At 33.1% G+C, this 137,958-nt stretch overlaps 23 protein-coding genes, 1 long non-coding RNA gene, 1 other non-coding gene and 1 pseudogene across 31 annotated transcripts in view; 13 read left to right on the top strand and 13 right to left on the bottom strand.

Annotated features, from left to right (window-relative positions):
* Positions 1–994, bottom strand: part of LOC107960155 (heavy metal-associated isoprenylated plant protein 7) — a 2,756-nt gene extending 1,762 nt beyond the window's left edge. The window contains exons 1-3 of the mRNA XM_016896434.2: positions 894–994; positions 680–794; positions 403–611 (exon numbers count right to left, since the gene is read on the bottom strand). Of these exons, the coding sequence (XP_016751923.1) occupies positions 403–611; positions 680–794; positions 894–902 (333 nt within the window). The 5' untranslated portion in view covers positions 903–994. The remainder of the gene's footprint in view (positions 1–402; positions 612–679; positions 795–893) is intronic.
* Positions 995–3,619: 2,625 nt separating this feature from the next.
* Positions 3,620–6,017, top strand: LOC107960156 (pentatricopeptide repeat-containing protein At4g16390, chloroplastic). The gene has a single exon (XM_016896436.2). The coding sequence runs from the start codon at positions 3,714–3,716 to the stop codon at positions 5,811–5,813; it is 2,100 nt and encodes a 699-aa protein (XP_016751925.2). The 5' UTR covers positions 3,620–3,713; the 3' UTR covers positions 5,814–6,017.
* Positions 6,018–6,736: 719 nt separating this feature from the next.
* Positions 6,737–11,370, bottom strand: LOC107960157 (protein NAR1). The gene is made up of 11 exons (XM_016896437.2): positions 11,021–11,370; positions 10,685–10,752; positions 10,359–10,512; positions 9,974–10,160; positions 9,663–9,789; positions 8,837–9,014; positions 8,674–8,723; positions 8,416–8,587; positions 8,144–8,270; positions 7,921–8,012; positions 6,737–7,400 (listed from the first exon to the last, which is right to left on the bottom strand). The coding sequence occupies exons 1-11, from the start codon at positions 11,141–11,143 to the stop codon at positions 7,248–7,250; spliced, it is 1,431 nt and encodes a 476-aa protein (XP_016751926.2). The 5' UTR covers positions 11,144–11,370; the 3' UTR covers positions 6,737–7,247.
* Positions 11,371–12,672: 1,302 nt separating this feature from the next.
* On the top strand, positions 12,673–13,447 carry LOC107960158 (NADH-ubiquinone oxidoreductase 20.9 kDa subunit). Its single transcript, XM_016896438.2, has 2 exons — positions 12,673–12,964; positions 13,110–13,447. Exons 1-2 carry the CDS (start codon positions 12,811–12,813, stop codon positions 13,271–13,273), a joined length of 318 nt encoding a protein of 105 aa, XP_016751927.1. The 5' UTR covers positions 12,673–12,810; the 3' UTR covers positions 13,274–13,447.
* Positions 13,448–23,435: 9,988 nt separating this feature from the next.
* LOC107960159 (scarecrow-like protein 13) lies at positions 23,436–26,289 on the top strand. The gene is made up of 2 exons (XM_016896439.2): positions 23,436–23,577; positions 24,268–26,289. The coding sequence occupies exon 2, from the start codon at positions 24,440–24,442 to the stop codon at positions 26,084–26,086; it is 1,647 nt and encodes a 548-aa protein (XP_016751928.2). The 5' UTR covers positions 23,436–23,577; positions 24,268–24,439; the 3' UTR covers positions 26,087–26,289.
* Positions 26,290–28,810: 2,521 nt separating this feature from the next.
* On the top strand, positions 28,811–31,463 carry LOC107960160 (uncharacterized). 3 transcript variants are annotated; one of them, XM_016896441.2, is made up of 6 exons: positions 28,811–29,046; positions 29,299–29,717; positions 29,822–29,968; positions 30,065–30,172; positions 30,439–30,538; positions 31,155–31,463. In XM_016896441.2, exons 2-5 carry the CDS (start codon positions 29,528–29,530, stop codon positions 30,441–30,443), a joined length of 450 nt encoding a protein of 149 aa, XP_016751930.1. In that variant the 5' UTR covers positions 28,811–29,046; positions 29,299–29,527; the 3' UTR covers positions 30,444–30,538; positions 31,155–31,463. The 3 variants fall into 3 exon arrangements, with proteins under 3 accessions (XP_016751930.1, XP_016751931.1, XP_040972400.1); XM_016896442.2 differs by having other exon boundaries at positions 28,839–29,046; positions 30,439–30,527; XM_041116466.1 differs by having other exon boundaries at positions 28,839–29,046; positions 31,075–31,463.
* Positions 31,464–32,798: 1,335 nt separating this feature from the next.
* LOC121231320 (small nucleolar RNA SNORD96 family) lies at positions 32,799–32,891 on the top strand. The gene has a single exon (XR_005929381.1). It is a non-coding gene; the product is annotated as a small nucleolar RNA SNORD96 family (small nucleolar RNA).
* A 1,030-nt stretch (positions 32,892–33,921) lies between these two features.
* Positions 33,922–36,618, bottom strand: LOC107960161 (thymidine kinase). Its single transcript, XM_016896443.2, has 4 exons — positions 35,988–36,618; positions 34,921–35,065; positions 34,705–34,826; positions 33,922–34,333 (listed from the first exon to the last, which is right to left on the bottom strand). The coding sequence occupies exons 1-4, from the start codon at positions 36,314–36,316 to the stop codon at positions 34,078–34,080; spliced, it is 852 nt and encodes a 283-aa protein (XP_016751932.1). The 5' UTR covers positions 36,317–36,618; the 3' UTR covers positions 33,922–34,077.
* A 2,001-nt stretch (positions 36,619–38,619) lies between these two features.
* Positions 38,620–41,561, top strand: LOC107960162 (cytochrome b561 and DOMON domain-containing protein At5g47530). Its single transcript, XM_016896444.2, has 3 exons — positions 38,620–39,380; positions 40,131–40,385; positions 41,040–41,561. Exons 1-3 carry the CDS (start codon positions 38,754–38,756, stop codon positions 41,373–41,375), a joined length of 1,218 nt encoding a protein of 405 aa, XP_016751933.1. The 5' UTR covers positions 38,620–38,753; the 3' UTR covers positions 41,376–41,561.
* Positions 41,562–42,780: 1,219 nt separating this feature from the next.
* On the bottom strand, positions 42,781–45,430 carry LOC107960164 (uncharacterized). Its single transcript, XM_016896445.2, has 6 exons — positions 44,744–45,430; positions 44,104–44,215; positions 43,853–44,024; positions 43,594–43,781; positions 43,172–43,329; positions 42,781–43,074 (listed from the first exon to the last, which is right to left on the bottom strand). Exons 1-5 carry the CDS (start codon positions 45,265–45,267, stop codon positions 43,204–43,206), a joined length of 1,122 nt encoding a protein of 373 aa, XP_016751934.2. The 5' UTR covers positions 45,268–45,430; the 3' UTR covers positions 42,781–43,074; positions 43,172–43,203.
* Positions 45,431–48,761: 3,331 nt separating this feature from the next.
* Positions 48,762–51,300, top strand: LOC107960166 (uncharacterized). Its single transcript, XM_016896447.2, has 3 exons — positions 48,762–49,061; positions 50,617–50,838; positions 50,953–51,300. Exons 1-3 carry the CDS (start codon positions 48,873–48,875, stop codon positions 51,160–51,162), a joined length of 621 nt encoding a protein of 206 aa, XP_016751936.1. The 5' UTR covers positions 48,762–48,872; the 3' UTR covers positions 51,163–51,300.
* A 1,243-nt stretch (positions 51,301–52,543) lies between these two features.
* Positions 52,544–56,572, top strand: LOC107960167 (U4/U6.U5 tri-snRNP-associated protein 2). Its single transcript, XM_016896449.2, has 10 exons — positions 52,544–52,740; positions 53,372–53,715; positions 53,825–54,069; positions 54,429–54,513; positions 54,619–54,804; positions 54,893–55,060; positions 55,161–55,379; positions 55,658–55,826; positions 55,948–56,122; positions 56,204–56,572. The coding sequence occupies exons 2-10, from the start codon at positions 53,407–53,409 to the stop codon at positions 56,295–56,297; spliced, it is 1,650 nt and encodes a 549-aa protein (XP_016751938.2). The 5' UTR covers positions 52,544–52,740; positions 53,372–53,406; the 3' UTR covers positions 56,298–56,572.
* Positions 56,489–57,375, bottom strand: LOC107960168 (uncharacterized). The gene is made up of 2 exons (XR_001701108.2): positions 56,903–57,375; positions 56,489–56,809 (listed from the first exon to the last, which is right to left on the bottom strand). It is a non-coding gene; the product is annotated as an uncharacterized lncRNA (long non-coding RNA).
* A 2,654-nt stretch (positions 57,376–60,029) lies between these two features.
* LOC107960170 (BAG family molecular chaperone regulator 5, mitochondrial) lies at positions 60,030–61,213 on the bottom strand. Its single transcript, XM_016896451.2, has one exon. The coding sequence runs from the start codon at positions 60,796–60,798 to the stop codon at positions 60,154–60,156; it is 645 nt and encodes a 214-aa protein (XP_016751940.1). The 5' UTR covers positions 60,799–61,213; the 3' UTR covers positions 60,030–60,153.
* Positions 61,214–61,255: 42 nt separating this feature from the next.
* On the bottom strand, positions 61,256–66,562 carry LOC107960169 (fumarylacetoacetase). Its single transcript, XM_016896450.2, has 14 exons — positions 66,174–66,562; positions 65,997–66,075; positions 65,273–65,331; positions 65,070–65,194; positions 64,898–64,972; positions 64,266–64,341; positions 64,074–64,173; positions 63,922–63,981; positions 63,616–63,686; positions 63,452–63,514; positions 62,829–62,893; positions 62,504–62,600; positions 61,882–62,007; positions 61,256–61,617 (listed from the first exon to the last, which is right to left on the bottom strand). The coding sequence occupies exons 1-14, from the start codon at positions 66,375–66,377 to the stop codon at positions 61,555–61,557; spliced, it is 1,263 nt and encodes a 420-aa protein (XP_016751939.1). The 5' UTR covers positions 66,378–66,562; the 3' UTR covers positions 61,256–61,554.
* Positions 66,563–87,170: 20,608 nt separating this feature from the next.
* On the top strand, positions 87,171–92,033 carry LOC107960171 (phosphatidate cytidylyltransferase 2-like; annotated as a pseudogene).
* A 472-nt stretch (positions 92,034–92,505) lies between these two features.
* Positions 92,506–95,470, bottom strand: LOC107960172 (alkaline ceramidase). 2 transcript variants are annotated; one of them, XM_016896452.2, is made up of 3 exons: positions 95,223–95,470; positions 93,430–93,775; positions 92,506–93,310 (listed from the first exon to the last, which is right to left on the bottom strand). In XM_016896452.2, exons 2-3 carry the CDS (start codon positions 93,681–93,683, stop codon positions 92,797–92,799), a joined length of 768 nt encoding a protein of 255 aa, XP_016751941.1. In that variant the 5' UTR covers positions 93,684–93,775; positions 95,223–95,470; the 3' UTR covers positions 92,506–92,796. The 2 variants fall into 2 exon arrangements, with proteins under 2 accessions (XP_016751941.1, XP_016751942.1); XM_016896453.2 differs by having other exon boundaries at positions 94,056–95,237.
* Positions 95,471–99,174: 3,704 nt separating this feature from the next.
* Positions 99,175–101,030, top strand: LOC107961517 (uncharacterized). The gene is made up of 2 exons (XM_016897628.2): positions 99,175–99,719; positions 100,326–101,030. The coding sequence occupies exons 1-2, from the start codon at positions 99,287–99,289 to the stop codon at positions 100,709–100,711; spliced, it is 819 nt and encodes a 272-aa protein (XP_016753117.1). The 5' UTR covers positions 99,175–99,286; the 3' UTR covers positions 100,712–101,030.
* Positions 101,031–104,399: 3,369 nt separating this feature from the next.
* LOC107960174 (uncharacterized protein DDB_G0285917) lies at positions 104,400–106,980 on the top strand. The gene is made up of 3 exons (XM_016896454.2): positions 104,400–104,877; positions 106,198–106,365; positions 106,470–106,980. The coding sequence occupies exons 1-3, from the start codon at positions 104,542–104,544 to the stop codon at positions 106,608–106,610; spliced, it is 645 nt and encodes a 214-aa protein (XP_016751943.2). The 5' UTR covers positions 104,400–104,541; the 3' UTR covers positions 106,611–106,980.
* A 5,004-nt stretch (positions 106,981–111,984) lies between these two features.
* LOC107960175 (plant UBX domain-containing protein 4) lies at positions 111,985–114,341 on the top strand. Of its 3 annotated transcripts, XM_016896455.2 has the most exons (5): positions 111,994–112,201; positions 112,328–112,372; positions 113,124–113,409; positions 113,539–113,634; positions 113,794–114,341. In XM_016896455.2, the coding sequence occupies exons 1-5, from the start codon at positions 112,053–112,055 to the stop codon at positions 114,175–114,177; spliced, it is 960 nt and encodes a 319-aa protein (XP_016751944.1). In that variant the 5' UTR covers positions 111,994–112,052; the 3' UTR covers positions 114,178–114,341. The 3 variants fall into 3 exon arrangements, with proteins under 3 accessions (XP_016751946.1, XP_016751944.1, XP_016751945.1); XM_016896457.2 differs by lacking the exon at positions 112,328–112,372 and having other exon boundaries at positions 111,985–112,201; XM_016896456.2 differs by lacking the exon at positions 112,328–112,372 and having other exon boundaries at positions 113,115–113,409.
* Positions 114,342–116,139: 1,798 nt separating this feature from the next.
* Positions 116,140–117,146, bottom strand: LOC107961060 (NAC domain-containing protein JA2). The gene is made up of 2 exons (XM_016897302.2): positions 116,625–117,146; positions 116,140–116,537 (listed from the first exon to the last, which is right to left on the bottom strand). The coding sequence occupies exons 1-2, from the start codon at positions 117,060–117,062 to the stop codon at positions 116,463–116,465; spliced, it is 513 nt and encodes a 170-aa protein (XP_016752791.2). The 5' UTR covers positions 117,063–117,146; the 3' UTR covers positions 116,140–116,462.
* A 4,663-nt stretch (positions 117,147–121,809) lies between these two features.
* On the bottom strand, positions 121,810–123,143 carry LOC107961518 (NAC domain-containing protein 41). Its single transcript, XM_016897629.2, has 2 exons — positions 122,491–123,143; positions 121,810–122,403 (listed from the first exon to the last, which is right to left on the bottom strand). The coding sequence occupies exons 1-2, from the start codon at positions 122,926–122,928 to the stop codon at positions 122,236–122,238; spliced, it is 606 nt and encodes a 201-aa protein (XP_016753118.1). The 5' UTR covers positions 122,929–123,143; the 3' UTR covers positions 121,810–122,235.
* A 544-nt stretch (positions 123,144–123,687) lies between these two features.
* Positions 123,688–125,525, bottom strand: LOC107960176 (wall-associated receptor kinase-like 20). 2 transcript variants are annotated; one of them, XM_016896459.2, is made up of 4 exons: positions 124,693–125,517; positions 124,577–124,618; positions 124,147–124,285; positions 123,688–123,992 (listed from the first exon to the last, which is right to left on the bottom strand). In XM_016896459.2, exons 1-3 carry the CDS (start codon positions 125,495–125,497, stop codon positions 124,158–124,160), a joined length of 975 nt encoding a protein of 324 aa, XP_016751948.1. In that variant the 5' UTR covers positions 125,498–125,517; the 3' UTR covers positions 123,688–123,992; positions 124,147–124,157. The 2 variants fall into 2 exon arrangements, with proteins under 2 accessions (XP_016751948.1, XP_016751947.1); XM_016896458.2 differs by having other exon boundaries at positions 123,688–124,285; positions 124,693–125,525.
* Positions 125,526–130,406: 4,881 nt separating this feature from the next.
* On the bottom strand, positions 130,407–132,087 carry LOC107960177 (B-cell receptor-associated protein 31). The gene is made up of 2 exons (XM_016896460.2): positions 131,696–132,087; positions 130,407–130,892 (listed from the first exon to the last, which is right to left on the bottom strand). The coding sequence occupies exons 1-2, from the start codon at positions 131,979–131,981 to the stop codon at positions 130,510–130,512; spliced, it is 669 nt and encodes a 222-aa protein (XP_016751949.2). The 5' UTR covers positions 131,982–132,087; the 3' UTR covers positions 130,407–130,509.
* Positions 132,088–134,614: 2,527 nt separating this feature from the next.
* On the top strand, positions 134,615–135,555 carry LOC107961061 (glycine-rich cell wall structural protein 2). The gene is made up of 2 exons (XM_041115505.1): positions 134,615–134,996; positions 135,038–135,555. The coding sequence occupies exons 1-2, from the start codon at positions 134,615–134,617 to the stop codon at positions 135,553–135,555; spliced, it is 900 nt and encodes a 299-aa protein (XP_040971439.1).
* Positions 135,556–136,629: 1,074 nt separating this feature from the next.
* On the bottom strand, positions 136,630–137,751 carry LOC107961062 (probable F-box protein At4g22030). Its single transcript, XM_041115504.1, has one exon. The coding sequence runs from the start codon at positions 137,749–137,751 to the stop codon at positions 136,630–136,632; it is 1,122 nt and encodes a 373-aa protein (XP_040971438.1).
* Positions 137,752–137,958: the final 207 nt, after the last annotated feature.

The raw sequence follows: 137,958 nt of genomic DNA, 5'->3' as shown, positions 1-137,958 counted from the left end.
TGGTTTTTGTTTTTTTTTTTTTTCACAGTATGGGATTAGATAGCATAGCATAGCAGCTAATTTCAAACTCAAAAGCATGTTATGCTTTTATTCTAAGGTCCTTCTGTTATGATTCATTTTGAGAGTTAGTCCTTTAATCTAAATGACAACATAAAAGTATTTAGAGGATTAAAGGTTAAAGTGCTTGGGAGGTCCTTATAACATAGGGATTGGACTTATTTTATTCTTTTTAATAGTAGAGGAATTAATTTGATAAGATCACTATAATAGAGGAACCTCTTATGTACATTCACTGAGGATTAAATTATGTCAAAATTAAAATAAAAGAGATTAAAACCAAATTTTGAGCATAATAATAAAAGGACCAACATCATAATTTGACTTTTTTTTTTTAATTATTACCTCTTGTTTCTGTTCTTCTTCTTTGGGTTTAGCTTCTTTGTTTTCTTCCTTGTTCTCTTCCGGTGGCGGTGGTTCCGGCAACGGCGAGACTAACTCCACTTTTCTACCGTATTTCTTTAATAGCCTTTCGTGAACCTTGACGGGATTGGCCGTCTTTCCTTTCACCACCACCTTATTTGCCTTGCTATCAGTCGCAACATCCTCCACTCCTGTCGGTCAACTATTTTAGGGACCAAATAATAAAATTAAAAAAAGGAAAAATTTATAAAAATATAACCTTCAAATCCTTTGAGGGTTCTTGCAACTTTTCTAGCACAAGCTTCACAGTGCATATCAACTTTTAGTATAATCTCTGGGTTGTCTTCTTCCTTTTTCTCTTCTTCTTTTTTGTCCTTTGAAATTGCCATGCATACAAAACATAATAATGAAGCTCAATACTCTGATGAACATACAATAAATTTTAATATACAGTAATATTAGAAAAGGCTTACTTCTCCCATTCTCGCGATGGTTCTGAAAATTACTTATGAGGATCTTTAGGAGCACAGCTCAATATATATGCAACAAATAATTAACTTTCTTTTTGGGTAAAATTGCACCCAAGCTCAGTAAATTATTAGTATATTTATGTTGTGGTCATTTATCTTTAAAAAGTTACAATTTGACCACCTAACTATTTGAAATTATTTATTTAAGTCACTAAGTTGTTAATATTGCTACATTATGGCTAGGGATGAAGCCAACAAAAAGTTCTTTTTTTTTTTGGGGGGGGAAATTAAGTTGTATGTTTTTAAGAAAACTAAAGTACAATTTCACAATTTTAATAGCTTGTGTCTTTATAATTTTTAAAGGACTAAATCAAAATGTTATCATTTTGGGGCCAAAATATACTACTACATTTACTAAATTAAAATCTTGTAAATTTTAAAGGGTCAAGAGTAAAATTTTACATTTTAGGAATCTGTAAACCAAAATCTAGACATCTTTTTTTCTCCAATCTTTAACATTAACTGTCATATTAACTTGGATCTAAGCTATGTTCTCCTACTTGTTGCTGGATATTAATCCAACGTACCGATCATCGAATTGTCACTTGAAGCACGCTAATTAGACTTAAAAAAAAACCTTAACAGCCCAATAACTTAAATAAAAACTTTCAAATAGTTCAGTGACTTGAATGAAAATTTTCGAATAGTTCAATAACCATTTTGTAACTTTAAAGTTGAGTAACTAAAATATAAATTTACTAATAGTTTAATGACTTTAGGGGGAATTTACCCTTGTTTTTTTTATATAGCTTGCTTTTTTTTATTTGAGTTTATGTGGAGAAGAGGATGGGGGGTTCTAAAGAAGTAGGAAATAGTGCAAATCTGACGTGGAATTGTTTAATGGATGGGTAGACATTGTGTCCTTTCGCTGACTCAACATCTCAATCAATTTGCCCATCTCTTTAAATGATGAGGTACGTACGTAAATAGCTAAGCATCGTGAATATTACGTAATATATTTTAGGGTAAATTATATGTTTTAGTCCCTTAATTTTAAAAAAGTTATAAAATAGTCTTTGAACTATATTAAATGTTTTATTTAAGTCATTGAACTATTCAAAAGTTTTTTTTTATTTAAGTCACTATATTAAGTTTTTTTTTAAACCTGACTAACTAACTCTAAGTGACAATTCAACGATTTATATAGTAGATTACTACTCATCAATGAGTAGAAGAATATACATTAGATCCAAGTTGATTCGATGGTTAATGTCATGGATTTGAGAAAAAAATTGCTTGAATTTTAGTTCGCAGATTGGCGACATTCAAAGTTATTTCATAAAAATAATAAAATGTAGAATATAAGGGAAACGAGAGCTTTCGATTAGTGTAGACGTGTGAACAAAGAAGGTCATATAATAAGGAATTTAACACCTTAGTAACTTAAATAAAAATTTATGAATAATTTAATGACTATTTCGTAACCTTTTGAAATTGAATGATCAAAATATAAATTTAGTAATAGTTTAATGACATTGAGTAGAATTTACCCAAAATTCAATTAGAGAAATGAATTATTGTGTAATAAATGGAATGCAATGTGGATATGTTACCTTTAAAAGAAAACTTGAATAATGATAAAAGTAGTATGATTATTGATAAAAGTTGAGGCTCAATGTCCCACCATGTGTAAGTGTTATTTGTGGGTCTTTAGTCTTACCGTGTGTGTGGATTTTGTTTAGTTATGTTTGGATTATTCATTTGTTTATAATATGTTGATTTGGTATATCGACAACGTATTTTCTTTTATTTTAGAAGTAACTTTAAAAATTTGTCATTTTTTTTAAAATATTTTACTCTACCCTATAGGACACTGATCAACCTCTGATCCTAATTGTGAAGTTTAAAACAAAACAAAATAATAGTTGTACCTATCGTAAAAGAAAATAGATATTTGAATTAATACTTATTTTGGCCCCTATAGTGAAATTCTCACTTTGATCCTTTTACTATTTTTTTTGGTCATATTGTCCTTTTTATTATAATAAAATTCTCACTTTGACCTTTTTACTAATTTTTTATCATTTTGCTCCTTACACTATAATGAAAATCTCACTTCGGCCGCTTTACTTTCATTCGTCCATCAAATTAGCCCTTTAACTATTTCCAATAAAAAAAATCTCACATAATCGTTAAAACCAATCAAATGCGAAAAAGTGGGCAATAGTAAAAAGGTTAAAAAGGACCTAATGAAAATAGAGAAAGTGAAGTGACCTATAGGCCTAGCCCTAGGATAAATCTGAGAGTGCAACCGTTCAAGGCTCAAGGCTGAAAGGAGCCCAAATTTTTTTTCGGCTTTTAATGTGGGAAAGAAAATTTCAGACTAAAATAAATAAATTAATGCTCAGTGCTTTTAAATTTTCACCATAAATGTTTCATCTCTTAAGGCCCAAAATTTTTTCATTTTTTATTTTATTACATTTTATAATTTTTTAAAAAGAGATCTAATTTATTATTTCACCTAAAATCCTAAAAATATCAAGAACGGGCTTGGTGACCCAAGAAATAATAAAAATAAAATTTGGTTATAATACAGGGGCCAAAACAGCTATTAAAACTAGATATTTTGATACGTGAAGAAATCAAAATCGTAATATGGAAGAACATACAAGGGTAAGATGGTAAAATTGAAAAATCTAACCTTTGTGTTATCTTTCTAAGTTTGTATTTTGTAGATAAGGTCATTTCCCTATACAGAAAACACACTCCCTCTTCTTCTCTCTAAAGTTTAAGCTTTTAAAGCTTAGACAAACAGATACATCAATGGCGTATCATCATCTATGTTCCTCACCTTCTTCTCTTTTACGTGACCGTCACTCTCTCTCTGTTTCACCAAAATCAAAATCCTTAAGAACCAACCCACCCACTTCTCTAAACCTGGTTTCCTTATCTAAAACCTCTATCAAGGCAAGCAGCAGCCATGTTTCTTTGGAAGACCTAATGTCGCAAGAGACTCAAATCCCTCGAAAACTCACCAATTCACAATACCCTGATGGCAAAACCGCTTCGAAAAGCTATGTGTGGGTCAATCCTCGAAGCTCCAGAGCTTCACGTCTTAGGCAATTGACTTATGATTCAAGGTATTCTTCTCTGCTCAAAGTAGCTGAGTCTTTGGATTCTTGTGATCCAAATGAAAAAGATGTTTTAGCTGTTTTGAGTAGTTTAGGTGACGATGTATCGGAACAAGATGCTGTTGTTGTTCTCAATAACATGTCGAACCCTAACACTGCGTTGCTTGTTCTTGATCATTTTCGAAAGATATTAACGAAAACCAGTCGAGAAGTCATTCTTTATAATGTTACTCTTAAGGTTTTTAGGAAGTCTAAGGATTTGGATGGTGCTGAGAAACTGTTCGATGAAATGCTTCAAAGAGGGGTTAAGCCTGATAATGTTACTTTTTCGACTTTGATTAGTTGTTCTAGGGTCTGTGGTTTGCCAAGTAAGGCTGTTGAGTGGTTTGAGAAAATGCCTACTTATGAGTGTGACCCTGATGATGTTACTTACTCTGCCATGATCGATGCTTATGGCCGTGCTGGAAATGTTGATATGGCCTTCAACTTGTATGACCGTGCTAGAACAGAAAAGTGGCGTATCGATCCTGTTACGTTTTCAACTTTGATTAAAATATATGGTGTATCTGGAAATTATGATGGATGTTTAAATGTTTATGAGGAAATGAAGGCCTTAGGTGTTAAACCTAATGTAGTTATATATAATACTTTGTTGGATGCCATGGGGAGAGCCAAGAGGCCTTGGCAAGCCAAGAGTATTTACAAAGAGATGCTTTCTAATGGATTTTCACCAAATTGGGCAACGTATGCTGCACTTTTACGAGCTTATGGAAGAGCTCGATATGGTGAAGATGCTCTAAATGTGTATAAAGAGATGAAAGATAATGGATTGGAGTTGACTGTTGTTCTTTACAATACCCTTTTAGCAATGTGTGCTGATGTTGGTTTTGCAGATGAAGCTGCTGAAATTTTTGAAGACATGAAAAATTCCGGGGCTTGCAAACCTGACAGTTGGACGTTTTCATCTTTGATCACGATATATTCTTGTAGTGGGAAAGTTTCGGAGGCTGAGGGGATTTTGAACGTGATGCTTGAAGCTGGCTTTGAGCCCAACATTTTTGTTCTGACATCCCTTATCCAATGCTACGGGAAAGCTCAGCGTACCGACGATGTTGTAAGGATGTTTAACCGAGTTTACGAATTGGGAATTACTCCGGATTATAGGTTTTGCGGTTGTCTTCTGAATGTGATGACACATACACCTAGAGAAGAACTTGGTAAGGTAATGGATTGCATCGAGAAGGCTAAACCAGAACTAGGTCGTGTGGTGAAACTTTTGATAGGGGAGCAAAACGGTGAAGGGAATTTCAAGAACGAAGCATTGGAACTTTTTAATCATATCAGTTCCGATGTAAAGAAGCCTTACTGTAACTGTTTGATTGATCTCTGTGTTAACTTAGATTTGTTGGAAAGAGCTTGTGATCTGTTAGAGCTGGGACTTTCACTAGAGATTTATGCCGGAATACAATCAAGGTCTCCAACACAATGGTCCTTGAATCTCAAGAGTCTATCTCTCGGGGCAGCTTTAACTGCACTACATGTTTGGATCAATGATTTGACAAAGGTACAGGAGTCTGGGGAGGAGCTTCCCCCATTGCTCGGAATCAATACCGGACACGGGAAACACAAATACTCGGAGAAAGGATTGGCAACTGTCATCGAGTCGCATTTGAAGGAACTAGATGCTCCATTCCATGAAGCCTCAGATAAAGCTGGCTGGTTTTTGACGACAAAAGTTGCCGCCGAGTCATGGTTGGAGTCGAGACGTTCACCCAACTTGGTAGTTGCATAGGTTGTGTGTGTTCATGAACGAGTCTTTGCCCTAGGTCAGTTCTTTGCATCAATATATAATGTCTAGAAACGAAATATTTTCTGACTCCTCTTTTTCATCTTTATTAGCATCCTCTAATTTAATGGTGGGAAAATTTTGTAGCATGGTACACTATATTCCTATATATCCTGATGTAAGTTAATGAAGTACTGCCAAATTACTGGAGTCTCGCATGAGTTGGGCCAACTGTCTTTGCCATTTTGAACAATTTGTTTTTATTTTTTAAAAAATTTTATAACGTAAACTGTTTTAAGCATCAGTCTCAAGTGATAAGAATGAGTATGTTCAAATAAGACAGTATATTAAAAAAACGAGTGAAGCTTAACCCTAACCCTTTCAGATTAAGAGTCCACTGATGAATCGTCATTTTGCAGCTAAAAAATATTGGTCAAATAAAAATTTCGTGTAAATTATTCTACTTTATCTAAAAATTATATAGGATTAAAACATATTAAATATAGGGATTAAGTTTTTAACTGAATTAGCATCAATATTATTATCTATGCAGGAGGATATAAGTTCAAAGATGTTGAAATGTATTATCCTCCCACTTAAAAGTTGAAGAGAAGCTATGAATAATTTTACGTATTATATCAACAAATATATATTAAATATTATTCTGTTCAATCTGTTTGGAGTGACAAAATTCGAATTTATATAACAGCGGTGATTAAAATAATAAATAACAAAAACTTGGATAACTATAGAGTAATTTACCTAAAAAAAATCAATTTTCAACATTTACTATTTAAATAGTAAAAATATTGAAAAATGTTGAACAGTAAAAATAATTTTAATCTCAATTTTTGTCCAAATTTGATTTTTTTTAATAATATAAGGATTAAATTGATCAATCCCTATAATAAAGAGACATGATAGGTACATTAACCAAAACAAAACCTCAACAACATACACACTGGCATATATGCTATAAAATGTTTCTAGATACCGTTAAGAACACGAATCAATTCCCTTCTTTTGCCTAATATCTAATACAGCATATACATGACAAGCTATGTTACCCATACACCCTTTTTTTTCTATAAAGTATTTGTGTCCGACAGTTGTACATGACATACATTCGGATGTACGTATCGAGTATGATTCTTCAAATACATTAAAAGGTTAAAACAAATGAGTATACGAAATATCAAACACATACCCGTATCCAATAAAGACGTAGCCAAAAAGAAAAAGATTGTGATAATAAATAATTTTCTTCAAAACAAATTATCTCCTTATCAAAATTGGTCTCCTTGCAAATGCAATTACGAAAGGAATAAACGACCAACGAAGACATGCCACGGCCGAAAAACAATGAACATGCACTCAAGGAGAGACAACAGAGGAAAAGTTACCATGTTAAACAGGACCAGATATGTTAGAAAAGTGTTTTTACCAATTGTGCAACTGAGCAGTGACACTTTTTACAACAGGGTGGTATCCTGTGTGCATGTGCCTTTTCGCTTTTTCAGAACCTGGGTGCCCAAGCCACTCATCATACAACCGTTTTACCAGAGGGTTCTTAAACGGATCAGCTTCCAGAACCTATGGCATAATGAAGAATCAATTAAAAAGAAAGAACAAAAAGGAATAAATGCATATTTGAAAGAGAGCTTGATTGTTTATGGCATGTAAATGCTCACTTTTAGCAGTATAGCCTTGCAAGTATGGTTATGCTTTTTAATGCTACATTGGGTTACTAGTGTAATAACACAAGGAAAAAACTTATTTAACACACATGTTTTAAATTAGTTTAGACAATAATTAGTACAAATATAAACATGCAATTAGAAAGATGAGTAAAAAGTCTTGTAAAAAATAAGACCTCTACAAAGTAAGTGAAAATTTTTCCTTCTCTCTGCCACAAACAAGTCATGTATGTGGCTAAAAATTACCAATTGTGATTAATTTATAGCTAACCAGTGACTAAAACATGGGGAAAAAATAATACTCCAGCCAAACGTACATAATTGTTGTCCATAACGAAGTATTTTGGCTTGATGAATTATTATTTTTGGTTTTCCAAAAAAAGTGAATAAATTCATAACCAAAAATAGATACTCACGTTTTCCATGTAAATGGCTTCTAATGATTTAATTAACTCCTTTGGAGATTGTCCTGGCTTTGGCTTGATTTGCCCTCCCCCATTTAAGCAACCTGCATGTATTAACATACCGAACTGTTATGCTAAACCGGAATTTTCACCATCTTATAAGAAGTTACAAGTGAATGTTTCAAAAACCCAATTCGACATCCAAAAAGATAAAAGGATATAACGAAACAGAAACCTGAAGGGCATGCCATGACTTCCACAAACTGATAATCACATTTCCTTGTTTTAACTTTCCTGACAATGTTTTGCAGGTTTTGGAAGCCATAACATAGGGCGAATTTCAGCACGGTTTTCCCCTCCACCTACATATTTGACTGTCAGGATAATAAAGGAGAAAAAGAAATAAATGTAGGGTTGAAGTTGGTACCATGACCATTTGAGCCATTTGAGTTTAGTTAACAAAACCATGCTAAAAGAAAATGCTATCAAATTAAAAAGCAAACTTACTTCTAGACTCAATTCTCGGAAATCAGAATTTCTTATAATTCTGAAGTCCAAAGGGCCATCAATTTCTCTTCCAAAGAGAACTTTTGCAGCATACCGGAAGACAGTTTCTGCATAACCTCCAGAGCCTCCTGAGACACCATAAAGATGTCCTTGCTCATCAAGATTTGCCAACCTGTGGAACGATAATAATTTTCGTTTGTATGTAACAACAAGGTGGCAATAGAGGATCTCTTTAGGGAGGATAATTGTGGTACTTACATTCTATCTATAGGTGACTCTTCCAAGGCATCAAAATCAACTTCTTTCAACTGCATAAATTGACCAAATAAATTAAAAATGATTACATAAAGCCATAAGGTAATTAACATAAAATTGTTACATTAAAATGTCAAATTAAGATAATGTGCAACCTTGACTTCACCTGTATCAAATCTAATACTTCTCCAGAGGTCAAGACAGAGTCAACCTCTGGAATACAAACACCTTGATCTGCATGGCTTTCATCATTAGATTCTGCTTGAAAAACAAAGTCCTCCCTGGCAGCCTCAAGCTTCTTATCATAACATGGCATCACAGTTACATGGTAAATCTCCTCCGGCCTATCAAGTAAAATGAATTATCTGGTAATTCAAGCATTAAGAATAATATAAAGCTTTCAGCATTCTCTATTTCCTCTAATATTTGGATAGTATCAAGATATAAGATTAGAAATTTTTATCAGATACCAACTGAAGATTGGCATTCCTGAAATGTCAGTCCATAGATAAAAAGCTAACTTTTTGTAGCACTTGAATAGTAAATAAAAAAGATAAAAGGGAGTGGAGTGATGTTCTACAACCCACATTGTTAAAAGGAAAGCAATTAGAACAATCCTTTAATTATACTCATTAATATGGAAGTACTTAGAATGTCAAATGAATATGATTTTGTTACGGTTATGACCTTCAATCTTCATTTACTTTCAAGTTTCTCCACTAGCATTAGAAGTGTGGAAGGCTTTTTAGTTGTAAACAGTATGCTGTAATTCATTGGAAATTACGGAATTTAGCAAGATTTTAGTTTTCTAAATTAAATTATAAGAGAATTGCTACTCGCGCAATTCATCTGAAACTTAAAAGCCAAATATCATTACTAGAGTACATAACAAGTTTTAAGTTGTCTCTGCTAGCAGAAGTGTTGTTAATAGCATGATCATGACCAAAAGAAATCACAAGTCTGATGAATAAAAGTTGAACAGACAAGACTACCTGAAACCCATTGTTTGACATAGATGATGCTTAATAGCAGCTCCCATTGATTGCTGAGGACTCTTGACTGAGGATATGTATGGTAAAATATAGGATCCTAGTTGTTTTTCCGCATAGCATATCCACCCTGAAATTAGAGAAAGACACACAAGAAAACCACTTTTGGTCACTGGAATTCTATAAATTACTATGACATCCCTGCCATAGTCTACTCCATATATAATACACAAGTCCAAACCATCTGTGCATAAGCATTTTGGGGTTTTAGGAAGAGGCAATACAATTAAATTATTGCTAGAAAAGATGTATACCTGGACATGATGAGGACAGCATCGGGAGTGAGGATTTGCTTTTCTCGTCATCAGTTGCTTGGCCTTGTTTATATCGAGCAATGAATTCATGACAAGTTTCAATCAATGTTAAGTCTCTAATACAGCAAGTATCAAAAACAGCCTTTACTCCCAAAGACTTTAAAAAAGTTGTGAGTTTCTTGAAAACCTGAAATATGAGAAAAGAACTTCCATAATTAGAAACATTCAACTTAAATAACATTTAGGCAACATTTGAAGTACTTCAAACAGAATAATGCAATATCATATGTTGGGAATCACATATTTAGTCGGAAGGAATTACAGATAGGGGATAGAATGCCACGATCAAAGTGTTTTAGGTTAGGTTTCTAAATTTACATCATACCTTTAGTGGAGGGATGCCAAAGTGAGCAGCAAGGGAGGCCCTTGACTGTGGAGACAGGGATACAATTACAGCTTTCCCTTTATTAATATTGGAAAGGAATTCATCTAAGCTTTGCTTCTCAAGCATCACAGTCTCCGCTGAGGTTATGCACCCACTACAACATCGCAAGGAACAATTGAAAGTCATAAACTAGTCATTCAACATTCAACCATTCTGATAATTACCTTAAAATTATACCCTTAATAAACAGGAAAATTTCCTCAAATGGACAAGATAAGCAATTTTAAAGACAAGAAGGATAGATCGAAGATAGAGAAACATATTACCTACATGCCAAGCAATCCTTGAGTGAAATTTTTACTGGTTCAGTTTGCTGACTCTTACCAGCTAAAACCTTCAGCAAAGCATTTCAAATAAGAAAAATTTAACCAAAAATAACGAAAATTCATTCCCTTCTACTGCTAAATAATTTGATAAATTAGTAGAATTAAGCCTATGCGATTATAAAACATCACCAAGCTAAAACAGGACCAAGTTACAAAAAAAAATATAATAATAACTATTGCATGCAATTCCGAATCAAAATTGGAAAAAATCACAAAAAAAAAATCACAAAAAAAAAATCAAAATTGAGGAAAGTTATTGAGTAAAGGTGTAAGTACCTGAGGTTCAGGTTTCTTAGGGGTCGCTTTGAGTCCTTTGAGAGAAACGACGCAGGCTTGAGACGGTGCTATGAAATCACTGAGATCTCCGATTCTGAGAGTCGGCGAGAACTTCTCCGACATCGTTCTAAGTTCTCAGCTACTATTACGCAACGCCCAAAATTCAATTCGAAAATCGATAATTAAAGCTACGAATTTACTTTGATTCGATAATAAGCTTCTTTTCAGAGGAGAGAAAGATTAAAGGAGCTTGAAATAGTTTCTTAGGTCAAAGGCGGTAACTATCACCGGAGGGAAGCAGCAAGCAAAGGCGTGTGTGTATTAGGGACCTCTTTTTTTATTATTTTATTATGAACTAAAAGAAAAACATTTAGGTTAAATTTCCTGGAAAGTCCCTGTATTATAAAAAAAGATCAAATTAATCTTTATATTATTAAACAGATCAATTTAATTCTTGTACTATTAAAAAAAATAAGTCCAATTTGTAGTGAAGTTAACATTTATTGTATAGAAAAATACCTTGAAAATTCTTTTTTTTTTTAATAGCGATTCAATTTCAAACAAAAATTTTATTTACAGAACCATAAAATCTTAAAATATTAACATTGTTAGATAGTAAATAATATTTTTTAAAATTAAATGTTAATTCTATTCCAATTTGACTTTATTTAATATTTTTTAATAATGCATGGACTAATTTGATCCGATCCCTATAATAGAAGGATCTCTCAAGTACATTTACCAAAAAAGTTAGGTATTTGAGTAACATTTATAGAAATATTGTTTGAATAATTTTAAGAAAAATGAGACAATACTAAGAATTTACTAAAATAATGAATTAAGAAAACTATTAAAAATAAAATAAAATAAATTTAAAAAATAATTTTACAATTAGATTTATTTAAGGGCTGAACTCCCCACAGCACTAGCCCCCATTGTGCGCAAAACCTTGTACCCACCTCCCTTCATGGTTGCAAAACACACAAACCGCAATAGTGACCCTCGAAGAAGCATTTCTCGCGCCATCGGTGTTTAGCTTTAGCAAGCCTAAGGGCAGTCATTCCCATCAAATCAACGTAGGTTGCCTGCCAACGATTTGCTTGACGACCGGCCACATCTCCACCTGGGCCTCAATAATACTCGATGCTAATCGCATGCCTCTATCAAGAATACTCTCCTAATCAAAGCTTCAGCCATTAAACACTCGACTATTCCTGCTTGTTCATAGATACCAGCAAAGTGATCCTTGATGATTCAACGATCAGTATAGTGAATTAGTATCCATCAATGAGTAGAAAATTATATTTTAGATCCAAGTTGATTTAACTGTCAATATCAAAGATCAGAGAAGAAATTGTTTGAATTAAAACTAAGCTGTAGAAGAGAATAAAAAGGAGAGTTTTCGATTGACGAAGGTAGTGTAAATAGAAAAAGCTATATAACAATAATTTTTATAATTCAATAACTTAAATGAAAATTTTAAATGATATAATAACTATTTTGTAACTTTTTAAGTTTAATGACTAAAATATAAAATTACTTAGTTTTTCAGTCCACATAAACAGGCTTTGCTCTTTACATGCACAAATGTGAAAGCCCAAAACCAATCACCACTAAACAGAAAATAAATCCATTTTATAACATGGTTTTTGGATTGGCCCAAATCTGAAGAATCAAAAACAAATTCCGACCAGAGGCGTTCTGTTCTGTTCTTCTATTTATTTTTCCCAATCGAGTGTACTAACAGCGCCTGCAATAGGGAAAACAAAGAAAAAAACCGAACATCAAAGATGAATACAGACATAACAGCTTCGGCCAAACCAGAGTACCCAGTTATAGATCGAAACCCTCCTTTCACCAAAGTCGTTGGCAATTTCAACACCCTCGATTACCTCCGTTTCACTACCATTACCGGCGTTTCAGTCACCGTCGGCTACCTCTCCGGTAACCTTTTTTTCTAATCTTGTAACATTGAAATGCATGTGGGTCTTTTCTTTTTTGATCTATTAGCATTTGAATTTGATTTAATTGGGGGAAAAAAGGGTTTTTGGTTCAAAGTTTCAACCTTTTTTTTTCTTGGTTGATGCAGGGATAAAACCAGGATTAAAAGGGCCTTCAATGGTGACAGGAGGGTTGATTGGGTTAATGGGTGGATTTATGTACGCGTACCAGAACTCAGCGGGTCGACTCATGGGATTTTTCCCTAATGATGGCGAGGTCGCTCAGTACCAAAAACGTGGACTCAAAAACTAGCCATTTCTCTCTTTTTCTATTCTCGTCTATTCACTTTTATGTTTTTAGGAAAATTTGAATAATCTTCATTGCTGTCTTTGATTTCATGTTGTTCATTGCAAGGCATTTGTATTGCTGCTGTACTCTTTTGATGCTTTAAAATGTGACTTATATGGGTCTAAGCTCCCACTGAAATGAGGTTGTCTTTGAATAACTGTTAGAAGGCACCAACCTTTTGATGCAATTGATTGTTTGCAGCATTAAAACGGCCTACTTTTGAGTTTTCTTTGCTTGGTTCGTGCTAGCAAGTTATGTCAATTTTCAAAATGTTCAGGTTACTTTTTATTGGCTTTATGGTTCGATCTTCCTCATTCCTTGGTTTGTGTTAGCAAGTCATAGTTGTTCTTTTATTGGCATTATGGTCCTATCTTCCTACATTCGAGTTTTCATTGCTTGGTTCATGTTAGCAAGTTATATCAATTTTGAAATGTTTCTGTTTCTTTTATTGGCATTATGGTTCCATCTTCCTACATTCAACTTTTCATTGCTTGGTTCGTATTAGCAAGTCATATTGATTTCAAAATGTTTTGGTTGTTTTTTTATTGGCATTATGGTTCCATCTTCCTACATTCGAGTTTTCATTGCTTGGTTTGTGGTAGCAAGTTATATCGATTTCGAAATGTTTCTGTTTTTTTTTTATTGGCATTACGTTCCATCTTCCTACATTCAAGTTTTCATTGCTTGGTTCGTGTTAGCAAGTTATATCGATTTTGGAAATCTTTTGGTTGTTTTTTATTGGCATTACGGTTCCATCTTCCTACATTTGAGTTGTCATTGCTTGGTTCATGTTAGCAAGTTATATTGATTTTCAAAATGTTTTGGTTGCTTTTTATTGGCTTTATGGTTCCATCTTCCTATATACAAGTTTTCATTGGTTGGTTCGTTGTAGCAAGTTATATCGATTTCGAAATGTTTCTGTTGTTTTTTTATTGGAATTACGGTTCCATCTTCCTACATTCGAGCTTTCATTGCTTGGTTCGTGTTAGTGAGTTTTATTGATCTTCAAAATGTTTTGGTTGCTTTTTTTGGTTTTATGGTTCAATCTTTCCTCATTGTGTGCTTCATGTTAGCGAGTTATATCAATTTTCAAAATATTTTGGTTGCTTTTTATTGACTTGATGGTTCCATTTTGGTCTGTCATCTAGGTTGGTTTTTAACAGTATAAATTGATGAATTGTTTAATTTAAATGATTAGTTTATTCTTTGATCCAATGTATAAGGACTAATTTGTCCATTTTTTTAGTAGAGGGAGTAAAATACAATTTGACTCCTAGTACAGCGGCCTCCATGGTACTTTTACCTTCCGTCTTTCCTCATTTCTTGGTTCGTGTCAACATATATAACTTATAGTTATGTGAATATTAGTTTCTTTTCGAGGGCATAGGTTAAAAGATTTGGGGCTTTTCAACTTACGACTCTTTGCGGTATTAGAATCTAAAGGATGTTCACCATCTTGATTTTCTTGAATTTCAGGTTCCTAGCTTCTTGTTATCACTTAAGAAGTATTCTGGTTAACTCTTTGGGCTATGTCATTATCGGTGTTGTAGTTTCTTCTTGGTTTAAAATTTCGTTACGCTTTCGGGGACATATAGTTCGGTGTCATGGATGCTTGTTCTTTTTTGTTTTTAGATAACAATAGTCCTCCCTGTATTCATTTTGATGTTGTAGTTGAGTTTTAGGACTATGGGTTGTCCTCGAAAGATAGGACCAGTAAGCTGCCCTGTAAGAGACAGGTACCATCACTAGTCTTTAATATATTAGCATGAACACCATTGGTTAAGCTTAAGTTGATATTTTAGGAGATTGTTTTGTAATGATTAGGGGTGTAAATGTCGAGCTTGAGCTATCAATCAAGTTGAATTCGAGCTTAGTAACACTTGACTTGAAAGGCTCCCAAGTCTTATCAAGCTTTCATATTTTTATATTATTAAATTACATTATTGCCCTTAATATATATTATTAACCTTAAGTTTAATTATCAAGCCAAGCTCGAGCTTGAGTATAAAAATTGGTAAACGAGTTTAATTGAGCTCGAACTCGAGTAGTTCAATTATATCTCGAGCTTAAAAAACAAATGTTTGATTGATCTTGAGCTGAGTATCAAACTTTGAATTTCTAGTCGAGCTTGAGCTTTGGCAGTATTAGGACTCGGCCAGAATACATCCCTGGTAATGATTGGTTTTGTGAACTTTCATGGTCTTAAATATGCACATCGGTCGCCTCCGGTTTCTGACACCATAGCTTTTGTCAATTTACAAAGGCGTTTCTTCTTTCTTTCAATGAATATTTTTGAAGGACTGAATCCGATTTAGAGACTCGATATCTGAAGATCGATGATCATGCCGAATACTTAGCAACTTTGACCTTGAAAACGGGCTGCACGTGGTGGCTGGTCGGCCGTAAAGTGGCAGCTTTTAAGCCCATAGAACCTATCTTTACTACCAACTAGAAACCTGTAGCCCAAGAATGAAAGAAAAAAACAATGGTGCACTTTTTTTTGTCCGAAACTTTTAGGTGTGTAACCGTGTGTTTAGTCTTACATTTGATTATTAGGAAACACACATTTTTTTGACAGAGAAACATTGCCTGATTACACTCGATGTCACTAAACTATTAATAAATTTATATTTTAGTCACTTAATTTTAAAAAATTATAAAAAGTTATTGAATTATTTAAATTTTTTTTAATTAAGTCATTAGGCTGTTAAAATTAATGTTGTATAGCCCTCTCAATTCACATCACTCAATAATAAAAAATTCTTCTTCCTATTTTCATATATAGTTTTGTTTTTTCTTTTCATGAAATTACTTTAAACATCACGAAACTAGGAATTAAAATGCAAATAGTTTTCTTCAATGATTTTTGACATTGAGAGTCAAATCAATTTGGATTTAGGATACGTTTTCTTACTCGTCTATGAATATTGATTTATCGTATTGGTAATTGAATTGTTGCTTAATGTTCATTGATTAAACTTTTTTTAAAAAAAATAATAAATCTAACAGTTTAATAACTTGAATAAAAATTTTCAAATAGTTCAATGATTATTTTATAATATTTTAAAATTGAATAATTAAAATATAAATTTATTAATAGTTTAGTGACTTTGAGTGCAATTTACCCATAATGTTAAACAAAACTAAGATGTTTAGTTGTAGTCCAATGCTTAAAGAAAAGGTGGTTTTAGTTCATATGGTGAGATTGAGTCATGGATGACGTGGCTCCCTTAATGTCGTTGCTGGGTTCAATTGGATTGAATTTAAACACTAAAAAACAGTGAATTAAAGTTGAACGAAATGTTTGCATCACTTTTTGTCTTTTTTAATTTTTTATTGTCTATTTCATATGCAGGGTAAAAAAGCAAGTGACGTCATCCCACCACCTTATGTTCCTCAACTTATGTCATGTTCTCCCTTTATTCTTTGTTATAGAGTAGTCATCCACGATTGAATCTTTATTCGATTAGTATTGATGTTGTCATCAATTATAGTAGAATGTCAGTTTGAGTGTGCTGAAATACATTATTCTTCTATTTAAAGGTTAAATAAGAACTATAAAAAATTTTAAACATTGTATAAAAAAGAGCATTAACTCATTTACTTGTATAACCTCATTAGCTCATCAATCAAAATAATTGACATTGTTAACTACTTCAATTGAAATGTCAACATCATTTTTTTCCTTGAAAACACCTCTCTCGATATAAAAATAACATTGTCAAAATTAAATTAAATCAACCAATCGAACAAAAAATCAAGAGTCAAATCGATAATATAAAACCAAAACTATAGCAGATTGCTACAAACTAATAATAAATAAGTAAATAGGTAAATTGTCAAAATAGTCAATTTTGTTTGCCTCATATTATATTTTAGTCACTTATTTTTGAAATGTTACGTTTTAATTACTTATGTTATTGTTTTGTTACGAAATGGCTACTCTGTCGTTAAGATCTGTTACCTTCCAAATGGCAGTACGACGTGACAGTGAATATGTATTTTAAATGCCAACATGGATGTCTAGTTGGGATGAGAAAAGTTAATTTTTTTTATAAAAATAGAATACAAAATTTTAGGTTGTTCAGTGTGAATAATTTAGGTTTTAAGGCAAATTTTGTATTCTATTTTCATAATAAAAAAAATTAACATTTCTCATTCTACCTAGACATCTACGTTGGCATTTTAAACCCATTTTAACTGCTACATCAGACTGTCGTTTAGGAGGTAACAAATCTTAACGGCAGAGTGACTATTTTGTAACAAAACGATAACAATAATGACTAAAATACAATCCAAAACAACCAAAAGTAACTATTTTAATAATTTACCCTAAATTAATATACCAAAAACATGATAATCAGTTATTTTGATTATTTCAATTAAATTTCATTTAATTATTTTTAAATGAATAACTTAATCATATACATCACACATGGGTCCAATAATGAAAATTTTCATTATTATTGGGTTGGGAAGAATAAGACAAAGGAAAAAGTATAAGAGATAATAAATCAGCTTTAATCATATAATATATTTTGCAGTCATAGGCTCTCTCAATCGTATTATGTTCATCAAATCCCCCACATGACGCACCATTGAGTTGTGTAGGTCCATTCTTGCTGACGCCAACTTTGTCTTCTCCTTAATTATTCTTCTCACAACTTCTAAAAAAAAAATTTAAAATTACTTTTTTTTTACAGATTTATCGTACTGATCCTCGAATCATCGTTTAGAATTTAGTAGCTCAAATTTTTTAAGAAAGAAAACTTACGAACCTAGTGATCTAAATAAAAACTTTCGAATAATTTAGTGACTATTTTATAACTTTTTAAAATTGAGTGATTAAAACATAAATTAAATACCTTAGATGTAATTTACCCTATAAATAAAATACAGCATGGTGGGTGAAGCAATACCGTTGATTGGAATTAGATACTTGTACCATAAGACTTATTATCAATTAGCCAATGCAAAATAGTCAACGATAAACCGTTGTATGTATATGGTGATTTTGGGAATATATCATTGTGGTAAAATCCTGCCGCTATTGATGACTTTATTACATCCATGATTTAATGTTGATGTTTTTAATATTTTAATTTTATTAAAAATTATTAAAATTATCGATTGAGTTTTAACTCGATTGGTATCGGTATTATTGTCAGTGTAGGAGGATTGTGTTTGAGTGCACAGAAACACATCGTCCTCCTATTTAAAAGTTGAGGTAAAACTATGGATAATTTTCTTTTTAGAGTTTACGAGCTATGGATAATAATAAAGACAATAATTTGAATATTTTAAATTTAATAAAGTGAGAAACTAATTTAGTTAAAAAATATATTTTTGAAAAATAAAATTAATTTAATATTTTCAACGCCAAGTGATAAGTAACTACTTACTTAGTCATATTTATTAATTTACCAAATAATTTATTGTACATAAATTTTCAGTTTATAACATAGAAAATAAAAAGTTGAAATAAATTATATTTTTTAACAAAAATAAGATATTTAAATTAACATATTTATCTTTTACCCAAAACTATTTAAAATAATATAAAAATATTATATTAATAAGATTAAAACTAATAAATAAATATTTTTTTAAATCAGTATTTGTTTTTATCAAACAAGATAATTATATTCAATATTTATATTTTACAATTTACCAAACAATTTTTCTAATATAAATTAAGCACCTATAAAATTTAGTAAAAAAAAATTCAACACTTAATTTTTGAGCACTTAAATTTTTAGTTTATCAAACAACATCGGAGTAAAATGTTACAACGACTATCAAACACAATTAATAAATTAAATGTTGAAAGTTCATTTTCAATACTTTATCAGCAACACCCTTATTTTTTAAATTTAGATTTGTTTCAATTTGATCCCTTAACTTAGATTCTATTCAAGAGTAATGATGTAGCGCTCTGAATTCTGTCATATCATCACCTGAAAATTAAAAAAAATCAAGTGATAACATGATCTACCTTAACAAAATTCAAGTTCAAGACGATATTGTGAAACGTTGCCAAAGTTTTAAGATTAATGTGGGCCAGAAAAGATTTAGAGACCAACGTAAGAAACATTAATAAGTTCAGGGGCTAAATATTAATTTATCCCTATTTTTAATTAATTAGTACTAATACCATTTTCCTTTTTTCCCTCAACATTTATCTCATTGACGTGTTTACTGTTCAATACAAGAAAAATAGCCCTTTTCGAGGGGAGAAAGAGAGCAAACACACATGTAAAAGGACAGCACTATGAAAAATATATGCACGAATTATAAAGTAATATTTGCTATTGGATCTCATAATCATCTTTTTTATCTTCAATATTTCAATCTCAAATTGTATGGTTTTGTTTGACTCAATACTCCATCCTCTCTTTATATTTTTATTTTATATTTATTTATTAATTTTTTACGTAAATTTCAGATGAAATTTTGGTACCTAATTGACTCGTAACACTAACTCAATAAAGAGTTTTAAGTATAGTATTCACGATATATTTATAAAAAATGATGTATAAAATAAACGAAGCTTTAGTTGAGATGGTAATGTAAAGTGTGGGGATATTTCTAAACTTATTTCGAGTTTAAATTATTTTTTTGTAAGACAAAAACACCCTCGTGATAAATGTTTTTACTTTGTAAAAAAAATGAGTTTTTGGTCATTTATTAACTAAATAAAACATGAGAGTGTTTTTGTGTCATTGATTTTTAATCTAGTTGGCTCGTGGCAACTAAGTTTTTAGTCATTTATTAATTGAGAAAAAACATTTACCACGTGATACACGAGGACCTGTTTATTAAATTAACTTAAAAACTTATTTTTTTTCAAAGTAAAAACATTCAGTGTACCGCATTACCTCATTCTGACATTCAGTTAGAAAAAGTGGGTTTTTAGTCATTTATTAACTAAGTAAAAACTCATTTTCTAGTCACCTATTTCTTTATACAATGGTCATAAGCTTTGAACTGTGGTCCATAACACATAGATGTGTTTATTAAATTAAAATTGCCAAAGTTGTTGCTATGAGCCAATTAGACTAAAAACGATTTAATGTATCACGTGTAACTCATTTTAACATACAGAAATTATTTTTTAAAAATAGAAATAGATGGAAATTTTATTGCTATTTAGTCTAACGTATATAGACTAATTTGGTCATTTTTTACATAGATGGGATATATTACAAATTGATTCTTAATACAATGATGAAATTTTTAATAAAAAGATCAATTTACTCTCTGATTTAATATATAAATATTAATTTATTTACTTTTTATGTACTAATATTAATTTTTAACCGTAAATATAAATAAATTTACTATTTAATATAATATATAAAAATTAATTTACGAGATTATTTGGCATTGCATCTCACCGTATTATCTCGAGGGGTACTATGATTCCAGAAGCACCTGATCTTATGACGATGACACGCAGAAACTAGAGAAGGAACCTGCCTACCATTTGCACGTTGCCACGTCATCTTCTCACATATAATATTTACAATTTGTTAACCTTCATTAAAAAAAAACAAATAAAATGATTATAATATGATAAAAACAAAAAAATAAAAATAAAATAATGATAAAAACACGTTCGGGAAAGTTAGGGTTGCTTCGGGGAATGAGCAACCTGTCTTACTGCCAAGTACCCAACTTCCTGGTAGATGCGGCTTCCTCGAAACCCCCCCTCAATTTGTGATAATTTACACAACTGCCATTTACTCATGCATTGCTTCCGCCCATGGTATTTTGTTGATTCAGGCGTCTCTAAAATCTGATGTTAACGTGCAGTTAGTTTATTATTTAATCCCATCTTCATGGCTAACGACATCATTAATTATGTCTTTTTTTAATATTATTCTTATTTTCGATACGAATTCAAATTTTTTTTAAGAAGGTAGAAATTAAATTTTAATTTTTACCGTAATAAAAATAAAATTTTATTATTTTAATAATTTATATGCTTGTAATTAAATTAATTTTTTATTATTTTTTAGGGGTCAAAATTTTAAAGTGTTTAAATGAATTTTTTTTCATTTTAAAAAGGGTCGAGCCCCTCCTAACCCCTTTAATTGAGGCCCGATCCTTAAATAATATTCGAAGAAATAAATTAAAAATTATGTATTTTATTTTCATTTTAATATTAATTGCTAAAATAAATTTAACATCAATTGTCAACACAAGCAAAAAAAAAGTCAAAATTTATGCTCTTAAAATTGAAAAAAATATTTTTATATTATACATATAACCCCTAATCATTGAAGTAGATAAGATTATTATTCGACCAATAAAAATGTAAATTGAATTAAAATTTATTTATTAATATTTTAATATTTGTAAATCAGTTATAAATGTTTTTAGCGACAAATCAATAGAGGCGAATCTAGAGGGGTTTGGCATGGGCCCCTGTCCCTCCTAAAATAAAAAATTATTATTTAAATCTTTTAATTTTTTTAAATTTTAAATTAATAAATGTAAAATTTTCTTTTGGTCTCCTTAAAATTATAAAAATTCGATTTAATCTTTTAAAAATTATAAAGATATAGACTATAAAAAATTAAAATTTCATTTGGCTCCCCTAAAAAATTATTTTGGCTTCGCCTTTGAAATCAATTATAAATTTTTGAGAGGTTAAAATGTAATTTTATCATTTTTGAGGGGATTGAATTGATAATTTCCCATTACAAGAAGGCTAATGCTCCTGCTTGTCCTTTAAATTATCTCGTGGATGTCTTTACCATTGTTGTTTGAATTGGACCGACCGGTCGATCCGTTTGATTCGCAGACTAATTAAATCATTTTTATTATTTTAACAATTATATATATTTTAAAAATTTATTTAATCAAACCGTATGAAGTATGCCAATTCACTTAAATTATATTTTCTTCTTAATTTTTCTTTAAAATGGACGGTGCTAAATTAACAGTAAGTAGTAAATAAAAAGTGAAAATTTCTTTTCCACATTGAAGCATATTCAATTGATAAAGTCGTCTTCTAGAATTAAAAAAAGGTCGTCAAATTCGAAGCCTTTTCCTATCTCACGCCAATTAGTTGTTGTATATTTTCGAAGTTGAAAATTAAAAATTGGGGAAAACTTGACTTATTATTTAGTCCAATTAAATTTTAATAAATATATAAATTAAAAATAAATATTTTATTAATTTTATTATTTTAATGACTGAACACAGATTTTAATAAATCTTATATATATATTAAATTAGACATGTGATATTGATCCAAATAAAAAAAATCAAATAATCTTAATATAAATTCAATTATATTTGGTTATGGTTTAGGGTGAGTTTGGACGGACAATGTACTTAGTTATGGTTAGTGTAAAAATAACAATGTTGGTGAAATTAAATACTTTAGCATGACACAAAAAGTAAGTTAAATGCACTGTATCCAATCGCCATCCAAACCCACCCTTAATCTGGTGGGATAGGTTAGTCAATTTTGACCTTTGCCAAAATCAAATTGATCGAAAAAACTGGCTTAAATATAATAAATATATTAATTCAATACAACTAAACCAACCTAAAAAATCTGGAACGGTTAATTGAAGAGATCAACTGAATCAATGTCAAGTCAATTTTGTTACTTTTCTTAATTAAAGTCGGTAGGGTCTGTTATTCCATGTTAAAATTGATTAATTTGGTTTGAAAAAAGAAAATTAATTGAACCCACGTATTAAACCGATTGCTCTCTTATGAAAGTTTGTGTATTACAAAGACTAGACTAAATTAATTATCAATTTAATCCTTATAAAATTAAAAATAATCAAATAAGTCCGTATAACAAAATTAAAATTTATTGTATAAAAAGATGTCTTAAAAAATATTATTTTTAAATTCCAGTTTAATTCCAATTTTTTTTAAAATTTTCAATTAGTAATAGAGGGACTGAATTGAATTTAGTCTCACACTCGGTTTGGAGCTGAGCGCACACGGCGGTCCACACGTTGTGAGCGAGTAAAGATTTTTTTTCTTTCACGCTCTTTTTTGGAATTTTCAGAGTGGCATTCGTGTAAATACAAAAGACTACCAAGGGCGTTTATTGGTAAATTAATCACACTCACGACTATATATATAAAAATAATGCAGGTGCCACCATTAGTTTTCCAGTGACCAGAACGAAAATCAAAACCATCCATCATCTTTAGATTAGAGACACAAAAAAGGGCTTTGACGGTTGTTGAAGAAGAATTTAAAAGAAAAAAAAGAGCTGCTGTTTTTTGACTAAGGTATGCTAATTATTTACTCTTCGGTTCATCGTTTTAATCCCTTTTTTTTGGTTATCTATGGCTGATGATAAGTTGTGGGGTTGAAAAATCATTGTTTTTTGAGCTCAGTTTGAAGTTTATGTTTCGTTTTTTTGTTCACAATTTATGATTTGGGAATATGGGTTAGCTCTAAAATTGATAAAAATGTTTTTTTTTGTATTTATGTTTCTGATGATATCATATCACCAACTTTTTTTTTTGTTAAAGTTCAATTTGAAGCTTATGTTTCGTTTTTTGTTCATAATTTATGATTTGGGAATTTGGGTTAGCTCTAAAAATAATCAAAATGGTTTTTCTTTTTGTGTGTGTGTGTATTTGTGTTTTTTTTATGATAATCATATCACCAACTTTTTTTTTGTACTTTTGGTAGCTTAGAAAAATGAAATTCTGGCATTTTTTTTTATGATATATGAAGTATTTGCTTTAGCTTTACAAGTATCCCCTAATAATAATTAAGAAAAAGAAAGCATTTCTATATGTTAGATTTAAATGAATCATGAATCTTGGAGCTGATCGCTCTTGTATTTAGATTGCTTGTTAGCTATGGCTTCCTTTTCTTTTTATTATTGCTTGGTTTTTCTCTGACTTTTTACCCCCTTTTTAGTTACATAATCTAATCTCTTTTATTTTTCTTGGATTTCTTTAAAACAGATTGTGATTGTCAAAATTGATGCTGAGGATCAAACAGATTGTGTTTTTGGTTAACGAGTGATTTTGCTTGATCGAGTGATTGTTTGCTGTTAGAAGACGAAGGTGTTACTAGTATTATCAACGAATTCTATCGAAAATCGAGCGCTTTATTGATAAGTGGGGTTCGGTTTAGATGCAAACGTCTCAGAAACACCAAACTCGGGTCAATATCCACAGATTGTATCACCAACCTGCTAAGGATGTTGATCAATTTTGCTTGCCTCATATTCAGATATTAGAGAACAATGCATGTTCGGATGTCGGCAGTCAAGGACCCAGTGTGTCCTATCAAGCCTACAAGGACCAGATTTTTACTCTGGAATCATCCACGGCGACTGCTAGTTTCGTTGCTTATGATTCCCCTTCTGCTATAAGTGTCTCGTCGAGCAGGAGTCCTTTCTCCCCACAAGGTTCCCAATCGTGGATGTCTGATCCTCATCATTCCCCCGACAATACACATGGATCACCGTTCAGTGGATCTTCTGTTGTTGATGATAGCAACGGATTGAAGCACAAGTTACGAGAGCTGGAAGTCTCGTTGTTGGGGCCTGAATCGGATATTATAGACAGCTGCAATTGTTGCTTTACTAGTGGAGCTCACCAAGCTGCTTCAATGGCAGGCTTGAACCACGAGCAACTGGTGGACATGATTCCTAGATTAGACTTGAAGGAGGTGCTTATTGCTTGTGGTCAAGCGCTTTACGACAATGACATGTCGAGAGTGGCAGGTTTAATGCATGTATTGGAGAAAATGGTTTCAGTATGTGGGGAACCACTCCAACGATTGGGCGCTTATGTTCTTGAAGGGCTTAGAGCGAGGTTGGAATCATCGGGGAGTAATATCTACAAAGCCTTAAAATGTCAAGAACCTACAAGCTCGGAACTAATGTCTTACATGCATATTCTCTTTCGAATCTGCCCGTACTACAAGTTTGCATACACATCAGCTAATGCTGTCATCAAGGAAGTCATGGAATACGAGCAGAGAATTCATATCATTGATTTCCAAATAGCACAGGGTACCCAATGGATGTACCTTATTGCAGCTCTTTCAAAACGCCCTGGTGGGCCCCCATTTATCCGTGTAACTGGTATTGATGATTCTCAGTCAAATCATGCTCGAGGCGGGGGACTTAGTATTGTGGGGCAGAAACTATCAGAATTTGCTAAGTCGTACAATGTGCCATTCGAGTTTCATGATACTAGCGTGTCTACTTCCGAGATTCAAGTACAGAATCTCAACATTTGTCCCGGGGAAGCCCTAGCCGTGAATTTCCCTTATGTATTGCATCACATGCCAGACGAGAGCGTAACCATCTCGAACCACAGAGACCGATTGTTGAGATTGGTGAAGAGTTTGTCCCCCAAAGTTGTCACACTTGTTGAGCAAGAGTCTAACACCAACACATCCCCCTTTTTTTCTCGGTACATCGAGACACTTGATTATTACACAGCTATGTTCGAATCCATAGACGTAGCTTGTCCAAGAGATGACAAGCAAAGGATCAGTGCGGAACAGCATTGCGTGGCTCGGGATATTGTGAATATGATTGCTTGTGAAGGGCAAGAAAGGGTGGAAAGACACGAACTTCTCGGAAAATGGAGGTCGAGATTTATGATGGCCGGCTTTTCTCCATATCCGTTGAGTTCTTTGGTCACACTAGCGGTACGAGATATGTTAAAAGAATATAACAACAACTATAGACTTGTAGAGAGAGAAGGGTCTCTCTATCTAGGGTGGATAAACAGAGCCATGGCAACCTCTTCTGCATGGAGGTGAAAAAAGCATGGAGGAATCTGTAAATTCTACCCAAATACCCTTTTTTTTCTTCTTAATTTATAGCATCAACCTTTAGTGTGTGTGCTGTAAATTTATAGAAAAATATGAGCTTAGCTTTGTGTTGTTTTTTTAGGCAAAGGGACTGAATTGCAAAAATCACAGTGTACATTTCTTATGAAACAGCTTTGAGCAGATTTTAGTCACTTTGTGGACATTGGCTCACATCAATCAGTGAATCAGTTCATATACTATCACCTGTTTTTAATAGGAAATGACTGACGAATTTTTTTCGGTATTTTCTCAAAAGACTCCCTTTCTGTCTCTTTTTCAAGTGGTTCTCTCTGCGCTGACTCCTCCACAGCTCTATAATTTCAAGTTGGTCATGGCACCCATCAGCAGTATGGGAACCGGACTCGGGCCACCACAGTTGGATTTGGTGATGTTTCACAGCTTCCATTGCTTTAGACTCTAGTTCTGAAGGTTGTTGAGCTTCGTTGGAGTATGGCTCTATCGTTACATGGTCGTGCGCGGTTTTGTGGGTTCCTCCTCGATGGCCTAAAACCATGAACAAGGCATCTCTTATTGAGGCCTGTAGTTGCGGTTTTGATCTCTTCTCCTTTTCCTTCGGTTTTTGTATGATCATGGTTTTGGACTCTATGGTTAGTTATAGGTAAACCTAAAGCCTTTTGTTGGGGTTGGGACTATCGCACCACGATCGTAGTTGTTCCTAGCTTTGAGCTGTATTTGTCTTGTCTTGTATTCGGAACAACTTTTCCTTTTTTGGGACTATCCCTAAGCGCCATTAGTCGTTTGTACGGTTTCCTTTGAATGGAAACAACAAAAATAAATATCATCTCGTCTAATAAGTGGTGGAGAAGAGCCCCAAATATAGTGATCATGTTATGCTTGGGGAGAGATCCATTTACATATGTATAAAACAAAAATGATTTTATACTCTTTCGTATCTCTTTATATGTATGGGAGAGTAATTTTCGGTTAAAATCAAGAAAATCGACTTAACTAATTTCGATTTGGCCCTTTTTTAGGTTATAAATTCGGTTTAAATAGTTATTTCGATGGATTATCGGTTCTTAAATTTTTTAACCGACTTGACCTAAAAATCTATTTAATTTAATGTAGTTCTAATTATTTATAATTGAGCTTTAATTTGGTTGAGTCAATTTTTGTAGATTATGGTAAGTCAATTTAATAAAAAACCAATTAAAAAAATTGAATGTTTTCCCTAATTTTTATAGATAACGTATGTCAAATTTGATGTAAATTAAAAAGTTTTTAAGTATTTATTTTATGTTAAAAAACTCTTAACCGTTTAATAAATATTAATATATATATAATCTTTTTTTGAATAAAAGTTGAGCTTATATATAATTGGAAACGACAATATATTACACAAAGACATAAACAGACTGCAATTAAAAAACTAAAGAAAGTCCTAAACAAGAAAAAGATGACAGTTACTACATCCTACCCAGAATCAAAGTAAAAACGAAAGAAAAACCTAGTCACCTCTGTGGAGCCCTAGTTTCGAAAATCAAAGAAACCGTTGAAATGCCTAGTTCCAGAGGAAGAAAAACCCTGCCGTCTAAAGTACCAATCCCCTCCACCATCATGATTGTGGAGAAATCATTCGTCCAACATGTAACGATTCCGCATATACCACACACATATATAATATTTTAAATAAATATGATAAAAATATCAGATTAATTTAAAAATTTACATAATAATTAAATTATTAAAATATTAATTATACAATTAAATTATTAAGATATTAATCATATAAAAAATTACGAATATTGAAAATAGGAAGTGTACTTATTGAATAATAATAAAAGAATAAATCTTACCAATTGTGGTAATTTAGGGCAAATTGCACTATAATCCCCTCTTTCTTTGTGATAATGGGAATCCTTCCTTTTTTGAACAAAGGTTTCTATGAGAAATTCCTTAGAAAAGAGTTTTCAAGAGGAAAAAAGATATTCGACAAAACATAAGCGGGAAAACGACACCGTAGAAGATTAGGCGAGTATCATAAGGGAAGGACTCTCTGTATTTAGGATTCAAGCTTTGCTTCATGAAAATGATATTCGAAAAAATAGAATTACATTTTAGAAGAAAAAAAATATTTATATTTTCTTTTGTTTTTAAGATGATGAAAAATAAATTTCTCATGGTTTTGTTTGTTATTCAGAAAGTTTACCAATACGCTGTCGTGTTGGCTTTTGGCGCAACATACAAAGAACAAAAAGTGAATACAAGGCGCCTATGAAAGTCAAACACATACTGCCAACCAATACCATCGTTCCCTGTCAACCAAAAATATTAAGGGTAAATTTTACATATAGTCACCCAAACTATGAAAATTTATAAAATCATAATTCAATTTTTTATTTATTTTTGTTACCAGTAATTAAGTGGCTGACTTTGAATTAGGATAATGGTAATTTTAACATTTCAATATTTATATATTATGTCAAATTAGTTTTGATTTACTCTTAATATTTATCTATTGTGAAATTTGTTTTTTTTCAATTAACACTTAATGTAAAAAAAAAGTAAAATTGCGAAATAAAAGGGATCAAATTACATAAGTTTTAAATGTTGAGGGCTAATGTTGTTAAAATAACTAATATTAGATAATTTAAATATTATATAATTAAAAATAAATTAAATTGACTCGAAATCAATTTGTAAAATAAATATTATTTTTTTTCCCTAAAAATCAAATTATCAAAATGAATAACCGGCTTTAATTTTACGAAGAAGGAACAGTTTCAATTCGCCCAAAATTATATTAAAAAAAGAGAAAAAAAAAAAAAGCACCGATTCGATCTCGTTTTCAGTTCTTACATTTACATTTACATTTGCCTTTGTCTATGATTTATTTGTTTATTTTCCAGATTTGTTGTTCTTCCTACGTTCAATTACACCGTCTCCAGGTTAGGGTTTTCCTCTTCATTTTTCATTACTGTTTTTATTTATTTATTTAAATTATGATGGTTTTGATTTGAATGTGAGGAATATTCATTTATAAGATCAGAGAAGTTTGCAGCTTTTTATGGAAAAAAATTTGTTTAATCATTAGATTTAGCTTTTCCTTTTTCACGATTTTGAAATTGTTTTTATTTTATGTATAATTATTCTCATTGATTGCTTTTTTTTTAAAAAAAAATTTAATATTTGTTTTACAGGAAAATCTAGTGGATATTTTAATTAACTGACGATTGTGTTATTCAATCGAATTCTACCGTGAAACGATGATGGAAGAATTAACAAGCAGATCAGAGATACGAAAGGAGTTAGAGAGGGAACGTCGTCGTTTAAGGGATAGGCAAAGAAGGCAATCAATGAGCCTTGAGGAAAAAGAAAAGCATTTAGCCAGACGTCGAAGGAACTATCAATTGCGAAGACAAAGCCGAAATGGCTCGATTAAACCCTCCTATGTCACCAATTCAGTTACCTTTAAGTAATGCTTTAACTTGTGTTTCGGTTTCGGATGTTAGTCCTCAGTGTAATGCTGATGTTGCTGTTGCTGCTGATGCTGATGCTTTTCTAAGAACGGATCACGGACAACAAGAAAGACTGATGCTTGATACAGGAAACTCCCACAGTCAGCTCCCCTTTAACATTACCATTAATGTTAACTTCAAAAAGGAAATAAAACACTGTGTGATTATGTTCTTACTAGTTCATTGTTATGGTTTACTTCAACAGGTTTGGATATCCCTGCTCATAAGTTAGCTATTTTACCTGGAAAGGTAAGTTTGAATCGCATAAAACATCTGGCTCGAGCAATAAATGATCCTGTTGGTGATGGGGTTTCAATTGGTGGGCTGATGAAGGAAAATGGAACTTCCAATTGTAAGTTTAAAAATTCATATCACTTTATATTACCAGTTATTAATGAACTACTCAAATTTCGGATTATGTGTTTGTATATAAAAAAATGGTATTCAGGTTTAAGTTCAAAAGGATTGCGATTGAATCGTATTAAACGACTTGCTCGAACAACAAATCCTGCTGTGCAAGAGATTCTTAGTCAAAGCCATCAAAGCATAACAGAAGGTAAGAATGTGTATGCATATTCTTTAGTTTGTACCATATCACACGAAATCGATTGTTCTTTGCTGAAAGCGTTTGCTCTTAGAAAACCCAGATTCATAATGCAATCTCTAGAGCTGCTGCTATGTAACTTACAATTTAACACTCATAGAGTTTAAGCGATATTTGTAAGAAATTATCGTTTTTGATGGCATTCAGATAAACTAATAGTTGGTTCAACAGTAGTTTTCGGGAAGGATAATGACAAATTTTGCTATTGTTATGTTTAGGGTGAACATCTCTGCTCTGGTGTAACTATTGAAGAACATACAAATCAGTCATATACAATCCTGTTTTGGCTCCTCCCCAGATTCTTTCGGTATAAGATTTGTAAGTTTATTTACGCTAGTTATTGATGAATGTACTTGAGAGGTCCCTCTATTATAGGGACATGATCAAATTAGTCCCTATACTATTAAATGGATTAATTTAATCCTTGTAGACTGTAGTATTAAAAAGAATCAAATAAGTCCAAATTGGAATACGGTTAACATTTCCTATTTGAACAGTATCATTTATTGTAGAGCAGAGCTCATATTTTTAAAGTTTTTATGGTTCCGTAAATGCAATTTTTTGTTTGGAGTTGAATTGCAATTGAAAAAAAATAATTTTCAAGACAATTTTTTATACAGTAAATGTTAATTCCTACAATTTGGACTTATTTGATTCTTTTTAATAGTACACGGAATAATTTTATCCTGCCCCTATAATATAGGGACCTCCTATATTATATATCTTTTGGTTTCTCTTCCATAGTTGAGATTCTTTGGCTGTTGCCTTGTATATTACTTTTTGACATCGAAATGGATGAAACTGAAGTTCTTATCTAATGCTCATTATACAATGTATATTCAACCTAATAACAGATGACGATTATATGGGATTCGGTGACACTGGCATTGATCTAAACCCTTTTTTTCCGGCATTTTGTATGCTATGACTGCAGGATGTGGAGAAAAAGGATGATAGCCAAGGAAGATGATATTGCCAACTTGCTGTACATAATAAGGTCAGGGTAGTTTAGAATAGAATTTTGTGGTGATGAAAAGAGCCATATGCTAGGACTTGATTTTTTTAAAATGTGAAGGGGAGGGGTTTTTAACAAATATTTATGATATGATATAATATGATTTAGTCCCTCCCCACCAAAATTTTTAGTGACTTTTCTCATTCATTTGGATCAATCTTCAGTGCAATGACCTCTCTTGTTTTACCATCACTTGGATCAATCTATCCTACAAGTTTTGGTTTCTCATTTTTTATGTTTTTCATCGTTTATTATAGATCAAGTCAAGTTTATTTTGATTATGATAAAAAAGAAGTAATTTGTTTAAATTTTAAATTTTGTCCTTGAATCTAACTCTTAGGGCTTGTTTGAGGGCTTATTTAATAACCCTTTGAAAAAAATAATTATATCAAATATATAAATCCTCTTATTAGAAGCAATGAAAAAATAAGTAAATTATAGATAACATTCTAGTATTATTCAAATAACAAATAAATTCATAATGTAAATTAATTAATTTTATTACTAGTTTGGGTATTGTTAAATTTTATGGTTTTTCTAAATATTTTATTTTTATATTCGAATTAAAATATATTGTTTAAAATTTAAATTTATCGGCAAATAACATAAAATACAATAAATTAAGGGTGTAAATATAATTTTTTTTTTCAAAATTCAACATTTACATTTATTAAACAATGTGCTCCTATTCGTATTTAAGTGTGGTAACATATTATATACAAATTTTATAATTTAAATTTGGCTTTAAATAAATTCAATTTAGAAATTTAATATTTTATTTTCAACCCCTTCAATTCCAAAGAGTTTAAATATAATAAAATTGGCCCAATAATTATAATGTTTTTCCTGCCTAGAATATAAGAAAAAAAATTGATTATTTATATATCAGTTTTAATATAAATGAAATTTTAAGTATCTAAGTGAGAAAATTTATATAATTTGGAGCTAATTCTGTAATTAAGCCATTCTCAAAATTTAGCTTTGCAGTTACGAGTGTTAAAATTGTTGGGCCTTTAGTTGGGCCTTGATACTTTATGTTGCTATGCAAAAACCCTAGCATCAAAATCGAGTGGCGGCGAGCCACGCTATAAATTAACCTTAGAAACACCCATTTTACCACTCACAGCTCAATTCTTCCAAGCAGAGCTTCAAATCCGTCTTAAAATCCCTAATTAAATACTCTGAATATATTAATTTCTTTTTCTTTTCTTATTTTTAGGTGTTCAATTTGAACTTATATATGGCGGAGGATTCAAAATCCTTATCTATAAAACCGGGGCAAACCGTATATTGTGTTTGTAAATCTCGAAGATAACGCCATAGAAAAAAGCTCGTCGACGTTGACGGTCCTTCCTCCGTGGAGCTCCTCCGTCGACGAGTTGTCTCATATTCCATCGCCTTGTGGAGCAGCGTCGCTGCTTTTACCTCTTGGGACTGGCCATGAGACGAACATTTATTACTTACGCTTCCTTTAGATCTCGCAATTTTTTTTTCCGATTTAATTAATTGTATTTATTTTCTCTGTGTGTATATATATATTATTCCTTTGGATTTTTGAGAATGTGGCTGATGAGGAAAGCAATTTCAAAAACACCATCTTTCGGGACTGAATGGCTTTAAACAAAGCCTTGATGTTATTCTGCAATTCTGAGGCCTTTTCAAATTATAATGCTTTTTTGACTTAAATTCTTTTTTCTCACATTTAGCAGCAATGATTTCGCTGGTTATATTAGGGTTTCGCGTATTAAATTTTGTTTTTTTTTTCGAATTACTGAAATTAAATGTCTTTTTAGAATTTATTTAAAGGGTTTTTTTTTCCTATGGAAATGCCTTGTAGAAATTTACTTGTTGTGTTCCCCCGACATGTTGAGGAAGATAAATTGAGATATCGAACTTATGGTTGAGGAAGAGAATTTGGGAAATTGACAAGACGAAGAAAAATCGAAACTTGTTATTGTTGAGGAAGAAATTTAAGATAATGATAAGAATATAAAAATAAAAATATTTGAGAAATTATTAATTGAAAATTTGAAAATTGGTCGATAAAAATAAATAAATTGAAATTTTGAGAAAAATCATGGGTATTTTTGTATTAGAAATTTAGAAATTAAATTGCATTTAAATTTTTTATATGAACAAAAAGAAATTAATTTAATTAAAAACTATTTATTTTTATTGTTAAAAATTTGGGTTATTGGTAGGATAGTTATATATGGAATGTTATGAGTATCTCGTAATTATTGACGAATATAAATGAAGTTTTTGCATTGAAAGATTTAATTTATTTTTTAATATAATTTTTTATTTTTTATTTGGAAAGAATGTTCTTCATGTTAGAAAATTTTGGAAAATTGAAAATTAAAATTTATCTTTTAAAAAATTATTTCTTCTTTTATAGTCTAAAAATAATAAAGTTTCAATAAAAAACTATATATTTAAAATATCGTATAAAAAGCTTTATTTTTTTATTTGTTTGAATAATTACTGATTTTTAAAAATATTTATAAAAATGAAAAAATAAAAATCATAAAACAAATTTCATAGGTTTTTAAATGAAAAATTTAAAACTAATATTAAAGATCACTTTAGAAAGAAAAAACAATGAAGGAATTCAACTGAAAATTGAATTATCCGATTGACCGACCCAACCCACTCTCCCAAGGGAAATTGGTTCCTACAAGTTTGGTAAGGACAAGAAATCACATTTTCATTACAGAGAAATTAAAATGTCATGAAAGCTACATTAAGCAAATTCCCAAATTACATTTACATCCACAATACGTAGATTGTTACCAATTACCCTTTTTTTAAAGGGCCACATAAACATGGATAACCAAAAGAACTATGTGCAAGTCCCACATTGAAGCTTCTTTGATTCCAACACACTTCTTGCAGCTCCAATCACTACTTGCCCGTCCACATAGTGCTGTCGGCATACCGGCATGTAAACTTCGGCTCCACCGATCAACTCCGTTTCTGTCTCATCGGTCTTCCTTAAGGTAAAGAAAGCTCGTTTTCCGCAAAGTTCACATCGAGCCGTTAACTTAGTCACGGAGTTAGCAAGGGGAATGATATTGAGCACTGATCCAAAGCTCCTTCTGCTTGCAAGAATTGGGTCCAAATCATAAGAGGATGGGTAAAAAAATACTATGTAAGTCCTTGTAAGTCGGATTGCATTTTGCCTTTTCTACTCAGGAAATGGACAAATTAACTTTTATACATGTATATTAACATGAGATACATATGGCATGTTATATGTCACTATTTGATTATTCTATCAACTACGTCAATTTTTAATAATATAAACTTTTAACAAAAAGGACCCGTTTGCTTTTTGATTTAATGTACATGAACTATGTAGGGGGAGTGAAATACAATTTGACACCTATGACAATAGCCTCCACAGTATTTTTATCTAAGATGGTGTTATATGAATGCATCTCGAAAACGGAAGCCGATAAAATAATACCTTAAATAGTCACCATCCAGCCCGGCTACTATCACCGTTTTGCCATCATGATCAGCAGCTTCACAGCAGAAGTCATAAAGGTCTTCGAAGAATTGAGCTTCGTCGATGCCAATGACATCAAGCTGTTACAAGCACTGGGTCATTTATGAGTAAATTTGACAATAAATACCCATATAGACCCATAACACTCGTGAAGCTCGGGAGAAAGATGCAAACCTGATCATAAGCATCGGGGCCAATCTTTAGTCTGAATGATGATAAACTTGCTAATGCCCAACATGGTAGTTTCATGCCATCATGTGTCACAATTGAATCCAATCCATACCTTGTATCCTTGTTTGATTTTATTACAGCCACAGTTCTGCTTAGCCAAATATAAAGATAGACAGGTTAAACAAGACAAGAGTCTAACAAGAAAACAAAGTAGAGATCATTGCATCAAAAGCGCAAACGACAAGCCATGTGACCTCAACATAAGTTTGCTGAAGATAACTATCCAATGAATAAAACACGAACATTTACAAAGCAGGTACTTTTCAGCACCTACAATACAACCTACTGAAAGGTCACAAGGTCACCAAATTTATGTACATTTCTCAACTCACACAATGGCTTTGCTCGGTGTGAAGGACAGACAATTTGTTAGTAAAATGGTATTTGTTGAGGAGAGAGTCTTGGACCCTTAATGGAAGGTATTGTCCCTGTGGTGGGGTTTTGTCTCCTGTACACCGCGGAGAGTCAAAAGGGTTCAAAGAGTTAAGGGTCCAATCGGCTGCTGAACTTACAACATTTCAAAGACCTCTCTCTCGAGAGCCGACCCCTCAACAAGATTCATAACAACTTCCCTACATTGTAGCTTAACAATTACATTAACAAAATTGAGATATGAAGTTTTAGAAACTTTGACCAGCCCCTGTTTCTCAGCACAACATCAAAACAAAGAGTACTACAAAGGATTTTGGGATGCGTTTAAAACAGGGGCAAGTTTTATAACTCTTAATTTTGTACACACAATATCAATAACTTAAAATTTTCAGATATAGATTGATAACAAAACCAATTAACAACCATTTATGCAATGGATTATTCTCCCACTGAATATACAGTGTTGCAAGAGAAGTGCATAAGTTGATAAGCCTGAAAGCTGGTTCATCACAGCAATTCTTTTTTTTTATCTAAACCATTAACTTATACACATTTAAATCCAGAATTTAACCCAACTCTATGGAACAAACAAAACCGCGAAAGGAATATAAGGGTTTTTTTTATTTTGAACTTTGAACCTGCCATTGTTGCTTTCAGCTTGGATTCGGTGGAGAAGAGTGGTAGTCTTGCCAGCAAACATGGGTCCGACGATGACGTGGACCTCACCGCACAGCGAAGAAGATTGGGGTGTCTCTATATGCGATTGTCGAATCGGGATTGAAAAAATCGGGGGTCTTGGCGAAGGCATTGAAGGGTTTACGTGGAGAAATTTGGGGTACGACACATTGGGGGTTTTTGAGGGTAAAGAGAAGAAGGCAAAAGGTTTGGTTTTGGGGAAATGAAGAGATAAGGGAGAAAAGGGAGGGAAAATTAGAGATTTCATGCTTGAAATAGAAGTGGGTAACATTGATTTTTTGAGATATACTAAAAGGGGGGAAGATGGAGAGGCTCAACTCAAGGGCATTTGCATGTTGAAAAAGAGTGAAATTTGGCAAATGGCCCTTCCAATGAATAATTTTAGGGTTTAAGAGAGAATTAGGGTTTTAGCGTTGAAAGCGACATAGAGTCTGATTCTCCGCCCTAACCCTACGCTTTACGACAGCAGACTACCGCCGGCGGAAGCCTAAAGTACCGTTCAAAGGGTTTGGACCGGTTTATTAACCTCATAAAAATTAGACCCTGGACCCGTTCAAAATATAAGTTGGGTCAATTCTGGGTCCAACTTGCTCCCAAGTTTATTTTATTTTGAGATAAATGTCATGTTTAGTCCTTGTACTTTTACAAAATATTGTATTTGGTACTTAAACTATAAATTTGTGTTATTTAGTACTTGTATTTTTACAAAATATTCAATGCAGTACTTTGAAAATGTTTAATTTGATACTTGAACTATCAATTTGTGTATTATTTCATACATACATTTTCATAAAATGTCCAATGTGGTACTTATACTTTTAAAATATTCATATAGCATCTAAACTATCAATATGCATATTATTATGATACCTAGAGCTAAAACCCTTAGTAAATGCTAAATCAATCAATGAAAATTCAACACGGAACTCAGCAATTAATTGTATATATGTATATATGATATGTTCAGTATTGTTGTAAGTCGAAGTTTTATCTCTTAACTCCATCAAAAACCGCAAAAAGTTCACCAGATGAAAATATGTCATCAAACCAAACCATGTATGGTATACAATCACTTAACAAGGAAATAATGATAATTTACCATCAGTAAAATTTAAATCCTAAACCATAAATAGTAAAAAAAAATCGAAATTACATTATTGAAAACATTAATTGTTGACTTAAGCACCCATCGAAGCAAACCAAAGATTATAAAAAATTAAAAAAATTACAAGGGTGGTTGAAGTGTCACAATTAATGGACGTTGGGTTGTACAAGGTTGATACGAAAAGCCATTCAACTCAGCTCATTAGGTCAAAAACACAGACACCCAACACCAATGCAAACATATGCAATGAATCTTGAAATTTTGGTCACCTCTTTTTTAGTAAATAACAAATGGACCCCTTAGATTGTTTGTGTTAGTCACAATCTCATCAACTTCAAGTTCTAGTTTCTTTTAGTTTAATTACAAGCATTAAGTCTTGGGGTAAAGTTGATGGGTTTCTTTACGTTTTGGAAATCCAAGCAATAAATAACATATATACAGAACTTCGAATGATTCATGCATGGTGTTTAAAAAATGGTAGGTGAAATTCCGGAGAGACAACCAATAAAATTGTAGATTGTACTATAAAGGAGTCAAAGGGTGTTCCTGGTCCTGGATATAGTTGTACTGTATCCTAAGGAGGGATTATCACGTAGTGTCAAGTTTTGTGGTTTAACTACTGAATTCTGAATTGGTTTAACAAAGAGATTTTAGTGAAATAAGAGAAATGGTTGGGGTGTTGGAGTGGGTGTCCCACTCGACCTACGATGACCGAAGTAGCTGGCTGATGGCATGGCCATGTGGTGCCACGATGTGGTGGTGCAGGTGAGGTTTGGTTAGGGTCGTTTTGACTCCCAACCCAGAAAAGCATCTCTAGAACCTTAGAATACCTAACCCACCGCCAACAAAAAGCCTGCACAATGCTTTTGACTCGTTTTAGATACACTCCAAATGTTTCAACTTACGATTGCCATTTAACCATTAATTAAACCCTCCACCCACCTACTTTGGGTTTTAATAATAAAAGTCTTAAGTCATTAAAAACATGAGAATCTTTTTAACCCCACTAACATCGAGATTATTATTAGAGAGGGCGTAAGTTTGAGGACGTAAGTTTGAGTGTATTAAAGCATGTTATTCTCCCATTTAAGGGTTGGTATACACATTTTTATCCATGCTAGTCTCAAAATTTGATAATTTTTCTCAATTTGATCCTTAAATTTAGATTCTATTAACGTGTAATAGTGTCACATTTTGAGATTGTATCGTGTTTCTTTGTATATATAATTGTAATTTTAATTTTTATATTATTTTTAAAATTTTTAAGTGACAATATGACACTTTAATAGAGTTTCACGTCTTCACACTTAAAAGAAATCAAAATTTAAGGATCAAATTAAAAAAGTTTGCCGAAGTTTAAGGACTAATTATTGGTTTATCCCAAAACATATAATTGTTGTTGAAGTTTGGTAAGAGGGAAAACAGATGTTTCAAGGAAACTAGAACCCAATATATATAATTTCACATTCATTCATGTTCATCGACCGGCATACCCTCCCTCTTATATTAACACCCCCCATTCCTGTTGGAGAAACACCATTAACACAAAGAAAACACCTTCACATCATCTATCAGAACCAAAATATTTCCCCATTGTATCACCATGGGAGGAGGACGACCACTAACCCTAAAGCTCACTTTATCACTTTCCCTCATTACATGCTTCCTTTTATCATCATCCTACGGTCAAAACTGTGCCAAGCATTCATTTCCCAACAACCGTGTCTTCAAAACATGTTCTGATCTTCCTGTTTTGAACTCATTTCTTCATTTCAACTATGATACTTCATCAAGCAAGCTCGAAATAGCATACAGGCATAGTGGAATCGGATCATCTAGATGGGTTGCATGGGCTATAAACCCGACATCAACAGGTATGGTCGGGTCACAAGCACTTGTTGCTTATCAACAAACAAATGGTACTATGAGGGTTTATACATCGCCTATTACACAGTACCAAACACAGTTACAAGAAGGTGAGTTGAGTTTCAATGTGTCTGATCTGTCTGCAAGTTATGAAAACGATGAGATTATTATATTTGCGACTTTGGGTCTTTCGAACAATGGTACCATGTTGAATCAAGTTTGGCAAGAAGGGGGTCTTAATGGAAATATCCCACAAATGCATGTTACTTCTGGTGCTAATGTTCAATCCATGGGTACTTTGAATTTGGTTTCTGGTGAGGCTGGAACAAGTAATGGTGGTGGTTCAAAGCTTAAAAAGAGAAACGTAAGTGAATGGCTTTAATTTTTTCCTCAATTTTAGTCCTCAATATTTACATCTTTTATCAATTTAATCTTTATTTTTTTAGATAAATTTGACCAAAGGAGTTAAAATTGTAGTTTTCTAACAAAAATACCGGTTAAAATTTTAAAATTTTAAGGGTAAACTGCATTAGTAATCACTTTTTTTTTATCATCCAACTATTAAAGGTTATAAAATAGTTACTTAACTATTTAATTTTATTTTTTTCACCTAATAATATTAATTTTCACTTTTACGTTAGCCAGTTGGTGATCTAAAAAAGATAAAATTAAATAGTTAAATGACCATTTTGTAATTTTTTATAATTAAGTGATCTATATTGTAATTTACCTAAATTTTAAACATAGTAGGCCACTTAGCAATCCACATTTACTTCATACCATGGTTTTTTTTTTTAATTATGAACTTTTTTTATAATTTCTCTTTAAATTTTGATTTTTTTGATTTTTATAACTTTTAATTTATTTTTTTGGCGTAACACATAAGATTATTAGTGGACTGCCATTCAGTTGTCATAACAACCTTGTTAAAAATTAATGTTTTAATCAATATTTATTTTAAATATATTATTTGAATATTTCTTTTTACAAAATTAAGGGTCAAAATTAACTAAAATAATAATAAAAGTTAAATTAATAAAAAAATGTAAATATTGACAACTCCATTTAATATATGCCTTTTTTTCAAATTGTGAACATGATGAAAATATTACAGATACATGGAGTGTTGAACACAGTGAGTTGGGGTATACTGATGCCTATGGGTGCTATAATAGCAAGGTACTTGAAGGTATTCAAATCTGCTGATCCAGCTTGGTTTTATCTCCATGTTTTGTGTCAATTCTCGGCTTACGTCGTTGGGGTTGCTGGTTGGGGTACCGGTCTTAAACTCGGTAGCGAATCCGTCGGTATTCAATTTGATGCTCATAGAACTATTGGGATTATCCTTTTCAGCCTCGGAACACTTCAGGTAAACACATATATATAATGGTAAAAATTAATTTTTTTTATGATTTTCGAGTTAATTGAATCTAGTTATTCAAATTATTTGGTTGTTTCGAATCAATTCAAATAAGTAATTCAGTTTTTCTAGTTAGAGTTGAGGTGAATTATACCACTTGAATAATTCGAATAACTCTAATAACAAATTGATGTAAATATCATTGGATAACAATTTTGAAAATGTGCAAATTGGTCCTTCTCAAAAATCCAAAATTTATAATATATATAAACTCAAAAAATTTATTAAATAAATTAAATATATATGCTAGCAAGATTTTAATATATCCAATTTATTTTTTTTAATTTAACTCGAATAAATTTATTTGACTTGACTCAACTTGAAATTTTTTTGAATCTAATTATGATGATAAAATTGGACTTGTCAATATAATTAACTCGAAATTTTTTTACAATTTGATTCGATTTGATTGAATGTTGACCCTTACTCTTAATCTATTGCTTGACTCTCCAAATGGAAAATTGCTATTTTAGTTTCCTATAAAAATGATTAATTTATGATAAAATTATACTTTAGTCCTCTAAAATATATTTTTTTTAATTCACCCCTGATAACTATAATTAACAGAAAGTATTGGGTTTTTTTTTTTTGGGAAAATTTTAGGTATTTGCATTGCTTGTAAGGCCAAAACCAGAGCATAAATACAGATTGTACTGGAATATATATCATCATTTGGTGGGATACACAGTGATAATCCTCAGTGTGATCAACATATTCAAAGGATTCGACATACTGGAACCTGAGAAGAAATGGAAGCATGCTTACATTGGTGTCATCGTGGCTTTGGCATCTTCTGCTGTCTTGTTGGAAGCTTATACATGGTTCGTCGCAATAAGGAGGAAAAGGTCGGAAAGTGAAGGGAAACTGCCGTATGGCGGCGTTAATGGTGGTGAAGGAAATGGGGTGTACGGCCATGGTGTTAGGACACAGCAGGCATGATGTTGGATCCTCTGCTGTTATTATTATTATTTATGAACGTATGAGATTTTCAGAGAGAATTTAGAATTAGAGACTTAGGGTATGTTTGATTGCCAGTAAAATATTTTCCGTAAAATGATTTCAGGAAAATATTTTTCTTTTCTGTAAAATGATTTACTGGAAAATATTTTCTAGTGTTTGATTAAATCTGTGTAAAATATTTTCGGCTGTTTGGCAGATTTCCTAGAAATATTTTTCGAAAAAATTGTTTTTACATATATTGATATATATTAATAAATTTTTATATTTTAAATTATTTTTACATATATTGCAATGATTTATTTATAATAATACTCAATTATTAAGCTACAATATTAATCGTTATAAATTGAAAAAAATTAATATCAAATAAATTATTTGTAATTGTGTTAAAAAAACAAGTATTGAATAATTAAAAAAACAAGTTACTGGAAAATCGATAAGCAGAAGCAATTTTATACCGGAAATGAAGGAAGGAATGAAGGAGGCGATAGAGAGGAGAGCACGGAAAATGTCTTACGGAAATTGAAAGGATAAGACATTTTCCCTAAAATGTAACCCATTTCCCTTGTTTTGGAGTTCATTTTCCAAATGAAAAATGTTTTCCGCCAATCAAACGCTGGAAAAGTTGGAAATGATTTTCCGGAAAATCAATTCCTTCAATCAAACAGACCCTTATTATTCTTTTGATACTCTTGTAATAGTTTGCTTTCTATTTTATTCTACATTACCTCTTCAGATCCTCTCAGTTTAAAGTTTGAGCAAATCGGTCCCTCTCAAGAGTAATTTAATCTCTGTCAATTTTGAAAGGAAAATTAATAACAAAGTTGCTGTTTTCCATCCATCTTACATAATATCAATTGGTGTAATAATTAATTTGACCCTCAACTTTTATATATTTTATTAATTTAATCCTAATTCTAACAAATTAAACTAATTTAGCTCTCAATATTTACATATTTTGTCAAATCTTGATTCTAAAAAAATTTAAAAAGAATATATGAAATTCTATCATTTTTGAGGGCTAAACTATAATTTTACTATATAATAACTTAAAATTTTAATTTAATCATTTTGAAAATATATAAGTTAATACAATGGTGAAATTGCATTTTAACTCTCATAAAATATATAACTTAATATCAGCCCCACTAAAAAAAATTTCTAACTTCGCCCCCTACAATCCAACCCTTTTTGATAGTTTTCTAATATTTATATTATAGTCCTTGCCTATATTGACAGCTGATGAAATATCCTGCATATATATTCTTTGCCTAAATTGGTGAACTTGCAGCCACCAGAAAGAAAAACACAAAGCAAGCTGAATTTAGAGCCAACACTTAGAAACTATGTAACTGGATGCAGATACAGAATAAAGTCATTGTAATAAGTTAAACCAGCTTGTATTTCCATTACAACTTCAGTTTAGTTTTGAGGTTAGCATCGGAAAAGACGGTTCTATGACAAAATAAACAAGTACATCTAGATGGTTCCGGGCCTAACAGCAGAACTACAAAATATCCTTGCCAACGTAAGCCCCATCCTACATTTTCATTTCGACCATACACAAGCAAACTAGCTTTAAAGCTTTCGAATCTAAAGAACTCCAATGCACAAAAAGAACCAACATAACAAAAGAACCGAGTACAAAAGAGAAAAGGGTCGTCACTATTTGTTCTACCTGCGAGAAACAAGTTCGGGAATTAATGGCAGAATGATATTAAAAGGGCTTGCATCACATTCTATGATAATGAACTTATTCGAGCGTCGATACTAACCAGTTAACACTAGCAGATATATATCAGAGATCTCAAGACTGCTTAAATAAATGATGTCGTAGTAGCGTCTCCCGTACGCCCACCACCGATATGCTTTCGCATCCAAGAAGTTCACGAAGATTGGCATCACACAGTACCACCATTGAATTCGACGGATCCTATAAATATGCAGTTGAAACATGAGAAGAAGAAAAATCAATCTCGGGTAGAAGTACAGTCAGTTTTTAACGGATAAGAATTTTAACAAAAAGGACCAGCTTGCTTTTTGATCTAACATATAGGGGCTAATTGGCTCATTTTTTGAGTAAAGGGAGCAAAATGCAACCTGACCCTAATATAGGATCTTCCATGGGAATTTTACCCTCAATCATGGCCACGATAACCAATCAAGAGATGCACAAACTTAAGTACAAGCCACATACCTCCAAATGATTAGCCTTTATGTACTCCCAAACACGATTTTCTGCCTCGGTTGCTAGCATTTCTCTTCCTCCAGTACCCAAAAACTTGGCAAGCGCCTCGGATATTATTACAGGTTTGGGCCCTGGTTCAACACCTTCAGTGGTGGACTCGACTTTTACCTTCCCTTTTCTAGTTTGACTTGATTCCTCTGCAAAGATTAGCAAAATTATTAACTGACTCGTCATAGAACAAAAACATATTGCAGATATCTAAACATACTTGAAGGATCGAGGGGGGTAATATGTTTTGCCAGCAGCTTGTTCATCTTGAACATATCAGTGCAGTCTGTCTCAAACACCACACGTAAGGCATCATCGCAAATGATCTTTCTCTTGTTACTCGGATCTTGCAGGCTGTTTTTCCTTATATATGCCCATAGCTGCTTGACAATCTAAATCAAACAATACATGTAAGAATAGCGACATTCAGACATTAAAACTAAATTCTGTAATAAAGTTGGAGAAACCAACCTCAGTCCTCGGCAAAGCTGGCTCACCGACAATGGCTTGAAGTGCCGGTGAAACACTACACACTTTGTTCAAACCCCCTGATCCACCTCTTCTTTTAGGTCCAACTGGAGCACTGCGATTACAATATCGAAAAGAAAGACGAATACGTTAGTTGCCGATTAAGCTTAATCGACATTCCTGAAGAAACATTAAGGGCCACAATCAAATTCACATCATGATGCATGGAAGATTAGTAAAGCACACTAAAATTTAATAATTGCACAGTAATTATCACCCCAGAGAACATAACCAACAACAAACCAGGATATTCAGCTAATATAAACCCTAATGTGCACCAAATCAGTACTATGAACTGGTAAAATTAGTAAAAATATCTTGGAATTTTCTCATTACCTTCATGGTAATATAAACCCTAAATCCCTAAAAAGGGGGGAGTTACACTAACAATCCTAAACTCTTGAGAAGGAAAACCCAAATTCAGTAGCACAAAACTTACAAAAAAAGGCTAACCTTTTCGTAAAAACAAAACAAAAACCCCAAAATCCTAATTAATAGACCCTAAAAAATCAACCTATTTTTTACATAACCCCACACTCAAAACCGTAAAATAGGACGAAGCATTGAGAAAAAGGCGGTAAACCTTTCTTTAGGGACTTCAGTAGTGGCAATGGTAGCGGCATTTTGAGTGAAAACTTCGGCTTTGGAGACAACCGGCTGAGGCTGCTGTAGCTGTTGAGGTTGCTGCTGGTGGTGATGGTGCTGGCGGTGGTGGGGGTGGTGCTGCTGCAATTGTGGCTGAAGCTGCGGCGGTGGTTGAGCTGTGAGAGGAGGATGTGGTTGACGGAAGTTGAGTTCATGAGAAGGGAATTGTGAGTGATGTTGAAGGGCAAAATGGGGAGGAAATTGGGAATGATGATGATGGGAAGTGAATTGAGGGTGGTGTTGGAGGTTAAAATGGTCTTTTGGAGGTGGCTGAGCTTGGGTTTGTGGTGGACGGAGGAGGAGGTTGATCTGGCCCCTAATGAAACCAGCTTTATGAGAAAGGTCAAGACCTAACTTGGCTTCAAGCTGTTGAACGACGCCGTTTAAGGTGGTGGCAACGCTAGGGTCCGATTGCCGGAGTAAGTTCTCCACACCTCTTGCTATTTCTTGGTCCGACACCATGGTTTTCTTTCATATAATAACGCAACCTTTTTAACTGAGACCAAACCAACCGAAAAAAAAAAAACAAGACAAACAAACGTTTCTGTCTTCTCTGTTTGTCTCTATCTCTCTCCAACTGCTCTGTCTTTCTCTATTCTCTCTCTCTTTATATTTCTTAAAATGACCAAAATCTCCTTCCTTCTCTACTTTTTGTTTAAATTTATATGAAAAGACGCTCCTGCCCTTCATGATAGACGCTTTGAAGTGTTAAGACGGGTAAATTGCATTCAAAGTTATTAAAACTATTAATAAGTTTACATTTTGGTCACTTAACTTTAAAATGTTAATAAATAGTTATTAAATTATTCGAATATTTTCATTTAAGTCTTAAATTGTTAAGTATTTTTCTAAAGTTTAGCTGACAAGTTTCGAGCCACGATTCAATGACCGATACAATGGAATAGTACCTATCGACAAGTGGAAGAATATACTTTAAATTCAAGTTAATCTGATGGTTGGTGTTAGAGATCAGAGAATTAATATATTTAAATTTTGGTTCATAGATTCGTAACGTTAAAAATTGTTTCATGAAAAAAAAACTAAATTGTAAATGAGAAGGGGAAGTTTGCCCTTTCGATTGGAGAAGGCCATATAACGGTAATTTTAATAATCCAGTGATGTAAATGAGAAATTTTAAATAAATTAGTAGATATTTTGTAACTTTTTGAAGTTAAATGACTAAAATATAAAGTTTTAAATAGTTCATTTAAATGTACGAAGTGATTCTAGTATTTGCACATTTTGAATTTAATTTCTTGATTTTTTTAATAATTAAACTTAAATAGACAAATAACTAAAATGATTTTCATAAAATTGAAATAATAATATTCTAAAATAAATTTTTACTCATATGGGTAATTGAAAACTAGGCGAAAGCTATATGATTGAGTTTTAATTCGATTAATATGAATATTATTGCCAATATAGGAGGACCTGGGTTCAAGTGCGTTAAAGCACATTATCTCCTATTTATGAGTTAAAGAGAGGCTATGAATAGTTTTAGATATAGTGAAAAAAATAGCAGGTATGAACAAAACTTATAGAGACATTGTTCAAAAAAATGTACGTAATTTTTAAATTAAATTTGTCATTATGGGTGAAAAAAATATCTTCTACACACTATTTTATTATTTTAAAATTTAAATCATATGTAAAAATAGTGAGACATTATTTTATTGCATAAAACACAAATATAGAGTCAACTCATAATACCAATCCATATTTTATTATTAGTATAGATGAAATAGTTAATTTCACCATATTTCTCGAATTATGACTCGAATTTTAAATTGGTTTGTAAAAATTAAAACATTCTAGTTGAGTTTTCATAATATCAGTATCGTGTCAACCACATTCTTCCTTTGATCTCACCATTAGCTTGATCATTAAATTACAACTCAAATTTGGTATAGAGCATATATAAAATACGAGTCAAGTTGTAAACACATATGTATTTATAGCATGAATATATCATATTTGAGTTGTTAAGGAAAAAAAAAACAGTAAGTCTTCTTAAATTTTAATGGTACAATTTTTTACTTTAACATATCATCTATACGATAGTTATACTCGTGTTTACAATTACATTTTAAAAATGTTACATAAGATAGTTATCAATTGGCCTTAATTTACTATAATTAAATATATAATTGATACGATATTAATATTTTAAAATTAAATTATAATATTTTAAAATTGAATAATCAAATTTTTTTATAGTTAACTCTAAATTATAATATCACAAGATCAAGAGATATATATGAATATTTTAAAATTTGACTAAATAAATTAAATATATCATTTTTTTAATTGGCTAAATAGATTTTTTTTAAAGATTTAGGGAAATAAGTCTATTTTAGAGAGTGTGTGTGAAAGTTCGTTTAGTTGAATGTACTTTCCTGACATGTCAATAGAAAAACTTGTCAAACTGAACGCACTTTTATACACTCTCCCCAGAAACAATCTATTTTTTAAAAATTTTAAAAAAATCGAACTATTTTACCAATTTAAAATTTTTTCCAGCATATTCGACTAATTTAACCTTAAAATTTATTATATATTATATAGAATTATTAATGAATTATACAATTCATATTATTTATAAATAGAAAAATACAAATATATTAAATTTATTTGAGAGAAAGGTTGCTGTTGGGGGTAGAATTGTACTTATACAAAGGTGCTTCCTTCCTTTTTATGTTTCCCTCGCTTTAAAATGAGGTGGAATGACAAGACTGACCTTCATGTATCTTGTGTCTGTAAGAGCAAAGGCCAAGGTGGAGTAAGGGGTACGAATGTAACTTCGAGTAGCGTTGCAGGTAGGTGTCTAATTTTTGAAATTAAAGGGATAAAAAAGGTTAAGAGAAAAGGATAAACATGAAAAATCATTTTTAAAAATATTTTTGAATTTAAATTAAGTGTCTTGTCCTTAGGGACAGAACAGGCTTGAAATTCCAGAAACCTTTTTTCTATATTATTATTATTATTAAATTAGATTTTTTATCCGAACCATTAAATATTGGTTAAATTATAATGAAAGTCATTAAATTATTAGTAATTTTATGTTTTGGTCATTTAACTTTAAAAGATTACAAAATAATCTTTGAATTATTCGAAAATTTCCATATAAATTATTGGAATACTAAAATCGTTACTGTATGATATTTTCTATTCCCATTGCTTATATATTATAAAACAATATATAGATTTTTGTACTATAATATAGAAAAAATTAAATGATGGTAATAATTGAATCTAAATTCGAAAAATAAAATAATAACTAAGTTCTTAAAAAATAAAAAAAAAATTAGTTTTTAAACTTGACAACTGGGTTTATTTTGGTAATTATGCCTTTTTTGTGTTCACTTCGGCACTCAAACTTAATAATTAGGTCTATTTTTATCCTTGAACTTGAAAATTATAAAAGTTCGATTATGTGACACTTTGATATTATGTCAAATCATTACTTGAAGATTTAAAATTTTATATAAATTTTTAGGTGAACAGGTTAAACTACTGATTCATGATTCAACTAGTTTGATTGGTTTAAACGTCAAACCAACAATAATTAAATAATTAAAAATTCATAAACATATAAAAAGTTATTAAACTTGCTAAACTTGTTTAATTGTTGATTTTTATCTTGGTTTTCAATTTTTACTAATTTCAAGTAGTTTTCGAGTCAATCAGTTCAACCTAATTGTTCGAACCGTTATATCAATCAATTCTCGATCATATTCTAGTAACACCGGTCACATTATTAAAATATTGACAAAATCTAAGTCTGGGGACCAAAAGGAATTTAATTTTCAAATTTAAGGACCAAAGTAGACCAAAAAATTTCAGGTACCAAAGTGCAACCAATTGCGAAGTTTAAGGCTAAAGTTTATATATAAAGATTAAATTTTAAATGTTGAGAGTATATAGACTTAGCCCAAAATTCCCTTGCATGGGGCCTAAAGAAAGTTGCACAAATTGGGCTTTCAATAACCGGGAAATGGCCTAAGGTCCCTAACTCTTATCACAGGTGGAGGCGCGCATCATCATCAGCGGGACATGCGAAAACCATGGCGCAAGTTCTAAACCTAAACTCTCTCGGTTCATCTTCATTGTTTACGACCCGACCCGAATCATCTGGTTTCCTGTCTATCAACGCTTCCCGCACTCAACATGTTGGCCGAAACTGGAGCTCTTTGGTGCTCAGGCTCAAATGCAACGGCAGATTTTCTTGCCTTTTCTCAGATAACCGCAGAGAGGTAGCTACCACCACAATTCAACACATTTATCCCTTTGTTTCTATATTTGATTCTGGATGTTTACATGTTTTGGCTGCAAAATGAATAATGATTTTGGTTTACGGCTTTAGGCTGGTTGGAACTTGGAAGACGTTTATCCTATTTGTTTTTCAGTAGTTTATGTAATTACTTGATGAGTTCTATGGTTCAGATGGCTTCGAAGTATGATTCTTTTCGTGTTTTGTTGAGTGGAGGTTGATTCCTTCGGGGGAAAACTATGTGAAGTGTCATCCATTTGGAGTCAAACGACCTCTCAACAGCTCGGTATTGTCCCCAGGCTGGGTCGGGACATTGCGGAGGGCCCAAGGGGCTGAAGAGGCTGTTGGGGCGTCGGTTCACAGAGTAGGAGTGTCTTGCTAGGTTGTACTGTACGTGGTTGGGAGACGAAACCCCAGTCCGAATTGCAAACAATATTGACCTGTTGAGGGGCACATTTGTTTTCAACTGACGACACTGCACTGACTTTTCCGGAGGGAGTCAGCCTCCCCGCAACATGTTTTTTTCTTTTTTTGGCCAGACTCCCTGCAACATGTTTAATGATGCGTTTTCCCAAATAGACTTATCTTTGCCACCACAATTCTATACATTTATCCCTTTTTTTCCCCTTTGTTTCTATATTTATTTTGGATTACTACATGTTTTGGCTGCAAAATGAATAAATATTTTGGTTTAGGCAGTTTGGAACATGGAAATCTAACTTGTTTTGTAGCTGATGGTAAATTTTTTGTACGCATTTATCCTATTTGCTTTTTCAGTAGTTTATGTAATGTGAATTTGTTGTCCGTTTATCCTATTTGTTTTTCAGTAAATGTAATTACTTGATGAATTCTATTGTTCAAATGGCTTCAAAGTATGGTTTTTTTTCATGTTTTGTTGAGTGGAGTTCAACTCCTTCTGGAAAGTCTGTGAAGTGTGGAGCCAAACAACCCCTCAACAGGTCAGTATTGTTCCCGGTCTGGGTTGGGGTTTTGTCCCCCGACTTTGCAAAGAGCTTGAGTGTCTGAAGAGGCTGCTTGGGGTGTGGGTTCACAGAGCAGGAGCGTCTCGCTAGGTTGGACCGTGCGTGGCTGGGAGATAAAACCCTGGTCCGATCTGGGGACAATATTGACTCATTGATGGGCCCGTTGGTTCCAGACGGACAACACTTTACAGACTTCTCTGGAAGGACTCGGCCTCCCTTCAACATGTTTAATGATGCATATTTCCCAAATGGACTCATCTTTGCCATTCATTTTGGTACTATCCAACCGAAAACTATAGAAGTAGACATTTCAGAAAGATTGAAGGAGATAGAGAGAAAGGGGAGGAGGAGTAGGCAGTAGAATTTAGAAAAATTGTTTCGTGACTATCGTGCAAGTTGTTGCTCTGTTTTATAGCAACTCGCATAACTTCTTAGTAGACTGGACCAAGACCCAACAACTTGGCCTGTAACAACCATAATCGTGCTGGACACTTGATTGTATAATTGGACTGCGATTTGTTCCATATTATAACAAGTTTTCCTGTGTGGTTGCAGGAACAAGCTAGAAAAGCATTAGAAAGTGCACTTGGTGGAAAGAAAACTGAATTCGAGAAGTGGAGCAAAGAAATTAAAAGAAGAGAGGAAGCAGGTGGTGGGGATAATGCTGGTGGCGGAGGTTGGTTTGGATGGGGTGGAAGATTTGGTTGGTCCAATGGCGATCATTTTTGGCAAGAAGCTCAACAAGCAAGCCTAGCTATTCTTGGTATTATTGTCATGGTACGATGTTTACTTTTCCTTTTTGAAATGTTTATTTATATATCATCATTCCTAGAGACGCTGCTACTGGGTTTTGCTCCGGCACATAATGTTGTTCTTTGTTTCATTTGCTAGTATCTCGTAATTGCGAAGGGGGAACTATTGCTGGCTGTCATATTCAATCCATTGCTTTATGCTTTGCGAGGAACCAGAGACGGATTCTCCTATGTAACATCGAAAATCCTAGGAAATGGTCCTGTTGATTCTAGCAATATGGTAAACAATGAAGCATATGTTCAAGTTTCTGCTAAAGAGAGTGTTTTGAGAAAATGGGGAAGTAATTGAAATTATATTGCAGGTTTCGACATAACCTTTTTTTTGTTCTTTATGTTAACATGTGTGGTCGATGATTATTGCATTTGACTCGTAGTATTCTGAAATACCTCTATGAAAGTTAATGAATGAGATGTTAGTTAAAATTTACATGTTTCTTCTCTTTACAACATTCATAGTATGGAAAATAAATTCGTTCATTCTTTCGACATATTTACATAAACTAGAACATAACGACAAGACTTGTTTCAGTTGTGCAAGACAATGCTGAAATTTAGCACTATTTTACTTTTGATTCTCTTTGACCGTTGTATCTATTTACTCGAGCATAGCTAACGTGATTGTTTCTGAACATGCTGTAAATCTTGCTTTAATCGATACTTTTCAGTGTCTGCTTAATTGTCACAGACTTGTTTATGGTTTCGGCCTTCCCTCGGTTGCTTATGGAACTTAATGTGGGATGTAGGGCCATGCTAGTTATTTCACCATAATTAAGCTTTGATTTCATTGTTAGACTTCGGATTAATACCTCATGATTGAGGCTTATTACTGTCATGGCCTGCTTGCCATGGACTACCGGTAGGCCGCAGATGTTATTGTTTTCTCTGCTAACTAGAATTTTAGCTAAGGGGAAGCATGGAGTTATACTATTGGTTGAAACTTGAAATGGAATGAATGATGGGTTCAGCAGGAGGAAGACAATATTGCACCAGAAAGAGAAAAAAGGGTTAAATTTTGCTATTAGTTGTACTTTAATTTGATCAATTTTAATCCTTATATTTTTTGTCAGTTTGTTATGAAAAAAAAAATCAACTTCTTCTCGTAATTTGTAATGGAATGAAAAATAATTAACATTAATTAACATATCTTATTGAGGCAATAATTTTTTTTATATTAAAATTATGTTTTCATGGAAGTATAAAAATCTAGTTTTTTATTGAGTAAATTACACTCAATGTTACTAAATTATTAATAAGTTTAATTACAAAATGATCACTGAATTTTTTTTTAAAAATTTTATTTAAATTATTAGGCTGTTAAAATTATTGTTGTATAGCATTTTTTTGTTCATACTGCCTATATTTATAGAAAGTTTTTCCTACCATTCTCTTTCACGAATATGGGGATGAAAAGTCAAATAGTTTTTTTTCTTCGATCTTTAGCATTGATCGTCAAATTGACTTAGATTCAAATAATTTGAAAATCATTAGTTGAATTTAAAATAAAAATTAACAGCAACTTAAATAAAAACTTTCAAATAGTTCAGTAAATTAAATAAAAACTTTTTAATATTTCAGTAAATTAAATGAAGCTTAGGGATTACTTTGTGAATTTTTGAAGTTGAGTGGTCAAAATATAAATTTACTAATAGTTTAATGAATTTGGTTGTAATTTACCTTTTTTTATTTGATTGCAAAAACGAAACTTTTTTCAATTGTGAAATTGTGCTGGCTCTTACCTCTCCAGTCACTGTGTTTGTGTTCTCAATATATCGACGGCCTGCTGCAGTGAATAATTATCTTGAGCTTTTGCCTCTACCTAGAGACTCATCTATCAGCTTCGCCATTAATTTTCTTTTTCTTTTTGGTGGTAAGCTTTTCTTTCTTTCTCTTTTTTTTCTATAAGTTCTGTTAATCTGTAATTATTATTATTATTATTTGCTAAAATATCTTGATAATTCTTGTCGAATCTCGTTATACATCTCTTCCTTTTATCGTTTCTTGATTTAAATCGTATAATTAATTCACGAATTAAAAAAAAAAGCATCTCCAAGTTTCGTTATTTTGCTACTATAGATTTTTGCTACTCGAGAAGAACCCTAGATTATTGGCTATGAATTTTTAGAAGAACAGTTTTATGTTCTTTTTTCATTTATTTTAGGTAAGTAAATGCAACAGACGATCCTAATGCTTAGTATGGAAGTTTGAATCTGGAAATTTGTATTTTTATTTTATTTGCTATGTAAATTGTGAGGATGAAATGCATACATTATGCATAATTAAGTAAAATTCACAAATTAAGCCATTTCAATTCACTAGTAATTAGTTATATAAGAAATCCATCTTTTGAATTTGAAAAATAATCATGAATATATTACATTTACATTTGTTTTATTACACAATTTATAGTATTTTTAAATTCAAATGCATGTTTCGAAATCTGAATTCCTTAACGCAACCTAATGGAATTTAAATTTTTTTGATGAAATGGGTTTTATTAGCTGAAACTGAAAGAGTGAAGTAGAGGGAAACAAAGATGAGAAGAAGCAGGAAAGATGGTGATAGTGTAGATGAGGAACGAGACTCAAGACGGCGGAGGATTGTGGATTCTCCTTCTTCACCTGCTGAAGAACCGCTTGTGCCTTACAATGATGATGAAGATGATGAAAGGAGGGTATTGGATCACAGTGGTGGGGCAGAAGAAGTTGGCCGAAGGGTTGAAACTGAAGAAGAAGATGATGATGATGACGATGATCCATATGGGAGAGGATCAATTTTAGACAAATCAAATCGCCAGGTTGAAGTACGAAGAGACTGCCCTTACCTTGATACTGTTAACCGCCAGGTAAATGACTTTAAATGTTGATATTTGAGTGGGTATTGAAATTGTCAATTACTTGGTTTTATTTTTCTTTTAAGATCTTTTAAAATGATTATTCTGTTCTGTTCTATAGGTGCTAGATTTTGATTTTGAGAGGTTTTGTTCGGTCTCTTTGTCAAATTTGAATGTGTATGCATGTCTGGTATGTGGGAAGTATTACCAAGGAAGAGGGAAGAAGTCCCATGCTTATACTCATAGTCTCGAAGCAGGACATCATGTCTATATCAATCTTCGAACCGAGAAGGTGTATTGTCTCCCTGATGGATATGAAATTAATGACCCGTCATTAGATGATATACGATATGTTCTAAACCCAAGGTTTGCTCATATCTCATTGCTTCTACTTGCTTCTCCCCTTTTTCCCTTTATTCTTATCCTCCCTTCAGTTTACTTTGTCCCTGCATATGCATGCATATGTGCAACTGTATCATATCATTCTCTGAACATCTAGCTTGGGTGAAGTTTGTGCCGTAATTTACTATGGGTTATCTAGCTTGCACGAGGTTCATGTTTTCTTTAGAGCTTTTAGCTAGCAACTTGAAAGGATTTTTTAGCTACATTACTCTTTGGTGGTTGATATTTGCATAGGTTTCCTTTCAATTTTAAAGTTTCCTTTGGTGATAAGAGGTCTTTACTTTTGAGGACTTACAGTTTTTTCTTGGGCTCCATATTTGCAGGTTTTCCAGAGAACAAGTTGAACAACTTGACAAGAACAAGCAATGGTCTAGAGCACTTGACGGTTCAGATTACCTTCCAGGAATGGTAATCATCTTTGTTCTCAAATCAAGGGCACATAGTTAAGTAAGTCTTTAATTTTTTTTCCTTCTTTTGTATTGATATGATCTCATTATTTGTGCATATCTTCAGGTGGGATTGAATAATATTCAAAAAACTGATTTTGTCAATGTCACCATTCAATCTTTAATGAGAGTTACTCCCTTGAGGAACTTTTTCCTCATCCCTGAAAATTACCAGCACTGTAGATCTCAGCTTGTTCATCGATTTGGGGAGCTCACACGAAAGATTTGGCATGCTCGAAACTTTAAAGGACAGGTTGAATCATACTTATAATCATATTGTTGCATGATTATTGTTTTGAAACACATTGATTCATGGTATTTCAAATTACTTGTGTAAACAGGTGAGCCCTCACGAGTTTCTACAAGCCGTTATGAAAGCCAGTAAAAAACGGTTTCGAATAGGTGTGCAGTCTGAGCCGGTAGAGTTTATGTCATGGCTTCTTAATACACTGCATGCAGATCTTAGAACTTCAAAGAAAAGTAGCAGTATCATCCATAAGTGCTTTCAGGTTCTAATTAGAACCTTACTGTCATTCTTTTGTGTTTTTATATCTTGTTTTAAGTTAGTTTATTGTCATTACTGCTTATTTTACACTCCGGTATTATTAGGGGGAACTGGAGGTTGTAAAAGAGACGCAGAACAAAGCTATTAGTGAGAAAAAAGAAGGTGGTGGGGAACACAATGGAGCTCTGAAGATTATGGATGGTGCAACTGAGAATAATAACATTGGTACCGAAACTTACAGAATGCCTTTTCTGATGCTTGGATTGGATTTACCAGAACCACCTCTTTTCAAAGATGTGATGGAGAAAAATATAATACCTCAGGTATTTTATATAAACTCCTTTTTTTGGGTTCATGCATGGAATCTTTTAAGTTTAGATGACAATGAATTAGGGGGGAGCAATGAATGGCAAGGGAAGTTATGGATGCCTTTGATATCGATAGTGGTCTTTAAGTATTTTGTGTTTGTTCTGTTGATCAGACAGAATGAAGGAAAATGCTGTTGTGAAATAAACTTGGAGTGGAAAACCAACTAAGGAATTTATGATTTCTGATTGCTTTTAGTGTATCGAGGTTAATTTTATTTCTGAATTTTCTTTAGGTTCCTTTGTTCAATATATTGAAGAAGTTTGATGGTGAGACTGTAACGACGACTGTTCGTCCTCCAGCGAGGATGAGATACCGTGTCATCAGATTGCCACAGTACTTGATAGTTCACATGCGCCGCTTTACTAAGAATAATTTCTTCAGAGAAAAGAATCCAACATTGAGTTAGTTTTATCATTTATGTTATTGGATATTTGTTTTATCGATCTCCGGAATGTGATCACTACATCTCACAAGACCTACTGCTGTTCTTGTCACTTTATACGGAATATTTCTCTTTTGCAGTTAACTTTCCTGTGAAAAACCTAGAGTTGAAGGACTACATTCCTCTGCCAGCACCGACCAAAGAGAATGAAAAGTTGCGGTCCAAGTATGATCTGATTGCTAATATCGTTCATGATGGTAAGCCTGATGAGGGGTTCTACAGGGTCTTCGTACAGCGGAAATCAGAAGAACTATGGTAATTTTCTAAATAATTAGCATTTATGTGAGTGAAACGCTACAAAATAATGAATAATACATCTGAATTTATGTACTGCAGGTATGAAATGCAGGATCTGCATGTTTCTGAAACACTTCCTCAGATGGTTGCATTGTCTGAAGCTTACATGCAGATATACGAACAGCAACAGTAGTTTACAAAATTCTATCAACTGATACTATTGGCATGCGGTTACTTGCTGTTGGTTCTTCGAGGTTAGTTCTTGCAAATTTTTGATGTGGTTTAGGTGAAGACAGAAAAAAAAAAAAGCTTATAAAGTGTCTGATTTGCTGTTATGAAGCTGGTTGTCTATCTTCAACAATTTAATTCTTAGTATAATTTTTGCTATTCTGAAGATTCATGCTTATAAAGTACTACGAACATAAAACTAAATACAATACAATAACCTTTTAAAGGATTACATTTTAACCAGTTCAAATCCTGAATTTTAACCTCTTATTCGTTTTATTTCTTTCTATTTTTACAACTTTTGTGCATATATAGATCTTGAAGGGCCAGGTATAATTGTGTGTGTGTGTGTGTGTGTGTGTGTGTTTGTGTGCTTTTATTTGCTTCATCACTCTAAGCCATTAGCCATCGGTGGTCGGACTGTCAGGCCTCCGCTGGTCATATAGTGGTTCGGACCGTCTGCCCAAGGATAAGAACCTGTTGCCATCCAGTGGCAAATCAACTATTAGCTCTTTCCGACTAAAAATAACAAATGTAAAAAAGGGATTGTTTGGAGTAGCTAGATCTGACCTGTTTGATGGAGAATCCGTGTTGCAAAAAACTGTGTTTGAGGAGCCTCTGCTTTCCTAGAAGTATCCCATAATTCTCTTGATCTTCCATTAAAAGGGAAAGTTAAAGCAATAACAACACAAAAAACCCATACCAATACACATCTCTTTAAGCCCATTTTTGCTTTATTTGTTAGGGAAACACTCAAAAGGTAGAGTCCTTTATATAGTCATCAGCAGCAGCAGAAGTTGGGTAAAAGTACCATGGAGGCTCTTATATTAGTAGCCGGATGGTATTTTGTCCTCTCTACTAAAAAAAATAGATAAAGTAGTCCTTATACGTTAGATTAAAGAGCAAATTAATTCTCTTGTTAAAAATTTCACTGTTAAAATTAAACATTGTATGTCAAAATGAGGTACACGGGGTGTGAATTGTCTGGTTATTCTATCAGACAAGGTAATTTTTAACCTTTAGAAATGAATGAAATTTTTAATAGAAAAGACCAGTACAAGGATTAATTTGCTCATTTTTCGAGTGAAGGGAATAAATTGTACTTCTAAAACATGGATATCTAGTATTTTTACCGAAGAAGCTGCCATTGATTTGTGCCAAAATATCTGTGATTTGACTACTTTGGTTCCTTAGCTGTATTTTCTACCCATTGATGGACATCTTTGGTTTATCGAGACCGCAATGCAATTAACCAATCACAATGGCATTTAGTATATACATTTTGTAAGTTTACAATGAATGTATATACAAGGTTTGAAAATACTTCGACCCAATTGTATGAAAACAGAAACTGAAAATGTTCCCCCACCTTATTTGACAAGTTACATGGAATGGAAACTTTCTTTGTTTGAACCCAAAATTTGGGACGGTTTGAATTTTAGTATAGGTGAGTTTGTCTGGTTATATTTTATTTTTTCATTTGTTGATGTTTTATATTGATTTTATTTTATAATTTTTCGGACATTTATTTATAAAATAATTGAATTGTATTTGTAAACTTAAAAAACGTAGTGGAAGGGGGTTTGGGTCAGGTTTAAGCATGGTATTAATATATTTAATGCTTATCCAAGCTCAGTCTTGCTCGAAATGTGGTCGTAAAATTTTACTCAAACTTGTACAAATATATTTGTACAAGATTAACTCAAAATCATTTTAGGTTCGTCTATATTATTTTTTAAATTTTTTAAAAATATATTATATTATTTTAATAATTTAATATTTAATAAATTTATATATTTTTTATTTATTGAATTTTTTATATAGTCTTTTTAACATTATTTTAATGTTTACATTAGAATAGTATTTTATATTTAGTATAAGATTATTTTTAAATGTGTTTTAAATTATATAATATATATAAAAGTAACATAATGTCAAGTATTATAAACTTAAAAACCGATTAGGTTTGAGCATTAAATGTTTAAGCCTGAACTTAATTCATATTTTAAATGGGTTTAACTTTTCAGCTTAAAATATTTCAAACTTTAGACGGGCCTTCGAGTCTGGATGGATAATTCGATTCATGAATATATCTTAAATGGGCAAAAAGATTTGATCTACTCTAAAACTCAAATTTATATTTGTAATTTTTGTAAAATCTGCATAAGTCACAAATTTAGTTTAAAATCAAAATTTATTTATTTTCTGCCTTAAATTCGAGTTTTATTATTCGAATTTGAATATGTATTGATTAAATTATTTATTAGATATTCAAATTCGATAAATGTTTAATCTAAATTAAGTTTAATTTGATCCAAACAAGTTGAATTTAAAATGACTTAAATTCAAATATAAAACGAGTTAAATTTAAAGAGGTTATAATTGAAACGATCTAAACTTATAATGATCTGATTTGAAATTTTATGCTCAAAACAATCAAAATCTAAAACAACTCAAAAATTTATCTAATCGAAATTGATTAAAAAATTACATATAATATAAATAAACACTATTCAAACCCGAAATTGATTAAGTGTTGCGTTTAGCTTATTTTTTATTTTACATTACAGTATCACTATAATATCTAATTTTATTGACATTACAATTTTTATACTAACAATAGGTAAACCGTCGACCACTTAAATTTACCCTTAACCTTAAACATGAAATTATTTATTATTTACACTAATGAACTGCTAAATCCATCAAATTGTTTTATTAAAAGATAAGAGTTGAACCTCGAGAAAGAAAAAATGATAATGAGCTGGTTGTGCAAACCAAGACATGGCTGCAAGAACATTTAACGACTTCATTGAATGAAAGCATGCAGGGCAAGGCGGCAAGCAAACCCCCCATCCCAATCCATCCTAAAAATAAAACACACTTTGTAATTCTATGTACCACATGATTTTCATCAAACGGCTGTTAAAGCCATTGCTGCAAATATATGCTCTCTATAAGAACACCTGGAAATAGGCAAAGAGACAGATAAAGGGAAGAATGAAGATGAAGAAGATGCATAATTTAGCTTTGGGTATGGCGGTTCTGGTGATATTATTGTCGTGGATGGCTTTTCCAGCTCTAGCTTGTTCCTATAATGGCGGCGGTAATAATAATAAAGGGTGTAAAGACTGCCTTTCCGAGCAAATGAAATACGGTTGTCCACGGTGTGTGCCGCTTCTACGGTGCATGGCACGGTGCTTGTGGGGCGGAAGTTCCAGGTCTAAATGTATGAAGCGGTGTGATTGCGACGGTGGGAAGCCGACACTTTCCGATTGTAAGAAATGCATGTCACGGTGCAAATGTAGTTGTCTTGCTTGAATCCACTCTTTTCATGCAAAACTACGTTTGTATTTGTCGTTTTTATTTCTATTCTAAACTCTTCTTTTTTTGCTTTCAACTGTTGTCTTGCTTCAAGCTTAATTAATATTGGAATCGAAATTACATCATATTTGGTACATTTTAATCTATCTCTGATATTCTTTACGAATTCAACCGTTTTAATTTTAGCTCGATTGACATTTATGTTGTCCTTATCTTAAGAGGATATGAATAAAACGCATTATTATAATATTTAAATAGTTTTAAATATCATAAATTTGTAAAATTAAATATTTATTTTTTAATCTTTTATTCGTATGTGCTAATCAAATTATCATTTAGAGTTAATTAATTAATATTGTAAAATTAAGTGACGTTGGATGTAATTTATAGAACTTTTATTTATAGAGTATAATAATACAGAAAAGCTTAGAGTAAAATACATATTTTATACAATACAATAGAGAAGTAGAAAAAAAACAAAGTAAATAGAATTTGATTCACTCCCGTAGAAACCTCTGTAAGCATCTAAACCCTAAATACTCGGCGCAAAACCTCTCCATTTCCGCCCCACCTCTCTCTTTACACACTTCCTCCTCCATCATTTCCACCACTTCATCCCAATCCTTCATCGTAAATATCCCACGCGGCTGTCCACACCACCACTCTCCGTCGTCCTCCATTTTCGTTTCCGATATCCCATCTACTATCTCTTGCAACCCCACGATCCTACGGCTCACTTTCCTCCTCCCTTCCCTTACCGTCGGATTCAAACCTGGCACCGAATCCAATTTCAGTAAAAGACCCATCAACGTTTCGTTTATCCTCAGCTTCTCTTTTTCATCGTTCCTGATAGCGTCCACTGTTTCTTGCCGTTGGATCAAGTGTTGCAGATGGTCGGCGGAGGAATTCACGTCTGAGATCTGTTTGTACAGGTCGCGGATGACATGGGCTCGGTAAACTGATTGGATCTTGGTTGCGGCTGCGACGGAGGCGGCGTCGGGGAGGTGGACGGTGATTGGGACTGGGGTTTCGACTGGGATTTCTTTGGGTTGTTGAGGTGAGTTTGAGTGGTCGCTGTTGAAAGTGAAGACTAGTGTGGAGGTTGAAGACGATGAGTAGCTGAATTGGGGAGAGGATTTCATGGTTTTTCTTTTGGGGGGAGATTATTAATAATTTTGATGGGGAGTAAGCGACGGTGAAGATTGTCGGCAACGAGTTTATAAATTGTGGGGGACTGTTGAGTTAAATTTACCCTCTCTTGTTTTATGGCTTTGAATGGTTTCAGCGCCTAATATGCAAATGGGTGGCGTTAGTAAACAGCACCGCCTTTTTTTTAACTAAGGGACCTTCCTTACTCTGCTTTTTTCACGATTGGACCCTGCTTTGTATTTATTTTAGTGGAATTATGTTTTGGTCCATTTTTATGTTTAAATTTGAAAGTTGATCCTTTTATTTTAATTTGATGTAATTTGTTTTTAATTTTAATAATGATATTGGTATATTTATATCGGTTACATTTGGATTATTATATTGGGTTTCAATCATCAGATTGATATTTAACGAAACAAGTATAGCTTAATGAATATTTGATACGTGCTCTAGTAAAAAAGATAGATCGAGTTTATTTATTTGAAACAAAAACGTTCGTATAGCCTAATGAATACTTGACACGTGTTATGGTACAAACATATGTCAGTGGAAAGTGATTATTATTACACATTGGACAATTCCAGGTTTCAACAGACATTGAGGGGTTTACAAACAACTAAACATTCTAAACAATAGGTGTACAACACGAAAGACCACCAATTCAGTTCTGAGAATTTCTACTGAAGACCAACAATGGCAACAGCAAACTACTCGGCTCTTTTTTTTTATCTCTGAAAAAAACAGTGCCCTCAATCTCGTGGCGGAACAACCTTACCGGTGCAGGTTCCAAAACCGACGTTGTAACCATCACCCTGTTTCATGCCATTTCAACTCAAATGTCATTACTTTTCATTTCAGGGTTGAGTTCAGGTTGGACAAATTCAGGTTATCTTTTTATGATTAAACGAATTGATTCGGTTTTTCAAGATCGGATCAGAATTGACAGGTCTAGGTATGAAGGTATAATATTCTAAAATTCCTTCAAATATAGACTCAGCCTATCAAGTAATTGCATATGATGGGTGATACACGAGTTACTAGAATATATTTGCAACTAGTGAAGCTGAGAGAAGTACCTTGCAGCAGCCAGTGAAGATTACTTCATCCCCATCTTCTAAGAACTTTCGGGTTGTCCCGTTTAACAACAATGATTTCTGTCCATTCCATGTTAGTTCCAGCAAACACCCAAGAGAATCTGGCTCCTGCTCGAAACACAGAGGCTGAACTTTGAGCAAACGTTGCCACATAATTTACAGTTATTGTTCGAAATATTGAAGATTTGAAAATAGATGCAGCAATGACCCATTGACTATCATAATGTAACTCACATATGTCAATACTGAATTCATACAATTAGTAGCATAGCCATTCCCACTGCGATGAAAAACCAACTAAAAATGCCGAAATTTTAATCAATGTGTTTCTTGAACTTCTTACTTTGCTTTAATATTAGTCACCTATATATCGTTAAAAGTATTGGCTTAAATGAGTGTCTAAGGTAAGCACATATGATATCTTGGCTGTCATGTTCAGTACGGATCAAAGGTACACTGAATACAAGAGGCAAATGGACAAAGAGTAGTGGATGAAGTTGGACAAATATCTAATGCATATACGATTACATGATTACTCAGTATGTGGATTGGCATATATATACAACGGAAAAAGTAAAACGTGAAGAGTAGGTAAGAAACATACAGGCCCACTAATGGTCCCAGTTCCAAGCAGATCACCAGGCCTCAGGTTGCAACCGTTGATTGTATGGTGTGCTAGCTGTTGAGTCAATGTCCAATATCTGTTACAAAGGTTGTACAAATTTCAGTAAATGATTCTTTTTGGCCAAGTATTCAGTACACTTTTGAAAATGAGCAAATTAGCATATGTTAAAAAAAGTATAGATAGATATGCAACATCTTCAGTTCAAGCAATATCGATTTTCTTCGGTTCATTAAGGGAAAAATACGACTCTCATCCGAAGACACTTTCAAATTAATAAGAGCACTAGTGACTTCGAACTCCTTACAGGTTCTTGAGATTACTTCTTGTAACCACACTTGAATCCTTTTGTCCAGAAGGTTTAATTTGAACCTAGAAGCAAGAAAAGGTTGCCACAAGAATTTTATAAAATTTAAGCATTTGTAATTCGGTAAAAGTACATGGAAGCTCTTATACTAGGAGTTGGATTGCATTTTGCTCCCTTCACTAAAAAAATTGGAAAATTAGTGATTGTATATTAGATCAAAGAGCAAACTGGTCCTTCCGTTAAAAATTTCATCCATTTCTACAAATAAAAACTAGTCCTTGTATGCCAACATGAGGTACACGTGGCACGCCACATGTAACTATTTGATTATTCCATTAGCCAAGCGGACTTTTAACAGTAGAAATGGATGAAACATTTAACAGAAGGACTGGTTTGCTTTTTTATCTAAGGTGCAATAACTAATTTGCCCTTTTTTTGATGAAATGGAGCAAAATTCAATCTGACTCCTAGTATAGGGGCATCCATGGTACTTTCACTTTGTAATTCAAGAACAAGAAACTAGGGAAAAGAAGTGTGTTAGAGTATAATATGGAAGAATAAGATGAATAGTGAAGTATTGAAAGTCAAATGGGATATATATCTGTTAAGCTGCTAGATGCTACCTCCAATGCAATATCATAATTTTTGGATATCTTCTCAGCCAAATATGGCAGTGGAGGGGGATCCTGCAATGATAATAGGCCTCTTCAGCTAGTTGTATTAAGAATAGTGGCCATTAAAGAGAATAGGGGGAAAACAGCTCAAATTGCTTTAAGATTTAAGATACCTGCTTAGGAGCATCACATGCGAAAGGCTGTAGAGCATCTAGGGTCACAATCCAAGGTGATATTGTAGTACCTAAAAGATGAAAGGGGGGGGGGGGAATGTAAATTCCAACTATAACAACCTATGGAGAATCAAAGTCATCCTATGTTACTTAAGGCTAAAGTGTGAGTGTCGGATATGAGTATGTGTCTAACACGAGTATGTTGAACTGTTTCTATGTTTCTCCGTGTATTTGGAGGGCCTTTTAGGGTCCCTATTCCTACATCCACATATATGTCAGACACGGGTGACATACACTAGTACTTACCAAAACTCTTTCCAAGAAAGGGTCCAAGAGGAACATATTCCCATGCCTGAATATCTCGAGCTGCCAAAACCGAGTTTCTTTTAAATAAGCTATTGAAATTTTGTTGGAAAGAAATGAGGATGATGAAGTGAAGCAACTAAACATAATCATACCGCTCCAATCGTTCATCAAGACAACACCAAAGATATGATCTGCAGCCTCATTAACATCTATAGTTTTTCCTAATTCATTTCCTGGACCAACTATAGTAGCCTGCCAGATTGGTAAGAGACCATATAAGAGAATAACTCATGGTGAGCGTGCAATAAGAGAATAACATGATGACAATAAAATGAAAGGCTGACCATTTCAAGTTCAAAATCTAGCTTCAATGAAGGACCAAAATATGGTGTAGAGTTACCAGTTGGATGCCCTTGACCCCTAGAACAATGAACTAAGGCCATTACAACAGCTATGCTAGTATCTCAATCACTAATTAAAAGAAATGAGTCTGAACATTTTGACTGAAATTATATATGAAGTTCCATATACTTGCAAAAAGTTTTAGCTTAAAATATAAGGAATAAGTGGTAAAAGTACCATGGAGGCTCCTGTATTAAGAATCAGATTACATTTTGCCCCCTTTACTAAAAAAATGATCAAATTAGTCCTTGTACATTAGATAAAAGAGCAAATTAGTCCTTTTGTTAAAAATTTCATCCATTTTTGCTGTTAAAATTTGACTTGACTGATAGAATAACCAGTCAATTACACGTGACGTGCCACGTATACCTCATTTAGACATACATGGATTAGTTTTTAACACTAGAAATGGATGGAATTTTTAACAAGAGGACTAGTTTGCTCTTTGCTCTTTGCTCTAACGTATAGGGACTAATTTGCTTATTTTTTAGTAGAGGGGACAAAATGCAATCTGATTTCTAGTACAATGGCCTCCATGATACTTTAACCGGAATAAGTCATATGAACTTCTAACCTTGGTCTAATAATATCAGTTCCAGAGATGACAACTGAAGATGCTCGTCCATGATATGCAATAGGAAGACGGAACCTGGATAGGGTAGAATAGCCATGCTTATGAGTTTCGAAAATAAGGAAAATAAGCCATCACTCTTTCATTTGTTAAAACTTTCAAAAGTAAGATTTACCAGTTAGGTGAAATGGGGTTTTTAGGTCCAATAAATATGGTTCCACAGTTCTTAGCATGATGCATTGATGAAAAGAAGTCTGTGTAATCTCCAATTTCCATAGGAAGAACCATTTCCACTTCGCTCTAAAGATTTCACAACAAAATCGTAAAACAGAACAACTTCACACTGATAACATACTGAAACACACTAGATATTCTTACCATTGGCACCAGTGCTTTCTGCCTCAACTCCATATTATCACGCAAAGCTGGTTCTGTAGCTGCACAGATCCATAAAAATGGTCAAAATTTCCCCCTTCCAAATATCAAAAATGAATCTTAATCTTCATTTCAACCGAAAACTACATTAAGCTAAAAACCATACTATTGCAACTTCAATAATACTTGGTACTAATAACGTTCATGCTCTCAGCAAAATCGAGTATCTTACTCGGACTCGGGTATGAGTATTGAATACAGATATATGAGTGTCTTATTCATGCTATCAGCAAAATCAAGTATCATATTCAGACTCAGTACGAGTATTGAATACAGGTATGAGCATCTTATTCATTCTATCAGCAAAATCATCTTATTCAGACTCGGGTATGAGTATTGAATACTTGGTAATAATATTATTCATGTTATCAGCAAAACCGAAGTAACTTATTCTGTCTCAGGCATGAGCATTAGATACAAGTATGTGCAGGGGCTGGCAGGGGCCTTGCCCCAAATGAAAATTTTCTGTTCAGCCCCTTTAGAAGTAATAAAGTTACAAGTTAATCCATGGTAAAATCTCACTTTGCCCCCCCCCCCAAAAAAATATGAAAAAAAAAATCTGTTTAGTCCCTTAAAAAATGATAGAAATATAAATTAATATTTCGTACCCATGTTTGAATATAAGTTCAACATAAAGAATCCGAGTAATACAATCATGAAGACATACATGACAATAGCTTTTGAAGAGTATCACGTGCTTCTTTCCAAGCAGGTCGTCCCATAGCTAGAAATTTGTTCAAAGTAGGCTGGCACAAAAACCAATCAATTGCAATCAATTAATTTAAGCTTTATAAAACTCCCAGCTTAAGAATTCTTAAGAAACTAAGAGACAGAAATGGAAAACCTGAAGGAAGCAATCGGAACCGGCGAGTAAAGGGCTGTTGAACAGACCGGATTTAGCGATCTCGGAGAGGTCCAAAACGTAGTCACCAATTGCGACGCCGAGACGGGGGAGTGTAGTAGAATGGGTTTTGAATGCTCCGTAAGGAAGGTTTTGGATGGGGAAATGGGAGTCGGGATGGACATGGATGAAGGATTTCAAAGCCATTTTCGCACAGAAATGGGGGGCTAAGGTGAAGGGTGAAGCAAGCTGTGGTGGAGTAAGTAGAGAGGTGAGAGTGAGTTAGTTTCAATGAATGTGGGTATTTATAATGGACCTCACATGTGAGGTAGTTGCCGATGCCATCATCATTTTCAACGAAGGAGGAGGACAAGCACGACGCTACCAACTTTTCAATTCAGTCTTTTTACTTCACTGTAAATTTTGTAATTCTTTGGTAGGTAGAATATTTGGTAAATTACACTAGTAGTCCCCCAATTATTAATAATTTTTTTGTCACCTAATTATTCAATTTTATTTTTTTTGTCACCAAGCTAACTATTAGAACTTTTTAAATTGACATAATTATAGTTTTAACCCTCAATATTTATACATTTTTTCAATTTAGTCTTGATTCTAAAAAAATCAAACCTTCAATATTTATACATTGTGTAACTTGTTCTCTTTTGTAGTTATGCTTTTCTTTATGACACTTTTATCAAAAAAGCTAAAAAAATTAAATTTATCAACTAAATTTGATTAAAAATATACAAAAATAGAAATATTGATGTTGTAGGCCAATTTTAGCCCATTTACATCAAAACCCAATTTAGCCTTACCTAACCCACCAAAATTAAACCCAAAACTCAAAATCTTAACTACCCAAAGCCCAATTTTCATCAAAACCCCAATGGCCCAAACCCTAAGCCCAAATCAAAATAAAAAAAACCTAGCCCACAACTTAAATTTTTCTCAACTAGCCATACCTTTTCCACCACCAACTCCACTAGCCACACCTTTTCCACCACCAACTCCACTAGCCACTCCTTTTCCACCACCAACTCTACTAGCCACACCTTCTCCACCACCAAATCCACTAGCCACACTTGCTCCATTACCTACTCCACTAACCACACTTGCTCCACCACCACTTGTACCTACAAATGAAGATATAAACAATAAAAAAATATTTTGTAAATGGCTATATAAGCCTTCTCATATTTTGTGCCGGGGGGATTTTTTTTTTGAGAGTTTTTGGGAGAGAAAGTTACTGTAAAGGATTTTTGGAGAGGTTTCTTTTTAAAGTAATCAAGGAGAAGAGTTATTGTGAAGGCTAGTTTTTGGAGAAGCTAAGTTTTTTGGAGATTAATCAAAGATCAAAACAAAAGAGGTTTCTTTGTCTATTCTCATTTTAAGTTCTTTGTTTACTTATTGTTTTCCTTTCAATCTTATTTTGTTTCTTTTATACGAAAGTAAAAAATAAAAGGAAGAAGCTTATCCATTTTTACCGAAAAAGTTTTTTGAGGTCCGGCTGCCGTGTACGGTGGCGTCGGCGGCGGTCCGGCGACCGGACGATGGCCGGCCTTGTGGCCGAAAATCACCCACCCTCTCCCTCTCTCTTTTTTTGTTATTATTATATTTCTTAATATTATACTATATATATTCTTTTAATATATTAGGTATATTTAAATTCTATATTACGTATATATATATTTTATACTATTTTATTTATATATCTTTAATATTATATTATTTATATATATATTTTTCTACATGTTATCTTATGTATATATCTTAACTATATTATGTATATATTTTTAACACTATATTATGTACATATTTTTAATATTATCACGTATTTATTTTTTATATATGTACATATTGATGTAGTATTATTAATAGTATTTTTTTTAAACATCGTTATTATTTCTAATATATATTATGTACATCTTTTTTATTTCTATTTTATTTTTTATTTTTCAATATTAATTATTATTATTCTAATATTTTGATATTTTAATATCTTATATTTTATATATTTTATTATTCACATCATTGTTCGCATTTTTTGACAAAATATTCTTGGATTTTTTTTACTATCATTTTATAAACTTTTTACATTTTAATTTTAAGAATAAGGCAATGTATCAATTTTAACATTAAGTCATCGATTTCATCGCTATGTTGGGTGAAATTAATCGGCTCGTGTTAAAAACGGGACGTCCTTCTAAAAAACAAAAAAAAACTTGCAACTTCTCATTTCCTTCAATCGGATCACACTTAAATGTCAAATTGAATTCGTATTTTTGAAAATCAAGACAACATGTGTTTAATAAGATACCAATTTTGGGCGTCGCGAGGGTGCTAATACCTTCCTCGCGCGTAACTGACTCCCGAACCCTAAATTTTCTCTGGATTTTAACGTAGACCTAAACTCAACCTTTTATTTGTTTTAATAAGAGATCTAATAGGTGTCCAATCACACCTAGGAAAAAGGATCGGTGGCGACTCCCTGTTTATTTCAAAAATCAAACGTCAAATTTCAAACTTTTTTTCAATAAATCGCCACAATTAGCGACCAAGCTAAGCTAAAATTTTTACGTCGCTACAGCTGGCGACTCCACTGGGGAAAGCCTTTTTGAGAGTCGTGTTTGGAATTAAACACGTTTTGTCAAAATTTTCAAATTTCCTTGTTCAAAGTAAATATTTGGTCGTGATCCGAAAATCTCGTTTTCAAAATTCATGCATTTGTATCGTGCTGTAAATATTTCTTCTAACTTGCTTATTTGGTTGTTTTTCAGTTTTTAATTTTTATGGTTTTAATTTTGGTTTAGTTTCTTTAAGTGAAACGTAAAGGTTTATGAGTTGTTCCCCACACACCGTGCACTTGCATTTTCGTATAACATGAGCTCTCTACCCGGGCTCCGTCCGTTTAAGTGAAAGTAAACATTACGCCTTCGTGAGTTAACTCGTCCCTCCGCACAGGCTAGTGAATACTTTCGGGTTACATATGATTTATGCTTTCGTGAGTTAACTTGTCCCTCCGCATAGGCATAAGTAAATGTAACCCCTCGAATTGAACTCGTGAGCCTGTGATAGGCTATGACCGAGGCTCCGTGTTAATCTTAGTAGATGATAGTACGGGCAATTCGAGTACCTATCTAGAACCAAAACCGCATATAATGAACCATACGAGCCACCTAACTAGAGCCATGCTGAACCTCCGTCCGTTTAGTAGTCACCAAAATAAGTGCACGGGAGGAACGCCTCTTACCTTTTGCACTTTCGCTTTCTATGCAAGGGAATCGAGTCCATTGGACCAAGTAGCTTAATTTGTTAGATTTTCCACAATTTTTCTCTGATCATATGTGTTTTGCTAACCAATGTTGTTTGTCTGTATTTCTATTTTTCATCATGTATCATATACATCTTGTTAGGAAATGGTTGATTAGAGATTGGTTTCCAAAAAGGGGTTTCTGATAGAGGAGTCAATTACACGAGTGACCGAAACGTTGTGTAATAGACTCTTTTGATTAAGGAAATGCCTAAATAGGGGCTATCTTGAAATTAACACCAATTTCTTGCATTGCTTTCATGACTAACAGTCATTTGACATTCATGCATTCATTCATTCATTGCATATTCCATACTCGTTCGCTGAGGTTAAAACATACAATTCGCTAGTTGTGCATACCATACGGGAAACCAGGGACATTCCACGAAAAACTGCCTAGCCTTTAAGAGAAGAGTTCAAGGACTCATTGATGCAGGTATCCTACGATTCGATAGTGCCAGTAATGCAACTGGGAACCCATTCCCTAACCATATCGAAAGGGATGTGAGCATAGTGGGGAAAGTGGACGAATGGAAAGTCAGAAGATGTGTTTCGGAAATAAGGACGCCTCTGCAGAAAATCTGGGAGGTACTGGTTAAGAAAGGATTGATTTGTCACCCCGATAGAATTCTCGGAGAAGAAGGTCAAAGTTTTTGCAATTTCCATGGAATTGTGGGACACGACATTCAGTCGTGTGAGGAATTTAAAAGGTTGCTTCAAGACCGGATGGATAATAAGGAGATTAAGATCCTTAACAAAAGGGAAGAGACCAATGAAAGAGAAGTATGCGCCTCTGATAGCCAGTCATCAGGTCCCCCTTATAGCGCTGATCAACCGTTAGTAATTTATTACGATGCAACGAAAGAGCCGGTGAAACCAAAAATGATAATCGAAGTACCATCTTCTTTCCCTTACAAGGACAATAAAGCAGTACCATGGAAATATGACGTTAATATCGTCACACCTGAAGATGAAAAACCCAAAGCCATGACTGGAAGCGTCGGGGAATTAGGTCATTTCACTCGTAGTGGAAGATGTTATTCGAAGGAGATAAAGAAGAACAGTGACTTGAAACAGAAAGGAAAAGCACCGATGCATGTGACCGATGATGAGCATGAAACTGCGCCTGAACAAGAAGCTAAAAATCCTGTGGACGAGGAGGAAGCACAAGAATTCTTAAAATTTATCAAGCACAGTGAATACAATGTGGTAGAATAATTGAGTAAGCAGCCAGCGCGAATCTCGGTATTATCTCTGCTGTAGAATTCAGAACCACACTGAAACGCTCTGCTGAAAGTGTTAAATCAAGCTTATGTGGCAAACAATGTATCCGTTGAAAAACTGGATAGGTGGATGAACAACTTGAATGCAGATAATTTCATTTCTTTTAGTGATGATGAAATACCGCCCAATGGTAGAGGCTCAGTGAAAGTATTGCATATCACAACCCGTTACAAGGGCTACATAATACCGAACGTGCTCATCGATAATGGTTCGGCACTCAACGTTATGCCTTTGGCCACGCTTTCTAGAATTTCGATGGATCTGTCCCATTTAAGGCCCTGTCATTCTACGGTAAGGGCATTCGACAGGACAAGGCGTGAAGTCATGGAAAAAATTGAGATCCCTCTAGAAGTGGGTCCCTATATATATGATGTCGAGTTCCAAGTCATGGACATTACATCCTCATATAACTACCTTTTGGGAAGACCCTGGATCCATTCTACTGGAGCGGTCCCATCATCCCTCCATCAAAAGGTGAAATTTATCATGGATGGCTGTTTGGTCACTGTCGAGGGAGAAGAAGACATTGTCGCATCTATCTCTGCTGATGCGCCATACCTTGAAGTGAGCAAGGACGTAGTGGAATGCTCCTTCCGATCCCTTGAATTCGTCAATGCCACATTCTTCACTGAGGGAAACAAAATTCCCGTGCCTAAATTGTAGAGAAATACTAGAATGGGTGTCAAGTTGACTGTAGGAAGGGGAGCTCGAGTGAGAAGAGGTTTAGGGAGATATCTGGAAGGAATAGTCAGGGCTCTAAAACCAGTGCATCATAAGGCCCGATACGGTTTGGGGTTCCAGCCGGACATGCATCAAAGAAGAAGACAGTGGAAGAAAGATCAAGAAAGAAGGATCGCGAGAACCTTAGGCCGAGAACCAGAATGGGAGCCTATGGAATTCCCTCATTTGTCAAGAACATTTACGTCTGCGGGAATGATATACCCGAGGCAGGACAATGCACAAGGCACAATGTTAATGATCGAAAAGGGTTTTCAGAACATCAGTATAAATGTCATTGACAAAGGAGCTGACACAAGTAAAGATGTCTCAAGGATACGCCTTTGTCCCCCTGGTTTCATGTTGAACAATTGGACTGTCGAGGACCTTCTTGTAGTTTATAAGTCTTCAGAGTAATGCTCAAACATTAGCATTCTATTGTGTCCTTAGATATAATAGAATTCTTTTGTAGGAGCTTGCATTCGCTCTTTATCATTTAAGTGAATATCAATGAAGATGCATTTTGTCACGATTTTTCGTATTATCACTAATTTCATAATCATTTTCTCATTTTATAGCCTATCCTTACATTTGCCTCATTGCCATGACATAACATTTTGTTTGTTGTTTCCAATACTTGGATATCCCCCGATAGCTTCCTTTTCCATTCAACTTTCAGGTGCTCAGATATTGACGACATGAATAAGCCCGTTACGAATCTTGAAATTGATTTTGAGAAGGCTGTTTGCTTAGGAGAATTTGAAGCCGAAGAAAATACTGAAGATTATGTCTCGTCTCCTGAATTGTTAAGAATGGTGGAGCAAGAGGATAAACAGGTTCTGCCTCATGAAGAATCTGTGGAAACAATAAATTTGGGCACTGAAGAGAGGAAACAAGAAGTGAAGATTGGGACTTCTATTTCAGAAAGTACCAGGCATAGTTTGATCACTTTACTCCGCGAATACAAAGATGTTTTCGCGTGGTCATACCAGGACATGCCAGGGCTAGATGAAGATTTAGTGGTCCATAAGCTCCCATTAAAGCCAGATTGCAAGCCCATCCAGCAAAAATTAAGACGGATAAGGCCCGAAATACTGTTGAAAATAAAAGAGGAAGTCAAGAAGCAATTTGACGTTGGCTTCCTACAAGCCTCCAAATATCCAGAATGGGTGGCTAACATAGTCCCGGTACCAAAGAAAGATGGAAAAGTACGAATGTGCATGAATTACCGTGACCTGAATCGAGCAAGCCCAAAAGATAATTTTCCCTTGCCACATATTGACACGTTGGTGGACAACACAGCAAAACATTCATTGTTTTCTTTCATGGATAGATTCTCGGGGTATAATCAAATCAAGATGGCCCCTGAGGATATGGAGAAAACTACCTTCATAACAATGTGGGGAACGTTCTGCTACAAGGTGATGCCATTCGGGTTAAAGAATGCTGGGGCAACATATCAGAGGGCTATGGTGACGTTATTCCATGACATGATACATAAAGAACTAGAGGTCTACGTCGATAATATGATTGCTAAATCTCGAGGAGAAGAAGAGCATGTAATGAACCTCAAGAAGTTGTTTGAAAGGCTGAGAAAGTTTCAGCTAAAGCTTAATCCAGCCAAATGTACATTCGGGGCTACCTCGGGAAAGTTGCTAGGCTTCATTGTCAGTGAAAGAGGTATCGAAGTTGATCTAGATAAAATAAAAGCCATCCAAGAATTACCACCTCCGCGCACGCAAAAGGAAGTTAGAGGATTTTTAGGGAGATTAAATTACATCGTCCGATTTATCGCTCAACTTACCAACCAATGCGACCCAATCTTTCGGCTTCTTCGAAAACATAACCCGGGAGAATGGAATGAGGAATGCCAAGTGACCTTTGATAAGATAAAACAATATTTGTCCAGTCCTCCAGTGCTAGTACCGCCAACTCCGGGAAGACCATTAATTTTGTATCTGATAGTGTTCGAAAGTTCAATGGGTGGCGTACTGGGATAACATGACGAGTCAGGAAAGAAAGAAAAGGCGATCTACTACCTCAGCAAAAAGTTCATTGAATATGAGGCAAAATATTCGTCCATTGAGAAATATTGTTGCGCTCTGGTTTGGGTAGCTCGGAGACTCAGACAATATATGTTGTATCACACGACATGGCTAATTTCAAAGCTGGACCCAATAAAATACATGATGGAATCGCCGGCACTATCAGGAAGAATGGCACGATGGCAGATTCTCCTTTCGGAATATGACATTGCCTATGTAAGTCAGAAGTCGATAAAAGGGAGCGCAATAGCTGACTTCTTAGCAACTCGAACGATAGAGGAATATGAGCCTTTAAGATTCGATTTCCCAGACGAAGACTTAATGTGCATCACAGAAATAGAATCCGAGTCATCAAAAGAGAAGTCATGGAAGATGTGCTTTGATGGTGCGTCAAATGCTTTAGGGCATGTAATTGGAGCAATCCTGGTATCACCAGACGGGAATCATTATCCGTTCACTGCAAGACTGAACTTCTTCTGTACCAATAATATCGCAGAATGAGGCCTGTATCATGGGGCTTCGTGCAGCTATCGAACGAAACATCGAGATCTTGGAGGTGTACGGGGACTTAGCCCTAGTGATTTACCAAATCCGTGGAGAATGGAAAGTGAAGGACTCAAAATTGATTAAGTACAGCGATTTAGTGGCTGGAGTGATCAAGGAATTCAAAGAAATAACTTTTCATTACTTCCCACGAGAAGAAAACCAACTGGCTGATGCCCTAGCCACTTTGGCTTCAATGTTCAAAGCAAGTAGAGAAGCAGAAATAATGCCCCTCAAAATGAGCATATACGAGGTCCCTGCACACTGTTGTAGCATTGAGAAAGAAGTAGACGGACGGCCTTGGTTCCATGATATCTTAGAATATACCAAGAATCAAAGGTATCCCGAACAAGCGAATGAGAATGATAAAAGAACAATTAGAAGAATGGCAGCGGGATTTGTTCTTGATGGGGATATCCTGTATAAAAGAGAAAAGGATCAGATGCTTTTGAGATGTGTGGATGATGTTGAAGCCAGAAAAATACTTGAATAGGTCCATGAGGGAATTTGCGGAACGCATGCCAATGGTTTCAATATGGCCAGAAAGATCATGAGACTCGGTTATTATTGGCTGACAATGGAAAGTGACTGCATCAATTTTGCCAGAAAATGCCACAAATGTCAAATCTACGGCGATAAAATTCATGTAGCCCCTTCACCCCTTCATGTCATGACTTCTCCGTGGCCTTTTTCTATGTGGGGCATGGATGTCATAGGGTCAATTTCTCCAAAAGCTTCAAATGGACATCGATTCATTTTTGTGGTTATCGATTACTTCACAAAATGGATTGAAGCCGCTTTGTTTGCCAATGTGACGAAGACTGCAGTGTGCAAGTTTTTGAAAAAGAAAATCATTTGCCGATATGGTTTGCCTGAAAGAATCATCTCAGATAATGCCACGAATCTGAACAATAAGATGATGAAAGAAGTGTGCGAGCAGTTCCAAATAAAGCATCATAATTCCTCGCCCTATCGCCCAAAGATGAACGGGGCTGTTGAAGCAGCTAACAAGAACATTAAGAGGATCATTGGGAAAATGACTGAGACATATAAAGATTGGCACGAGAAACTTCCATTTCTTTGTTTGCATATCGCACATCTGTGCGAACATCTACGGGAGCACTCCTTTCTCTCTAGTCTATGGAATGGAAGCTGTGCTACTTATCGAGGTTGAGATCCCCTCTCTGCGAGTATTGATGGAATCAAAGTTAGAAGAAGCAGAATGGGTTCGAGCTCGATATGATCAGTTGAACCTCATTGAAGAAAAACGTCTAAGGGCAATTTGTCATGGGCAAATGTACCAAAAGAGAATGATCGCAGCCCATGACAAGAAGGTACGACCAAGAGAGTTCCATGAAGGAGAACTCGTTCTGAGAAAGATTCTCCCAATACAAAAAGACCTGCGAGGAAAATGGGCACTAAATTTGGAAGGACCATACATTGTAAAAAAGACATTCTCAGGAGGAGCTTTAATCATTACCGAGATGGATGAGAAGGAGTTACCGAATCCGGTGAATTCAGATGCGGTGAAGAAATATTATGCTTAAGATGAAAACCCGAAAAGGGCATCTTAAAAAAAAAGATCAGGGCGAAAACCCGAAAAAGGGCGTCTTGATTAGTACAAAAAGATTAGGATGAAAACCCGAGAGGCCGTCCTAATGAAACAAACCTGGCAGTCGAACGATAGGTCAAGTAGTGAGACTACAGTATTTGAAGCACTTCTGAAAGCTCGAAATTTTCTACGCAAGAAGCCATGCTCGAAAATATTATTGATTGAAGAACGTGGAAGAGTTCATGTGTTGAATATCTAGAGCATTTGTATCCGTTGAATACGACCTTTTCTTTCTTTTTGACATTTTTACTCTCATTGGTTAACTTTCTTTGTTTGCCACATTTGAAATAAAGGAATATGAGATATCCTTTTTATCCCTACCTAACCATTTTCATGCATCTCATTATATGTTTATTTAATGATAAATAGTGAAATGACATACTCTAAACAAAAGAAATGTCAAGCATTACCCGAATAAGAATTCGATAAGTGCAAGATCTTCAAAGCAATAACAAAGTTTAACCAAGGGCAAAAGGGTGATATCTGAGAAACGTCGATTACTCGTAAAGCTCGAAGACAGGTATGAGGCTTGAAGAGAAGGTCGAGAATCAAAGCAATGAACGCAGATCCTCAACAATCATGGCGAAAATGACATACGACCAATATGCTTAAGGAGCACTGCATAATCATGTAGGCATAAAGGCATTTAAGACAAACATGTGCATATCATGATGACATCATGCATGGCATATACAGGTAATCCAGTAAAGCAAGAAATCTTGAATGAGAGTCGCACTGAATCAAAGGAAAAGATACCCGAGTTCTACCAAAGGACTGGTTTTGGTATTTTGATGTTTAATATTCATGCTTTCCAAGGAAAATCAACTCATATTGCGAGAGATGAGTTGAGCCTCAAGACACGTTGAGGTATTTTTAATTTTTTTTTCAAAATCAACTCATATTGCGAGAAGTGAGTTGAGCCTCGGGGCACGCCGAGGTATTTTTAGTTTATGTTTTAAATTGACTCATATTGCGAGATGTGAGTTAAGCCTTTTAATTTTTGTTTTTCAAAATCAACTCATATTCCTAGAGGTGAGTTGAGCCTCAAGACACGCTGAGGTAATTTCAATTTCTGTTGTTAAAAAAAATCAACTCATATTGCGAGAAATGAGTTGAGCCTCAGGACACGCTGAGGTAATTTCAATTTCTGTTTTCAAAATTCAACTTATATTGCGAGAAATAAGTTGAGTCTCAAGACACGTTGAGGTATTTTCAATTTCTGTTTTCAAAAAAAAAATCAACTTATATTGCGAGAGGTGAGTTGAGCCTCGGTTCACATGCTGAGGTATTTTCAATTTCTGTTTTTAAAAAAATATCAACTCATATTGCGAGAGGTGAGTTGAGCTTCAGATTACACACTGTGGTATTTTTTTCAATTCATATTGCGAGAGGTGAGTTGAGCCTCAGGACACGATGAGGTAATTTCAATTTCTGTTTGTCAAGAACCAACTCATATTGCGAGAGGTGGGTTGAACCTTTTAATTTCTACTTTTTCAAAATCAGCTCATATTGCAAGAGGTGAGTTGAGCCTCGGGGCACGCTGAGGTATTTTCAATTTTTGTGTTTTAATTTCAACTCATATTGCGAGAGGTGAGTTGAGCCTTAGGACACGCTGAGGTATTTTCAATTTTCATTTTTTTAATTTATGTTTCAAAAAAAATCAACTCATATTGCGAGAAGTGAGTTGAGCCTCAAGACGCTGAGGTAATTTCAATTTTTGTTTGTCAAAAATCAACTCATATTGCGAGAGGTGAGTTGAGCCTCAGGACACGCTGAGATATTTTCAAATTCTATTTTTATCGAAAAAATCAACTCATATTGTGAGAGGTGAGTTGAGCCTCGGGACACGCTGAGGTATTTTCAGTTTTTGCTTTTTAAAAGAATCAACTCATATTGCGAGAGGTGAGTTGAGTCTCGGGCCACACGTCGAGGTCCTTTCAAATTCTATTTTTAATTTCTTTTTTTTTAATTTATGTGTTTCAAAAAAATCAGCTCATATTGCGAGAGGTGAGTTGAACCTCAAGACGCTGAGGTGTTTTCCATTTCTATTTTCAATTTCTGTTTTAATTCAAAAAATCAACTCATATTGTAAGAGGTGAGTTGAACCTCAAGTCACATTGAGGTATTTTCAATTTATCATCAAAAATCAACTCATATTGCGAGAGGTGAGTTGAACCTCAAGACCCGTTGAGGTATTTTCAATTTCTGCTCAATTTATGTTTTTCAAAAATCAACTCATATTGCGAGAGGTGAGTTGAGCCTCACATGCTGAGGTGTTTTCAATTTTTATTTTTCAAAAAATCAACTCATATTGCGAGAGGTGAGTTGAGCCTTGGCTTACACGCTGAGGTATTTTTCAATTTCTGTTTGTCAAAAAAATCAACTCATATTGTGAGAGGTGAGTTGAGTTTCGGCTTACATGCTGAGGTCTTTTAATTTCTGCTTTTCAATTTCTGTTTTTTCAATTTATATTTTTCAAAAATCAACTCATATTGCGAAAGGTGAGTTGAGCCTCGGGACACGCTAAGGTAATTTCAATTTCTGTTTGTCAAAAATTAACTCATATTGCGAGAGGTGAGTTGAGCCTCGGCTCACATGCTGAGGTCTTTTTAATTTCTGTTCTTCAATTTCTGTTCGTAAAAAAAATCAACTCATATTGCGAGAGGTGAGTTGAGCCTCAGGACACGCTGAGGTATTTTTAAATTTCTGTTTTTCAAAAAAATCAACTCATATTGTGAAAGGTGAGTTGAGCCTCGGGACACGCTGAGGTAATTTCAATTTCTGTTTGTCAAAAATTAACTCATATTGCGAGAGGTGAGTTGAGTCTCGGCTCACATGCTGAGGTCTTTTTAATTTCTGCTTTTCAATTTCTGTTTTTTTCAATTTATATTTTTCAAAAATCAACTCATATTGCGAGATGTGAGTTGAGCCTTGGGTTCACATGTCGAGGTATTTTCAAAAATTAACTCATATTGCGAGAGGTGAGTTGAGTCTCGGCTCACATGCTGAGGTCTTTTTAATTTCTGCTTTTCAATTTCTGTTTTTTTCAATTTATATTTTTCAAAAATCAACTCATATTGCGAGATGTGAGTTGAGCCTTGGGTTCACATGTCGAGGTATTTTCAAAATCTACTTTTGCGAGAAGTGAGTTGAGCCTTTGCTCACGTGCTGAGCTATTTTCAATTTCTGCTTTTCAAAAGAATCAACTCATATTGTGAGAGGTGAGTTGAGCATTTGCTCACATGCTGAGCTATTTTCAATTTATGCTTTTCAAAAAAATCAACTCATATTGCGAGAGGTGAGTTGAGCCTCGGGTCACACACTGAGGCGTTTTCAATTTCTGCTTTTCAAAAATCAACTCATATTGCGAGATGTGAGTTGAGCCTTGGGTTTACATGTCGAGGTATTTTCAAAATCTACTTTTGCGAGAGGTGAGTTGAGCCTTGGCTCACGTGCTGAGCTATTTTCAATTTCTGTTTTTAATGTCTAGTTTTACAGAGTCAATTCATATTGCGAGAAATGAGTTGAGCTCAAGATCACATGCCGAGTAAAGAATCAATATTAGAGCTGATTGAAGACACCAGATTTTGTCTCCCTGAAGTTGCAGTGGAGTTAATCGAGGATATCAGATCTTGCCTTTCTAAAGTGGCAGAAGAGAAGACCCAAAACCTTATCTCACTGAAGCGATAGAAGAGCATATTTGAATTACATTGGAACAGATTGAAGCTACAAGGCATATCTCCGAATTTGCAGTGGATTGAACCAAAGCTATAAGATGCGATGGACTGGAAAGAGACTACCTGGATGAGAAGAGCACCAAAGAAGTCCATACTTAGCAAGACCGGGCAAAATTGGCCTTTCTTTATATCTTTGCTCTATTCTCGTTACACGATAATAAGCAAAGAGGGGCAGCTGTTGTAGGCCAATTTTAGCCCATTTACATCAAAACCCAATTTAGCCTTACCTAACCCACCAAAATTAAACCCAAAACCCAAAATCTTAACTACCCAAAGCCCAATTTTCATCAAAACCCTAATGGCCCAAACCCTAAGCCCAAATCAAAATAAAAAAACCTAGCCCACAACTTAAACTTTTCTCAACTAGCCACACCTTTTCCACCACCAACTCCACTAGCCACTCCTTTTCCACCACCAACTCCACTAGCCACACCTTCTCCACCACCAAATCCACTAGCCACACTTGCTCCATTACCTACTCCACTAACCACACTTGCTCCACCACCACTTGTACCTACAAATGAAGATATAAACAATAAAAAAATATTTTGTAAATGGCTATATAAGCCTTCTCATATTTTGTGCCGGGGGGATTTTTTTTGAGAGTTTTTGGGAGAGAAAGTTACTGTAAAGGATTTTTGGAGAGGTTTCTTTTTAAAGTAATCAAGGAGAAGAGTTATTGTGAAGGCTAGTTTTTGGAGAAGCTAGGTTTTTTGGAGATTAATCAAAGATCAAAGCAAAAGAGGTTTCTTTGTCTATTCTCATTTTAAATTCTTTGTTTACTTATTGTTTTCCTTTCAATCTTATTTTGTTTCTTTTATACGAAAGTAAAAAATAAAAGGAAGAAGCTTATCCATTTTTACCGAAAAAGTTTTTTGAGGTCCGGCTGCCGTGTACGGTGGCGCCGGCGGCGGTCCGGCGACCGGACGATGGCCGGCCTTGTGGCCGAAAATCACCCACCCTCTCCCTCTCTCTTTTTTTGTTATTATTATATTTCTTAATATTATATTATATATATTCTTTTAATATATTAGGTATATTTTAAATTCTATATTACGTATATATATATTTTATACTATTTTATTTATATATCTTTAATATTATATTATTTATATATATATTTTTCTACATGTTATCTTATGTATATATCTTAACTATATTATGTATATATTTTTAACACTATATTATGTACATATTTTTAATATTATCACGTATTTATTTTTATATATGTACATATTGATGTAGTATTATTAATAGTATTTTTTTAAACATCGTTATTATTTCTAATATATATTATGTACATCTTTTTTATTTCTATTTTATTTTTTATTTTTCAATATTAATTATTATTATTCTAATATTTTGATATTTTAATATTTAATATTTTATATATTTTATTATTCACATCATTGTTCGCATTTTTTGACAATAATATTCTTGGATTTTTCTTACTATCATTTTAAAAACTTTTACATTTTAATTTTAAGAATAAGGCAATGTATCAATTTTAACATTAAGTCATCGATTTCATCGCTATGTTGGGTGAAATTAATCGGCTCGTGTTAAAAACGGGACGTCCTTCTAAAAACAAAAAAAAACTTGCAACTTCTCATTTCCTTAAATTGGATCACACTTAAATGTCAAATTGAATTCGTATTTTTGAAAATCAAGGCAACATGTGTTTAATAAGATACCAATTTTGGGCGTCGCGAGGGTGCTAATACCTTCCTCGCGCGTAACTGACTCCCGAACCCTAAATTTTCTCTGGATTTTAACGTAGACCTAAACTCAACCTTTTATTTGTTTTAATAAGAGATCTAATAGGTGTCCGATCACACCTAGGAAAAAGGATCGGTGGCGACTCCCTATTTATTTCAAAAATCAAACGTCAAATTTCAAACTTTTTTCAATAAATCGCCACAATTAGCGACCAAGCTAAGCTAAAATTTTTACGTCGCTACAATTGAAAAATCCAATATAATAAATTTTATCTTTTCTAATTCTTTTAAGATTAACCCCCGATGTCATAAAGAAAAGCAAAACTACAAAGAGAGAGACCAAACTGCACAATGTATAAATATTGAGGGTTAAATTTTTTTTTAGAATCAGATTAAATTGACATAATTTATAAATGTTGATGGTTAAAACAACTATTATATCAATTTTAAAAACTATCCAGTTGCTGATAAAAAGACAAAATTAAATAGTTAAGTGATTATTTTGTAATTTGTCATAATTAGATGACAAAAAATAAATTTACTAAAATTTAGATAACTACTAATATAATTTACCCAAAATATTTACTGCTTAAAAACACCTAACAACATATCAATTTTGAAATTCCATTTATTAGATCAACCAAATAATAATAAGAAAGACATTATTTTACGCAACTTGCTCTTCAATGTTTACAAGGACTAAATTAAATATTAATTTGTTGATTAAGCACATGATATTAAAAGTTTATCTTTCCATCTAACAAATTGGGTAGCCATTGAGAAATTCGTGTTGGCCTAATGGTTAAAGTGTTCACGGCTCCAGATATGACTTAAGTTTAAGTCGTGCTAGTTGTATTGCTATTAAAGTTTTGTCATCTTCTTATAATTCACAAAAAAAAAAAATTCTGTAGCCGTAAGGTTTTATGGATAACATTTTTAAAAATAAGTTGGTGTATTATTCAGGGATAATATAATTTTTTACCCTCGAATTTGAAAATTAGGTTCGTTTTAATATTTATATTTGTTTTTAGTTCGCTTTGGTACCTGGACTTGATACTAGACCCATTTTGGTTCCTAAACTTGGATTTCGTCAAGATTTGATGATGTGACCAATGTTCTTAAAACAAGCCTGGATTGATTGGTTGGATCAATTAGATTGAAAAATGTTTGGTATATTGGCTCGAACAAAAGAGTTGAACTAATTGAATCGGAAACTACTCAAAACTGATTTTAAAAAATAAGACAGAAACCGATAGTTGAACCGGTTTAATAATTTTTTTTTAAAAAATTTCCATTAATAAATAAATTAAAATTTGTAAAAATAAAACATTTAAAATTCAAAAAACTTATAAAAAATCCATAAAATTCCCCCCCAAAAAAAGAGAGACCATAGAGTACCTAAGGATTACCATGCAAACGAACGTTTTAATTAGTATTTTGGTTAAAAAAAAATAATTTGACTATTTTTGAAAAGTTGATGATTAAATCTATTTTTTTTATAAAAGTTACGTGTCAAATTTAGCTCAAAACAACAATAAGGGTCAAATTAAAAAATATGTAAGTATTGAGAGCTAAATTAGATTCCTCAAACATTCATGGATAATATATTATAATAGATTAAAAGTGCCATAAAGGTCCCTATATTATAGAGACTGGATCAAATTAGTCTATCTATTATTAAATGAATTAATTTAGTCCTTATACTATTAAAAATAATTAAATATGTCAAAAAATTTAAAATATTGTAGGCATTAGATCAAATTAGTCCCTCTATTCAATTCCAAACAAAAGAAACATAATTTTTTTAAAAAAATTAACTATATTAAACAATAAATGTTTAGTCTATTCCTATTTGACCTTAATTATTAGAGTACATGAGGACTAAATTGATCCATTTAATAATAGATGTACTAATTTGATGCAATCCTTATAATACAGGGATCTCTTAGTAATTTGTTAGATATAGAAGGATATTCTCCATCACTCTCTCAAAGTACGTACACTCAAATATCACCACCGGCCGGCGAGTAAAACACCATAATATCAGCCTCTTCCGGTAACCTAAAACTCACTTTCTTTTTCGATTTCCCACTTTGACTTCTACTAAACGAAGAACAACCCGAAACATCAGCCGAAGAAGACAGATCAACGGAGAAACCATCGTGATCGTTAACCCTTGGTTCAATTTCCATTGAAGAAGAAGACGGATGAACCCTTTTATTAAACTGTTTAAAAACATAAAGCTCGCCTCCATTAAAATAATCCTTCAAAGGTCCACCAGGAGAAGCTAATAACCAGTCTTCTAAAGTCAACAACTTTCTCGCTTTTGTAACCCTTTCCTCGGCCAGTGATTGCGACGGCCTTTTAAAGCCATTGTAGTTCTTCGTCGACTTTCTTGTTTTCAAGCATTGGGGCTTTATGGCTTCAATAATGGATGGCTTTTGAGTGCTTGAACCGATCACTAATGTCTTGGATTCTGGCTTTGGGTTTGAGTGTTTGCCTACTTTAGCTCCCATTGGTGGCAATGGCTAATATAAGAAGGATTATCAGCAACGTTGGGAGAGGTTGGATTAGTGCTTTTTGAGGGTTTATATAAGGATAAAATTGAGGATTGTCATGACGGTGAAGTTTAGGGTTATGTTGTCAATAACAACAAAGAGAGCTTAGGTGGCATCTACGATAATATATGCATTGGAAAAATGGTCAAACTATAAACAAAATTTATGAAAAACCGATTCTCAGCTCGATTGACAAGGGTATTATTATTATTGCAAAAGAACGTGAGTTTGAGTACGTTGAAACGCATTATTCTCCTATTTATAGGTTGAAAGGGGCAATAGATAATTCTAAGCATTATGTCAAAAAGAGTCGAAATGATGATTGTTAAAAAAATTTATGATAAAATAAACAAGTAAAAATAGGTCGGAATTAACATATGAATTTTTCTAAGAGCTAAAATAAAAATTCATCATTGTATCGACTTATATCTTTTTAATTTTTAAATGATTAAATTAAATTCTTATCATTTTGAGGGGGTAAAGTGTAATTTAACCATTTGTACTAATCTATAATTTTATAAAATATAAAGAGGTCAATATGATATTTTTCCATTTTAGGAGGAGCTAGTGTCACCCTTGTGTTTGTGTATTGTTTAGATTTTTTTATAAAAATATATTTTTTTAAAAATGAAACATCCTCATAGTAATTTTTATTATTTATAAAAGAAACAAAGTTTTGATAAATTTCCAACTGAGTTGAGATTCTATTGAGACTCTATTGGTGCGTGACACCGACTTGTCAAACATTTAAATAATAGGATTAGAATATACTAAATCGAATTCATGATATACGTGAAAAAATTATGTAATAAATATATTTATTAAAAGCTTATATAGACATAAATCAAGTTTTGGATGAAATTGTAAAATAAAAAGTTTTAAAACCTATTTTATGATAGGTTTAGATTTGGTAATTAATGTGCAAAATTTTTATTGATTTTATAGAAATACATCTTTGAAAAAAAGACTTTCTATAAGAAGGCATTTTATTTGTTACTCAGTTGAATTGACGCCGAATTAATATATATAATATTTTTTTAAAATAAGATATATAATATAAATAGATGTAAATAATAGTAGGGGTGAGTAAAACTCGATTCGAAAAAATAAAATTTTGAGTTAATCGAATTGAATTGTTTGAGTTTTTCGAATTATTCGAGTCAACTCGAATAAGTAATTCGAGTCAACTCGAATAAGTAATTCGAGTCAACTCGAATAAGTAATTCGAGTTTCAAGTTTGAATCGAGTTGAATTTTACAATTCGAATAACAAATTGGTGTTAATATCCATTTGGTCATTGTTAAGTTTTAAAAATGAGCAAATTGGTCTCTCTTTCAACAAAAATTTTCAAAAATTCAAAATAAATTTTAATTTTCAAAATATTTATAAAAATTCCAAAATTTATATTTAAAAAAAATAAAAATTTTCTAAGATAATAATTTTAGCAAGTTAATTAATTATTCAAGTTTATCAAAATAATGAATTTTTTATTATGACTTTGCTTTGAAAAAGTTTTCAAATATATTTGGTTTCAAATTTATATATGGTTACATGGAATTAGTTATACTATAACAAGATTTTAATTTGATATGTTTAAGTTTTTAATTAAATTTGAACAATTTTACTCGATTCGATTCAGCTCAACTCAAATTTTATTTCAAATTGAGTTAGGATAATAAAACATGACTCGTCAACTCGATTCACTCTAAATCTTTCACTCGACTCGACTCGATTTAATCGAATGCTCCCCTAAATAACGGGGTTTTTGTTGAAGATAGGTTAAAACAAATAAAAGTATTCTCCTCCTCCATATTTTCTTTGGTTTCTTCTCCTCCATATGAAGACAGTGCATTGCCCCATATTGAATCAAACTTAGATTTTGTAATATTTGACAAAGAAAATATAGTGATAAAACCAATGTGACCCATTGTTTTGGGTGTGTCTTAATTGACATCTTTTTAGAAATTTTTTTAGGGAGTAAAAATATAATTTTATAATTTTTAAAAGATTAAACAAAATATTTATCATTTTTAGGGAATTAAAGTATAATTTTACCATTACTAATTTTAAATTTTATAAATTATAAAAAATTTAAAGAGAAAATTTTTTGAACCGATTCCTGCCAGCCCCTTAACTTCGCTGCTAGTATTTGAATTTGAGGAGGCTGTTTGATGCCTTTGTACAAATTTTTAATGTAATTTTACTTATAGCATATTATATCAATAAATTCGAATACATCTTCAATATATAATATTGGGGCATTTAAAAATTACTCTTTTTTAATTTCGGATTTAAACTTGATATTTTTTTAGGTTGGTATTTAATCTCTTTTGAGTCTAATTTGTTACTTAAATTTGATTATTTTTCTTAATTTGATATTTAACTTTTTTTTTGTTCGATTTGGTACTTAAATTTGTCAAACGTTTTACAAATTACTCTAATATACTAACAATGTTATTTGATACAAGGTAATAAAAATAATCAATATATGATCGACATGTGATAGATGATATGATATTTTTTTTGTATTTTATATGTTCAATTACTTTTAATTTTAATTAATTGAAATTAATAAAATTCTTTTAATTTGGATTTTTTAAATTCTTTTTTCTTATTTAATATTTATTCGTTAAGTATAGCTCAATAACTATTTTTTAAAGATGAATTTCCTCTAATACTAACAAATTTTTAGTTACTTTTATGGTTAAACATATATCAATACCTCTGCCATGATCACTTTTATGGTTCTACCAATTACTCTTTTGCCCGAGCTATGTGTTTAATATAAAAGTATATTAATAAATTATTAACTGAGTAGTAACTCGCTTAACATCATTGAGTTCAAGATTTGTGGGTAGTTTCAGAATTCGTATTAAAATATAGTACTACATTATTAGGTTAAATCATTGTTTAGGCTTTGAACTTGATCACTTTTTTTTATATTAGGTCTTATATTAAGCAATTGTTCTCACACTATAGCTTGAATATTTTTTTGGCCCAAATTAGTTTTTAGTCTTGTCAGTTGTTCTCATATTAAAGCCTAAAACTTGATAATTATTCATATATTAAGATTTAAATTTTAGGGTTTTCAAAAATTAATTTTAAAAAAATTACCAAATTCAAGATGGAAAGAGAAATGTTGAGAATCTTTTAACATTTAAGTGCTGAATAAGAATCTTTCTTTTTTATTTTTACTATTAGTAAGCAGGGAAAAGAAAGAAAGAACAGCGTTACCCTTTTGCTTTACTTGTCCTCCTCATCCTTTAATTATTCTTATTCTCTCTGTCACTTGCTTTCAAGAGAGTTTATTTATTTATAACTGCAATAAACCCTAAACCCAGATTTCCATTTCTCTCGCTAATGCTTTTATATTAGCGGCTGTTAATGTTTTTCTCTGATTTTCCGGCGGTCTTTTGGTGTTCCAGAAATTGAGTTTCTTTCAGCTTCAGTTTTGATTTTGAGTGGTTACTTTCATTCTTTACTGTCTTAAATTTAAACTTTGATTGTTGGTTTTTCCTGGGTTTGTGTTATTTGATTCAGTTTCTATAGATTTTTTTTTGTTTGTAATTAATTAGCTTGATAATTTTGAGTGAAATTCCTCTTTTTAAATCTACTGCTGAACCTGGAATTTGAAATTTTTCATTGGGAGAAAGTCTAGATTCATTAATTGATCAAATTTTCCTGGTTAAAGTATCGTTTAAGGTTTGAATGTTATTTTAATTAGCTTAAAAGTTGCCATTCAATATATATATATATATATGGTTCTTTCATCTTGTTGGAATATCACTGTTTGCCTTAAAACATGGGAAGGCTAGAGATTGGGATTTCAGTAATATTTATAAAGACCCATGCCGTGTATGATTTTGGACTAGATGAAATTTTCATGTCTTTTTAAAGTTGCTTATTTTGAACCAGAAGGTGCTTTTTTGCCTATGATATATGTCTATTTTGTTTGCTTCAATGATAGAGCATGGTGAATGTATGGCTTTAACTGGATGTGTTCTAGACTATGTTGTAGTGTATTTCAGAAGAAAAAGGTTCGAGTGCTGGCATATTTAAATGAATTTTTTGTGCCTATGCTTACTTGCTGCATGATATTTCTTCAACTAGCTGATTATAGCTTTTTTATGAATACCATTGCAGTGAGTCCCAGTTGTCATCTCTTTCAAGTGTGTGTAATTTGGTAGCTCGGACAGTAACAGTTCTTTCCTGCTTCACAAGTATATGCATGTGTTTTTGTTTGACGATTGACATTCGACTAAAGAGCCATGGAAAAGGAGAATAATATAGCCCTATCATCAGCTGGTACTTCTCGGGTTCGGCAGCGTAAACGTTCTAATGAGGTTGGGTACTCAGACGTTGAAAGAGAGATTTCTCTATGCAAGCAAAACTGTTTTTTTATCTTTAACTTAATAAAAATCCAAATATTCTTTCAGGTTATTCCAGAACCTAGCAAACCAAATGGTGGAACTTTGCTTGTTGATGACCGTAACAAGTACAAATCAATGTGGATTCAGACATACTCTACTGTTTGGATGATTGGGGGTTTTGCATTAGTTGTCTACATGGGTCATCTCTATATCACAGCTATGGTGGTGGTTATCCAAATATTTATGGCAAAAGAGCTGTTTAATCTACTCAGAAAAGCACATGAAGATGAGCATCTTCCAGGATTTAGGCTATTAAATTGGTGAGAATACTACATTTTCCTTCAATATGGCAACCAAGATTTGTTGTGCCATAGGCATTAGTGTTCAATCTTACTAACATGTATTCATCTCTGTTTTATGGCAGGCATTTCTTCTTCACTGCAATGTTATTTGTATATGGCCGCCCTTCTCAGTCAACCACTCGTCAATTCTGTTACTCCGGAAAAATTTTTGTATCAGTTTGTTAGCAGCCTTATCAAGTATCAAATGGCTATCTGTTACTTCTTGTACATTGCAGGTTGGTTAAGCATTTCATTTTATGTGTGAATGCCTATATCGTTTTGACCAAAATGGAACTAGTTTATTATTTCTGGGAATGCCTATATCGTTTTCTTATATGCTAGATGCTTTTCTTACTTTTTTATATGGTGATTGCCCCCTTGAATTTTCCTTTTATATAAAATAATACCTATGGCCATTGATGTCTTTTCCTTTTTGTGTTGGGTTCTTGGGATCAGGTTTTATGTGGTTTATTCTTACATTGAAGAAGAACATGTACAAGTATCAGTTTCGCCAGTATGCATGGACGCATATGATTCTGATTGTAGTGTTCACACAGTCATCCTTCACTGTGGCCAATATCTTTGAAGGAATTTTTTGGTAACTTCTCATTCGAGCATTACGTGTCCTATCTTTGTGCACTTGCACACAGATATAGATATGCAAATTTACACCGTCATGAAGATAAAATTGAAAGGGTCTCCGTTTTGTAATTTTAATCAATTGAGTGTTGGTACCTTGATTGTATTCTCTCTTTCCCTATTCGTCATCCTGTTCTTCTTCTTGCTTAACTTAAGAACTTTTTTGGCAGGTTTCTTCTTCCAGCGTCGCTTATTGTCATAAACGATATTTTTGCTTATGTCGTTGGTTTTTTCTTTGGAAGAACACCATTAATCAAATTATCTCCGAAGAAAACGTGGGAGGGATTTATTGGAGCTTCTGTTACAACTATGATCTCTGCATTTGTGGTGAGCATATTTTTTTTTTTCTATCTTGAACTTGACTCCATCTTGTTTGTAGTCAGGATTTCATTTATCTTCTGCAGGTTTTACATCAATAGGATAGGGAAATTCACTAAACTACAAAAGTCAAATAGAATGCAATAGTTTAAACTGGTTCTTTATGAAAAGGTTAATGCAGTAGTAGCATTTTCAATGCAGGCAATACCACTGTCCTTACTGATGCTTTAAGGGGCTTGTAATATTCTTTATTTGTTTTTCTTTTTCTCTGTGGTATCAATTTTAGGAGTCATAGTTGATATTTTACATTTGTGGATGAGTTTAATAGATTTATGCACTGACAAGCATCCTTCTCACCCTTCATTTGTGAAGGATTATTGAACACCTTGTAATATCTAATGCTGATGCCTTGATTAATGCTGCTGAATGACAAGTATAAACATTCATTTTTTATTTTCATTTTCTTTCCAATTTTCATCATAAATCTTTAAAACAACCTTGGGAAGTTATGTTATGCGCCTTTTGTATTTTGGTATATATTTTCATATTAGTACGTGTTCATAAACATGACATAAGATTTTGCATATGCAGCTTGCAAATATCTTGGGTCAATTCCAATGGCTAACCTGTCCAAGGAAGGTAATTATTGGATCGAACTTTTTCTTTGATTCTTCAAGAGGCACCAGGTTCTTTTTCATTAAACTTATGGTGTGAGGGTACTGATTACAGGATTTATCAACTGGTTGGCTTCAATGCGACCCAGGTCCATTGTTCAAGCGAGAGTATTATACTTTACCAGGATGGATTAGTCAATGGGTAAGCTTACATATAATTTTTATCTGAACCTATTCCCCTAATTATTCTTTCAGTTGGTATGATTTGGTTTGCTTGAAAGAGACAATTACACTTTTAACTTCCCCATAAAAGTTTCTGCATGAACTTCTAGTCTGATTGTTCCGATTTCCCTGGTTAAAAGGGAAAGACTAGATATTTGAATATCATCCAATTTTGAAGTATCTCTTACTAAATATGAACCGCTGCAGTCAACAAGATTTGCTAGTTGCATATAATAAGCTTTAGTGTCTTCATCGATGTAGGTTTGTTAAATGATTATCATCTCAACTCGAAATGCTTGGGTTCTTTAAGTCCCATAGTCAAATTCTAAGCTATCTTACTTGGGCTTAGGGCTAAGTGTTGGATAAGAATATGTACCCAAAGCAGATATACTCAAACTTTTCTAAGTTGTTTCATATATTAGGAGGATCATACTCCTATACCCACATGTGAATATATGAAAATAGGGGCGAAGGCAAAGGCAGGCAGGCTGTGGCCTTTGTCCCCGTAAAAATGGTAGATTTTCCATTTAGCCCCTTAAAATTTTATGAATTTTCATATTAGTATAATGATGAAATTGTACTTTGCCCCTCCCCCCCCCCAAAAAAAAAAAAAAGAAGCAATTTTCTAGCTTATATGTAAGACATGGATGCGAGAAAATGAAGAGTGCTTGGAACATAGATTCTAAATGAAGAGTGCTTGGAACATAGATTCTAACAATGGGAATTTTAATATGAATAAGTTAAAAGGTTATCGTTATTCCAATTTTTTGCAGTTTCCTTGGAAAGAGATCTCTATTTTGCCAGTTCAGTGGCATGCTTTATGCCTTGGTTTGTTTGCATCAATTATAGCACCTTTTGGGGGCTTTTTTGCAAGTGGTTTCAAACGAGCTTTTAAAATCAAGGTATCAACTCCTTCCGTATTCTCTATTCAGATTTTGCTTAGCTTGTTTTGATACTTAAATATTTTGTCAACCCCCACTTCCAATATCACTACAGGACTTTGGTGATAGTATACCTGGACATGGTGGAATTACAGATAGAATGGATTGCCAGGTAAGAAAATCAGGACTCTTCATCCTAATTGAACATTTAAATTAAATGTCATGTCTTTATATTAGTCAGACTCGGGGGCGAGTTTTAAATAGAGGCATGTGTCCTACACAGGTATGTCCAAATTTTTCGTCTATTTAGGGGTTCTTGGAGACTCGTATCTAATTCTCATGTCCGGATATGTGTTGGAAAAAGTTTTTTATTGATACATAGCTTTATGAATTTTGTTGTTTACTGTTGTTAAGTAGTAAATGTAACGAATGGATCTACATTTCATTAGAGTGCTAGTTCAACGTATCTATGCGACTCTTAAGTTGTTTGACTGTTAAATATAGATGGTGATGGCAGTTTTTGCATATATCTATCACCAGTCCTTCATTGTGCGCGAGGGCATCTCAGTTGAAATGATCTTGGACCAGGTAAATGAATCCTTAGTGTTTTACTTAGGCTGTTCGGTTTTTACTTAGGGTTCGTAACTGTAATAGGATACACTGCATCACTACACAGGTCTTGACGAAACTTACTTTCGAGGAGCAGCAAACTCTTCTCACAAAGCTTGGGCAGATCTTGCAGGACAGACTTGGACATTCTTAAATACACAGCTTAATTCTGAGCAAACAATCATCTCGTTCGTTTCCCGAGCATATGTATATGGTGTTATGATCTTGTTTCCCATTAATTTATCTTTAGCCAGGCATTCTTTATCCTCACACTGTATAGTGTAACATTTAAGCCAATTAATCATTGATTTATATATACATGAAAGCTTAGCAGAGAGTTTATATTCTGGTGTTTCTAAGTTCTCTCTCAATATATACATGTATGTGTATCGGGTTTCGGGTTTGAGCACAGCGAGAACTGAGTAAGCAGTGATACAATTGGTGCTTAAATGGGAATGCTAACTTGTTTGATATCAAGAGGAAGATTTGCTCGATGGTTGTGAGCTATGTTACTTCGAATACGGGTCGATTTTCTCGATCAACATCCTATTCTTTAGGAGTTTAATTGTATTTTACCTCTTTTACTCAAGAAATGAACAAATTAGCTCTTACATGTTAGATTAAAGAGCGACTAATTTTTTTGTTAAAATTTATCTATTTTCACAGTTAAAAATTGATCTTTGTACATTAACATGAGATTGTCTAATTATTTCATCAATCACGCTTGCTTTTAATAATAAAAATAAATGAAATTTTTAATTTTGTTTGATTTAATATATAATATATAAGACAGAGAACAATAAAATCTGATTCATAATCCAAAATCTCAGTGCCTTTCTTGTAAAAGCCACTAAAAGGAAAAAAATTTCAAGAACAAAAATTCATGATTTATCTCAAAACCCTAACTATTAGCACAATTCAAACAAAAGGCATTTTAAATATGGTACATGTTTCTACTTTTTTACAAAGTAAAACTTCAATGAGATCCTGACCAACAACTTCATTGACTAAATCATCCTTTAGACTTTTTTTTTCATTGCTTTTCTTGATTACCTTCCACAACGGGGAAAGGAAAACTATATTTCAGAGTTCCCTCCTCGATTAGTCATTGTGTTTTCGGTTTCTCAATCTTCACATACGGGAGAATGCCCGTAAGATAAACGACTTTCGGCGCCCATCCCCGCTGCTGAGCACGACAGAACATTAAAAACGTGTTTGCGAAATATGAATTGAAACCCATCAAGAGATGCCATAAAGCATGACCTTGAGGGTTGATCGGCCAACTCGATATCTGTTTGCAGAAAACACGATCAGAGAACCAGCATAAACTACCCAGGGAAAGCGTAGCCACGTACAACTTCGCGAGCTTCTTAGCGGAGGCATCATTGGTGTGAATGTAGTACTTATACATCCGTGGGATACAAAGAAGGCAGAGAATCACGTAATGCACTTTGAAGCCGATGCCAAAACGAATGACAGAATGAACGACGGCAAAAATGGCACCGTAAAGGAAAAGGAAAGTGGGCATCGTGCTTCGGTAATGCCAATCCGGTGAGTACAAGATGTACATATAAAGAAGCATCTCCCATACCATAGGAGTTTCATCACCTTGTTGTTGCCTGTAAGTATATTCAGATGCAAACCAATGAAACAATTACCATCCATGAACGAAAAGCATGCATTTGAATGGCCAAGTAACTAATTCCGAACTACATCATGTATAAAGATCGATACTCACAAGCGTTGCAAGGTGGCATGGTATAACATGCTTCCAATGGCAAGTATCATATTAGATACATGAAGAACAGTGAATCTTTTCTCGAACCTCTGTCGTATGGCGTTTACGAGACCGATGAAGGCTAAAAGAATGGTGAGGATATTCGATATAGTATTGTAGAACTCTGCAATATAAGAAGAGTAGGCATAATTCTTCTCACAACACTCGCTTGTAGATGTGACTGGACCCCAAAAGCTTGATATTCCATCAGCCATTTTCAGCTATAAATGTATACAACTGTGAATGGACTCGATCGTTGTCAAGCCTAAGAAAGTTGCAGAGCTCATGAAACCTTCAAAACCATGTCCTGAAAAAAACAAGGTCTGATGTTTAAGCATTTATAAGAGCAGGAAGATGAAAACAATGGAAACAGATTAAGCCCCAAAAGCAAGACTTTAAGGAGAAGGCTAGCCAAAGGAGAACAAAAACATTGAACTTTGTTATAATATATATATATGTACTCCGCCGCTTGGTAATCCTCTCGTCAGAGTACCATGACCACCAACACACAAGCCAACCACTCCAACAAGACAACCATCATTTATCACCCATATACTTCGAAATCTTGATGATATCACATTTCTCACCTAACAAGGGATCATGGGAAGGATCAACGAGGCTATCAAGACAATCGTCCCCTAACTCCCATCTGGTTTTGTCAGTCTTATCTCTTCCACCATAAGGACTGTTCCATTTATGTACTCCACTTGGCAATCCGCGCCAAAGTACCGTGATCACCTAACTTCACCCATCTGGTTCCATCAGTCTTATCTCTTCCACCATAAGGATTGTTCAGCCAGGATCAAGGGAATGTGCAAGCTAACCACCCCTAATAATAAGGTCACTCAGTAAGACAATCATCACTTGCCACCCACGTATTTTGAAATCTTGCCTAACAAGAGATCATCAGAAGGAGCAACGAGCCTATCAAAGACAACCACCATCTAACTCTGCCAATCTGGTTTCGTCCGTCTTATCTCTTCCACCATAAGGACTGCTCCAAATATGTACGCTACTTGGCAATCTGCGCCAAAGTACCATGATCACTTCACCACCTAACTCCGCCCGTCAGGTTTCGTCAATCTTATCTCTTCCACCATAAGGATTGTTTGCCAGGATCAAAGGAAGTGCAAGCCAACCATCCTTGAGAACAAGTTCACTTTGATAAGACAACCATCACTTATCACCCAGGTGCTTGAAAATTTAGGTGATCTCAATTTATTCACCTAACCAGGGATCATAGAAGCGGCCAAAGAGCCTATCAAGCGACTACATGTGGCAAAAAAGGTCAACCTCATATAGATACCTCTCACTACCGTTTTCTTCCTTAAGCTCCTCTTTCTTCTCCACCTCCTACCACCCAAAGAGTACGGCTCTAAGAGTGAACAGTCCTTAACCTCCACCACATACAAACTTCATCTCAATCTCCATCAAATTAAAAAAAAAAAACAAAAAAGACCCAAAAAGCAACAACATAAAGATTCAATAAACAATTTCACCACAAACCATATCATTCAATCTATAAACCAAAAACTATATTAGCTGAACCATCAACAAGCAACAAAGAAGCTAAATTCTCATTTCTACAAGATACCCCAAAACAAGCATTGTTTAAACTATAAAGCTATCTATCCCAACACTCAAAATTTTCTTAAGCAAATTAAATCCAAAATTAAACACCTATCAAACATGTAATCATATCTACACTCATATAATTAAAAAAAATAAATATAATGGAAAAAGAAAAATAAAACCTTAGAGGTGGAGATAGATCTCATCATGCTCTGCTGGAATGGAATTTATTGTGCTGTCCTCTATTTCCCTTTGTTCCATATATGAAGAGACACAAAGTATACGTTAGTAAGGGATAACTGGGACTATGGTATTTAGACTTTTAGGCGTTCGAGGCAAAAGATAATGTGTCGCTAATAAAGAGAAAAAAGGGTTAAAATTTCGGGTTTTTGAGAGTAAGGTGTCCCCCACGAAGGTGACAAGAAAAATTGGAATGGGCCTTAAACGCCATTGATGGTGATTCTTTGAAGACTCCTCTCTGGTAGTACGGGAAGAATGGGCTGTGTCCCCTTTTATCCCCAATGTCATGGGCTCAATAGCTTTCTTATCTCACTTTTTTATGCCAATGCTACTTCAGGTTTTATGATATTAATACGATTTATGTTTATTCAGATACAATTTAATTTGATATATAAATTTAAAATTTTATACAAATTTGTCTATTTTGTAAACCCGTTTTAGATATACTCATATTTATATCATAGTATTATAGATTAGTTTAGATTTAATTTTTATATGATATACATAATACTAAAAATGGGTCGAGTAGAGGCAAGTTTGAGCCCAACTCCTATTATAAACGGGCTTAATTTTATTGTTCAAAATTATTTTTTGAACCTAATATTTTTGCCTAAACTCTCTCAAATATCGGGTTGGACTTCGGTCTTAGGCAAGTAACCTAACCATCAAATAAGTTTAGATAGTATCATGTGGATGGACGTACTTTTATTTTATTGGTATTGATGTGTATTAGACATGTTCATGGATTAAGTTACCAGCCTAAGCTTGAAGGTCAGTTTGAAATTTTAGAGTGTTTGGGCAAAAAAGCAGGCTCATTTAAAATATGGGTCGAGTTCATGCTTGAACATTCAAAGCATGAGCTGAACTTGACCCGTTTTCTATGTGTATAATACATTATACTAATTTTTATATATTATATAATTTATAACACATAAAAATAAAAGATATAATAATATGGGTGGGCCTTAATGGCTTTGGGTTAGCATATTACAAATACGGGTGAGTTTGGAGAAAATTTTAAGCTCATATTTCAAGCCGAATCAACCTTGAGCAAGCATAAAATGTGTTAATATCATACTTAAGCCTGACTTAACCGATAAGCATCTCTAGTATGTATTGATACTAATATGTTATTGGTTTGTAGTTTCAAATATATAAATATATTTTAAAAATATTTACAAATATCAAATAAATGAAAATAAATAGATTTCAAATCTAAAATACTCGTGAATTAAACAAAGATCATCCATCATTCAACACATCGGAAATAAATTAAAATGTCATCTCATACATTAAACAACACATCATCCATAAATTATTCCGGTAAATTTTTTTTAATTTAAAAATCAATATATTAGTACTCTTTATATTTATGTAGCCATCGACAGATATTATTTCGATCGATACAGATAAAATTGGGCGAAACACATCGGTACGACTAGTATAAAGCTATAAGCTTGAATTTTCATCAAAACATAAAATATGTATGACTTAAGGTTTCAATTTAGTATCGAAATAGAGAGTAACAACGATACGATTAATACGAAATTACCTAGTATGGTTTATGAAATATAATTCTCAAAAAATAATTTTAATACATTAAAAAATTAAATATTGCAAATGTATAAGCTATTACAAAGCTTCCGAATTCATTACGGATCGTAACTTATATCTCGGATTTAGATATCCGATTTTTTTTTTGCAGATTCAAATGTATTTGAATTCAGATTTTAAACTTATTATTTATTATAGATTCAAAATGGATATAGATGAATAGATAATTTGAATATTCATTATTTAAATTCACATTATTTATTCGAATAACAAATGTAAATTTGGATTCGGAGTTGGAGATCCGAATCCAATTGAACATATAAAAAATAATTTTAGTTGATTCATATTCGAATTTTGCGGATTTGAATATTCGAAAAAAATTAAAAATCTTAAAATTTTTATTTTTATTTTAAATTTGGATATTCGAAAATTAATATTATTTAAATTGGATCCACGTATTCAGATTTAGATTATAAATTGGATCCATAAACCTTTAAGAATTTCTCTCATGGATAATGCTCAATCATCAGGAGAAATCAGATTCATTGTACCTAGACATTGACATATAGGTTCATTGAACTTGGTCATTCCAAAACAACTTCACAACCGTTGGTTTTTTTTAGCAAAGCTCTAGCCCCTTTAAAATAGTAATAATCATTGAACAACGTCGGCTACTATTTCCCACGTAGATATTCAGACATATATGACATCATTAATACAGTAATTAAAAGATGCCGATATTTTTTAATTGACTAAATAAGTCCTTTTTTTTCTTTTTTTTTTTTAAGATTTAGAATAATAAATCAATTTTAGAGAGAGTGTATGAAAGCACGATCAACTGGGCGAGCTTTCTGCACAGTTAACATGAAAGCTTATTCTGCTGGATATACTTTCACACACACTCTTTAAAATCGATCTATTTTTTTAAATCTTGAAAAAAATGAACTATTTGACTAATTAAAAAAATCGGCATATTTAGCCTATTTAATCGTAATTAAAAAAAACATTACAATGTAAAAAAAGAGAGTTAATTTCACCAGACATTCTCCAAACTTTGACCCTTATTTTAAATTGATCCCCAAACTTTAAAAACATTCTAATTATATGATGTAATTTAAAATAAAAAGAAAAGTAAAATGTTGTCGTATAATTTTTAAAATTAAAAACTAAAAATAAAGTAAAAAAACAAAAAGAGTGAAAGGATAGTTTTTGTAAAAGTTTCGAAAATCTCAAAATAAATTAACGATTTTAGTAATGAAAAGATCTTATTAATATAACATCGATAGTTTGAGGATGTAATTAAAAGGGATAAGTACCAAATTTATACATAAAGTTTGGTCCAATGTGCAATTCGGTACATGAATTTTGTTTTGGTGCAATTATACACATGAAACTTGAATTGCAATTCATTTGTATACATGAAGCTTTGATTTTGATTCAATTGTACACATTTAAATACATACATCCATTTATTTTTCATATTGAATTAATAGAATTGATCATGTACGCAATATATCCACGTAAAATGGTGCTAATTCGACAACATTGTTAGTGATTTATGAAAATTGAATCAAATCAAAATTTTAGGTATAAAATTGCATAAAATCAAAGTTCATGAATGGCATTGCACATTGGATTAAAGTTCATGTATAGTTTTGATACTTATCCTGGTAAAAGTACCATGGGGGCCCTTGTACTAGGAGTCGGATTGCATTTTATCCCCTCTACTTTAAAAAGGGCAAACTAGTCATTATACATTGATTAAAGAGCAAACTAGTCCTTCTGTTAAAAAAATCGTCAATTCCTACTATTTAAAACTGGTCCTTATAAACCAAAATAAGGCACACATGGCACGCCATGTGTAGCTGTCTAATTATTCTGTTAGTCACATTAGTTTTTAACAGTAGAAATGGATGGAATTTTTAATACAAATGATCAATTTGCTAATTTTTTGAGTTAAGGAAGGTAAAATGTAATCTGACTCATAGTAAAATGGCCTCCGTGATAATTTTACCTATTTATCCCTAATTAAAATGTTTTAAAGTTTAAGGACTAAATTAGAATGAAGATCATAGTTTGAGGATGATTGGTGCAATTAGTTCTAAAAAAATGTATATCGTACAGGTTCATAAATCCCTTATGTATTCAATGAATCTAGACCTAAAAGCAGGTGAAGTTCATTCAAAACAGTGAAGAATTAAGTCAAATCCCATTCAATACCCATATATCTCAGATACTCTATAAATACACAATTAATTCCATATTTAATTACACCATTTTCTGTAATCTTTACGACATATTCTTGGAATCCACTGATCTAAATGACCACATAGCAACGCCATTGTCAAAACTCCAAAAGCTTTAGCCTTTTGTTTTTGTTTTTTTTTTCAGTATAAAAGACATTTATACGTCCCCTTCGATCATATAAAAAAAGGGTTTAATTTTGTTGGTGATGATGGCAAGGATTCCGGTGAGGTTCAATAAGATAGCGGCGGCTTTTGACGAGGCGGCACGTGCGTCGACGGTGGTAGCAGTAGCACGGCAATGCGAGAGTAGTAGCGGAAGTGATCATTCGTCGGAAGATTTGTCAGATCTTTCGGACCTTGTAAATTATTTTATCGAAACTGATGATCATGAGGGTCATAAGACGGCTCCAGAGAAGGAAGATGATGAGCATGATGATGGGTCGGAGTCGGAGCCGGAGGGTTATTGGTCGGAGACCAAAGATGCTTTAAAGCGATTGGTGGAGAAGAACAAAGGTGATAACGTAAAGGTCAAGATCGTCGGACTTGTAGAACTGGCTTGCCGGAATGTTTTGGATATGTCGTCGGAGGATTTTAAACGTCGGATTATGTCTGATTTGAGAGATAATGGCTTTGATGCTGGTAAGTTTTTTTTTTTGCTTTCTCCATTTCTGCTACTGGTTTTAAATATGTAAAATTCAATTTTGGTCCCTAATTTAACCTATATACTTTAATTTTATCTTTAAAAGCATCCCTTTCCCAAAAATCATGCCCAATTATTTGGACTAATTAACAAATGTGGAACGAGCTTGCTTAAAGTTTTCGAAAATTTCAAAGGTCTATTTTTTTTTAAATTAGCAGCTTAATAAGAATTTCCAAAAACTTTGGAGGGTTTAATTAAAATTTATAAAAATTTGGAGAGTATTCATGAGAATTTTCAAAAATTTTGGAGAGTATAATTAAAGTTTTTAAAACTTTTGGAAGGCTTAATTAAATTTTCTTAAAATTTTGATGGGACCTAATTAAAATTTTCAAAAATGAGTATAATAAAAATTTTCCAAAATTTTTGGAGGGGCCAAGGACCTCTGCTCCAACAATGTTTCCCCCTGGTAATTAATCACATTATAAAAGGTGGAGGGACCAAATTAAACTACAAGCGAAAATCTCAAATTTAAACAAAGTAAAGGGATTAAAACCATAATTTAACCTTTTAAACTCCTTTCTTTAATAACAACATTGCTTGAACAGGACTGTGCAAATCACGGTGGGAGAAATTCGGGAGGCACCCAGCCGGACGTCACGAATACATAGACGTGAACGTGAACGGGGCTCGTTACATCATCGAACTTAACCTCGGCGGTGAGTTCGAAATAGCTCGACCAACAACGAGTTACGACTCACTTACCCAGATTTTCCCACGGGTTTTCGTCTGTAAACCAGAAGAACTTAAGCAAATCACGAGATTGATGTGTAAATCGATGAGGGAATCGATGAAAAGTAAGGAAATGAAAGTGCCACCTTGGAGAAGACTTGGGTACATGCAGGCTAAATGGTTTGCTCATTATAAGCGTACAACAAATGACGAAAACTTGGCCAAAAATGCTTCAAAGAATGTAGCAACAGCGACGAAGTGATCGGTTGGGTTCGAGGAATTATCGACGGTTTCATTTTATTGCAGAGATGGTTTCGTTGCTAATAGTAAAATTGGTTTGAAAGTTGGTTATTTGAGTGCTGCGTTTATGCAGTCATAGCTAATAAAGATGATATTCTATGCATGGGTTATGTGTATGTATATAGTGACGATTTTGGAGGTAATTTTTGTTGATTGCTTTATGTAACTAATGATCACCACAAGGTCCGAATTATTTCACATTGTTAGCATTTATTCATTACATTTGGGGGTGATTGGTTTGCCAAATGTAATATCACGGATCATAATGTTATATTTCATATTTCGACCATCTTGTAATATATGATGTAATTTCATTACGATTTATTCTTTAAATAATCTTAGATTATAGGTGTAATCTTAAATTTTGGACCAATTTGTATTTTATTTTTACTACTCTAATCTATTCAAGCTTTTTTTAAGACGGATTAAAAACCAAAAAAATGTTTTTTTTTCTTAATAGTGAACTGGTAGTTGTCATACGTTACCATTCTAATCATTATAATTTATTTACTAATGTATTAGTTATGATTATAGCTATAATTATGATTGGTGTTGCAATCATTTTTCATGAATTATTGTAATTATGATTTATAAATTTAATTCAAAACAGTATATTTATTAATATATATACATTGTAATAAAATGTAATAATCGTAATAATTTATCATAATTTTATGAAAATTGAGACTAAAAAAATTAAAGAAACTAAACTTGTTAAAAAATCCATAACAAGGATAATTGAGTAAAATATGCTTCTAAGTAATCTTACATTCTAACCAAATGAACCAAATAAGATAATTACACATTACACCCATAATCTTATATTCTCGTAACCCTATTACGAAAAATAATTTAAGATTCGACGAAATAAACGCCATCAATAATTAACAGTGGATTTTTACAATTATGTGAAATATGTTGACATAATTGGCCAACTTGGTTACTTTATGATTTGATAATAATTATATTATTTTTATGTATAGTTTTGTACCCTTTCTTTTTTCAAGGAACTGTACTTTGTCTGGTTTTGATCACTCTGAAATGGATCATTTGGCATTTGGATAGATCTTAGTTTCATTTTAAAATCCTAAATAGCTTTCTTTTGTGGTTTGGTATGAACAATTAGCGACGGTTTTGTCCTATTTAGAGACGGTTCCGTTGCTAATAATAAAGGTGGTTTGAAAGTGGTTATTTGAGTGCTGTGTTTAATGCAAATGCTAGGTTGAAATCGTAGATTATGATAATGATATTCCATGCATGGGTTTAAGTGTACATGTAGTGACAATTTTCGAAGCAATTTTCGTTTGCTATTTTCTGTAAGTAATTATCAGCTTAGGGTTTCGATATTTGTAAAGATAAGTTATAAAAGGGTATTTATAATTGTTGGAATTTTCATTACATTTGTTGTCAACATAATTGGCCTATTGAGTTTCTTTATAATTTGATAAGAGTTAATGCACTATTTGGGGTTTACTTGACAATGGTTTTCATGTTGGCGCCTGCAAAGTGCAGAGATGATTTCATTGCTAATAATAAAGCTGGTTTAAAAGTTGGTTATTTGAGTGATGTATTCAATGCAAATGCCATTGGGTTGCAATCGTAGCTAATATTCGATGCATGGGTTTAATTGTACACATATAGTGACGATTTTGGGGACAATTTGCGTCGGCTATTTTCTTCAAGTAATTATTAGCTTAGGGCTCATTTTTTTTTCTCATTTGGCAGTATTTATGTTCGAAAATATGTTGAAATAATTGAAATTCAAAAGTATACAATAAAAACTCTATGTTAAAAATTATACTATAAAAAGTGTCAGATTGAGTTTTAACTTGATTGGTATGAGTATTGTTGTTAATGCAGTAGGACAAAATTCGAGTATGCTAAAATGCATTATCTTCCTATATAGATTAGAGAGAGACTATAAATAATTTTAGATATCGTGTAAAGAAATAGATATAATAAAAATCTAACGAGATTAATATTAAAAAAGAAGTATACCATACAGAAGTACTCTATGATTGTTCTCAGTTTCCAAACTAGGCGCTAGAGTAAGATTACAACATAGTATACCTCAATGGAGAATAATGTCGACATTGGTTTCCACAATATATAGGAATTTATGGGTACTTTTTAAAAATATTGTATTTTAGAAAATATTTTAAAATTATTATACCTTTTAAATTATTTAGAAAAATATGATTGATATTCAATTAATCGATGAACTCGAGTTAATCAATTTATATTTATATAATTAAAAAAAATAAAACACTTACAAGATTAATCGTGAGATTTATTTGTTCAATTATTTACGCTGTTAAATTTGTTGACAGGGGTAGATGTGAGCAAAATCCGATTCGATTTGAAAAATTTGATAAAAAATAAATTTTAAATTAAATAGTTTGAGTTATTTGAGTTAATCAAGTTATTCGGATCAACTTAAATAAAAAAAAATTAAGATTTTCGGTTTAACTCGATTATGAATTACAGAATTCGAGTTATTCTAAAATTCGAAAAAGAAAATGCAAAACTATGTCGTTTTGATAAATTTTTACTCATTAAGTTAAATGGCAAAATTATTATATTTGTTTATGTAGTTAAATAATATTGTACTTCGTTTACTAGTTAAATAATCGGTCCACGTAAACACAACATTGAGTATAAATAATAGGATTTGTTAACTCGACTAGAAGAAAATTGAAATTGAATTCGGTTGCTAAAATATGATTCGTCAACTCGACTAACTCAAAATTTTTTAACTCGATTCATTCGAATCAATCAAATACTCACCCCTAGGCAGGGGCGAAACTAGGGGGTTGGTAGGAGCCCGATCCCCTTAAAATAGAAAATTTTTCATCTAGGCCTTTTAAAATTTTTAAAATTTTAAATTAGTAAAGGTAAAATTGCACTTTAGGCCCCTAAACATAATAAAATTTTGATTTATTCTTTTAAAATTTATAAAGATATAAATTATTAAAATGGCGAAATTATATTTTTACTATCGTAAAATTAAATTTTGGCCCTATAAAAAAAATAAAAAAAATGGACGATTAACTTGAATTTATCAAAAAGTTCTAACAGTATTAACTGTTGAATTTGAATTTTGAAATATGAAAAATAAACAGGCTAAATTCCAAAATTTTGAAAGGTACGGTGACTTATAACATATTTTAACATTTAGTATATTTATTTTTTATGTTAGGTTTATTTATTTAGACCAATTTATTTGGGTTTTATTTGTTCGGGAAAGTTTTTACGAATTTAGGCTAATAAATTGGATTAAACTGGTTGAATTCATTTTGATTCGTGGTTTAATGACTATATTGAATAAATCGAATCTGTACCATTATTAATTTTCGATTTAATTAGTTCGATAAACTAATCCGATCAGATTCCGACAACATTGAATAGCTGTTATTTAACTATTTATTAAATTAGTAAGATTGATAAAAATTATGGAATTTATTTCTTTCCGGAAAAGGAAAAAAATAATTAAAAAGGAGAAAATGACTTCAAGCAATAGAAAGTAGTCATTCCAATTTCCAATCATTACAGTAATCACCATCACAATAAAAAGGCAGTAATATTACCACATCATGAGCCAGTACACAAATTTAACGGTTCTGATTCGCCCTTGCATTCTGGACCTGGCCACACCAAATCCAGGCCCAAACTTTCTACATAAAAAAGAGTGAGAAGAGGGGAAAGAAAAAAACAAATAAGCGAAAATTCCGTTTTTTTATTTTTAGAGCGACTCACGGCAAATTCGCCACCGATCTAACACGGCTGAGTTTAATGGAAGGAGTAGGAGCTCGACTTGGTCGGTCCTCCACTCGGTATGGACCGGTCACGGTGTTCACCGGACCGGTAAGAAAATGGAAGAAGAAATGGGTACACGTTTCCCCTTCTAACACCGGCGGTGTCGGCGGTAACAACAATAATCATTCTCAAAATCACCATAGCAACAGCAATGGTACTTCTAACGGTAATAACGGTCCTCATCTTGTCCTTTTTAAATGGACCCCAATAACCCAAAGCCAAAACAATAACAACTATACGAACAATTCTCCTAAGGAGGATACGGTAGCGGCGCCGGAGGAGCCTCCGAGGCGGAAATTTAAATACATTCCGGTAACTTTTTTATTTCTTCCTTGGGTTTCGTCAATTTCGAATTTTTTGGTTGTGATTTGAAGTTTTCCGTCTTTGTTTATACTTTGTATTGATTTTCTTGGTGGGGATTTACTGTGAATTAGGATCTGATTTTGGTGTTTATTGGTATAAATTACTGGATCTGTGAGCTGGGGTTTGGGTTTATAGTGGTTTTAGGGTTTTCTTTTGTGGTTAGATTCAATGGAACCTGCTTTGAAAGTAAGGATTTCTCAAGATTAATATGACTGATGGAGCTTTGGGTGATTGGATTTTGATACTATAATATACATTGACTCTATAATGTTTATTTTGATCTTTTTTTTCTTTGATCGAAGGCTGAAATTTTAAGAGTTTCATATATATATATTTGTATATTTGTCAAAATCTGTTCTTAACTTGTTTAGAAGCTAATTTTAATTGCATAGCTAATTTGGGTATTATGTATAAAGGATATAGAAAAATAGAGCTGCTTGTCGTCCTTATGCTCATAGATACATTTCAAGGTTTCATAAAGGGTATCCCTTTTTCTTTTCTCGGATTAGGGCCAGCCTTGGTAGCAATTGATATGGTTGGTACTTTGTGATTAGAAGGTCACGGATTTGTGTTGCGGAAACAATCTCTCTGCAAAAAGCCATAGGGAGGTTGCATAGTATAAATGAGCTTTTTTGAGCCTTGCAAAGCGGTAGCCTTTTGGCAGCGGGAGAAACGATTTCTATGCAGTTGCTTTAAGCAACTTGGTTCTAGTAGTGGTTAAACCTATTTGGTCTAGGTAAAAGTACATGGTACTAGGAGTTAGATTTCATTTTGCCTCTTCTATTTAAAAAATGGGCAAATTATTCCCTATACATTAGATCAAAGAGTAAATTGGTCATTTCCATTAAAAAATTCATCCATTTGTACTGATAAAACTAGCATGGCTGATAGAATAATCAAACAATAACATGTGGCACGCCACGTGTACCTTAGGGCCTCCATGGTACTTTTACCATCTGATCTAGTATGTGAAATTATTGTAGCATGATATGTAGCATATAATAATCTTGCCGACAGAGCTAAACCCGTATGTCAGTCGGTGTTAGAAGAGTCTTGCTTTGGCCTTGAATCCCTTTAAAATCTAGCTTGTGCAGTTTGTTGTCGAGGTTGTCAATTGGTTTCCATTGGCACGATGTACAATGCTCATGCCTTTGTTCGTAACAAGGATAACAACTGCTTTTGTCAAGTGGGTTTTTACGGCATATTTTAGGGATCAGTTAATTTTCGGTTCATAAAACGTATAATTGTTTTGATTGCTTGACCGTGCAGATTGCTGTGTTAGAAGAACAAAAAAGGGAAGCTGCTGAAAATGAGGCTGCAGAAGACGATGAAGCTAAACCGAGTGAGTCTGACCCCAGTGTAGCCGAGCCAACTTCCAGGACAGATGGTTTTGATGAAAAACCTGACATTAACGATGTGCCTATGGAAGAAAATGAGGTAAGCTGCTAATTATTGATGTCTTTCCCTTTGGGGTGGGGGCGGTTCGGGACAGGGACTCCTTGCCTCTACACTTATTATTATATTTTCAATTTTTGTCTCAGGAGGATGATAAAATGGTACGACAAGATCTGAACGAAAGCACATTGGATTTGAGTTTAGGTTTGACAGCCCATGATGGTGAGTCTGATTCGAAACCAAATCGCCATGGACAGTTGGAAAGAGTGAAATCGAGTAGCCGCTAGTAATATCGATAAAGATGATAAAGTAGAGACATTGGCTCGGCATTCTTCTTAGAGATTCAATTTTTCCTCCGGCCTTTCTTATCGGTTGGTCGTCTTTTAACTCTTAAAGCTAAATGCATTCGAAAATGGCTTATCTTTGTACGTTTAGTTCTTTTTTATTTGATACTCCATTGATTAGCTGATTGCAATTTGTATTTGATTAAGAACAGAACAGAACAATCTATTGTTTTGGTAGAACATCCCATCCATATTGTTTGTTTCCCCACTAGATTTGTAGGATATGTTGGGGGACAGGATATGTTGGGACATACAAATTAAATTGGTCCTTTGAATGTCTTTTTATGGAAATTTATTTTCTCAGGTTGCTTAATTCTTTCCATTATCAAAATGGTCCCTACTGTCCTACTACACCAGTGACATGCAGAATTGAATCTTACTATTTGTAGCAAATTCGATAAAGATTCCAATAAAAGCAATTAAAAACAAAAACCATTAAAGATTCACGTTTCATTCATGTACGAATTGTCTTAAATGTATCAAATTAGTCCCTTAAAAAATATCATTTATTGCTTCACGAAATTTTATTTTGAAAGCTTTTTTATGATTTTGCAGATAAAATGTTTTATTTGTGATTTAACTGTAAATGAGAAATAATTTTTATGTCATTTTTAAACCAGCAAACATTATCTTTGTTTTAGTTTGATGTTTTTAATAGTACAAGGATTAAATTAATTGATATAATAATAGAATAATTAATTTGATCTAGTACTTATAATAGAAGAATTTCATAGATACTTCCACCCATTCCATTGTGTATTTTAGTCACTTCACCGTGCTGGTAAACAACAACATATCTGCATGATAATAAAAAAAACAATAATTTTAATTTATCATTATTAAGATAATGAATTGATAAGACAACAAAAGTATTACGGAGGTGTTTGTACTAAGAGTCATATTACATTTTGCCTTTTTTACTACAAAATGAATAAATTAATTCCTATAGGTAGTTCAATGAACAAACTGATTTTTATTATTAAAAATTTCATCTATTTGCACAGTTAAAAATTGACGTGATTGATGGAATAACCAGACAATAATATATGGCGTGTCACACGTAAGTCATCTTGATGTACAATGACCAATTTTTAACAATAGAATTGATAAAATTTTTAACAGAAGAACTAGTTTACTCTTTGATCTAACGTATAAAAACTAATTTGCTTAGAGACTCCTAATATAGGGGACCTGCATGATACTTTTACCTTGGTAAGATACATTGTACTCTTAGAAAACAATATTGAGGGGAGACATTCATGATTTCGAAAAGGTCTTCATGGACATGGATAGTAAAAGAGACACGAAAGATGCTTTAATATAGCAAAAAGGAAAAAGAACTACCTTGGAGTAAAAGGAAGGACTGGGACGTTTGCTCCGAAGAAAATTTGAAGAATGGGATGATTTTGGAGGAGCACTAATAGGGAAAGTGAAGGAGGGAGCATTCTTCTCCTCTTTCTTTTTGTTAAATATTGCAGTGAACTTTTGACCTGATGTTGGATCAGTTTCATCCCATTCCCCAAATGGAGGTATTGTTGCTGTTTCATCATGTTTCTATACTCAAAATTCCATCATGTTGTCAAGTGAAAATTGAAATGACGAGACAAAATAGTTATGATCAAATATTAAACCTAGAAATGGAAATGATGCAATCTTAATGACTAATTGTCCATTGAAAGTTGTACATTTTCTATTGATACTAGTTGAGGGGAGGTTGACTTTTTTTGGAAAAATTTTTAAAGTGTTGTCTGTTCAAAACTGACATATCCCTCACCAGGTTGGTATTGTCTTTGGCCTAGATTTCTTCTCTCAACTCTGCAAAGAGCCTAAGTGCTTCAGGCGATGGGTTCAACAGGGTGGGAGAACCTTGTTGAGATGGAATTTGTGTGGCACACGACCACCTTATCAAGTGGTGGCATAAATGCCAATTGATGCAATTTAAGACATGGGTTTAAACCCAAGTGTCAATGCTTACATCTTATTGGTAGGTGATCGTACACTATACACAGTTTGATCTAACGAAGTACTCCCGCTCTATTGAACCTGTTGCTTTAGGCATTCAGATTTTCTGTAGAGTTAGAAGATGAAACTCTAACTAGAGACAATATAGATTAGTTGAGGGGTCCATTGGCCCTTAGACAAATGCCACTTCAAAAACTTATTCAAATAGAGTAGCCTTCTCTCAACAATACTCTTTGGTCTACATTGTTGGAACTCGTGTTTATTAGGAATATATTTTCAAGTTAACTACACTTAGATAGACATATTAAATGCTAACTCAAAAACAACGTTAAAATATGTGGATCAAACTGTAAACACGAGTGTAATTATCATATGAACAATTTAGACTTAATTTGTTAAAAAGTTGATATAATTTTCGTAAATTTACATATTTTTAGCACGTCAAATTCAAACTATTCATGCAAACGGATTCTCAATTTTCTTTTTCAACAAACAAAACGGCTACATGAAATAACAAAAAACATGAAACAAAACAAAGAAAGCTTACATTCATGGATGATGAGAGAGTAACAATGGAAGATGATTATTTTCTGGTTTCTTCAAACAAAACCCCTTGAAGGAGTCCTTTGTGTTCTAGAAATGGTCACCTTTAATAGACCAAAAAAGAGAAAGTTGTAAGCTTTTTTTGACAAATCGGAGGATCCTAGGTGAGCTTCAAAAGGCTTTAGTTTCTAATTATTCAGACAATGATTCGATATGACCAAAGTACTTTGTGTTTCTGTTCTAACATTTTGGATAATGTTTGAGTAATACGAAGTTAAAAAAGAAGATTAAATATTTGTTTTTGACTAATGATTAAATGTCCACATGAATTGACCTTTTTGTCCTTCTCTTTGCTTCTACTTTGTTGTATTTTACATTAGTTTTGTTGGGGACTAGAATGGCTTTTTCTGCATGGAGTATAGCCATGTCTATTTCTTTATAGAAAGTTTTGATGTTGGGACCGGATTAAGTTTAGGGTAAAATTATACTTTTGTCTACTTTATTAAAAAATAGTTGAATTAATCCCTACATGTTAAATTAAAGGGTGAACCGGTCCTTTTGTTAACAATTCTATCAATTTTTACTGTTAAAAACTAGTCCTTATATGTTAGCATAAGGTACACGTATCTAGTTATTTTGTCCGCCACACTAGTTCTTAACAGTAAAAATGGATGAAATTTTTAATAAAAAGAACCTATTTACTCTTCAATTTAACATACAGGGACCATATTGCCCATTTTTTGAGTAAAGGAGGAAAATGCAATTTGACTCATAATATAGGGACCTCTATAGTATTTTTACCTTCAGTTTAGATAAAATTCATATCAATTTATTTATTTTATTAAAATACTATATTTTAATTTTATAATAATGATTTTGTGTGTGTATGTATATTAGTTATGATTTATTTTTTAATTTTTATCAATAAATGTTAGGTGCAATGGTAATGCGTATTGCACACTCATAAAGAAAATTTAAGTTTAAATTTTAAAATTGATATTGTTAAGAGTGGAATCACTGAAAGAATTAGTTTCGTTAATGGTTAAACATAAATAGAGAATATATTGGTTCTATAAAACAAATTCTTGCAAGTTTCAAGATGAAACAATCCAAGGTGGAGGCTTTAAAAAGAAAGAAAATTAGAGTCGAATTTAATATTAAAACTCAAGAAAATTAGAGTCGAATTAGAGTCGAGTTTTCAGTTATCATGTGTGAGTTTTCGGTCTCACTAAGAGGCGCTTCAGTTGGTGGAGATAGGTATCCACAAACTCATGGGAGAGGTGTTAGTATTGTGCAACCATGGTACGATTTAATGTTGTGCACAATACTAATACCTCTCCTGTGAGTTTGCAGGTACCTATCTCTACCAATCGAGGTGCCTTCTTTTGTGAATCGTATAATGGCTCTCCATAGAGGTCGGACAAAACCTTGACACAGAGACGATACCTTCTGTTGAGGAGTCCATTAACTCTCTAATGGACGACACTTCAAAATCTTCTCTCTAAAGAGAGTCGACCTCCTCTCAACAGTTAATAAAGAGATGATGCAGATTTTTTATTATCTTTTTACTGTTATACGATCATAAAATTAAATTCACAAATCAAAATCCACTAACCCAAATATAATAACATTATAAAAGCAACTAAATTTAATTTAAGTTAATGTAACAATGACAATATTTGTTAAGAAATGGGCAATGGGTCAAATTAATTAAGTTCATATGGGTTTTAATTGAAGAAGGTGGTGACTTGACTTCTTTATGGGTTGGGTCGAGGTCTGGTTTCAAAAAAATTCAAGTTTAGGCCCGTTTTTGACTCACCCAAAAAATTCATTTCATTGTTGTTTTAATACAAAGTTTAGAACTACCTATAACCCCTCCCGAACCCTTATATAGGAGGATAAAATGTACTTAAGTGCACTCAAATCCACATTCTCTTGCACTAGCAACAATATGGATGCCAATCGAGTTAAGACTCAGTCGGCAAAACTCGTTTCATTGTTAAAAAAATAATAAAATATTAAAAACTATTTTTATATCAACATTTTATATATTTTTATAATCAATTTAATTTAATTTAAAATTTTTATTATTTAAATTAAACTCAAATTAGCTTGGTCCAAGATATAAAAATATTTATCCAAGCCCAACTCGAATTAGGTTTGGCCTATTGGGCTAGGTAGGCTATTCGAGCCATGGACAAGTTTAGTGATAATAGGTTACTAGCGGTGACAGTGATTGGTGAACCAAAGAAAGAAAAAGAAAGGTCAATTTTTACCATTAATCTCTATATTATGCATAAGTTGCCGATTTAACTTTTGTATTCTAATTTGATCAATTTTAGTATTTATACTTTTTAAATTGATCAATTTCAGTTATTGTACTTTTTAAATTTTAAAATTTGAGTTCGAAACCAAATGTTAGCAATTAAATCCCTTAGGTCAAATTTTACTATTGATCTCGTAAGTTGCGGGTTTAGTGTTTGGTCTAAAATTAGATCATTATACTTTTTAAATTTTGAAATTTCAGTCTCGACTTAAAAGATAACAATTAAATCCATTAAGTAAAATAATATAGTTTTTTTGCGAGTATTATGTGAAAATAGAAGCATTTAACTTAAGAACCTTTAATGGCTATCGTTTTATCAGGACTAAAGTTTTAACATTTGAAAAGTATAGGATTAAAAATGATTAAATTAAAGTATAGAGATTATATATGTTTATGTATACTACAGGGACTAATCGCCTAATTTAACCAAAAACATATGGTAAAGTGAAGTAATTACTATTTTTGAATTTAAATGTTAGCGAAAAGAGTGTCGATTCCATATCCATTTTCTGCAATTAGTCTCTTTAAGCTTCATTCTTAATCAGAGAATACCAATGGCTTCACATGACAAGAAACCTGCTAAGCCGTCAAGCAGCCGTTCCGGTGGCATCCGTACGCTCGCAGATCTCAACAGGCCGTCTGGACCTGATTCCGGCAGCGATTCCGATAATCCTCAGGAGTACTACACCGGCGGCGAGAAAAGGTCCTCTCTTATCTCTTTCTCTCGCCTATTTTTATTTTTATTTTTCAAAATTGTTTTGCTTACTTTCATTCCAATTCTTTCCTCTGAATTTAATCGATGCGTACGTATCGTTATTGTTATTATCAGCTGTGGATTCTTATCGCACAAATTTTTAAGCATCTTAAACCTAAGGTATTAGCGCATCTGATCTAAGAATAGCAGATCATGTTGAATTTAGTCCTTTGATAGCTTGAATTTACTTTACTTTTAGCTGCTTGATACGGAATTTCAGACGATATTGATAAATTATCTTACTGTACTTGTATTATGCCCTGTCTCTTTTGTAAATGATGCTAGTTTGAGCTTATATGTTCGTATTGCAAGTTGAATTCAACTTCTAGACAGGCATTCATAAAGGTTTTGTTTGAGAAATTTTGATGAATTGGGTACAATTTTTGTGTTGTTTGATAAGTACTTGCTACCTTGTTTCGGCACAATGGAGAAAACGATCTGTAGCTTTTCTCTGCCATAAAAATTCACTGCAAGCAAATGCAGTGTTTGTATTCATGATAGCAAATTAGTTTCAATTTTTCTAGGCAACATTCATAGGCTTCATCGAAAGTTTGTGTTATATGCTGCCATCAGGAGATATATAATTATTTTTCTATATTGATAGTATTGGAATGTCAGTAGTGCTGCATTTTTTGATGTATTTCCAGTATAACTATGAACTGCTAAGTTTTGGTCCGCACTTCTGATGTGAGGTTCAGTAACTGGTTGATTTATATGTACACATTTGTCATTCTTTTCATTGTTGATGAAACCATTTACTTTTCTATGTTAAGCTTTCTCGAGGTGTTCATCTTAAAGAAAATACCAACCCTGTAATTCAATATGATGAAATGCTTAAGGGTGATCGAGTATAACTCTTTAGATTTTGCAGTGGCATGCTTGTTCAAGATCCTTCGAAGAATAATGAAGTAGATGAGATTTTCAATCAAGCTAGGCAACTGGGAGCCGTAGAACGGCCAATTGAACAGCTTAATCCATCGTCAAGTTCAACAAGTTTTACTGGAACCGGTAGATTACTTTCAGGGGAAACTGTATCTTCTGTACCTCAGCAGCCTCAGACTGTTATTCACAACATTGTTTTCTGGACTAATGGCTTCACTGTAAATGATGGTCCTCTGAGAAGGTTGGATGATCCCGAAAATGCACACTTCTTAGAGGTAATGCTAATTAGGCGTTCCATTCTTGTGGTTTCTCTTTCATGCATCTTGCAAACATTTGTTTCATTCTATATGTTCTCCAAATACCTTTTTGTGTTGTATTAATAACTTGGTTGAATGTTGATGCAGAGCATCAGAAAGTCCGAATGTCCTAAAGAACTTGAGAGTGCTGATAAAAGGTCTTCTGTTCATGTCAATCTGATAAAGAGAAACGAGAAATACCCTGTAAGTCTCTGTTTTCAGCATTGTATAGAATTTAGGAAGGGATCGAAAAGGCCTTCTTCAGACATGTATCTGTCTTCTTCTTATGTTCATTGAACACTAACTGGCTGATTCTTGAAGTCCACTTGATGATATCAATCCTGTGTTTTGTCTTTCATGCAGGAACCAAAGAAGAAGCACCAGGCAGCATTTCAGGGTGTCGGAAGAACTCTCGGTAGCAGCAGTACTTCCCCAACTCCTGAAGAAACCAGCAGTACCAGTCCTCTCAACACTGCTCCAAATCCTTCTCCCGGCCTGGTTGTTGACGAAAGTTTACCATCAACCTCAATTCAGCTTAGGTTGGCTGACGGGACTCGCATGGTCGCTCGCTTCAATTTGCACAATACGGTTGGAGACATCCGTTCGTTCATTGATGCATCTAGACCTGAGAGTGCAACAATTTATCAACTGCAGATGATGGAATTCCCGCCTAAACTTCTTGTTGATCCAACCCAAACCGTCGAGCAGGCAGGCCTGGCCAATTCCGTGGTAATACAGAAATTCTAGCTTGGGCTGCATAGAACTCGTCGATCTACTCATTACTATAACTGCTTATTGTACCGAGTGAAGATTTTCCATAATTTTGAACGATTATGAACCGCTACTATGTACAAGAAGCAGGTTTTGATGGCTGAGTCTGGTTAAATGGGATCAAATTGTTTGATTCTCCACATAGATAAATTTTTTCCGGAAACTTTCGACTATAGGATCCTGAAATGTCAACTCTCCATGGTCAGCCCCAAGCCACATATCCAGATATTTGCATGGAAAAGCCCCCACTCCACAATCGCACATTACTGCCAATTTGTTCACCAGTGCTTCATTACACTCAACATTAAAAAATTTTGACTAGTTGAAATTAATTTTTTAAGGTGTTTTAAGCCATAATCTTTGGTGTTTTTGAGGTGTTGTCATGTTAAAATTAACATTTTAACGAGTGAATATACCACCTTATCCAGAAAAAAATATTATTTTATAATAAAATAATGTGGTTTATCCACTTAATCAAAGGTTCATTAATTACATCATAATCCTTCCTATAAATGCGGCGGATCGTACGATTTTATTAAAAAAAAAGGCTTTAAATCGCCTATAAATACTTATATATATATTACATGCAAATCAATATGTTAAATTTGTAAAATTGACATCAAAATCATAATTTTTTTTGAGCTTATAAAACATATATTTTCGTACTTATTTTATTTTTGATTATAAGTATGTCAATTTAATTTATTATTTTACAACTTACTTCAATTATACATATCGAGACCACATTATTAATTAGATATATTGAGATGATAGAGGCACTTAAGATTTAACCCACGTTACTTTTAAATATCTTACCTGTTATATTAACTCCTAGTAAACTCTGTCGATCCTAACACAATTTTTTTTTCTTATCAAGCATTTATGTTAAACTGTAAACCACACTAATATTGCCGAATTTTATTTTGTTCAAAATTTTTTTTTAAAAAATTGATCATAAAAAGAGAGACAAAAATGAAATAAAAAATTTATTGATTGAGCTTAAATCGTTAGTCTCATATGTGGTGTAAATCTTCTTTTTATTTTTGGTTGATGTAAATTCTTATAATTCAACAATTGGTTTTTTTATGGTTTAACAATTTATCAACTCGAATCTCGATTGTAACCAATATTTTTTTACCTTTTCTATACCATTAACCTAAGTCCCGTTACAATATTGTAAAGACTTCTTGAATGGTGCGTCATCTCATTTATTTAGTGGTGGAGATTATATTTTCAAGCAAATCTATAGTAATAACATTTCTTATTCGACTGTTGAGTGCACATTACTTGAACCTTAAATACTTTGAATGCTTTGAGTGAACTTTAATAAAAGTGTTACTTGTTAAGTTTGAATTTAAGGTAATTATTGAGATAGGGTAGATGCCTAATGTTTTAAGCTTTAAAGATTTCTATTTGGATTGTTTGTATTCTTCATTGTCATTTTTGTTTCATTTCACTCAACTTGATTCGAAAAAATTTCAGATCGAGTTAGGATGATAAAATATGACTCGTTAACTCAATTAAATCAAAATTTTTTCATTCAATTCGATCGAACACTCACCCTTAAATGTTGAATGCCCAAAAGAGCTTAATGAATATATGTCAATTTGTAATGACCCAAATTCTAATATTGTCAAAAAATGGGATTTTAAAACATTATTTCCGTAAATAGAATCTGTGAATATAAAAAGTGAATTTCATGTGTTAATATGACCGGGACTGTAACTGGAATTTCAGCAGCTGGAGCTATAGGAATTGGGATTGGTATATGGGTGTTGAAAAGAGTGAGAGGTAAAGCACCTGTAACAGGTGGGGTTCAAAGCAATAAGAACAGGATTTTCGAGCTCTAAACTGAAACCTCATTAATGGTTTTTTGTTTACGTCTTGATTTTTGGTTTTTGTAAAACAAATTTGAGCCAGGATTCAATCGGTGATTTTGCAGGATATTTAATAGTATTATTGTATCATACAAAACAGAATATAATTCAGAGCAGACCATAAAAAGAATTCCATAATGTTTTCTGCAAATAAAATTACATACAAAACAGTTTTTTTCCTACAATTTGCTGCAAAAATTCCCGAGCCACCTTCATGTACCTGTACCGCCAAACAAGTCTCTTCACCACCACTTTGTTCCGGTCACCAATTTGCTTCAAAAATTGAGGTTATCTACGACCAGTCCGAGAGAAGGGTTTGGAGAGGACAGGCACTGCTGGTTGTTTCAGGAGGATTGTGGTCTTCCGAATTGAACCTCATCTTTTTCATCGGAGGCTCCTCTTCGTCAGTGTCATCTTTAGCATTTTATTGCGAATACTACAAACAACATAATCACCGATCTGCAATATTTAAGAAGAAACAATTAGTAATCTCAACCCTAGATGAACAAAACATACTAGTTAGGAAAAATCAGGGTTAGGGCCTACTTGTTTGTCTTCCTCGTCAACAAGCGAAAACTCATGCATGATCCAATGCCCTTTTACGCCTTCGTTGGAACCCTTCACTTCGTAAACAAAAAGTTTCCGATTCCCGATTTTCATCTTCTCATACATGATAGGATCGGTTTTCTGACCTTTCCATGTCCCACACCCAGCTACTCGATCAATATTTTTGCCTTTACCCTTTTTCTTCAACTTGGTGAAAACATAAAAAGTTTCGGTTGAAGTCTCAATGAAAACATTCCATGGCTCTTTATCTTGGTTGCCATAGATTTCGCATTCGGAGATAATATTGTAGGGTAACGGTTCTCCATTCACTTTCTTCCAGAGGTAATCTTGAAGGAGCTCAACGTCAGTTGGTTCAAACCGATAACCGGGAGGAATTCCCGTCATCAAGAACTGATATTCATAAGAATCGAACTCCATAAATTCAGTATCTGAATGAATGAAGAAAATAGGTAACTACTCTTAATTAAAAGTTGTAGAAACCTGAAAATTGTAGAAAGCTAATTAAATTTTCTTCTCGGCATCCAATATATAGAGGAATTTTTATACATATTTTGAAATTTAAAAATTATTTAAAATAATTTTAGTTTATCACGTTAGCTAGAAAAAAACAATTATTATTACATGAAAATACTTATATATATATCACATGAAAAAGAAGAATTATTATATTACATAAATACATCACCTTATCTGCGCAAAAAAAAGGATTATTATTACATGATAAACACTTATAAAAATTATAAAAATTAGTAAAGATAAAATTACACTTTAACCCTCTTAAAATTATAAAAATTTAATTTAATTCTTTAAAATTTATAAAAATATTGACTATAAAAAATTAAAATTTCGTTTGGTCCATTGAAAAATTGTTACATCTTCGCCCCTCGATGAAGGTAAAGAACCATGGAGGTTGAATTCAGAACACCACAATCCTCCTGAACCAACCAGCAGTGCCAGTCCTGTCCAAATCATTCTCCGGCCTGGTTGTAGACAACCTCAGTTTTTGAAGCAAATTGGTGACCGGAACAAAGTGGTGGTGAAGAGACTTATTTGGCGGTACAGACATGACGGTGGCTCGGGAATTTTTGCAGCAAATTGTAGGTGTTTTAAGCCATAATCTTTGGTGTTTTGAGGTATTTCTCATGTTAAAATTAACATTTTAATCAGTGAATACACCATCTTATCCAGAAAAAAAATATTATTTTATAATAAAATAATGTGGTTTATCCACTTAATCAAAGGTTCATTAATTACATCATAATCCTTCCTATAAATGAGGTGGATAATACGGTTATATATTACATACTAATCACAACAAAATAGCTTTTTAGCGGCGTTTGGATAAAAAAACGCCGCTATAAATCGAGGTGCACCTTTAAAAAATATGTTATCTTAAAATTTTAAATTTGTAAATTTGACATTAATTCATAATTTTTTTGTGAGCTTTTGAGCTTATAGAACCTATATTTTACGTGCTCAATTTATTTTTGATTGTGAGTATGTCAACTTGATTTGTTATTCTACAACTTGCTTCGGTTATACATGTCAATACCACATTATTAATTAGATATAGATGATAAAGACACTTAAGATTTAACCCACCCAACTTTTAAACATCTTACTTGTTATATTAACTCCTAGTAAACCCCATTGATCCTAACACATTTTTTTTCTTCTTGTCAACCGTTTATGTTAACCCGTAAACCACATTAATATTGTTGAATTTTACTTTGTTCAAAAAAAATTTAAAAAAATATTTGATGATAAAAAGAGAGACAAAAATGAATGAAAAAAATTGATTGAGCTTAAATCGTTAGAATCATATTTGGTGTAAAAGCTCATTTCTTCTCTTTATTTTTTGTTGATGTAAATTCTTGTAATTCAACAATTAAATTTTTTTTATGGTTTGACAATTTATCTGTAACACCCCCATGCCCGAAAAATTCACCGGAGTCAAGCTTGAGGTGTTACTAAACTTATCTTACCTTTTAAACAACTCTAAACCACTTATTTTAATTTTCAGAATAAACTATTTTTCTGCGTCATGGTTGCTTAAAAATTTATTTCTCGAGTTTCAAAACTCAAAATTAAGATCTGTAAATTTTTCCTGAAACTAGACTCATATATCTATCTACTAATTTTTTTCTAGAATTTTTGACTTAGCCAATTAGTATAGTTTATTAGTTAAAGTTACCCCTGTTTCAGAATTCAACTGCACTAGCCTCTACTTACTTCGAACCACTTTTCTCTCTGTACAAAAATCATATGACTATACCGTTTGTTTCTATTAAAACTAGATTCAATAAGGATTCTAACCATATAAATTAAACCACCTAATTATTTTTGTAAAATTTATGGTGAATTTCTAAAGTTAGAACAGGGGATCCAGAAATCGCTCTAGCCCTATTTCACCAAAACTCAGATACCCTATAAAATACAAAACCTTTACCTGCTTTGCTTATTCCATATGAAAATAGACACAACGAGCTTTAATTTCATATATTATTCACCATCAACCCATGTCTCTACAATTTCTTGTGATTTTTCAAAATCCTGTTATTTCTGATACTTGAATCTGTTTTTAAGTTACTTTCACATTTTTCTTAGTTTTCATGTGATAGTTACTACTTAATCATACATACTATTAAACATGTATATCATCAGCCACTCTATTAGCTAATCACTAGCAAGTATTTACACATCATTCATTGATCATATCATATCAAAAGAAACCAAGTTCCTATACATGCCATACACAAAACGAAACGTCTAACTATACCAATGTGATTTCTTCGATAGTGTGATCGGGTCTCCGACGTTTCCTTCGATCCTTGAGTGGCTTGATAAAAACTATAAGAAAAAGAAAATAAAGAGAGTAAGCACTAGGCTTAGTAAGCTTACAAGCAAATAAATTACAACATTCAACATAATAAATAATTATACATAATGTCACCTAGCCTCATAAACTTTCTTTGCTTCTCATTTTCTACCTTCTTCTTTACTCACTTACCTTCTTTCTTACCTGACCTTTCACTATTCATAAATATAATCTACCTTCCCTTTTGCTGATAATTCACTGTAATTTAACGTGTACCCGTTGAACCACTCGGAATACTAAGGATACTAGGGTCGTTCCTGTCTATCAATATCCTGCAAATGCCATGTCTTCGACATGGACTTACATGAATTATTCCTGTCTCCAATGGCAGATATATATAATATGGGCTTACGTGGCTCATTCCTGTCTCCAAAGCCATATAACTGATATGGACTTACATGGCTTATTTCTGTCCTGTCCTGTCCTGTCAACCCCAATATCCTAACATTCTTAAGATTCAAACGGGGCTTCCTAATGCTTTTTCTCTGTCACTTCGCCTTTAATTCGACTTTAAATATTCAAAGAAAATAAGTATATAAATGCTGGAAATTGACAATAATAATGTAAAATAAAAGAACATTACTTTTATTTACTGTAAACTTACCTCGATAAAAAATGTGACTAAACTTTACAATTTAGTCCTTTACTTTTTCTTTTCCCCGATCTACTCCCGAATTTCGCTCTTCTTGATCTATAATAGAAAATTTAACTTATTTAGTATTCACATTTATCAAAACAGTCCTTGACCCAAACTTTGGAAAAATTATATTTTTGCCCCTAAACTTTCACATATTTTCACTTTTGCCCCAAAGCTCGTAATTTAAACTTCATCCTATTTTCTTATATTTTATGACACGCTGATCATTTTTCCCTTCTATGACAACATCAAATTCACACTCTAACATGTACTTATGACTATTAGGTATTTTTACCGATTAAGCCCTTTTACTCGTTTTCACTTAAAACCGAGTAGCACAAGTTGTCTAACATAATTTAAAACCTCATATTCTATCATAAAACATCAAAATAAACACTTTTCACCTATTGGTATTTTTCCAAATATGAACCCTAACTTAAATTATTGCTAGCATAAGCTTTATCGAGCTACCGGGACTCCGAAAATGTAAAGAACATTAAAAACGGGGCTTGGAATCACTTACTATGGAGCTTGAAAGCTTGAAACAAACCCTAGCTATGGAGAACCCTTGAAATTTCGTGCTAATGAAGAGGATGATGAATTTTGTGTTATTTTTCCCTTTTTATTTCATTTAATATCCAAATGACCAAAATGGTCTTCCTTATTAAACTTTCAAAAATTCCATCCATGTCCTACTTTGTCCATGAACTTAAAAATTGGTCAAATTGTTATTTAAACCCTCCTAATTAATATTCCAAAGCAATTTCATACTAAAAATTTCTAGAATGCAAGTTTTGCAAATTATTTGATTTAGTCCCTAATCTCAACTTAAGCACTTTATGCATAGAATTTCATCACGAAATTTTCACACAATCATGCAATCATATCATGAAACTCAAAATAATAATAAAATAAATTTTTCTACCTCAGATTTATGGTTTCGCAACCACTGTTCCATTTAGGCCCTATTTCGGGATGTTACATTATCAACTCGACTCTCGATTGTAACCAATATTTTTTACCTTTTCTATACCATTAACTTAAGTCCCGTTACAATCTTGTAAAGACCTCTTGAATGGTGTGTCATCTCATTTCTTTAGTGGTGGAGATTATATTTTCAAGCAAACCTATGATAATAACACTTTATTTGAACCTTATTCGACTGTTTAGTGCACCTTACGTGAACCTTAAACATTTTGAATACTTTGAGTGAACCTTAGTAAAGGTGTTATGTCTTGTTAAGTTTGAATCTAATGTAATTATTGAAATAGGAGAGATGCCAAATGTTTTAAGCCTTAAAGATTTCAGCTCGGATTGTTTGTATTTTTTATTGTCATTTTTGTTTCATTTCACTTAACTTGATTCGAAAAAAAAAACCTGATTCAAAAAAATTTAAATTGAGTTAGGATGATAAAATATGACTCGTCAACTCGATTAAATCAAAATTTTTTCACTCGATTTGATTGGACACTCACCCCTAAAAGTTGAATGCCCAAAAGAGTTTAATGAATATATGTCAATTTGTAATGACCCAAATTCTAGTATTGTAAAAAAAATGGGGTTTCGAAACATTATTTCGGTAAATAGAATCCGTAAATATAAAAAGTGAATTTCATGTGATAATGTGACCGGGACTGTAACTGGAATTTCAGCAGCTGGAGCTATAGGAATTGGGATTGGTATATGGGTGTTGAAAAGAGTGAGAGGTTAAGCACCTGTAACAGGTGGGGTTCAAAGCAATGAGAATAGGATTTTCGAGCTGTAAACTGAAACCTCGTTAATGGTTTCTTGTTTACATCTTGTTTTTTGGTTTTTGTAAAACAAATTTGAGCCAGAATTCAATTGGTGATTTTGCAGGAATATTATTGTATCATACAAAACAGAACATAATTCTGAGCAGATCATAAAACGAATTCCATAATGTTTTCTGCAAATAAAATTACATACAAAACAGTTTTTTTCCTACAATTTGCTGCAAAAATTCCCGAGCCACCTTCATGTACCTGTACCGCCAAACAAGTCTCTTCACCACCACTTTGTTCCGGTCACCAATTTGCTTCAAAAATTGAGGTTGTCTACGACCAATCCGAGAAAAGGGTTTGGAGAGGACTGGCACTGCTGGTTGGTTCAGGAGGATTGTGGTCTTCCGAATTGAACCTCATCTTTTTCATCGGAGGCTCCTCGTCGTCAGTGTCATCTTTAGCATTTTTATTGCGAATACTACAAACAACATAATCACCGATCTGCAATATTTAAGAAGAAACAATTAGTAATCTCAACCCTAGATGAACAAAACATACTAGTTAGGAAAAATCAGGGTTAGGGCCTACTTGTTTGTCTTCCTCGTCAACAAGCGAAAACTCATGCATGATCCAATGCCCTTTTACGCCTTCGTTGGAACCCTTCACTTCGTAAACAAAAAGTTTCCGATTCCCGATTTTCATCTTCTCATACATGATAGGATCGGTTTTCTGACCTTTCCATGTCCCACACCCAGCTACTCGATCAATATTTTTGCCTTTACCCTTTTTCTTCAACTTGGTGAAAACATAAAAAGTTTCGGTTGAAGTCTCAATGAAAACATTCCATGGCTCTTTATCTTGGTTGCCATAGATTTCGCATTCGGAGATAATATTGTAGGGTAACGGGTCTCCGTTCACTTTCTTCCAGAGGTAATCTTGAAGAAGCTCAATGTCAGTTGGTTCAAACCGATAACCGGGAGGAATTCCCGTCATCAAGAACTGATATTCATAAGAATCGAACTCCATAAATTCAGTATCTGAATGAATGAAGAAAATAGGTAACTACTCTTAATTAAAAGTTGTAGAAACCTGAAAATTGTAGAAAGCTAATTAAATTTTCTTCTTGGCATCCAATATATAGAGGAATTTTTATACATATTTTGAAATTTAAAAATTATTTAAAATAATTTTAATTTATCACGTTAGCTAGAAAAAGAAGAATTATTATTACATGAAAATACTTATATATATATTACATGAAAAAAAGGGATTATTATTACATAAATACATCATCTTATCTGCGCAAAAAAAGGGATTATTATTACATGATAAACACTTAATAAAAATTATAAAAATTAATAAAAGTAAAATTACACTTTAACCCTCTTAAAATTATAAAAATTCGATTTAATCTTTTAAAAATTTATAAAAATATAGAGTATAAAAAATTAAAATTTCATTCAAATTGTACTGGCTTTGCCCTGAAGAAGGTAAAGAGTCTTAGAAGATTTTCGATAAGACTTCATCCGAAACTTTTTACGTTTTCACCAAGTTGAAGAAAAAGAGTAAAGGCAAAAACATTGATTGAGTAGCTGAGTGTGGGCGAGAAGAAAATCGGGAATCGGAAACTTTTTGTTTTCGAGGTGAAGGGCTCCAGCGAAGACGTAAAAGGACATTGGCTCATGCATGAGTTTTAGCTTGTTGACGACCACAACAAACAGGTATCATCCTTTTGATTGATTTGGTAAATAATATATTTTGTTCATCTAGGGTTGAGATTACTAATTGTTTCTGCTTAAATATTGTAGATCGGTGATCATCTTATTTGTGGTATTCGGAATAAAAATGCTAAAGTTGACACTGAAGAAAAGGAGTCGCCGATGAAAAAGATAAGGTCCGATAGGGAAGACCACACAGTCCTCTCTAAATCATTCTCTGGCCTGGTTGGAGACAACCTCAATTTTTGAAGCAAATTGGTGACTGGAACAAAGTGGTGGTGAAGAGACTTGTTTGGCGGTACAGACATGACGGTGGCTCGGGAATTTTTGGAGCAAAGTAAATAACAATATCGAGAATGTATATATGTATGGCTGCAAAATTACCGATTGAACCCTCAGTTAGCTCAAATTTCCATCACAAAAAGCAAAAAAAAGACATAAACAAAAACCATTAACGAGGTTTCACTTTACAGCTCGAAATATGATTTCAGAAAAAGAAGAAAAAAGACAGAAATTTGCAGTTTACTTTAACTTTCTTCAGAAAACCCTATTCTCATTGCTTTGAACCCCACATGTTACAGGTGCTTTGGCTCTCACTTTTTTCAACACCCATATACCAATCCCAATCCCTATAGCTCCAGCTGCGGAAATTCCAGTTACAGTCCCTGTCACATTAACGATTTCATTAAATTCTGGTTCCGAATACGATGTTAAGTTAATTATTTTGTAAATGGGTGAGTGTTCGATTGAATCGAGTAAAAATTTATTTATTTGAGTTAATTTGAGAAAAACGTTTAAAATTTATTTATTTGAGTTAATTTGAGAAAAACGTTTAACTTAAATAATTCGATTTGATTAAATCAAAATTAAAAAAAGAAGAAGATATTTTTGAATTAAATCAAATTTTGTTGGTTTCGATCAAGTTCATATCGTGATTGCAATTACATAAAATTCACCTGCAATGACTCCTGCCCTTTTGTGCTTTGAAATGTCATGACCTGTGCAAGAAAAAAAAAGTGATTAGAAAATTTCATGGCAAATTTATAGAAAATTTCTCGAGAAACAAACATACCTTTACAATAGGATGTGACATTTCCTTCTTTACATAAACACAGGAAATTATGTGTTTGTGTATCAAATCCGCATGTTCCACTACCCTTTGATGGATCTTGACACTGAAGACAACGTGTAGTAACCGGAACATCGAAATCGACTCGGATTCCATATTCAGGTACTTGACTATAAGGCGAATTCGTTGTTGATCCGATCGTTTTCCAATACACACTTGTATACGATGCGCAATACCGAAGCATCAACCGTAACGACTCGGTTGCTTTCGGGTAGTACGAGCAACACGAGCTAGCACTAAGCGCATCGGCACATTCGGGTAAATGCCTACAAAGATAACTAGCACTATCGCATGACGAATCACACCGGTCAGGGAATCGCTCACAGAAGACAGGCTTCGGCTCGACAATAACATAATCTTCACTACAATTGAAGAACAAGTAGTCATTCTGAGAGGACAATGTGAAAGGCGTACTTGTATCGAGACTAAAAGGTCTCGTAGGACGAAAATGATCACCATCTCTACAATTCCACATCAACGGATCGGTAACAAGAATATGAGGATCGGAGTAACTAATGCTGTGAACAGGGTATCGACCGGAAGGTGTACGGAGATAAAGGTTGCCGAGATTGGAACAAACTAGCATGTGTCTATAATAAGGACTACCACAACCATCATCAATACCAAAAGGGTAATTTATAGGGATATCACCACAAGTAGTTCTACAAAGGCTTGCTTGAGCTTCTATAAGGCTAATAGATTGAAAAATTATGGAACATAAACATAGAAATGAAGTAAATGAATCCATTGGTGTAATAATGGAAACTGTGTTTTGTTTTTTTTATTGTGGGATTTTGTAATGGTTTTAATGTCATAAAAAGTGAGAGAATCTTTGTGTTTTTTCACTTTTGCTTTTGCTTTTGCTTTTGTGCTTTATAGTTTCATGAAGATTGTGGAAAAATACTTGAAACTATGTACGTGATGATTGACGACCATGTGAATTTCATTAAAGCTGAAAATGTTTGGATTCCATTGTTAAATGCTTTTACTTTATTTGTAAGCAAATTTATATAAGGATAGAGTTCACTTATATATATATTATAAATTATAGGTCAAATTTTACTATTAATTTTTATATTTTACGAAAGTTGTGGATTTAGTCCTAACCCCAATAGTTAAATTCAATTTTTGGCCTTGTACCATATGTACAATTGTGGATTTAGTCTATATTCTGCAATTGAATCTTTCCATTTCCCTATAGTGATCGAATTTTGAAATTTTAGTTTTGAATAGAATTTTTTATAGGTACCTTTTGGTGAGGACTAAAATTTTAAAATTTAAAAAGTATAGGGACTAAAAATGATCAAATTAAACTACAGGGACTAAATCAAGAAGTTTTGCATAGTATAGGGACCGATATTAGATAAAAAAAGATTAATGATGTGAAAGAATACAAATAGGTTAAAATAAATCTCGACTATTTTGAAATTATTATTGTATTTGTCCACTTTACAAATTATCTTTGTTATATTGAACCAAGAAAGTAAACCTTAAACCCAAAGAAACCATGATCCTCAAAACGGTAGATTTTTCATTTAGTCCCTTAAATTTTTATGAAATTAGATGTTAATATATAAAATGATAAAATTATACTTTGTCCCTTGAATAATTTATAATTCATCTCTGGTCCCTAAAGTAATTTGTTGGCTTCATCCTAACTCTAATAACTAAGCTCCATGAGCAACTAACTCGTACATAGCACTTGGGTAACACAAGTCAAGAGTTAGGATCAACAAAAGCACTTGTTAAGCCAAGGACACATATTTTAACCAATCACATGCAAGGAGCAAATCCGCCTCCACTCACTCTTATGCAAAGGATAATCTCGAGATAAGTGAAGGCTCCGTATAAATACTTAAGTATGCCTTCCTTCGACTCATCTTCTTCTCGTTATTCCTATCGATATACTACAAAAATTTGCCAATTGCCTTCATTCATTTCTACTAACTTAAGCATTAAAGAGCGTCTCAAAATATAAGTTCTGATATCTCGTAACTTACTTTTAATCTTATAAGATACTTGAAGTCTCCAAACTTAACAGACGACCTCTAACCCAATTTCCTCCAAAAATGTAAACTTTTGGCACTTAAGGGATGTAATAAATTGATTTTCAGTGAATGTATCTGAGAGGCTTTTCTATTATAGAGATCTGATCAAATTAGTCCCTCTACTGTTAAACAAATCAATTTACTCATTGTATTATTAAAAAGAATCAAATAAGACCAAATTGAAATAGAGAAGGGAATGAGAGGTTTCGGTTAGTGTAGATGATGCGAAAAGAGAAGACTATATATTAGCGATTTTAACAGTCTAGTAATTTAAATTTAAATTTTAAAATAATTTAATGACTATTTTGTATCATTTTAAAATTGAATGACTAAAATATAAATTTACTAATAATTTAATAATTTATTTTTCTAAATTTTGTAATTAATTATTTAATTATTATTAAATTGACTGTCAAATCAATTAAACTGATAGGAATTTGATTAATTCTACCAACTCAAAACGTGATAAAAATGGAGTAAGAAAGATGATGTGAAATATATAAGCCGTACGGTGGAAAAGGTCCGTATGGTGCGACCCACAAAGTTCCACGTCGTGGGGGCTCTAATCTCCTTAGTATTTGTAAATTTCAGACACATAATTGGATGTTCGATTGGCATGGAACATGACAGACGATGTAGTTGTTGTTCCAATAGGGTCGGAAGCGTGTAAATTATTATACTAAAAAATCACACAAAGTTCAATTCCCAGAGAAGAGTATCTCACTTTTAGTCCCACAAAAATTATTGCACCTCACCACAATCCACTATTTTGAGCTATTGAAAACGATATATTATCATTGCCATAGATCTATACATTAGGTTTTCTCTAGCACATCGAATCTTTCGAGAAAAAAAATTTAAAGTGTCATTTGTCAAACAATCGATTAATTTTTCAACAACTGAAAGTAGTATTTGTGTCAAAGTTTTGTCCTTAGTCTCTGCGAAGAGTTTTGTACGAGTTATAAAAGAGGATATTAGTGTTATGTGTCATATTAATCGTAGAGAATATGTGCGAGGATTCAAATAATCAACAAGGCTTAAAGACAACATACATGTAAGCTCGGGACTACGTTCGAAAGAAATCTTCAAAGTATTATACACCAGGTAACTTATTTTTTATCAAAACTCCAATTTAAAAGTTTATCTAATCAATATCAAATTCTTTATCGTTTAACCCAACAAAACAATGCCAGCGGCCACTGTGTCGGCTGCAAAGAAACTTGGTTGCTTAATTGTGAAAAAGATTAGATATCATGAGACAATTGTACGCTTGAAAATCTTGATTGATTAAACAGTGTTGGATCAAAAACTCGAGACAATTGAAGATGGTTTGGGGATTCAGGTCTAATGTTATAGTCGGAAATGGAGCCAAAGCTGAAATCATCACCATGGTTGACGAACATGGAAGGACTGCCCTAGCAAGCAATGTTGGGTTCATAATTTCATCGGCACCGGGAATTGAACCTGAAAGCAACATGGTAGCTGCCATGGTAGTCATTGATGCCATCTCCACCGCGGTAGGAGGAAGTGGGTCATTGCAGTTGTTCTATCATTTACATTAAGACTGAATTTTTAAAACTTAAAAAGCGATGGTACTAAAAATGATCATATTAGAGTATATGAATTGAATTCACAATTTATGTATAGTATAATGATTAATTCAAAAAAATTAAATATTATGGGGTTAATTATGATTTTAGTCCCTCTAATAGTAAAAATGAATTTTACATTAGCAACTGTTCGTATTATCAATTTGTACATACTAATAATATTATAAAAATAAATGGTGCATAAAAGTCTTTATACTAGGAGTTAGATTACATTTTGTCTCTTCTATTAAAAAATTGGACAAATTATTCCTTGTACATTAGAATAAAGAGCAAATTGGTCATTTCTGTTAAAATTTTCATCCATTCGTACTATTAAAATTTTCAGCCATGTGTACTTCATGTTGATGTATATGAATCAATTTTTAGCAGCAGAAATTGATGAAATTTTTAATAGAATGACCAATTTGCTCTTTGATTTAACGTATAAGGACTAATTTGCCCATTTTTTGAATAAAGAGAGTAAAATGCAATCTGATTCTTAAATAGGGGCCTCCATGATACTTTCACCAAAAAATGAACAAACCAAATTATTTCAATACTCTTTTAATTCATGGGTAAACTACAAAAATAGTCACTTTTGTTTGCCTCAGATTACATTTTAGTTACTTATGTTTGAAATGTTACGTTTTAGTCACTTACGTTATCGTTTTATTACGAAGTGGTCACTCTATCGCTAAACTCCGTTACCTCCCTAACAACAGCCTTACGTGGTAGTCCAAATGAGTTTTAAATACCAAATTGGATATTCAGTTACTGAGATGAAAATAGGTTTTTAATTAAATAAACTTAATTTGGACTACTACGTAGGACATCCAAATTGACATTTAAAACCTATTTAGACTACCACATAAGACTGTCCTTAAGGAGATAACAGAGTTTAGTGGTAATCCAATTCATATAACTCACACATGCTATGGCCAAAGTAAATTATTGTTAACACACACCACAATACGTAACATTTTTGTGACTCAAATTTAAGTAACTCTAAGAAAATGTAAACACTCGATAAATAGACCACAATTTAGAGGGGACTAAATTGATAGTTTAATATTTAATAGTTTACCATTTTGGAAATTTCAGAATTTTATGAGATTTTATATTATTACGGAGATGGTGCGTCAACAATTGGCAGCTGCAATTGACCCACTTTCAAGCCGTTTCGTAGGATGGCTGCGAAGTCACTATTTTTTATATTTAAATATGTATATGAATTTGAATATCCTTCAACTATTAAGGGGAAATTACACTTAAGATTACTAAACTATCAGTAAGTTTACTTTCTGGTCTTTTAATTTTAAAAAATTAGAAAATGATCACTGAACTATTCGAAAATTTTTATTTAAGTAACTAGGCTATTATGTTATTTTTAAAAAAGTCTGGCTAACAAGCTTCAAGTGACAATTTGACAACCGGTATGGTGAATTAGTACCCATTAACAAGTAGAACATATCTTATATCTAAGTCAATCTGACGGTCAGTGTCAGAGATTGGAGAAGAAAGTTATCTAGATTTTGATTCGTAGATTCGTGATATTCAAAAATGTTTCGTGAAAAAAAAAGAACTTAATTGTAAAAGAGAAGGGGAATGAGAGCTTTTTATCGGTGCGAACAAAGAAAGCCATACAATAGTCGTACTAAAGCCTAATTACTTAATGAAAACTTCCCAATAGTTTGATGTCTATTCTGTAACTTATTGAAGTTAAGTGACCAAAACGTAAACTTACTAATAATTTAGTGACTTTGGTGTAATTTATTTTTATAAATTTTGTAATTATTTATTTAATTATTGTTAAATCAACCTTCAAACCAATTGAACCGATTGAATAAAAATCGATAATTTAACGGATTTTATCACCAATCCTCGACCTCAAACTCACCCGATCTAGACCAAACTTAAAACCCGAGTAGCAAAACCTTTTTTCACCATGAAAAAAACTTTAAAAATGTTTTCCAAAACTCATCAATTCAACATTTGATTCCATAATACACATAAAGGTCAATTTCTCTAAACCTCAAAAGTTTTAGAACACTCAAAAAAAAGGATGAATGTTTGACAGCAATCAACAGTTAAACTATACCGATTCGCAAAAGGTACTCGAGTCCTTATAAATTCTTCTTACTATCCGAACGTGACAATTTCCGGTCCAAAGATTGCAACTGACCCCGAAGGCTTTCGTTCTCCTCAAGTAACCGATCATACTCAAGAAGTAAACCTTCGGATTGTTTCCTTAAAGCAACTGTATTAACTTCTGCAGCATTAATCTGTTTAGTCTTTGCCTCCATATCAGACTCCAGCTGCTTAAGTTTCTCACGCAGAGTCATTACTTCTTCTTCCAAGGATTTAACTTTGTCAAAGCCATCGGGTTTTTTATCATTGGAACCTTGACCTTGTTTCTTGACAGCATCCATGGTCTTCCTTCTTATCCGGAGTTCTCTGATATAATGGTGCAATCTATCTATCATTAGTGCTAGGAATATTGTGGCCCCTGCAACAAGTTACCATAAAAAAAACCAGAGAGCAAATGAAAATTGTGTCACAAAGTAGTCCTAGACTATTTTATCGAGTCGGCAGTGAGTGTTAGATATGAGCATGTACCCTATACGGCTATGGTCAATTATTTCCGAGTTTTTTTCATATATACGGAGGATTATATTCCTATGATTATCGTGTATAACTATGTGTCAAACAACAGATCGCTTAACGAAAACGAATGCGTCCGTGTAAAATATTCCTATATGCTTTATACCAAGACAAAGAACAAGATCCCAATTTCGTGCTCCACCATCTTTGAAGATAAGCAATGTTAAGGGCTAACTCCTTCGGGAGAAGTCTTCAAACTGTCGTTCGTCAAGCAGCCAGCTGAACCGCCAACAATGGTCGGTATTGTGCTCTGCTTTAATTCCTGATTTTATCTCCGATTCCACTGAGAGCCTCAAGGGGTTAACAAAGACGGGCACAATACCGACAATTGTTGGAGGGGTTTAAACAACTGGCCGTGAACAACACTTCAAAAACTTCTCCCTGAAAAATCCGCCTTTCAACAACAACCTAAGCTAAATCCTGCCTAATTGATTCTATAATTCAATCTTCAACCAATTGAAGATACCAAGTCAAACACAATAATTTGCAAAACAGTAAGCATTCAAGCGGAATTTGACTTGGATTTACATTTTCATATACTTACGATTGAAAACTAAGATCCCAACAGAAGTGAAAAATTAGAGATTAACAATCAAACAACTAGATTTAAAACAATTGATTCGACTGAAGCAAGAACGAATTAATTACCCATGAGAGTAGCTTCAAGAAGGTGTCGGACCATAAGAACCTGGTCCGTTGAACTAACCGGTCCATCATCGCCGACCCAACGTTTCTGGATCTCCATCATGCTGTATACGCTCGACACCATCACTACAAACACCGTTCCGGCCACCGTCTTAACCACCACAGGACCTCGTCCACGTTTAAGCCGATCCAGACCCATTATCACCAGCTTCCTAAACGGTGTCTTGAATGATAATACCATGATCACCGCCATCTCTGAGAATATCACCATGAACAATAATTGAATCATCTTTTAAAAAAAACCCCCCAAAGTGAAATTCAGAGAGCTAAAGAAAGAAGTGTAAAAGGATCAAAGGGCTGCTGCAGTTCCCGTTAACAACTTCAAGTCGTAGATTGGGTCTTTTTAAGTAATTTCTTGATATTTTCTTAAAGGCCCCTTATCTTTTAGTTTATTCCTTATTTGAAATAACTTTAAAATTAGGGAATTTTAGAACTTGTCAACTCGATTAACTCGAATTTTTTTCACTCATTTTGACCGAACGCTCAACCCTATTTGTTTTTATACTCACATACCAACATATTTAAAGGCTTGAATTTAATAGTTGTTCTCACATTGGGGCCTAAATTTTCTTTCTTCTAGTTAGTCCTTGGTATTTCCTTAAAAAAGGTTTAAGCTCGAATGTAGGAACAATTGTCAAGTTCAGGGACTAACTTGAATTAAAATAAGTTCAAACCCCAATGCGAGAACAATTACTAAATTCAAGCCTCAAAATAGTGCATTAACCAAGAAAAAGAAGTTACTAGAAACTTCAATGCTTGCCTTTAAACTAAAGGGTAAACCATACCTTTAATCACCTAACTATTAGCGTGTTTCTGTTTTGGTCACTAAGCTATAAAGATTTTTAATTTCGTCAGTAACGTTTTAGATTACTTTTCGTTTCCGTCACTCTCTATTAAATAGTTAATGGAGATGATGACATATGCTTTTTCTAACTAATACAATAACACATTTAGTTTTCAATACTTATACATTCTATCAATTTGATTCTAATTTTATATAATTCAATAAATTTAACCTTTCATATTTACAAAATTTATCAATTTGATTGTCAAACACGTAATTTCGATCATCTAACTTTCAAATCATATAAAACTATCACTAACATTATCAAATTGTTACAAAATGATCATCCAAGTACCATAAAAAAGATAAGGTTATAAAGGATTAAGCGGAGGAAGCAGATCATGATCGTATTCAAGTTGTTTGACTTAAGAAGAAAAGATTCAGATCTGACCTATAAATAAGAAATAAACAAATTTAGAAATTAAAGAAAATGAAAACACTAAAAGAAAAAAAAAGTTAAGACTAAGAATAAATATTCAAAACAATAAATAACTAACTAAATAAATGAAATTTAAAAGTGGAAGATGGATCGAATAAACTCTAATTAACCTAAATAAGGAGTAATTAATTTTAAACTAAACTTTCTTTTTTGACTAAAGACGGTATGAAGCTCATATATAATAAAAATTAAGCCTAAAAATCGAAGTCAATATGATTCAAACTCGAATTAAAGCTCGATACTTGTAATTCCATCATAAACTCATCTAGAAATTCTGCTTGCGCAATCTTCACAAAAATGGTCATAACTTAAGCTCTTGAACTCAAAATCGAGTGATTCGAAGTACATTTCGAAGCTAAGAGATAGATTTTTAAACGTTATACAAACATTTAAGCCCACTCCCATCCAAAAATTCATTGCAAGTTGACTAATATTTTTAGTTTTCCTCAAAAAATTCATCCTCACATATTATCTTTGATCGAATCTTGATTTTTATTTGCTTAAATTTTAATCTTGTTGTTAGGCCTTAAAACAGTGTAAATCCATCATATCTATAGGTCTAAAATTTGGCTTTAAGACTCGTATCATAAGGTTTATTTGACGTGGCATGTTAAATATTCATGATTCAACCTATGTATTGTATTCATCATCATCAAGATTGAACCTAGCTATATCTTCTGTACATCATCACTTTCCAAAATTGAACAAATATGTATATCATCGGTTAATTGAATGAATCAAAGAATGAATTAAAGAATCTATACATCAAAAAATATTGGATCAAAAGAGCTTGCTTGCAAATTCATCAATGGGGCTTCCTTCAATACGAGAATAGCTTGAATTTTTCGCAACATCTCTCAATTCTGATAAGCTTCTTCCTAATTGCAATGCCACTTTGATTTCAAACAACTCCCCATTTTCTCTTTGCTTCACATCACTTTCTTCCGATGTTGATTCAATCGATTCTTGCATATGCTTAAAGAACCCAGCGTTGTCCCTCTACATCTCTTGTTGAATCCTTTTGACATAATAATCATAAAAATCATTAGATTGCAAGTATAATCAGTTTTGTTATTATAATTATTACGAGTCACGACACAAAAAATCATTAAAAAAATATTGTAAAATTAAATTTTCTCTCACTTAAATTTAAAAAAGATAGGATTATTAGTTTCATTACCTACTCCACCATCTCTAGTTGATTAATAGCATAATATATTGAATTAAATATATGCAGTCTCATAACACCATACGTATAAGGAAAATGGTTTTGTACAATTGTTTGTGTTTTTTATTGGATTTGGTTAAGACCAGTGTATGTTGTATAATAATGTAATATTATTTGTCGGCTATGGTTGACTTCACAAGATAATTTTGGATTTGTCTTTTGACTTCAATGTCCTTTTTTCATTATTCGCGGGGGGGGGGGGGGCAAAATTTCATTTGTCCCTTTGAAACGCAGTAATTATCGTATAATGATCGTCGGGTACTGAACTTTGTGGTGTATAAATAGGTGATCATGGAGATGGAGAGTGAAACCAAGCAAGTGTGGGTCTAGTTCTTAGTCTATTCCCAAACAATGGCAGCAATGGATGCTAAATTGTGGTATCTGGGTCTTGTTTTTTTAAGTATTGCTGGTACTTTGAGTCTTGTTGTTGGAGGAGGTGATGTTGGATATAATGTTGATAACGGGGATGATAATCATTGTTTATATAGAAGTTGGCGAAGTTGTGGTAGTTTCTTTGGTGGTGGAGGTGGAGGAGGAGGAGGTGGTGGGGGTGGAGGTGGAGGAGGAGGAGGTGGTGGGGGTGGAGGTGGAGGAGGTGGTGCTTCAAGTAATGGTATTGGATATGGAGAGGGGCATGGTGTAGGAGGAGGTGTAGGGGTAGTGTTGGTGGGGGTGGTTTTGGAGGAGGTGGTGGAGGTGGAAGTGGAAGTGGTTATGGTAGGTTTGGTGAAGGGTTTGGTCATGGTAGTGGTTTTGGTTTTGGTTTTGGTGCAGGAGCAAGCATAGGAGGAGAAGGTGGCGGTGGAGGCGGAGGAGGTGGTGGCGGTGGTGGTGGTGTTAGTAAAGGTTCTAGTGGAGGTTATGGCCATGGTAATGGTTATGGTGCAGGTATTGGTGGTGCAAGTGGAAGTGGAAGTGACGGGACATCAAGTGGTGGCGGCGGAGGAGGGGGAGGTGGTAGTGGGGGTGGTTCTGGTGAAGGCTCAGGTCATGGAAATGGTTTTGGTGCAGGTTTTGGGATCGCTGGCATTGAAGGAGGAGGAGGAGGAGGAGGAGGTGGTGGTGGTGGTGGTGAAGGCAATGGTGGAGGTGGTGGAAATGGAGGAGAAGGATATGGACATGGGGAAGGCATGGGAATGGGAATGGGAGGGGGTTCAAATGTTGAGAAAGGACATGGTGGTGGCAAAGGTAACATGGGATTTGGTATGGGAATGGGAATGGGCATTGGGGTTGGTTTTGGAACAGGAACAAGTGGAGTTAAAGACACAAGTACTGAACATGGTCATCCTTAGACCTACACATGCATGGTTTCCGTCTACAATGGATGTCCTATGTCTCATGTTCAAGTTTAGAAACTTTGAGATTTGTTTGTCAAATAAACCCTCTTTCTTTTGTTGTCTAATATGCATGCATGCATGAATATTTTAATCTACTTTTCATCGTGGATATTTTCATTTTATCAAACATATTCAAGTGAATAAAACGAGTTGAGAAAAAATGATTTTTCATGAATCATAAATTAAACATAAAAGATATCTTGATTCTAAATTTTTTTAAGATTATTATTAGTAGAAATATAGTACAATCACAAATATAAATATATGTCGGACTAATTATAATGTAGAACTAAATTAATACCAAACATAATGAAAGAAAATTTAAAAATAAGAGAAAGAAACTAAAAAGGATTGAATAAAATGCATATGACATATGCACAAAATAAAATGAAGACTCTTACATCACTATTATGCATGGAAACATTCAAACTAGATTGGATTCTAAATATTTTTTTAAAACTTATAAATATGAATAATAAGTTGGGTTGATTTAAATAAGAGTTGACGAAGTTCCTAGTAGAATGAAGGTCCTATTAGTGTTTAAGTTACTGGGCTTAAAGATAAGCAATCCTTCAAAAAGTTGGTCAACATTTTACTTACATCATAATGGAAGAAAGAAAATGTCAAACGTAGTAGGGGTAATCAAAGCCGTCCAATCAAGACCCTTTCCTTTACGGTGTTATATTACCTACAACAAAGGCAATAATAGTAACAATATTCAACTCTTTTACTATAGTATTTCCCTTTGGGTTTGCATAACTTAGTGCCCATCTTACAAAATTGTATACATGGTAGAGTGGGATGAAGGTCGAGATAGAGCATTTCAACAATGGAGTAATGTTGGATTTGAAAATTGTAGTAATCACTTTCTTATTCTAATTTCCAAAAAATATGGTTAAATACATTGATTTGTATTCAAGTTTGAACCTATGTCTTGTATATATTATCATCTTACAAAATTGTACAAATATATGTATATCATTGGTTAATTGAATGAATTAAAGAATCTATACATCAAAAAATATTGGATCAAAAGAGCTTGCTTGCAAATTCATCCATGGGGCTTCCTTCTATACGAGAATAGGTTGATTTTTTGGCTACATCTCTCAGTTCTGATAAGCTTCTTCCCGGTTGCAATGCCACTTTGATTTCAAACAACTCCCCATTTTCTCTTTTCTCCACATCACTTTCATCCAACGTTGATTCAATCGATTCTTGCATATGCTTAAAGAACCCGGCGTTGTTCCTGTACATCTCGAACACCATACCAACTTGGCCACCATGCTCGAAGGTGTTCACAGCTGAAGCTAAAGCTCCTGCAACAGCCGCCACTGTTGCCGCCCCAGGACTGTTGGAAGAAACCATGAAAGCCGATCCTAGAGCTGCTATTCCAGTTAGCAATGGCCCTGCTGTAGCTAAAACTTTGTTCATGTTCAAAGCCTTGTTGCCTAATCTCTCGTAATCTTCACTGTCTTTTCTCTTTATCACTTCAACCACTTCTCTCATTTCCATTTCCAATTCCTTGGTCCACCCATTGTTGTTGTTCAATGCTTTGTTTGAGTTTGGAGACTGTTTTGTAGGCCACCAAACAGCAGGCTCTAAACTTGCAGGGAATTTGTCAAGCATAACACCAAGCAAAGGAAGAGGGTAAGCTTTGTCAAGTGCCAACACTTTCTCCATGGCATCATTCACGTCATCTTGGCATAGAGAACCAACAGCAAGTAGGGTTCTGATTTGGGATTGCAGCTGCTTAAACAATCTGGTAGCATTACGTTGCTCTTCCACAAGCTGTGAGGGTTGAATCTTATTCATCAATACCAACATCCCAGTGGCTGCTGAGAACATCACACTGGATGCCAACTTCAAACCCATAACAGAAACCCCAGCGCCAACGCCAGTTGCGGCTGCAAAACCTGCCATGGTTGCGGCGGTGAGGGTAATCATATTGATGGAGTTGAGTAGAAGGGTGTTCCAGTTATCTCGTTGTTCCCCAATGTTGTTATGCATCTCCACTCTGTCACCTATCGCCTCTAAGATGGCATACAGTTGAAAGGTAGCCATTGAAACAGATGAGGTTTGTTGAACCAGAGGTCTGCTATGGACATCGTTTTGGATTGGGATTGTGTTGATGAGCCTATTGGAACCCACCATTGTTTGAAAAGTCAAATGGGGTGGGCACCGAAAGTAGAAAGTAATATTGGTTGGCAAGTTGGGTTAAAAGTTGGCATGGGATAATTGCAATTTTGGTCCCTAATTGTATAGGGACATTGCAAGTTGATCCTTGAACCTCAACTATAAATAGGCCTAACCATTGCTTACTTTCTTCATCCCACACTTACCATTCTCTACTTAAGGCAA

This window comes from Gossypium hirsutum, chromosome A06 (assembly GCF_007990345.1).
Source record: "Gossypium hirsutum isolate 1008001.06 chromosome A06, Gossypium_hirsutum_v2.1, whole genome shotgun sequence".
Taxonomy (NCBI): Eukaryota; Viridiplantae; Streptophyta; class Magnoliopsida; order Malvales; family Malvaceae; genus Gossypium; species Gossypium hirsutum.
Note: the sequence above shows the minus strand (reverse complement) of the source record. Positions and strands in the feature narration are given on the sequence as shown.

Excerpts from the sequence above, each read along its gene's own strand:
- LOC107960156 (XM_016896436.2), top strand. The coding sequence starts at position 3,714 with ATGGCGTATCATCATCTATGTTCCTCACCTTCTTCTCTTTTACGTGAC.
- LOC107960157 (XM_016896437.2), bottom strand. The coding sequence starts at position 11,143 with ATGTCGGAGAAGTTCTCGCCGACTCTCAGAATCGGAGATCTCAGTGAT. Across the intron at positions 10,513-10,684 it reads AAGGATTGCTTGGCATGTAG|TGGGTGCATAACCTCAGCGG; the intron begins GTAATATGTTTC and ends GCGATGTTGTAG. Across the intron at positions 8,588-8,673 it reads GAGTCACCTATAGATAGAAT|GTTGGCAAATCTTGATGAGC; the intron begins GTAAGTACCACA and ends ATCGTTCCACAG.
- LOC107960158 (XM_016896438.2), top strand. The coding sequence starts at position 12,811 with ATGAATACAGACATAACAGCTTCGGCCAAACCAGAGTACCCAGTTATA. Across the intron at positions 12,965-13,109 it reads CACCGTCGGCTACCTCTCCG|GGATAAAACCAGGATTAAAA; the intron begins GTAACCTTTTTT and ends TGGTTGATGCAG.
- LOC107960159 (XM_016896439.2), top strand. The coding sequence starts at position 24,440 with ATGCAAACGTCTCAGAAACACCAAACTCGGGTCAATATCCACAGATTG.
- LOC107960160 (XM_016896441.2), top strand. The coding sequence starts at position 29,528 with ATGGCTCGATTAAACCCTCCTATGTCACCAATTCAGTTACCTTTAAGT. Across the intron at positions 29,718-29,821 it reads TGATACAGGAAACTCCCACA|GTTTGGATATCCCTGCTCAT; the intron begins GTCAGCTCCCCT and ends TTACTTCAACAG. Across the intron at positions 29,969-30,064 it reads GGAAAATGGAACTTCCAATT|GTTTAAGTTCAAAAGGATTG; the intron begins GTAAGTTTAAAA and ends AATGGTATTCAG.
- LOC107960161 (XM_016896443.2), bottom strand. The coding sequence starts at position 36,316 with ATGTTACCCACTTCTATTTCAAGCATGAAATCTCTAATTTTCCCTCCC. Across the intron at positions 34,827-34,920 it reads GCCCCGATGCTTATGATCAG|CTTGATGTCATTGGCATCGA; the intron begins GTTTGCATCTTT and ends TGCTTGTAACAG. Across the intron at positions 34,334-34,704 it reads CTGGATGGTGACTATTTAAG|AAGGAGCTTTGGATCAGTGC; the intron begins GTATTATTTTAT and ends TCTTGCAAGCAG.
- LOC107960162 (XM_016896444.2), top strand. The coding sequence starts at position 38,754 with ATGGGAGGAGGACGACCACTAACCCTAAAGCTCACTTTATCACTTTCC. Across the intron at positions 39,381-40,130 it reads CAAAGCTTAAAAAGAGAAAC|ATACATGGAGTGTTGAACAC; the intron begins GTAAGTGAATGG and ends AAAATATTACAG. Across the intron at positions 40,386-41,039 it reads TCAGCCTCGGAACACTTCAG|GTATTTGCATTGCTTGTAAG; the intron begins GTAAACACATAT and ends GGAAAATTTTAG.
- LOC107960164 (XM_016896445.2), bottom strand. The coding sequence starts at position 45,267 with ATGGTGTCGGACCAAGAAATAGCAAGAGGTGTGGAGAACTTACTCCGG. Across the intron at positions 44,025-44,103 it reads CAGCTTTGCCGAGGACTGAG|ATTGTCAAGCAGCTATGGGC; the intron begins GTTGGTTTCTCC and ends TGTTTGATTTAG. Across the intron at positions 43,782-43,852 it reads TACCCCCCTCGATCCTTCAA|AGGAATCAAGTCAAACTAGA; the intron begins GTATGTTTAGAT and ends TAATCTTTGCAG.
- LOC107960166 (XM_016896447.2), top strand. The coding sequence starts at position 48,873 with ATGGCGCAAGTTCTAAACCTAAACTCTCTCGGTTCATCTTCATTGTTT. Across the intron at positions 49,062-50,616 it reads TCTCAGATAACCGCAGAGAG|GAACAAGCTAGAAAAGCATT; the intron begins GTAGCTACCACC and ends GTGTGGTTGCAG. Across the intron at positions 50,839-50,952 it reads TTCTTGGTATTATTGTCATG|TATCTCGTAATTGCGAAGGG; the intron begins GTACGATGTTTA and ends TTCATTTGCTAG.
- LOC107960167 (XM_016896449.2), top strand. The coding sequence starts at position 53,407 with ATGAGAAGAAGCAGGAAAGATGGTGATAGTGTAGATGAGGAACGAGAC. Across the intron at positions 53,716-53,824 it reads TTGATACTGTTAACCGCCAG|GTGCTAGATTTTGATTTTGA; the intron begins GTAAATGACTTT and ends TCTGTTCTATAG. Across the intron at positions 56,123-56,203 it reads CGGAAATCAGAAGAACTATG|GTATGAAATGCAGGATCTGC; the intron begins GTAATTTTCTAA and ends TATGTACTGCAG.
- LOC107960170 (XM_016896451.2), bottom strand. The coding sequence starts at position 60,798 with ATGAAATCCTCTCCCCAATTCAGCTACTCATCGTCTTCAACCTCCACA.
- LOC107960169 (XM_016896450.2), bottom strand. The coding sequence starts at position 66,377 with ATGGCTTTGAAATCCTTCATCCATGTCCATCCCGACTCCCATTTCCCC. Across the intron at positions 63,982-64,073 it reads CTTGATGAACGATTGGAGCG|CTCGAGATATTCAGGCATGG; the intron begins GTATGATTATGT and ends CGGTTTTGGCAG. Across the intron at positions 61,618-61,881 it reads TCTTCACTGGCTGCTGCAAG|GGTGATGGTTACAACGTCGG; the intron begins GTACTTCTCTCA and ends GGCATGAAACAG.
- LOC107960172 (XM_016896452.2), bottom strand. The coding sequence starts at position 93,683 with ATGGCTGATGGAATATCAAGCTTTTGGGGTCCAGTCACATCTACAAGC. Across the intron at positions 93,311-93,429 it reads CATGCCACCTTGCAACGCTT|GCAACAACAAGGTGATGAAA; the intron begins GTGAGTATCGAT and ends ATATACTTACAG.
- LOC107961517 (XM_016897628.2), top strand. The coding sequence starts at position 99,287 with ATGATGGCAAGGATTCCGGTGAGGTTCAATAAGATAGCGGCGGCTTTT. Across the intron at positions 99,720-100,325 it reads AGATAATGGCTTTGATGCTG|GACTGTGCAAATCACGGTGG; the intron begins GTAAGTTTTTTT and ends TTGCTTGAACAG.
- LOC107960174 (XM_016896454.2), top strand. The coding sequence starts at position 104,542 with ATGGAAGGAGTAGGAGCTCGACTTGGTCGGTCCTCCACTCGGTATGGA. Across the intron at positions 104,878-106,197 it reads GGAAATTTAAATACATTCCG|ATTGCTGTGTTAGAAGAACA; the intron begins GTAACTTTTTTA and ends TTGACCGTGCAG. Across the intron at positions 106,366-106,469 it reads TGCCTATGGAAGAAAATGAG|GAGGATGATAAAATGGTACG; the intron begins GTAAGCTGCTAA and ends TTTTTGTCTCAG.
- LOC107960175 (XM_016896455.2), top strand. The coding sequence starts at position 112,053 with ATGGCTTCACATGACAAGAAACCTGCTAAGCCGTCAAGCAGCCGTTCC. Across the intron at positions 112,202-112,327 it reads TACACCGGCGGCGAGAAAAG|CTGTGGATTCTTATCGCACA; the intron begins GTCCTCTCTTAT and ends TGTTATTATCAG. Across the intron at positions 112,373-113,123 it reads TTAAGCATCTTAAACCTAAG|TGGCATGCTTGTTCAAGATC; the intron begins GTATTAGCGCAT and ends TAGATTTTGCAG.
- LOC107961060 (XM_016897302.2), bottom strand. The coding sequence starts at position 117,062 with ATGGAGTTCGATTCTTATGAATATCAGTTCTTGATGACGGGAATTCCT. Across the intron at positions 116,538-116,624 it reads TTGACGAGGAAGACAAACAA|ATCGGTGATTATGTTGTTTG; the intron begins GTAGGCCCTAAC and ends TAAATATTGCAG.
- LOC107961518 (XM_016897629.2), bottom strand. The coding sequence starts at position 122,928 with ATGGAGTTCGATTCTTATGAATATCAGTTCTTGATGACGGGAATTCCT. Across the intron at positions 122,404-122,490 it reads TTGACGAGGAAGACAAACAA|ATCGGTGATTATGTTGTTTG; the intron begins GTAGGCCCTAAC and ends TAAATATTGCAG.
- LOC107960176 (XM_016896458.2), bottom strand. The coding sequence starts at position 125,497 with ATGGATTCATTTACTTCATTTCTATGTTTATGTTCCATAATTTTTCAA. Across the intron at positions 124,619-124,692 it reads TGTCACATCCTATTGTAAAG|GTCATGACATTTCAAAGCAC; the intron begins GTATGTTTGTTT and ends TTTCTTGCACAG. Across the intron at positions 124,286-124,576 it reads AAGGGCAGGAGTCATTGCAG|GGACTGTAACTGGAATTTCC; the intron begins GTGAATTTTATG and ends TTAATGTGACAG.
- LOC107960177 (XM_016896460.2), bottom strand. The coding sequence starts at position 131,981 with ATGATTCAATTATTGTTCATGGTGATATTCTCAGAGATGGCGGTGATC. Across the intron at positions 130,893-131,695 it reads TCTTGAAGCTACTCTCATGG|GGGCCACAATATTCCTAGCA; the intron begins GTAATTAATTCG and ends AACTTGTTGCAG.
- LOC107961061 (XM_041115505.1), top strand. The coding sequence starts at position 134,615 with ATGGCAGCAATGGATGCTAAATTGTGGTATCTGGGTCTTGTTTTTTTA. Across the intron at positions 134,997-135,037 it reads TATGGTAGGTTTGGTGAAGG|GAGCAAGCATAGGAGGAGAA; the intron begins GTTTGGTCATGG and ends GTTTTGGTGCAG.
- LOC107961062 (XM_041115504.1), bottom strand. The coding sequence starts at position 137,751 with ATGGTGGGTTCCAATAGGCTCATCAACACAATCCCAATCCAAAACGAT.